At 44.5% G+C, this 126,015-nt stretch overlaps 3 protein-coding genes across 14 annotated transcripts in view; 2 read left to right on the top strand and 1 right to left on the bottom strand.

The window, feature by feature from the left end:
• The first annotated feature begins 4,923 nt into the window (after window positions 1-4,923).
• Window positions 4,924-20,685, top strand: LOC135253502 (zinc transporter ZIP12-like). Its single transcript, XM_064332855.1, has 13 exons — window positions 4,924-5,197; window positions 6,293-6,593; window positions 9,097-9,381; window positions 10,218-10,425; window positions 10,582-10,739; window positions 12,331-12,502; window positions 13,616-13,788; window positions 14,735-14,887; window positions 15,462-15,569; window positions 17,527-17,602; window positions 17,777-17,935; window positions 18,756-18,943; window positions 19,564-20,685. Exons 2-13 carry the CDS (start codon window positions 6,366-6,368, stop codon window positions 19,690-19,692), a joined length of 2,037 nt encoding a protein of 678 aa, XP_064188925.1. The 5' UTR covers window positions 4,924-5,197; window positions 6,293-6,365; the 3' UTR covers window positions 19,693-20,685.
• Window positions 20,686-26,503: 5,818 nt separating this feature from the next.
• cacnb2a (calcium channel, voltage-dependent, beta 2a) lies at window positions 26,504-115,014 on the top strand. Of its 11 annotated transcripts, none has more exons than XM_064332840.1 (14): window positions 26,504-26,993; window positions 29,230-29,322; window positions 85,830-85,949; window positions 97,030-97,152; window positions 98,015-98,151; window positions 98,608-98,684; window positions 100,788-100,921; window positions 103,024-103,104; window positions 103,434-103,492; window positions 104,138-104,247; window positions 107,029-107,180; window positions 109,007-109,102; window positions 109,802-109,984; window positions 112,229-115,014. In XM_064332840.1, the coding sequence occupies exons 1-14, from the start codon at window positions 26,913-26,915 to the stop codon at window positions 112,976-112,978; spliced, it is 2,196 nt and encodes a 731-aa protein (XP_064188910.1). In that variant the 5' UTR covers window positions 26,504-26,912; the 3' UTR covers window positions 112,979-115,014. The 11 variants fall into 11 exon arrangements, with proteins under 11 accessions (XP_064188910.1, XP_064188914.1, XP_064188915.1 ...); XM_064332847.1 differs by lacking the exons at window positions 26,504-26,993; window positions 29,230-29,322 and adding exons at window positions 72,982-73,543; window positions 73,647-73,757; XM_064332844.1 differs by lacking the exons at window positions 26,504-26,993; window positions 29,230-29,322 and adding an exon at window positions 44,277-44,661.
• Window positions 115,015-117,049: 2,035 nt separating this feature from the next.
• nsun6 (NOP2/Sun RNA methyltransferase 6) overlaps window positions 117,050-126,015 on the bottom strand; it is an 11,506-nt gene continuing 2,540 nt past the window's right edge. For both annotated transcript variants that reach the window (XM_064332850.1, XM_064332851.1), the window contains exons 4-12: window positions 125,623-125,708; window positions 124,776-124,882; window positions 124,121-124,274; window positions 123,873-123,954; window positions 123,626-123,745; window positions 121,137-121,281; window positions 120,895-121,052; window positions 119,881-120,006; window positions 117,050-117,716 (exon numbers count right to left, since the gene is read on the bottom strand). In XM_064332850.1, the coding sequence (XP_064188920.1) occupies window positions 117,495-117,716; window positions 119,881-120,006; window positions 120,895-121,052; window positions 121,137-121,281; window positions 123,626-123,745; window positions 123,873-123,954; window positions 124,121-124,274; window positions 124,776-124,882; window positions 125,623-125,708 (1,200 nt within the window). In that variant the 3' untranslated portion in view covers window positions 117,050-117,494. The remainder of the gene's footprint in view (window positions 117,717-119,880; window positions 120,007-120,894; window positions 121,053-121,136; window positions 121,282-123,625; window positions 123,746-123,872; window positions 123,955-124,120; window positions 124,275-124,775; window positions 124,883-125,622; window positions 125,709-126,015) is intronic.

The following is a 126,015-nucleotide window of genomic DNA, read 5'->3' as shown; positions in this document are numbered from 1 at the left end:
AAGGCTGTCAACCAAATAACCCTGGTTCAGTGATGAATGATAGGTGCCAAAATGGTGAAGCTCATCTTTTTCAAATGAAATATGAATGCAGTCGCCACAATTATTTTATTCATCTCGCCTCTTTTTTGAATCCATTGCTTGAAATCACCGTTAAGTCTATTAACAAAAACATATTTAAATATTTTTAAATATATTTAAAAATGCAATATAAAGGAAACAAAGTATTAAAATCAGAATGGTGTTTTAAAAACTGAAATTCCTAGCCATCCTTCAGCAGGTACAGCAGGTGATCTACACACTAATTCTTATACTACCGAGAGACAATGGTTTGGAGAATCCAGCAGTCTCAATGCCATTTTAGCTGCAGTCACGAATGCAATGTAACTGAGGTTCTACACCCCGCTGAGTTCTCGTCGTTATCATTGGCAGAGATGCTGAAGACTGCTTGAGTGCGAGCGAGTTGTTATTTCAGCTCTTTGGCAGGTGTTCAAAGTGAGCCTGCAGGTGAAGCCAGCAGCAAGAAGCATGTTTCTCTGCAATCATCAGGAAGCAGAGGAGAGACATGAGTAGCCCACATGTAATGATGGAATCAGTCGTCATTGAAGTAGTGGTGGACAGATGTGCATTATGAGAGCAGCCTTTAGAAATACCTGATAGAAGCTGCTTCCAAGAGTGTAAAAGTCTGGATTTATTTTCATTCTGTCAAAGATATGCCATAGTTTATTGGCTTAGATTCGGTATACAAAATTGGTCTGCTCCAAATGGTTACCAAAATTCTTACCTGGTCAAAAATGTGCATTTTCAAAACATTGACGTGCAGTTTGTTGGACCAGTCCTCCATCTCCGGTTATGTTGACTTTACTTAGCGTTTCAAACCAACAGCTTAGTCCATGTTTTATGGATTCAATACCTTGTCATGTCCTTTGCAGCCATTTCCTTTTAAATTATTTTAAGGGAAATCCTACCTACATGTGCATGTGGAAGCCAGTTAGCTTAGTGAGAGGTGCAAAAATGTTTCCATGGTAATAAAGAAAATGAGGGATAGAGGCAGCTTATGTTACAGCTTGCATAGAATGGTTTTTTGGTTTTTTTGAAAAGTTAATAGCAGACATACACAATAGTTCTGCCCATTCATTCTACATTTATATTTTGGCCACTGCATTGCTTTTTTAATGTTTATTAATTAATTAATTAATTTATTTATTCATTTTTACTGTGCTTCAGGAAATAAAACAGGAACGATAAATATGTCAAGAAATTCAAGATACTGTAGGTGTTATTGTGTTCCTTCTTTAATTATAAATCTGTACAGGTGAGTTTCTGTCTCTGTTGGAGGATGTTAGCAAGATGCTTGGTGACATGACAAGTTTTAAAGCAGAGTTTTCTGCATTGCTAGATAAACAGTTTTAAAGGCATTTTACAGAACAGTAAATTAATATATAACATAAGAATATATGAATATACATAAAAAACAGATGGTTGTGACCCTAAAGGACCACATAGAGTGTTTATGCCAGTAGGTGGTTCTGCTCTAGATTTCCGTGACCCTATGGTCTTGATTAAGTGTATCAGTGCAGTTTTCTCCGATATCAGACTCCTAGGAATATCCCTCATACTGTTCCACTAAACCACCAAAATTCATTTAAACTATCTAACAAAGAAACAAAACTGTCGGTCTGGAATGCAGCCCCAATCCACAATAATGTGTGGGTGGATTTATCTAAGGTTCCTTTGCTAGATACTTCCTTATTTAAATACAAGTATAATTGCATGCTGATCTTATGCATATTTTAGATAGTGAACTGATATGAGCCATGTATATAAATGTGGTGCATGGTTTATGGTCAGGTCATGGTATTATAGTCATGGACCTTCCTCTTGTCTACTGTACATCAATGTTAACATAAATGTACAGCATTTTTATTTATTTATTATTTGTTTTGCTTTCCCTCAACTTTTATGCCCATTTTGGAATGCCCAATCATATTAATTGCTGCCACCTCTGATATCGATTAGAGAGAGAGCAGAGAACCATGTAGTCTCTTCCAAAGCATGTGAAATCAGCTATCACTTTGTCTCACACTGTAGTCTGCAGGTCAGGCTTGCAAAGATCTAAGTCAGAGGAAGACACATTGTGTGCAGGTTAACAGGTGGACAGCTGGTAGAATCAGGTGAGCCAAATTAGGCTTGAAATGAAAACCCACAGGCAGTAGATTTCTAAGATCTGGATTGGGCAGCTCTCTTATAGTGTATGGATGGGCCTCGTGGTCAGCAATCTAATCTGACTCATGTGAAAAGGAGCTCAACTAGATCTCTAGTTGTTGAACGAGGTGTGCTCTTTGGGGGATGGAGTGAAAACCTACAAGACAGTAGATCGCCAGGGACAGGATTGGGCAGCCCTACTCTAGAACATGCGCTACTTTATTAACAACGATGGGTCCCCGAGCAGCTCTCATTTCTCTCTTGTTAAAATGGCAGTCTTGTTAAAATGGCAGCTCAATACATGCCTCATATAACTGTCCAGCACTTTCTATCCCTTTCTATGCTATTTTCATAACTTTAGATCACATTTTACATTCTGACATGCTGCCATATAAAAAGATTTCAGTTCCAAAATAGAATCAGAATGGAGCACAGACATTTAAACAATACATAACTGCTCCTCTTTTATCTGCTATATATGCCACGGTTTATACTCTTCAAATACATTGCATGTCATATATTTTCTTAATATATATTCATATTAATAGCGTTCCCCTGGGGAGCTTAGCAGATACAGCACATTATCACTGAGTCAAAGTAGGACAAAAAACTAATTCTCCTGTTTGAATGATGTCAGTTTAACACTGAAGAGGCTACAGTTTTTTACGACCATAAGCTGCTAAGTTTGATGCCCAGTGGTGTCAAGCTCATCCAGCAACACAGCATCAATTTCAGCACCAACAGCAACATCATTTAATAAAGATTATAAAACATTATGTTGAAAAACTATATTCTTGAAATAAAGCACAGGACTATCAATTTCAACATTTGTATTTCTAATTTATATTGGTTTTGTTATAAAGGTAAGGGAAAATGTGCAATTAATGCGCATAAAATGCGCGTATTACAGGCACATTGAGAAAAGCACTAAAATGTGCAAAACAAGCAAAGCACAAAATGGAGAGAGTACATTACAAGTGCAATATTGAATAATGAATTCCGCTCACTTCTCCTTTCCCTTTGCAACTGCTGTTTTGATTGAGCTTTTACAAGTGTACTGTCTCATTTCTCTTACTCATCAATTCCACAGCTCTGGTTGTTTGTGTGAGCAGGGACCGCACACAAATCGATTGCATTTCACGCACTTGTCTATAGCCTTATTCCAATTGCATTTGCCTACCTGGCACTGCGTTTTCTTTCCAGGAGTGTGTGAGGTGGTGCTACAACCATGGCTGCTTTGGCGGCTTCTGCTTCTGTCATTGACTTCATGTCATTTTCATCGAATGCCAGGTCCATGATGAATTCATTCATCAGTAATTCCAGTGCTTCCTCTGGTCCCATTCGTGTGATTTTGCCATTCTGTAGTTTACCTGAGGTCAGCGTTTTAGTGAAAAACTGAAAGTATGTTGGAGCCAATCTCCCCGGAGTTATGAATTCATCATTTCTATGACTACAATGCCCACAATCATTGATCCCCTTGCTGAAGTCAATCAAAGTAAATCATCTTCATCAAACGATGAATTAACCTTGTGTGATTATATGTGCGAAATCAGTTTCTATAGCACTTGACCCAGCAATTTGTATCAAAGCGTCAAAGCGTCACTTATTGCTGAATAAGTGTGCCGGGGGAGAGAGCAACCCATTCACACCTGGGTACCAGCACCTGTTACTTATTGTCTGGCAAGGGGTTTTGTGATAAAAAAAAATAGTATTTTGTATTTCTTTAATGAGTCAGATTTTAAAATCTAACTGTGCAGTTATTTTAAGCCCAGCTATTTAGACAAAGTCATGGAAGAAGGAGGGTATTGCATTTGCGGTGTTGGAGTAATTATCATTTTACAGGCCAAGCACTCGTATAGACTCTGGCCTTGTGCTAATTTCAAGGGTAGTGGGACAAGTCTCATGGATGAGCTAAGACTCATTTGCCATCGTTACAGGCTAAAAGCTATATATATATAGCAATCACATGTATTTCAATATATTTTCTATATTGTTAAGGGCTGAGATTGTCAGTCATTGCCTGGGTGCTGTATAACCTCATAATAAAAATTGATCCACCATTAAAGATGTTAAAACCTGTAATCTACTATAAGAGATAAAACTTCCACCATGAAATGTCAAATCAGGTTAGGTCCAAAGTAAGCTCTTAAATAGGCTTTTTGGTTCTTTGGTTTGCCTTTAGATTGATGCTTGATGCTTGATGTTTGACCTTTTCCAGACGCAATGTGACTTAACAGATTCTTGAAACTGTTTCTTTGGAAACCCTGTGAACTCATCTTAACACACACATTAAATGTCTTTATGCAAAGTATTATCCATAATGTATCCAAATTCCATTCTGTCCTGTGCAGTCACAATAAACAAAGGCTGTAATTCAGAGCACTGAAACAAACCTTGTCTGGTGAGGAAGCTGAGTAGTTACCCTCAAATACTCATCGACCAAGTCCTCAGTTCACAACAGTCTACCAGAAAAGGGACAGTAGTGTAGTCTTGATGGGAAAACTTGCATGGATTCTTCATTTGCCCCTTCATTAGGACACACATACACAGTTAGAACATGCCCTCTAATGACAAATTTGACAGGCATAATGACTGATTGTGAGCGTCAGCAAATGTTTCGCCTAAGAATTCCTGCACTGCTTTGTGCCCACGCAGTTAAGTGTCCATTTAAAAGCCACATTAACGTCATTTGTCTTTTCACTTTTTCTCTGGTGCAGAAGAGAGTGAACAGCGCTTGCACTGCACAGCCCTCCGAGCCATCAATCATCTGGCAAGCTCCCCCCATGCTCCGAGTGCCCTCATTGTTAAAATGAAAGCAGATTTCTCCATGGCAACTGGAACCCTATAAGGTTGTTGTCGCTAATCCTCCCCAGCTTACACAATTCTTATTTCTGATAAGAGGTTTTACCAATGCAGTGGAATTCTCATCAAACCCTTCACTTCCACCCACAAACGGACTAAAACAGACTCTGCTACATCCACACAACTAAGAGAGGTAAGAGAGACTACATTCAGCATTATTCTTTTTATTTCTTTTCCCAATGTCAAACTTTAGGACAGCCTACAGTTTGGTTTGGATGAATGCAGGCTATCAGTAGTTTATAATGTGAATGATAGGTGAAAAATAATACCGGGGAGTGCTTCTGCCTTGACGTGTTGTAAATAGAGGATAACCGGCTGTCTGTAGGCTGCTGAACTATTTTGTGCTTGCGATTAGAGAGAACATACACTGTACTTTTTCATATCTAGATGAAATCCCTTGCACGTATTGTGTCACTGTTGTAAATGTGTGCATCTTTAATTCTTTACTGAGGATTTCTGTGAAAATCAGAATCACCTTCTGAAAATGGGTAGATGCTGCAGCTGACAAGCATATCTTTACATTTGACTTTGTTGTATATGGAGCTAAATTTCAGTAATGTATTGCTTGTGATCCATTTCATCTGAGAGAAATATCTAATGCTTGGTTGCATTTAAATGGAATAAAGCATTTGGTTAGAAATGGTTTGCTTCTCAACCAAACAATGTGGGTTCTTGCTTTATAAAACGAAGACTCTTTCATTATATTTGTAGTTATTGTGGATTACTGCGACTGACACTACCAGAAATGTCATTAACGGTGAAAGTTAAAGGTCTTGCTGCGGACAAATCATATGTGCATGCTCAAGTTATTGAGTCAAAAGCATACTGCAGATTCGGTCCAGCAAGCTACGCAGAATGGGAAAGGTTACCCTTCATTATTGTTGTTTGCATATGCTTAAAAAATATGATGTGGCAATTATTTTCTTTAAAGTCAAACCTTCCCTCCACTACTCACACCCCCGCCCCCCCCCCCCCCCCTCCCCAGCCCTTCCGTCCACCTAATCCTTTTCTTGTGGATTTGGGGGCCATAGTCCTAGCCAGACCATCTCCTTAGTATGGGGGCTAATTCAGGTGATAAGTACCCACTAGGACCGCCTGTGGTTCCCTCACAGCTTGTCAATGTAACTCAGCGTAGGCAGCCGAATTAATCACGCCCTGCTGAACTGCACGTATTCCACCTCCGCTGGTAAAACTTCCTTTTTTCCCCCCACTCCATCCTTGCCTCAAGTTCCCTCTGTGAAGCTCCAGTCTGACACGAGGAGGCCAGGACAAGTGAACCAGGGCCCCCCGAACCGCCAGCCATGCGTCCCTGGGCCTGTTCTTTCCCCCTGGTGCTCATGTGCATGATGGAGAGCGCTCTGGGAGCACGAGGGCACGAGGAGAGCTACCTGCGCGATGTCCTGCAGGCCCTGCCCCTGGGGGACCCTGCGCGAATGGACAGGAACCAGACCAGGATCCTGATCTCCAGCATCTTCCGAGCCGTGCAGTGTCCCGACAGGATCGCCGGCTCATGGGAACAGTGTGACCAGGTCAGGGCTTTCGGCATCCTCCCCTACTCTACCGCCCTGGGGTCTCTTACGAGCTTCAATAGGGTTAAAGAGCAGATGTTATCACCAAAGGAATGCCTGCTGAATTTATTTATTCATAGTTTTGTGGCTTTCGATCTCCAGTGTAATTAGTGATATAATTAAGCAGCAAATGAAAAGAGCTACAGTTATACAATCCTGACTGCATGTAATTGGTGGATATGACTGTGGTAGCATTGAGTGTGGATCTCGTTTTTGTTGCTTTGTTCACACTGGTCTTCTGTGCTGGTCTGAAACTACTATTTTTGGATGCCGAGAGAAAATAAATCAAATCAGAAATTGACTTGAGAAGTGGACAGGAGTTTGTTGATAAGACTGCAAATTGAAGTTCACCTTTCTAGGAGAATTAGCTTTAGAGAGGCGAGTCATAAACAATTTCTTTTCAAGATTCCGTTCTACGCGTTCTTCGTATGAGCAACCAAATACTCTTTTAGGTTTAGATTTGTCTGGATATTTCATAGAGTATTTCAGAGGTTAACTAATAAAAATAAAAAAGGTTCATGTTATTTTTAAAGAATGGGTGTCCTTGAGTGTTCATAGTTTCACAGTATAAGCTGACATTTGATGGTGACTTACATCACTGACGATGCTTGTGTTTCAGTCCAAGCCTCCATAGAGCCCTGCTCCTATCACTAGCATTGACGAAGGCTGTCCACATAGCCTAGCGGGGTTTAGTCTTGATAATGTACATTGTTAGATAACAATGAGGTTTCATACTTTTCCTTTACCCCTCCATCCTTTTCCCACAGTGAATTGTTTAAACAAAAATATTTGCAGGCTCAAGTGTTTCACCCACTTCAGTGAGACTGTGCGAATCTGCTGCTTTTGGCAAAGGCCAGGGCACAACCGCACATATTCAGCTCACTACAAAGCTGGCTCTTCAGAATCCAAGGTGCCGTGCAAGGCTAGGCTGACTGCCAAGATAAAAGCGGCCTATTGTTGGGCGCATAATTAACTAGAAAAAATTACGCACATGAAAACTTCATTATATTTACACAAAACCAATTATATTGACACAGTATGAGTAATATATTTTTTCTTTACACATAATAAATTACAAAAGTATAAAATTAAAAGTGTTTTGCAATACTTTAACATATGTTTTCTGGTCAAAGCCCCTGGTGGTTTAATCTAATCCTTAAATTTGTTTTAGTTTAGTACACACCTGATTGCATGTACATTTTATTGTATGAAAGAAAAAGAAAATGACTGTGCTGTGGTTTCAGAAATTTTCATTGGAGCTGAGATGTGCTCTATACACATTTGTCTGTGGCAATCCTATCATTGTACATAACAAGGCATGGTCACTGAGCGGAGTATAAAAGGGTAATACAGGAAGTATCACAGGAAGTTCCTTGCGCAGGACTGGTAGTTCTCACATCCATGTGGGACCATGGAGAAGCCTTTGAACCACACTGAGCAGGACGCAAGTAACCGCTGAGCAAGTAAAGCAATGTGCTGCAGATGTCTCTGCAGATACTGGTTAAGCAATGATATCACGGTACTCACTTCAGCAGTGAAATGTCAAAAAGTGTTAACATTAGATTATGTGTCCTTTCAATTCATAAACGTGCAAAAATGTGTTGCCAGTCAGTGCTATGGATGAATCAAACTCAGCCTCAGCTATGTTTATACTTGCAAGTATGCACTTATAATTATCTTTGTATTGCACTTATCATTTAATAAAGCTACATTTTTCTATTTTTTCCATACAGTTTTCAAAAAGACTCCCATAAACTGTTAAGAAAGGCTTTGCTTTGGGCTTAAAAAGAAATCGTAGGTCTGACATGAATATATTGGTTTTATTTATCAACTACCATGTTACTATCAAAATGTCAATATGAAGAAGTGGATATTACATCTGAATATTTCAGAATAGGTACAAAATTTTAAGATTATTTTCAAATTAAATTAATCTGCAATTATTAATACAATATGTATAGCAATTAGCAGTTGCTAAATAGTGTACAACTGTGCAATAGGTATTAATACCATTAATGATTTTTGGTGATTAGTTATTTAACAATATGAATCACCCTATAAAATCAGGCGCCCTGGGTTCAAAGGAGGTTTTATATTCACGTCATGTTTTCTTGTTTTTGTAATGAAATTTTCAGTTTTTAATCTCCAACATTCCTTATGTATGTTTTCGAGGCAGATACTTATCTCACCCGTTTAATCTTAGAAAAGTTTTTGTCTTGAACCTTTAGTCAGCGGTTGTTTATGCCAGCTCGTGGCTTTACACGGCTGTTTCTAGTTAAGCAGTTTAAACTCTCAGGTGCCCTTCCAGTAAGTCGTTTTAGCACTGGCTAAATGACAGTACATCCTTCTGATTAATTCTGCATGAAAGCTGGTAAACAAGGTTTTCATTTGCCTGGGTGGCGCTTCCCTTCACACACACGAGGACAGGCCGATGTCCCTTAATGCCGTGCTGTTGCCGTTGCAGTGCCTGCCGATGGACACGCTGCTCTCAGTCCTGGAGGATGATGGCAGGGAGTATCTCTCTGAGGAGGACTTCCAGCGCCTCTCCACTGTCCTGCTCTACTATATCCTCAACATGAAGGACCTCTGTGCCTCCAACTACTCTTCCAGCTCCCAGGACTACCAGTACTACATCTCTGCAGTGATGAACCTGCACCCACAGGAGGATGACGAGTTCCTCTCCCCCAATGAGACGGAGAGCGCCCTACAGCTCATCAACCAGTATTACCTGCCCTCCACCTCTAATCAGGTGAGCATTGCACCCTGAATGTAGCACTGGACGAACACACCCAAAACTGTGTGATCTCGACTGACACACCCAAAGCAGTGAACACTGGACTAACACACCCAAAGCAGTGTGCTCTGGACTAACACACCCAAAACTGTGAGCACTGGACTAACACACTCAAAGCAGTGAGGACTGGACTAACACACCCAAAGCAGTGAGCACTGGACTAACACACCCAAAGCAGTGAGGCTGACTAACCACCAAGCAGTGAACACTGGACAACACACCCAAACAGTGTGACTTGATAACCACCCAAGCGTGACACGACTAACACACCCAAAGCAGTGTGCTCTGGACTAACACACCCAAAACTGTGAGCACTGGACTAACACACTCAAAGCAGTGAGGACTGGACTAACACACCCAAAGCAGTGAGCACTGGACTAACACACCCAAAGCAGTGAGGACTGGACTAACACACCCAAAGCAGTGAGCACTGGACTAACACACCCAAAGCAGTGAGCACTGGACTAACACACTCAAAGCAGTGAGGACTGGACTAACACACCCAAAGCAGTGAGCACTGGACTAACACACTCAAAGCAGTGAGGACTGGACTAACACACCCAAAGCAGTGAGCACTGGACTAGCACACCCAAATCAGTGAGGACTGGACTAACACACCAAAAGCAGTGAAAACAGGTCTAACACATCCAAAGCAGTGACCATTGGCCTATCACTCACACAAAGCAGTGAGAACTGGATCATCATGTTTTTTTGCTTTGGTTGAAATATACATGTCCAGCACACCTCTGAGTTTTTTCACACTAGGACTGACTCGCTCTTCATTTCCTTAGTGTGTCGATGCCTCGTCCCTGATGGAAGATGTGGATATTGTGGATAGCCAGGGAGCTGATTTCTCCTCGATCTCAAGGCTGGCGGGGGCGATCGTTGCCCACGTTCTCCAGGGACACTGTTTCAGCAAGAGGAACCTGCCCTCCCCAGGATTCTTCACTGACTTCATATTTCAGTCCCTCAACCGAACCAGTGGCCTGGATGTTATAGGTAAAAAACAAAAACAAAAAAAAAACAAACATATTTCACAGCAAGAATATTCTGTTACAATATCCTGATAAAAGTTGGAACATCCATCTGATTCAGAGCATTTCTTGTAAAGAGAAAATACTGAGAGAAGCTGTCATGTATTTGTTGACCCTTTAGATTTAGAAGGTCTGCTGCACCAGCTAGGAGTAGGAGGGGGAGGGGCTGTTCATGTGCACAGCAGACAGAGGAGGAGTATCATAGGCTCTTCCCAAAAGCAGAGGGAGATACGACGATTGGACAGCTGCACTCAGGAGCCCAGCACTGACTGGACACAGGTGAGGTCACTAAATATAGTATGTCCAGTCAAATAGCAGTTTTGTGACTATTCTGACATTATGAATGAATGAACGAAACATTGCCTTTATATAGCACTTTTCCAGACACATTATAGTGATGAGGGGGAGCTCACCTCAGCCACAACCAATGCGTAGCACCCATTTGGATGATGCGTGGCAGCCATTTTGTGCCAGAGTGCTTACCACACATTGGCTGAGGTGGAGAAGGAGAGAACAATTTTTTTAGCCAATTAAATCAGGGGATGATTAGGAGGCAGGTTCACAGAGACAAGATGGAAGTTTAAACAGAACACTGGGGAACCCCCAATTCTTTATGATGACTGTCATGGGATCTTTAATGACCACAATGAGTCAGGATCTTGTTTGAACATCTCATCCGAAAGGTGGCATCTCCTGCAGCACAGTGTCCCCGTCACTGCACTGGGGCATTGGGGTTTATTTGACCAGAGGGAAGATTGCCCCCTGCTGGCCCACCAATACCACTTCCAGTAGCAATTTAGCTTTCTCAGGTGGTCTCCCTTCTAAGTACTAACATAGCCCACTCTTAATTAGAGGGTGTATGGTGGTATGGCTGCAGGCGAATTATAGATACATCAGGGAGTCCTGTATTCTCAAGCTTAATTAAGTTAAGTTAAAATATTTGCTTAAAAATACCTGAAGTTATTTCTTGAAGTGCCCACCTGTCTCTTACATTTTAATTCCTAATCTTTCTTACTTGCATACTAGACTAAAGAATGTATCATTAGTCTAGTATGCAAGTTGAGGGTTCACAAGTTAATCATCTTAAATTTAGAGTTGAAAGGGAGTCTTGCTAGTAATTTGCAAGAAAGGAAGCATGTGTGTGTGTGTGAGAGAGAGAGAGGGGGAGGGGAGTTATGAAAGAGACAATTATAACAGAACGGATATGCATTTAGCTGGAGGAATAATATGTTTGTTCCCTTGCTAACAAATAATTTGTTGTGGCTCTTTAAGCAGCCCATTTTGAACTAAGATATAGCCCTAGATGTGTATTCCAACACAATTCAGTGTCAGGATTTTCCCAATAAGTTCAGAGTTAGCTAGACAAATTCCCTTGCATACATCCTGAAATGTTATGTGTTATTTCTTCCCCAAAAAGCCAAATTCACAACTGACATGGTATCCATCAGGTGAAGAATTGCAACAATTGTTTATTTTGAAAATAAAGTTTGAAAAGATCTAGTTTCAGTATAAAATGCTATTTTCAGTTCACATATAGGATGGATGTCTGTTTTTGTCATTTGTATCCAGCAAAAGGCAAAACATGGACAAATCGTAATCGTAAGATATAACACTGGAACTTATCAGCTCCAGTAAATCTAATGCAGACTCTCAAACTAAAAGATTATTTTTGAAAATTTGATGTTTTAGTGACAAATCTAGGAGACAGTTGGTCATGTCTGACAGTACACTGTGCGCTATTCTCATTTATGGAAAGGTTCAGAACCAGAAAAGCAGCACAGCTTGCTGTAAATTTGAAACAAAACTGCGTAACGGCATTGTGGTCCTCCTTGACTTTGTCTCTCTCGATGGTCTTGTTCTGTGAGAACAGGTCTGCTTTTCAGCCAGTCAGCTGGTGGAAATTTTTGTGCTGGACCCCCACTCGCCTATCTCCAAAGAACACTTCAGGCACATTTGCCCAGCCATCATCCAGCAGTTGCTAGGCGACGTGTGTGCTTCCGCTGAGATGAAGGTGCTGAGTTCTCCTCCGAGCGCCATTGAGAGTAAGACCTCCCGCTCCATCCGCACACCCCTAACTGACAAGATCATCATTCTCTCTGCAAGATGTGCACAGCTCCGGGTCCTCATGACATTTAATAAATCACATGAGTTGGTTTTAGAAATGTAATGTGTGCAGCCAAACTATGATCAGCAGTATCTTAAAATCAAATGGCAGCAATTTCAATATAAAACAGTATGTGTGTAATAATGTCTAACTTATTTTGTTAGGAATAAAACTTTCAGTTGCATTTTTAGTTGAGAGACCACTAATAAATTGTTTTTTAACTCCAATATGTTGGATTATTTAAATTTCACTTAATGGTCGATAATTGAGTAACACATGCTTAAATTAGCATTGTGATACTGTTAGGACATAGAATATATGCATGAAGAAGCATCAGAAAAAATGAAGAATACATGTAGCATAGTTCTAGAAAGCCTTAGAGATATAAGCAAGACTCATTTATATGTCACTAAATTTGGAGGGGAAATGAGTCATCTTTTAAAAGCAGGATTTCCTAACAAAGCAGGATCTAATTCCCTCTCCTCTTTACAGGTGGGAATGAGATACAAAAAAAATTACATCAAAGAAGCTTATAATTTGAACTTGGGTAGTGATTTGTAAAATAGCACTGTCACTATGACTCACAAACAGGCTAGCAGCTGAAAGAGAACATGGCGTCTTAAGCATTCTGATTAGAAAGGAGAGCAGGTCTGCCGTGAACGTTCATCACTTGGCCACGTAGGCCCAGCTGCGCGTTTCTCGTCCAAGGTGACCACATGGCCTTGCCGTTAACTGTCACTTTGTCATTTCGATGTCATTGGGTCAAGGCTGCCCAGACTATGATTAAGAGGGCCTTGATAAATATGGGCGGGGATTAATCAGCCTAATGCATGAATTACTCACACGTTCTATCTGAGCGACTGTATCACATTGGAATCGCTGAGAAAATTAAATAACACCAACAGTCGGTCATTGGAACATTTTGCTGGAAGGAAGACTGCCTCTGTTTTAGCGGAACTTATTGGTGCAGAGGGCGTGCTGCCAGACCCCTGTGCTCACCACCCCCCCCCCCCCATTCTCTCTCTCTCTCTCTCTCTCTCCCTCCCTGCAGAGTATGGTTACAGCACTGTGGCTGTCTCGCTCATCACCTTGGGCTCCATGCTGGGCATCGCCCTCATCTTCTTCAACTCCTGCCAGGAGACCTACGCCCTCCTGCTGCAGCTCTTCGTGGGCCTGGCTGTGGGAACGCTGTCCGGAGACGCCCTGCTGCACCTCATTCCACAGGTGACCGCTTTCAAGACACACTCACCTTGCACAAACATCCATGATCTGTGCATCATTTAAGGTGCTGAAGTTCTGCGTTGTGAAAAATTAGCAATTGTGTAATATATTACAATGACAGTAATAATGATGATAACAAGTCATTAAGTCATTATTAAGTTGTTACCGTTATTATATATGAATTTTAAAGTTGTTATAAGACTATTGGTACTGTAATTAAATAGTATTGCTGTGAGGTCTGTGTTTCCACTGCCTGTAGTACAAAGTAGTAAGGAAATAGGCACGCTGTGTGTATCACATTCAAGGTTGTCACAGAGATGAGAAGCACACAATGGCTTAGACCTAAAGAAATTCAGACCAGGCATCTGCTCATGAATATTCATTAGAAACAAGGCCATTGCTTGTTCGGTTATCATTCTAATTTCTATGAATATGCATTGATTTGTAGCATCCAATAATTCAAAGGCGAAATATATATCAGGCCTGACTGCTCATGAATATGTATTTATAACAGCCAGCACCACAGCCCTTTAGCCAAAAACTTGTATGAAATCTGGTGGTGATTAACTGTGTCTGATTGATGGAATTAGCTGCAACTGCAAATTTGTTAGTAGTAGAAGTACTAGTGGTAGACCCAATGACCCAACACTGACCCACCCAACAGCAAATACCATGCAAGCACACAATGCTAGTGACTGAAACAGTTTTTGCAATTTCCTCATTTTCCTTATTTACTAAATTTTTAATTCTGAATTATTTGCTTTTTTGAGATTACACATTGGTTACACGTGAATTCAGGTTTTTTTTTTGTTAATCTTAATCTGGTTGTTAAAGCAGCATCACAATATTTCCTGCTTCATTCATACATTTTTTTCCATTCTAATTATATTTATTTTATTATTTTATTTTTAGAAGGTTCAGTAACTCTTCTGGTTCCCCTCTACTCCAGATTCTGGGTCTTCATGACCACAATCACTATGACGATCATCATGTGGTGGATAACAAAGACTACCTCTGGAAGATTCTGGGAATCATAGCTGGAATTTATGGATTTTTCCTCATTGAAAGAATATTCTCTCTTGTCATGCCATCACATGGCCAGGTGAATTCTTAAAAATCATAATAATCTTAATAAAAAAACTTGTTAAATATTGCTGGTTGCATTTTAACATGTGTGCATTTGATGCTACTGGAAAGCTTACCCAAATTGCTTTTATGATTATTACTGTATCACCTTTGATTCTCAATTCATTCTCAATTTTTGCACATTTCGTAAGCATTGCTGAAGCTCTAGGTTGAATGACCAGTCAGACCTGGGCCAAAATATGGTTTGAAACTCTTTAGACCCTAACAAAATCTAATCATAGAAATTTCTGGCAATTTTCCTTAATGTTAAATTTTCCACTAATATCTTCTTTCACATGATTGTACATTGTGTACAGTTACAGCATGTATTGTTGTGAAGATGGAAGTGCGTAATTGTCATACAACTATAGCTTTTTAGAGTGTATTTCCTGATCAGCGTAAGCTCCTATGCGCGCTTACTGTAGTAATGGAGTAATACATTTGAGTAGTTTTTTTGTGTAAAGGCTACGTGCTACCAGAGTGGCTCCTCTAGCTGGCGGAGCAGGAGTACAGGTGGGCCGCAGATTAATGGAGTCCTCTTCCTCCGGCAGGGCCACGCCTTCGTTCACCAGCACATGGGCCATTCCCGCGACCTCTCTCTGGAGCTCAGCTGCAACGGCCAGCCGCGGAGGGGAAAGTCCATCTCCACCATGCAGCTGGTGAGTGACGGCGGGTGGAGGGGCGGACCTCGTGAGCGCAGGGGTGCGGGAGTGGATTGTGCGCCCCTCACGGAGGCAGGGCGCTTTGACCACAGAGGTCATGGGCAGCTCACTCGGCAGCACCGTCGTGGATCCGACGCATGCCCAGCCACGATCGGCAGCCTTCGGACGAAGCGGAGAGCCCACAGTCCAACCCTGGAGGTCACATCCAGTGCGGGGCGAGGGGTCTTCCGCGTATCCTGAAATGGTTTTGGCATGTGTGACCACCGGGAGAAAATGCCACTGCCGGGCTCTGCGGGATAACAGCTGCCGGTGGGTGTTGGATCAGAAGGAACATCCTCATTACTGATGATCTTTCTGATCGTTTGGAAGGGAGCCGTCTAACACCTGGAATGTGCCGAGCCCGAGTCCCTAATTTTCACGACCAGATGCCGTGATGTCATCATCCCCCGGACCCCTCTCACCCATCGCACAGTTGAAATAAGAACTACGGGCAGCAGCAATCCCTGTTCCTCTGCCGCGTCCCACCATTGCCCCGCCCCCCCCCCCCCCTCACCACACACTGCCCTCCAACCTTCTTGTTTCTTCCTCCCTCGTAAAGTGTCCGTCAGCACTAGCACATCCCTGGCGCGTTTAACAGGCCTGTCACATTCGGCAGATGACATGACTGCGGAGGAGGGCGGGGGCTGACGCGCCAAGTCGCTGTCGTCAGTAAAAAAGGCTCTTCAACCAAAAATGAAAAAATGAAACTAACAAAAAAAAGAGAAACCTCAAGGAATTTTTGGCTTGATTAAACGGCGTCACTTGGCGCGGATGAAGCGAGCCGAGCCGTAATGCTAATTTATGCAAAGTGCAGCGTTTCAGGAAGGCATCGGAATGGAGCGTAATTGTCAAGTGGGTGGCGGCGTAACTGGAGCAGGCGATCGGTGAAAAGGGCCCTCGGGGAGCAGGTTGAGTCATCGCAGCGTGGGGGAGGGAAGATAAACCCCGCGCTCCGGCGTGTATAAATAGGGTGCGCTCCAGCGCGGTGGCCGTTTAGGAGCGGGGGTGGTTCCGCCCGATTCCGCACCTCCAGAAGCTGACCAGAGTCCTTTGACGTGGTTGGTCCTCAGCAGATGAAATGAAAAACGCTCTCGAAATTTAAAAAGGCGGAATTTTCTCTGCAAGTCTGGAAAAATGGCTGCCTCTTGTAGCAATGTGGGTGTGTGAATTCATGTCCACAACGTTTATTAGAATACTCCTGAGTGACAGCAAAACAGCCAAACATCAGACAGGAAATAGAGTCCTTTTGTAAGCATTTACTCTTATTAGTGATGAATATTTTTACTGTTTTTACATGATGAGAGCTTTGAAATGAATTTAAACATGTCTGAAAATGAATTGGTAAGCAATGAGCTTATGAATCAGATTCTTTTTGCTCTTTTTCAAATTCTCTTGCTTTTTGGCAAAGTATCTTTAAAAAAAAAAATATTTATGGGGCAATTCAGCATCTTTCTCTCTGAGTCAGGGAGTATTCTGCTGTTTGTGTGTGTGTGTGTGTGTGTGTATCTGCCATTTGGTGTGGGGGTCATTGTCAGGGTGAAAGCACCTTTCTGATGGGATGATGATGCAAGTATCACTGACTGAGAATCTTTAAGGTTCCAGAGTTCCATTCTCCTATGGGAACGAAGAACCTCATGATTCTAGAGAGCCCATTTACATTACCAAGACCAAAATACTGCTCCCAGATGCACAGACATTTTTAAAAAAGTATATTTCAATTTACAAAACTTTCATAAAGACCACTTCTGTATAAGCCGCTGGATGACCGCAATTCTTTTGGCGGTCTCAATATGGAACTTTCCAGAATGTGTATAAACAAAGACCCAAACAATCAAATGAGTCCTCAGTACGTCTAATGTGCTAAAATAGAAAAAAATAAAAATAAAAACATTTCTGTTGTGTCATCACGTCATAGGGGAGCCTGGAGGATTCAGAGTGTACAGAAATACCCTCCGAAGAGCCGGACATAAGGATCCCTACACGACCCCTGAGTAAGAATGCCTGTTGCTTCACTTTATCCCAAACAAGCTCTTTTGCCTGTTTCTATAGATTGACAGAGGTCGTTATGCAGTTGAATGTACTCTGCCAGGCTGAAATGAAGGTATGTGGTAATGAGGGAGGTCGGTTGTGTGTGCCCCTAATAGAGTCCCGCTTTGTGTGCCCAGGGCAAGGGGTGTCGTTGCTGGCCGTGATGGTGATTGTGGGTGACAGCCTCCACAACTTTGCGGACGGCCTGGTTGTGGGGGCGGCCTTCTCCTCCTCGTCCGAGACCGGCATGGCGACCACAGTGGCCATACTGTGCCACGAAATCCCACATGAAATGGGTAGGACCCATGGGCAAACCCATCTGGAGGGCGACAGTTAAAACCCGGAAGAACTGGGGCATTGCTCTGCATCTAGATCCTTCTAAGAAGCGTTACCTGGCTGCCAGCTCGTGTAAACTCAGACAGCATAGCTACATGGCCACAGAGGGTGTCAGACAGCCTCTGTGCTAGGTGACCTGATTGCTGGACACTTGCAGTTAATCGAAAGGTGACAGTTTAGCCAATGAAAAGTTTTTGGCCAGGTGCATTGAACTTTTATAAATCTGGGGGAGCTGCATTTAGCATGCTTGCTATGATTCACACTACGTAGGATTCTTTTTTTTCAGTATTTAATTTTCCAGAACCTGGAAGATTAATTTCAAGCTCCATTAAGATGCATACTGAATGTTAAATGAGCCAGGTGCACTACTGATTTCGATATGCCAACCTTTTAAAAAAGCCCAAGGTGCTCTCTAAAGGCTGGAACCAGGGCTGCTACTTCAGTGTGCTGCAGGAATAATCTCCATGCGGAAAGCGTAATTCTATGATGAATAGCCTTTCTTTTTTCCTAATCTCTCTTCTCTCCTGCTCATCACACTACTCATTCTCGTTATCTCTCCTCTCCTCTCCACATCTCTCTTTTCCTCACATCCTCGCCCCTCCACTCTCCTCCTCCTCTTCTCGTCTTTTCTCGCCTTCTCTCCGCTCTTCTGCTCATCACTCCTCTGCCCATCTTCTCCTCCTCTACTCGTACGCCTTCCCCTCACCCGTTTTCGCCCTTCTCCTTTCCCTCCTCTCCCCCTGCGCTCCTCTCCTCTTCTCCCCTCCGCTCGCTCCCCAGGTGACTTTGCCGTTCTCCTGAGCTCAGGGCTGTCGGTGAAGACGGCCGTGCTCATGAACTTCTTCAGCGCCCTCACGGCGTTCCTCGGCCTGTACATCGGCCTCTTCGTGTCCAGCGACGTCGCGGTGCAGCAGTGGATCTTCACCGTCACTGCCGGGATTTTCCTCTATCTGTCGCTGGTAGAGATGGTGAGTCAGACCGGAACTGCTATCCCACTCGCCATCAACTCTCAGATTAGATCTGGGGTCTTCAGCAGTGAGTCATGGCTCCATGCTAAAGCCAAGATCGTTATCTCAGTGGAGGTAGGAGAAAGTGTTCCAAACCGGACTCTTTGGATTTGGCAGCCTCTCACTTCGTTCTTTTAGTTGTTTTTATGATGTGGCGGCTGGATTATTTAACCTCATACATGATTAAAATCAGTCTCTGACTCCCACACACAAAACCCCCCCTTATTTAAAATGTATTTGCATTTTTGGTGTCTGCCAAAAAATATAATTTTCTGGGGTGAAGTGCATACTGTAGCTTATGATTTTACACATTATATTTAAGTGGCTGCACAGGGAAATGTTCAGCAGTAATTCAACTCTAGCAGAGTTTATATGAATCCAACAGAGTAGCATGCACTCACAGAGTTCCTTTTGGGTTACGCCTTCAGTTTAAGCTCTTAAGCACTTTCAACCCAACGTCTCCCCTTCATGGGGGGGGGGGGGGATCTGGTGTTGATGGCACACATGCATCCACACGCAAGACAGGTGTGTTGGAGACAGATAAATGACAGGCCCTCCGCCCTCTCTCCCGTCTCCGGCAGCTCCCGGAGATGAGCCACGTGAAGACGCAGCGGCCATGGCTGATGTTCCTCCTGCAGAACCTGGGCCTTCTCCTGGGATGGGGGTGTCTCCTGGTCCTGGCTCGGTTCGAGCACAAGCTCAAGTTCTGAGGGAAACACCGTGCACATGTCATAGGCAGCACATAAATGATGGGGCAGTGTTTATCTTTGCTTTTTTTTAAAAGGAACATTGTTTCTAGTATGTTGCAGAAATGCACTGAATTACATGTACTGTACATCCAATAGGCGATAAAATACTGTTGTGAAAAAGAGTCTTTCTGCAAAAAAAAGTTTAGAAGTCTCATATGTTTTATGAGAGTGTGAGTATTATGGTGGATGACTATACTATTGTTTGTAGGAGAATTTAATTCAGACTGACTTGCTATAGATATCTGATAAAACATGACATGAGAACATCAAGATAAATGTTGTCTATGCTTTTGCAGGGGGTAAAAATCACCATTGTAATGACCAGTACTTGGATATCGCAGATATATGCCTCATTGTGTGTAGTCAGTTGTTGTTGTATTTTGTGACAGGTACAATTTAGGATAAATAGCCTACTTTTATACTGCTCAATGCCTGGTGATGACCAGTTAGGTGTTTACAAGGACAGTTAAAACAGTCAAAGGTGTAAGCCTCCATATGTCGCACCACTTCACTAAATGTGGGATCCAGACAAATGCTTGTACAGTTGTCCTACTAACAGTTCCAGAAAATTCCTGCTGTCCCCATACTGTCTTTTTATTAGAGAGCTCATCTGGACTTCATTGTGTGAGTGAACAGTCCTTAAGGTTATGATGCCGGAAACTGTTGAGGGCTTTGCGGCAGAGTTCTTCACAATCTCTGAACTGCTGCAATAGAGTGGAGAGGATGAGAAACAATCAAAATGAAGACTGTCTTTGTTTCCTCCTCTGTGCAGTGCTTGTAGCTTGACCGTTAGACACACGTCTGTTTATACTGCTCTGGTATGGTCTTTTCCACCTTATTTCTCTTTTTTATATATAAAAATTTGCAAATGTACAGGAAAGACGCTTCAGGGGCTCACCTAAAACATCTTTAGCACGCACAAAAGACAATCAATAAAGAAGTTTTTGTAATGCCCTTTACTTGTTATGTTTTGTGAATCGCAGTACAGGGCTTGCGTGCCGCGAGGTTTGTGGAAGGCGTCTCATCGGGGCTGAAGAACACCGTTGCCCTGGTGGACCCGCTGTTCTGCTCTTTTCGTCTTCGGCTCGCGCAGGGAGCGGAGAACTCGTCTTCTCGCTTTCCAGCGCAGAGCTCCCATTGTCCTCTGCGGCCCGGCGCGTGGGTGGCCGCGCCCACCTGGACTGTGTTCCGTCGCCCACGAGCGAGATCTCTTTCACGCTGACTAATCCAGGCGCAGGGCATTGTGGGAATGCTGGAGTGATCCTTGCTTGCTGTAAACACTCGCTCTACAGACAAACTGAGCATGTGGGCGATAAAGCTACAGGGGGGGCAGCAAAGAGAACTGAATGATTTCTGAGCAGAAACGATGTAGTGCAGCTGTAAAGTAAAAAAAAAAAAAAGAGCTCATAAGCAAATATGACCTGCGTTACACTGTAAAGCTGTGCAGTAAAAGTGGAGCGTAGTATGGACTTTGTGTACCATTAGCCAGGATAGCAAAGAGTTAGATCACAGAAGTTATTCAACACATTTCATGTCACATAATGATTAACTGACAATTTTACAGAGGTTGCGCTCCACAATAAGACTTTCCACTTTTTTGTACATACACTAAATTTCTACTCGGTTCCTAGTTACAGAGAGTTGATTCCATTTTGGAGTACTTTGGACTGTTCTTCTGTTATTTTGCCTCATCACAAAAGCAATTTTTTTAATGCAATGGCAACTTGTTTCAGGATTTATTGTCTCGAGTCAAGTGTGAGTAAGAAGAAATGCTAGTGCACAGCATTTATTGGATCTTTCCATGTCACTATCTAACAATAGAAGGAAGTTCATGGCATTTTTTTTCTCACTTGCAATTTTCGCACTCAAATTTGGATTGCCAGTCACTCTGGAATTTCCAGGAAGACCCAAGGTTTTTCGGTGAGGGGGGGGGGGGGGGGACGGGGTCTGATGGGGGATGGGGACAGAGGCAGGGGGGGGGGGGCGGAGGGGGGGGGGGTTGTTTTGAAAGCCCCTACGCTAACGGGGCGAGGAAGGAAGCCTTTTTATCTCTGCTGTGGATGTGCGTGTGCACACGCTGCATCCGCCAGGGCCCGCGCTCACTCAGCAAAGAGCTCCCGCGCGGGCGCAGGGGTCAGCGCCGCAGAGGAAGGCAAAGACGCTCACATCTGAGGGGGCAGACCGCCGCGCCACACAATGAGAACTGCCAGCCGAGCATTCTGCGCCCGCTCCTGAGAGCCCGGCCGAAGGCTGCGGAGCGGGCGCGTGACATGCTTTATCATGCGGCTCCCGCGTTCCGCTTTAAAGTGAAGCCTTCCACGCCTGCACAAACAAGTCCAGACTTTTCTGTGTCTCCAGAGGTCAGTGGTGAGTCCCAGGCCAGTGCAACTCTTAGTGAGTTACTGCTATTTTTCAGTGCCGGAGACTCAGCAGATAGAGAGTTGCATACGCTCACAATTTCATTATCTTCCCCTCCATAATAGGGCCTAGTAACTGTAATGTACTCCTTACCCAAAATAGGGTTCTAACTGTGAATCCTGAGGAGGTTGTTTTCCCCCAGTAATGAATGAAACATAGTGAAATCACCACTAGGTGGCAGGGTAATTATACTCAGCATTTGCATAATGACCACAAATACCACAAATATTTTCTTTGTTACAATATTCCAGTCGTATATCACACTATTAGTGGTTATAGTAACAGTATGTTCAATAGGTTTGGACAAAAACAGAGGGTCAAGCACATTACAGATTTTAAGATGAAGGAGGGGTACAAACATGTTTTCCTGTCATGAGTTCTGTTGTATCACTGAATAAGGCGATAATGTGAGGCTTTCACCTATATGACCATGCAACTGAGCCCCTTTTGATTACCATGGACATGACTTCAATCATCCTTCTTGTAATCGAAATGGTATTTCTGAAAGGGCAATTTTAAAAAATATGTCCAAACAGGCCCACACTATTTTGGGGCGTAAGGATCATTTATCATGTCCACTGCAGGAATCATTCTCTGGCACCCTGCTGAGGAGACCAACAGGTGGCGGTGCTGAGACCTTTATAGCAAGCTACTGTAGCCCACGTGCTAGTACACTAATGTTTCTAAACATGAATTACTGTAATAGCAGATCACATGAGTAATTCACATGAATGTGTTCAAGCTTAGGATGACCACATGAGCATATCCATCTTTCATGTTTCCACAGCAGAAGCAAATGCAGGATATTCTGACGAGACATTCAGAATGCGATGGTTGTAGTACTCTAAATGAGCCGCTAGAGGGAAGACTCTGACTACATTTATTGATAAAGTGGCCGAGTCTCAACGATGAGGGAATAAGAGCAAAGAACAAAGGGGATATTTCCATTCTTTAAGTTTAATTATGCTTGACTATATTTATGTTGTTGTGCATGCAATTTAGGTAACAATTTAAATCTACTTGCAATAAATATATTTGAATTATGTATGCTAAATTATTGCTTTTAACTCACATCCTGGAAACCTTTCAAGGTAGTGCACACTAACATGAAATTTGAAATCTGTGAATCATGCTTACATGGTTTCAGAAACTCAGATCCCATAGAGTTTCACAGAGAACCACCAAATCAAACCCAAGACCAATGAAGGACCACCAAACCTCAAAACTCACATATGCTCCTAAGGTGACAGTATCACAACCAACAAATGCCTGGTTGATTCTGTTGCAAGATTAAAGTTGCCTTCTGAGGTACATACGAGATTTTTCCATGCTTAAGGAAAACTTACATCTGTGAATATTAAAATGATAAACCTTTATCTCGCAAACCAAGGCATATGAGAGGTGGGTGGCTGTGAGCTGTGTTTCTCTTTAACACAGACCTGCACTGTGCAGCTCTTAAGTTTTCAACCCACGGCATATACTGCACTGTAGCCATTCAGCATCATTCAAACAAACGCTGGCATCGGCCAGGCTGTGAGAAAATTGGATTTCTTTTCTTGTGTGGGGACTGTTCTGTTCCAGTACTCACCTGATGACCTGCTCTGTTTGAACAGTGCATAACTGTTTATGCAATTTCCTGCATGTGGGATTTAATTAATGCTAAATGTACTTTCAGGTCACAAAATGGGAGTCAACATCACAAAACCTTACAGTAGGGTTAGTCTGCTGGGGTCTCGGCAACCAAACACAGTCTTTCACAAACTCACTCTCTGCTCTTTGATCGCTGAGACGAATAAAAAGGGATTTCTCCAATGCATCAGAAATTACAGAGTATGGCCAGGTCAGCATCTGGAGAGTGTCAGAATACTTCTTACCAATGACAGAACAATAATAACTATGCATATTTTAGGACATCTACTTTGTTTAAACATATGCATATCTTATTTGTTTAATAAATAGGATGCGGGAAAACATCTGGCCCATATGCATTATTTTAAAAAAGAATGGCCCTCGGCAAGGAACACTGGAAGAGACTGCACTTACAGGCCAAAGCCTGAGGGCTCTGATTGGCAGCGTCATGAACAACAGTGTCAATTCAGACACTATCTCTGTGCCGTTGATGATATAGCCACAACCAAGCATGACCATTAAAGCATGTAATGAAATCAGGGATGCAGTTCCTGATGAATTACAGCATTACATTGCATCACATTACAGGCATTTAGCAGATGCTCTTATCCAGAGCAACTTACACAACTTTTTTTTTTACATAGCATTTACATTGCATTCATTTATACAGCTGCATATGTACTGAAGCAATGCAGGTCAAGTACCTTGCTCAAGGGTACAACGGCAGTGCCCTACCCATGAATCGAACCTATGACCTTCCGGTTACAAACCCAGTTCCTTACCAATGCTACACTGCCGCCCCCATGCTTTGGTAACATTTTGTCAAGGAAAAGAAGGTTGGGTCTGAGACACAACCCGTTATAGACAATTTCGTCATTTCTGCAGTTCGTTTTCAGTGGATTTGCTTTGAAGCCTAATCGTATTGGAGACAGCTGGCAAAACTGCAAGTTTTACTTCCCAGAATCAACTCTGCCTTCTCAACTGACTGCGTGGTCTTAAGAGCTGGGAGCACATTGCAGGCTATTAAGGCCTAGTGCAATATTTTCTTGGAAAAATCAGTCCGTATCATGGGTATGTGCAATGACGTCTGATAAAGTCTACCTAATAATGAACTTACTAATAGCCCATTTCCAAATACGGTAAGTGATATCGTTAATTTGTGCTTTTGGGTTTTGTGAAGTTTTTGAACGACAAAGCATGAAAGCTTGCCGATTTTGTCTGAGTGCTTGATCAAAATATTAGATTAGGTGGTACCCTTTAAAGAATGTTTGAAAGAGATTTTGGCTCTTCAGCAAGGATGAGAACATATAAATAATTGTGGATGCCAAGCTTTTGTGTAGTGGCCAAATAGATTATTTAATTATTTTTAAATAATTTATAGCTCCCAAGGGAATGATACAGTAAAGAAAGCGAGATTTATTGTGGACCAAAGTTTTTGCTGTTGCCATGGGAGACCAATTTTAGCTCATCTAGTTTCCTTTGCTTAGTGCTGTTGTTACATGATCCTGACTGTGAGATGTTCAGCAAACACATCTGACAGGATGGAAGAGACTTCACTTACAGGTGAAAGCCTGAGGGCTCTAATTGGTAGACATTGGCAGACCTTTTCCCAGACAGGCTAGAGAAGAACTGAGGACCAGGATGAGCTTAAAGCAGTGGTCTGAAACTCCAGCCCTGCAGGGCCACAATTTGCTGGGTTTTTGTGATTTCCTTTCAATCAGCAGCCATTTTGGCCTTGGAAATAAGGAGTGCAGAGTCTTTAGCCAATCAATGCTTACAATGCTGTGGAAAATAATTTGCCCCCTTCCTGATTTCCGTTATTTTAAAATATTTGTCACACTGAGTGATTTCGATATTTAGAGAAAATTTAATATTAGACAAAGGGAAACTGAGTAAACACATTTAGGTATTATTTCATTTATTTAATGACAATGTTATCAAACACCCATGTCACCCTTGTGGAAAAAGTAATAAGAGTAATGGCATTAGTGCGTAATAGATAATACTATCAAGAAATGTTACAGTGCATATGAGTTTTACTTTCTGTTCATTGTGTTTGTCGTATCATTGTATGGGCATGAGGTTTTACCCTGACAGCTTTGAAGAATGTTGACTTCCGTTCGGTGCACTGGAACTGCTTGCGTTAAAACTCAAGCCGTTAAGACCAGAGCTGAACACTAACGATTCAGACTGAAGAATGCCTAAAGAGAGTAGACACTATGATATTCAAACAATCTATGAACAACACTGACTTAAAGTGAAGTTTTTCCTATTTTACTTTGTGGTTATTATGTGGCCATACACTGACTGGTTACACACATTAATATGCATCAGATTATTGAGCTATAAGAATATTTTTTCTCTGGCATTTTATAATACCTTACAGCCACAAGGCCTTTGCTGGATCTGTTTACAGCGAACTACTTCGTATAGTTCACACAACCATTTTACTTTATATTTTGATGATTTAGATTATTTTTACCAGCCAACAGCTTCCAATGCACTGCATCTTAAACAGCTATTTGTATATTTCCAAGATATTTTATTGTGTGTATATATACACATAACAAACAGGCTATGCTTTACAAAGCATTTTTAGTCCCTGGAAATAGCTATAAGCCCGTTTGTCTCCGCATCAAGCTCATTGTTTTGCGTGTTTCGCAATATTTTACGGGGGCACAATCCTGCCTCCGGCGGCGTTTCAGCATTGGTTAAGCACACGTGGACAAGGTATCTTTGACTAGGTAGGTGGTGGGAGGCGGCACAAACACGCATCCGTTTGTCAGTTCAGCTGTCAACTCAGTAAAATACGATTTCCAATAAAGAAGGAATGGAAGCAAGTGCTTCTCAGAATTCCACTTGTCCTTTACGAAAACTGCTCCTCCTTCCGCACTCTTCCCGACTATGCTCAGACTGACTCAAACTTAAATCAATGCAGCGGGGACTGGGTGAACTAGGAAGCGACCGCACCGTCCAAGTGATTCAGCGTCACATGTGGAAGACTTGCTGTGTGTTTATTAAAGATAAACTCGAGATTAGCCTATTGTTTTGAGAGTACAGATTTACCTGTCATGGGCAATATTTATTAAAGCAACATTTGATCAACGACAATTTGAAGCTGTGATACTCTTCAAATGGTTCAGAACAGTATGTTAAAGACCCCCTCAACTTCTCAAGAAATCCACATGGACCCACTTGAAAACCCGAGTATACAGGTAGGCTTCTTGGTGTTTGTGTATTGTATGTGTTGTCTGTTCAGCCTATTAATTTGTGAACTCGAGACAACATTTTTCCCTTGAGTACCACCGTTTTGACTGTTTTTTTAATGCTTTCCTGATAACCAATCGCAACACAAAAACTAGCCTAATAGTTCGGGGATTGATATGAGTAGCCTAAATAAAACGACATTTCAGAGGTTAATTCCAGCTGAGAAAAATTACATTAATTTCTCCTCTTGTCAGTTTGGCAAGTTCTTGCTTTCCACATCTGACACGCCGCTGTCGCGTTGCCCATTATAAGAAAACTGTCTACCAGTAGGCTACACAAAGATTAACTGCTTGTTTTTCTATTTCGACTACACGATGCCAAATTAATGCGATGTATGCAGAACATGAACGACAGCGTGAATTCAGACGTCTCTGTACCATTGATGACATAGCCACAACCAAGAATGAATAAACCATTAAAGCATTTAATGCAATCAGGGATACAGGTCATGATTAATTAGCCTACAGCATGGTTTGGTAACATTTCGTCAAGGAAAAGAAGGTTGGGTCTGAGACACTACCAGTTATCAGTTCCGTCATTTCTGCAGTTCGTTTTCAGTGGACTTGATTTGAAGCCTAATCGTGGAATCAGCTGGAAAAACTGCAAGTTTTACTTCCTAGCTTCTACGGTGCCTTCTCAACTGACTGCGTGGTCTTAAGACCTAGTGCACATTTTCCTTGGAAAAATCATTCCGTATCACAGGTATGTGCAATAGTGTCTGATAAAGTCTACCTAATAATGAACTTACTAATAGCCTATTTTCAGATACTGTAAGTGATATCGTTAATTTGTGCTTTTGTGTTTTGTAAAGCTTTTGGACGACAAAGCGGTAAAGCGGTAAATACATTTTGTCTGAGTGCTTGATCGAAATATCAGATTAGGTGATACCCTTTAAAGAATGTTTGAAAGAGACTTTGGCTCTTCAACTAGAATGAGAACATATAAATAATTGTGGATGCCAAGCTTTTGTGTAGTGGCCAAATTGATTCAATTTTTAAAAAATATTTTTTGCTCTCAAGGGAATGATACAGTAAAGAAAGCGAGATTTATTGTGGACCAAAGTTTTTGCTGTTGCCATGGGAGACCAATTTTAGCACATCCAGTATCCCTTGCTTAGTGCTGCTGTTACATGATCCTGCCTGCGAGATGTTCAGCACACACATCTGACAGGAAATACTAAGGGGAATGTATGTGTACTTATGCAGGAATTTCTGAATCTTAGCAATTATTTTAACATTTGTGTCACAAATATACACAAAATACAGCAGTGCCCATGGAACATCTCTGAAAAGGATTCTTCAGTCATGTATGCTTTAGCCTATAAGTAAAATATGATTCGGTTTGTATGTAATTCTTATGAAATTAATGCCATGTTTAAGCCAAACTGATTCTGGTTGCGAGTTTGAATGTTCTCCATGTGTCCGCATGGGTTTCCTCCAGGTACTTCTGTTTCCTCCCTCTGTAAATATATATATTTTTAAAAACGGAATCAACCATACCAGAAACCAAACAAAAAATCTTTGTAAAATAGACATTTTGCACTTTGTTCTTCAAATCATGTCCATTTTCATAACCTTGTTGTTTTTTTACTTGGTCACAGGGAGTCTGATCCTAAAGGCCTGGACAGGACATGAGTCCATCACAAAACACATGCACAGCTTACAGTCTCACAGCATGTTGTGAGCTATGGGAGAAAACCAGTGTGTCTCACCAGGAAACCCATGTTGACATCCAGGCAACTGGCGGACAACTGACATAGTCAGATTTCAGCACCAAACACCCAGACTGTGAGGCAGCAGCGTCGCTCACAGCACGTCCGCGTAGATTGCACCTTGGAATCAACAGAGCTGATCCTGTTTCACCTTGGATTGAGTTCAAGCTCTGACTAGCCTGCCTTTTGCTTATTACTAATCACCAAGCTGTCATTATTATCAGCCGATATTTTATCGGGCAAAATATTGTGTTGCGTTGGGCAACGAGCAGGGAGACGTTGTCCCCAAACAACAGCTGTACATGCAAATAAATGAGTACCTTTTCATAATGAAAGATATTAGAGGAGAAGCTAATTTGTACAGTTGAGCTCATTTTTTAACCCCGTGGAGTGTGCAGCAGTTATACTGTGACTATGTCTGGCTCTGAGCTTTGACCGTCACGTGATTGTTTATGTTTGTGCCTTCCCTGCAGTCTCGCGGAAAAGGAGCGCGGAGGAAAGGAGGCTTCAAAGGCTCCGATGGCAGCACCTCGTCAGACACCACGTCAAACAGCTTCGTCCGGCAGGTACGAGCGCGCGGGCCCGGGCCTCTGCAGCAGCACAGCGTGCTGCAGCTCAGTTTGTTTCAGAGACGGAGAACGATAAACGAACCATTACCTTCTTTAAGGGCAATGGCGTGAACCTTATGTGCGTTTGGAGAAAATGGTGTCTTCGCTGTTGCCATCGGGCTGCAGTAAATCGATGTGCGTGACTACCTCATTGCGTGCTGTATTTCGGGGGTGAGGGTTCAGACGTGACTGCTTCCTTTTCATGGGACCATAACGCTGGTGAATTAGGGTGGGTGGGTGTGTGTGTCTGTCACGCAACTGCAGAAAATAGAGGAGGTGTCATGCCTCTGAGCTGGTAATGACAGCACTTCAGATTTGTGCAGCTCTGTGGAATGGCAGTCCTTAGAGATTGTTACGTTATTTATGCATTCACCCTCTCCCTGTAAGGATGGTTAAAGGGCAGTGTTTCTGAAAGACATCCTGTAATGTAAAGCAAGCCTTTTTTAGGCAGTTCCCAAACTCATTCCTTTGTCCCTGAAGTGTTTTCCTCTCAAGAAATGCACTGTTTGGACAAAATGCCCCGGTCACTTCTCAGTCTCCAGAGGTGCCAACTGAGTGGCCATTTTTTCCCTTTCACTAAACCACTTCAGGTTTAGTTATGTAATTACAGGTGGTACTCTAGACATCTTTAATGCTCTCAGAGTTAAAACTGCGGTGCTGTTAAATGAAGTCCTTTTCCAAACAAGAGCCTGGAATGAAGGAGGAAAGAGGACAGTGTGTAGAGAACACAGATGAAACAGCGCAGATGACATAACAAGCCGGCAGCGCTGTAAGAAAGGTATTTTCAAACTGTGTGCCAAAGGACCCCTGTGCATGCTGGTTTCTGTCCCGACCACAGCTGCAATACACAGCCCCTGTTTTGTAACAAGCTCATAATCAGACGCTTTTAATGTCCCCTGAGGGATGATTTACTGTCTGAAGGCCACACTACGTCAGAAATGTACATGTAGGCCATGCTGAATAAATGTCCTGTTTCCACATCCCAGGACTTTTAATCAATCAGATCAACTAATGCTTTCTTTTTTTCAAGGTGCTGCAGGGTAAAAAAAATCCTTTAGAAAAAGATTACAGTTTTTAATTTGTTTAAATTATATACTGATGAGTACAATTAGTGTTGTCTTTATTGTTAAAAATTGTCACTGAAACTAAATCAATAAGCCAAACCAGCATTGCATTAAGATAAGTTAAGTTTAAGTTTTGTCAATATCAGTTAGCCTCTGTTGTTATGGGGACTGGCTGTAACTAAAACCAACAATACACAGAGTACCTACAGGACCAGGTGTGGGGGGGACCCCGTACTGTCGGAGGCTAACTGACAGAGGGGAAAGGTGTGATCCAAAAGCATGGATCCTGTCTGTGCTCTCCGTACTGTTTGCAGGCGGACGCTAGCCTTTTTGAGGCGGTTGCGCTGACCGCTGTGCGCGGAGTGCTGTTGAATGCAGAAGCTCGGCAGACTAATGTTTGGACCTGTTACAAAGTGAGCTTCAGAAAGAATAGCCTGTCTTCATTGAAGATATCTGGCTTTTGTTGAGCTGAAGCTATTGAGACAAACTGGAGGGCGGCCGCAGTGCATCCTGGGTGCCTTTCAGAATATTTCTGCCTTTTTTGGAGGAGACAAGGAGGACCCTTCTGGGGCTGAGGACAAGAGCCAGGGGGCAGCCGAAGGAGGCAGAGGGTGCTGCTTAAATAGGAAGTGGAGACAGAGAGGATATGAGGGGTGACAAGAACAATATGGCATGTGTGATCGCTATCTGCATATTTAATAATGTGGCCCTTGGTCCGGGTGGGTGGGCTGATGCAAACATACTTTTGCACTGCTACATTCATTTTCCTTGTGTGTAAGACTGTTAGCCTTTTTCCGGCTATCGCTCTGCTGCTCTCTCTTTCTTTCAAGAGTAGAGAACTGCCTTCAAGTTTTGTTGTAGTTTTCTGTGCACCAACATGTACTGTACAGTAGGTAATTTTAGTACTGGGACTTTCCCCAACCGCCAAGTTTTTAACCCCTTCAAAAAGTTTGTACATAATATGACATTTCCACGTTAGATTATTTTTAATCTGCAACTAGACATGAGTTATAAATGGATTGCACACAGCCCCAGAGGACCTGCTATATTTATCTCAAGGATAGACTTGATGTATCTCTTAATTGGAATTCCCAGATGTAATCACGAGACAGTTTTTTGTTTGTTTGGTGTTTTTTTTTTTTTTTTTTTCCTTGTTCAGAATAAAATGTGAGCTATTTTGGGTCCATGCGGAGCTGCATTGGGCATGTGCAGAGTTGTATTGGGCATGTGCAGAGCTGCATTGGGCTTGTGCGGAGCTGTATTGGGCTTGTGTGGAGCTGTATTGGGCTTGTGCGGAGTTGTATTGGGCTTGTGCAGAGCTGCATTGGGCTTGTGCGGAGCTGTATTGGGCTTGTGCGGAGCTGCATTGGGCTTGTGCGGAGCTGCATTGGGCATGTGTGGAGCTGCATTGGGCATGTGCGGAGTTGTTTGGGTTATAGGAAGGAGAAGAGTGGGAAGTGTTGGCCCGCGGTAGATAAATGGCACTCGGATTGGCCGATTAGCGTGGAGGCGCAGTGGACTACCGGGGCAGGTCTCCTGGGGAGGAGACGTGCCAGACGATTCAGGGCCTTTCCCTGTGAAGCCGTCACATCCCCGTTCCCACACTCCCTCCGCGCATGCCAGCCGCCTTATTAGAGCGGGCACAACGGGCGTCATGCTTCCAAACCCGAGTCACAGTGCTGACATTGAATGAGGCTAAGCTTAACTCATGTGCTAGGAGTGGTGGTGACTGAGGATGTCAGGAACCAAGCCGGCTTAAGAGCAGATGAGTCTTCATTTTAGAGAGGGTTGTGAAAGAGGACTTGATATGTTAAGCTCCTCATCCACTGTAGACATGAGCTATTAAACAAAATGACTGTTCATTGTCTTTTCAACCATTCTCAGTAAAAGTGGCAAACCAGACGTCTTCTTTTTCTGGTTTATAGGTATGGGGTATGATATATGTGGTGTGGGGATGGCTGGTTTAAGCAGCCACACCTGCCCTGGGTCAAGCTAATTGGACCTGGCCAATTGGATAATTGGTTGAGAATTAGATAATTGGCCAGGTCTAATTGGACCCGGGAACAGGAGTGGCTGCACCTGTGCGTAGTGAGGTAATCACTGCGCACAGGTTAAATCTGCCATCCCCACCCACACCAGGGAGCTTCCGTCATGACAGGGTTAACATCTGCTCATTTGGCTTTACCATCTTGCCAAACCCTCATGGAATAAATGTGGACTGTTTTGAACATCTTCTCCCTGTGTCTCTGTGCTGGAGGGCCCCAAAGAAAGCCACTTCGGTGGCCTGTGGCAGGCGTGTTTGCCACAGTGGCGCCCAACGTGGGGCTTCTCCGGCACAAGAAAGAGGCACAGGAGGGCCAGCCAGGAAGCACACTGGAGGAGGAACAGCTGCGGTGTTCCTGACAGGGCTTTGGGCGGATCCTCCAGGCCAAAAACGGCGAGCGAGAGATGACCACGGAGGGGAAGGAAGCGATCCTCAGCTGGGACGCTGGGGAGCTGGACCTGGCCGTGAAGGCAGGTCAGCTACGGGCGGTGCACGAGAGGTGGTCGCGCCGTGAGCTGGACTTGGCCGGGAAGGCGGGTCAGCTACGGGCGGCGCACAAGCAGTGGCCGCGCCGTATTGCTTCCTTTCTTGTCTGTTGGTTGTTTTAGTTCGTCGTTTTGGCCTGGTTGGGTTGCCCGGAGCCCATGAAGGGGAAAGCCTGCACCAGCCTTCCAGCAGAGCCGACTGGCGGCCACCACACCTGCAAGGGTTCCTGGTCCCCAGCGCCACAAGGAAGCCAGCCCACCAGCCCAGCCAGCCCACCAGCCCAGCCACCCCACCACAGCCCCTGGAACAGCCCAAGCCGGTGACATCCCCACCAACCAGCTGAGCAGCCCAGGAATCCCCGCGCTCCGAGAGGGAGGAGGGGGGAGGGCTGCCTCATCATCCGGGGGAGGGTCACGGCTGTGCACTGGACTGTTCTGGGGCCCTTAAAGTGTTAAGGGCGCTTGGTTTTTTTTGTTTCGTTTTTTTTTTCTCGCTTGGTTGGAGTGCTGGGGGGGGGGGGAGTAGGCTTCGGCCAGGGATTCTCCCTGGCCTCAGTTTGGCGTTGGGGGTATGTGGTGTGGGGATGGCTGGTTTAAGCAGCCACACCTGCCTGGGTCAAGCTAATTAGACCTGGCCAATTGGATAATTGGTTAATTAGATAATTGGCCAGGCTAATTGGACCCAGGAACAGGAGTGGCTGCACCTGTGCGTAGTGAGGTAATCACTGCGCACAGGTTAAATCTGCCATCCCCACCCACACAGGGGAGCCTCTCTGTCATGACAGTGTGTTAACATCTGCTCCTCGGCTATAACATCTTGCCGACCCTTGCAAATAAACGTGGACTGTTTTAACATCTTCTCCCTGTGTCTCTGTGCTGGAGGGCCCCAAAGAAAGCCACTTCGGTGGCCTGTGGCAGGCGTGTTTGCCACAATATACATTTTGCATTCCTGTACTGTATATATGACACAAACTATTGTTACTAAGACACATGAATGGGGAGGGTAGTGACAGAAAACTTGAATGATATTTAATCATGTTGTTGTTTTATTACTAGCACCTGTGAAACGGTTAGCCTGGGTCAAATATACCTGGGACATTTTTGGGATTTTTGAGCAATAGAGAAATAGAATTTATGCAAAATACTTGATATATATTATCTTTATCTCATTTTCTCATCTGTATTATATTCAAAGAAACCATATAGGCAAAAAGACATAAAGCGAATACAGTTGATGAATAGCAAATAAAAGCACAAAACAACCAAATTTACATGGGTTTAGTCACTGTATCAAATGTGTTTCTCCGAAGTGTCATTCCTCTTTTACTAAAAGTTTAAAATGGGTCAATTTGATCAAAACCGAGCACAGTACATCACTTAATGTGTTGAGCAATGATGATAATTTGTTCTGTAGCCTACTTGTTTTATTGCAAACAAGAAATTGCCATTGTTTTGTTCCCGAATATGGTATTCAGGTCCTTCCTGTGTGTGCAGCTTTTAGAATTTTTTCTTGCTTGTCTCTCTCTCTCTCCAAACACTTGAGAAACTGACTCATCTGTGTGGCTTCATCCACTGGCAAACCCAACCATTGAGCTCTGCAGTTTAGGAGCCAAGCACATTGCTCAGGTCACTAGCATTCCTTCAGGTCCAGCCTGTCAGGATGGGAGTTTGATCAATAGCAGCTGCTGGCAGAGAAAGAACATGGCCGCTGTGAGGAAGAGGAGTGGGCGACTGCGGCCTCGAGGCCCAGAAGCTCAGCGGGCTCTGGGGGACCAGAGTGGGGGAGGAGGTTAGGCGGGGGCTGGGTGCTGCTCTGTACCCCTCCCAGCATTGGCTGGGTCAGTGTGCGTGTGCGTTTCCACAATTATTGGCTTTGTAAAAAGCACAAGAAATCTCTTTTTCTGCAGAAAGTCTGTGGTGAAAATTTTTAAAGTTGAGTCAACATACTTTTGTATTTTGATTGGATCTGTTGTCTTGTTCTAACAGAATACTTACGCCTCAATTGTTGCGACATTAGATAGGAATGTATGATTATAATAACATGTTATGATTGCCCCATAATGACTGTGTATTAGTGCTAATGGACTTAACCACCATGTTTATATTTTACAGTGATTGGGAGACGCATGCTGTTATAAATATAATTGAATTAGCCAGTGATATTGTTTCAGAGTAGAACCTCAGACATAGAATTCTTAGGACTTAGAGATTGGTCAACTGACCAGGGCATGAACCTGAAAAGATCAAAGATATGGCAGTGACTTTTGTTTTTGTATTTTGCTGATGTGGGGTTATGCATATAAATATTTGCTTTTATGTTTATTCTGTATGTTTGGCTTTCACATGGAGACTGTACAGATTTGCCATGTAGGCCTATGTAGGTATTTATTCCATCCATTTTTCCCATGTGTCTGTATGGGTTACCCTGTACCTGGAGATCTACCGTCCGGTAGATTTTCACCCCAACCATAACAAAGCACACCTCTTTCAACAGCCAGAGGTTTTGTCGAGCTGCTAATTAGTATAATCAAGTGCGCCAAATTAGGGTTGTAATGAAAACCTACAGGGTTGTAGATCTCCAGAAATAGAGTTGGTTACCATTGGGTTACAGGTAACATTGGCAGTTAACCTTTATTTTCAAATTTATCAATTAATTTTCTTCTTGCTGTGAGACTCGTGCTAGATGCAGCCATTGTGCAGTATTGAATGCACATTCTGTTTCTTTTTTGTGATAAGCAAGGTTTTTTTAAAACTGAAATTCACCCTTGCTTCTGGGGTGCTGTCATACTGCCGGTTTTTCTCCAAATCTGTCCCGTGTCGTTCAGTAGACCATCCCTAACTAGTGATGGTGCTATCAGCCCCACCATAGGTGTACTGTATGGCATAGTGAATGTCATGACATAATGAAATTCTTGTGTTAGCCAACGCAACATTTAATGCATTTCTGAACACATTGGGAGATGCAGTTATATTAATGTACAGTGCCAGAAGCAGTTTACACTGGGCTCAGTGGATAGAAACTGCCTGCTTGTCAGCAGTCCGCAGCTTTATTTCACTTTATTTCCTCGCTGATGCTGTGTATTTTACCACACCCTACGAAGCATCCCTGCAATGCTTTGAACTCGCTGTTTGCCTTGTGCATCTTTGTAGTATTTTTCTTGATTTAACTTTCTCTGTACTTCAAATGATTTGGCTACATTCTACATCCGTGACTTTAAATTGCAGTTTGTAGTTATTTTTTGTTTTTGTTTTTGAGAATACAAGGCAGATAGCGTTTTTTAAAAGTTGTTATCAGCTATTGAGAGATTATTCTCATGTCATTTCCTGTTATGCTGCATCTTTTAGAAAGTTGACATTGAACAAAAAAAGAAATGATGCTCTTTGAGATCCACCTTAAAACTCATTCGATTATTGTTTAGCTTAAAAGATTTCTAGCTACAAAATGAGAGCCTGTTTAGAAGTAAGGCTAGTGTAATGCAGGTAACATAATCACAATAAATGGATCAAATAAGAGTGTATGTATCGAATGGTGTATTATAATTTTGGAAGTTGTGAACGTCTGAGAGTGGCCCCCATTCTCTATGCTTTTTTTTTTCCTTTTTTCTGAGGGTATACTTTTGGTTTTAGTACATATCTTCCTGAGATTCTTCAACATTCAGCGCCCTCATAATCATCTGTCCATATGCTTTCCTCCCTATCTCTCTTCCCCTCCTCTCTCCCTCCTCTCTTTTTCTTGTCAGTATTGTAGCTTGTTATCAGATATTTTTGTGTGCAAGCCAGGAAAACTATACTTTTTTCCCCCATGGAAAACGTATGCAGGTAATAGTTACCTTGCATTTTGCTATACCGTTACTGTACATGCAGTAGGCCCGAATGCAGAGAGGCTCATTCTGTTTTGTGTGTACGAGTCACACGTTCTAATCTTGTTTTTGTTATAATGCCTTTAAGCTGTTTCCCTTATCATATGTTAAATATTTAAATCACATGGAGAAAGGATCCAGGAACCTTTCACACACTTCATGTAACCGCCTGTCTGTTGATGCTTTCTTCTCAGTTATGATCAGTGAGATGTCGCCATGGGAACAAGACGTTTTACTTCCTTCACCGTTACCATAGCAGTGAGAAATCGAGTGCACGATCTGATGACACAATGTGCTGTTCATGCCTGGCATGACAGACCGCATTACAATAAACATTTTGGTACACCAGGTGTACCTGATGTCCTTTCCTCAGAGCTACCAATTAGCATTTGTTTGGCTTGGGGGGAGCTGGATTGGGGGCAGTGATACTAACCTGGAAACACTTCCAACAGTTTTTCTTTTTGTATGAAAATACTGGGAAGATTGAAATGCCTTATGTGCTTGTCTTCTTACTTCAGGAAGTGTAGTATCTAGACTTGTCCTTTGGCCTTACTGGAGGCAGTGGAAATGCAAAAACAAAAAAATATATATAAAAATGAGAATAAGAGTATTCCACAAGCAGTTATTTTCCATTGACCTTTTTTTGAAGCATAAAAAAACAATTATTCTGTGCTTTGCCAAGAGGATGTTGTTACGTAGATTATCTGTTGCCCCTCTTGTTCTCTGCATAAGAGCCAGAAGTGAGAATCAGAGTTTGTTCTCTGATTTTTATGTATCCAAAGGCTATAATCTCGATTTCAATTCATGATGCCTAATAAAAAAAGTGTCAAATAAAAAATAAAAGTAACTTGTATCCTCTCACGCCTACACACAACTATATGCATAGACCTCACATATCACATAATTAATTAACCATGACACGGAGCTAGGTTATAGATCTCTGCTCTCTCCAGTGTCTGAGGCACTTTTTTTTTTTTTGCTCACTTGTTCTCTGCAAAGAAACAGGGCTTCGATCTGTGGACTGTTCTACCCATAAAGTGCCTGTCCCTGCCTTAAACTCCACCCTCTGGCTAGGCAATGCTGGAAGGGTCCTGCCCAGATCTGGTTTTCTGTGCTCTGTGGCTAATCGGCCTGGTAAACTCTCGCTTGTGTGAAAGGCAGACCACCCGGCTCACGCGGATGTGGAGCAGCCCTACTGCCAGTGGGCAGGGCCGTCCCATCATCTGTCCATCAGCCACGTGCACAGATAGACACCAGCATGTGCTGAAGCGTATGCCCCACTGCCCTGAGACAGCACAAGTGCCCTCGTGGCTGCTATGATTTTATTGCATTTTTTCTAAGCAAATGTATAAGGTGCCCTTTTTTATTTTGAGAATACCCTCCCCCCCCAGTCAGTGCACAACCCTGGTCTCCATTCATGTGTCACATCCAGACCGCCTCTCAAAAACTGTGCCGGCTTGCTGCTATACCCCCCGCCCTCCCTGTCACTCCACCCACATCCCCCAAAAGCAAATCAGAAGCCTATCCCTTCTGCTTTTCTCCCAGAATCCTCTGGTGGCCCTCATGTCAGCTGGCATACGGCCTCAGCCCGGCAATCTCCAAATTGTTCTTTTGTAACATCCCAAAAATGTGTTCCTCTGGGCCTTATAATAAAATATTGGTGCTGGGTTTATTGTAGGCACTACTAATTTGTATGCTGAAAGCTGTTTTTTTCATATACAGTTAAAAAAGTTGTATTATACACAGTACCTAATTATTCATGATGATTGCTGTGAACTTGAAATAGAACTGCTAATGTACACATACCAGTGAACATACAACATGCTAAAACCTGGCTGATTTTCACCTTGTACACACATTTCACTTGTTACATTAAGTGACATGAAAGACGATTTAGTCCCAGTTTAAACGTTTAAAGACATGGTCTAACATATATTTTCTGCTGCAACCCAGGGGAGTATTTTATTTTTTGTTGCCGAATCACTGTGTCTTTACCACAATTTGGGGCTTGGGGAAACACAGATACACTGCATTATATTTTTCCCTTTTATGTTCAACATGTACTCCTCTGACAGAATCTTGTTTATGTATTTTGAGTTGAGAGAGAGATCTGTAGGTGATTAAAAACCGCAAGTCTTTTAATTTAAGATCACTGAGATCTTTGTCCACTTGCTAATCAGTGATGTTGACGATGGGGGTGGCCAATCAGTGGAGAGGAGGAAGTTATGTTCAGGGCAGCCAGTGGGAGCTGGCTGGGTGACTGCAGTCTCTGTCACACAGGGAGGCCAGGGGGAGAGGTCTGTCACTGCTCCCCCGGGTATTTCCTTCGTCAGCTCCCTTTCTTTTTTGGGAGTGGAGACTGAGTATGGGGGCGGGGGGGGGGGGAGTTATGGGAAACCCTTTTTTGATGATTAAGATTAAAGTTTTCCTTCTCATGCAGAGCGGAATTCCATAAGGAGGTGCTGTTCTGGATGTGGCGTTGCCAGTTATCTGAGCTGACTCACTGGGGTCTTGCATAATGGAGGGGCAGAGAGATGTGGAGTCAGAATCACATCTTTTTGGCCAGAGACCTCCCAAAGTTATTCATACAAGAACCACAAAATGAATAGGTTTTGCTTAGGATCTGTTATTTTTCTTAGCAGAAAAAAATGATTATTGTTGTGGTTTTTTTACTTTGGTGGATTGTCTTGGAAATTTAATGTAAAAATATTTTTAAAAGAATGCAGAACAAAAATGCTGAAAGCGAGACCGTTTTTCTTTGTCTGGTCAAAGAAGAGTGCCTCTGGCTTCAGACCAAATATTTACACGTAACCTGGACGTGTGAATAGGCAGTTTTACCTCACCGTGTACAGTCTGTGAATAAGTGAGGTGCAGTTAGAGCTGCTTCACATTTTAAATCCGTGTCACACTGGTAGGTAATTGTGTGGCTGTCTTGCTTGTGGAACTGAAGGGGCATGACTTTTGTGAGGCTGCAGCAGGTGGGATAAGCAACACAATGAGAAATCCCTTCTACCCTTCTGAAGAGTGAACTAGACTGCCATCTGGTGGTGCGACGGTGCTCTAGGCTGTTTAATTTAATCGTTTGACTGTGCAAAAAAACAACAAAAAAAAAAAAACAACTGAGTCAGAATGTGATACCAGCTTAATGTTTGGCGACACAGATTCTACTGCAGTGTTCCCAAACCCCATATGTTGCATGCGTGGGTGCCTTCATTTTTTTTGTGGATATACTTTTACATAAACCCAGGAAAGGTGAGTGCTGTAATGAGCAACACCTTAACGAAGCTGGCTGATTTTCATTCAGAACGGCAGTAACTGGAGGGCAGGTCTGCTCTCCCTCGCGCTAGTCAGCGCTCAAGTGGGAGGTCAGAGAACGTGGGCTGCTCTTAGATATTATTCATTCTGCACTGTTTTCCTGGCTGATTTCCCAGAGTCCTCCACTGCCGCCCAGCTCGAACCCTGGTCCGAATGGCTCATCTCCTCCCTTCTCCAGCCCAACGCGTGGTCGTGGTACAGTATTGAATGTATGGCGTGCCTCACCTGGGTGGGCATTAGGTATTTATGGGTGAGGTACATAGTCTCTTCATTGTAGTGTTGGTGAAAACCTGCACTGCATTTTAATGCAAGTCATTGTCTTTAAACAGTGAGACGCACTGCCTAGCATCTCACTTTCATGTGTATGTGATCAAAAATACTCAAGAACCATATATATATATATATATATATATATATATATATATACACACACTCACCGGCCACTTCATTAGGTGACAGGAGTGGCACCCGGTGTGGTCTTCTGCTGCTGTAGCCCATCTGCTTCAAGGTTCGACGTGTTGTGCATTCAGAGATGCTCTTACTGAGTTACTGTTGCCTTTCTATCAGCTCGAACCAGTCTGGCCATTCTCCTCTGACCATCAACAAGGCATTTTCGCCCAGAGAACTGCCGCTCACTGGATATTTTATCTTTTTCGGACCATTCTCTGTAAACCCTAGAGATGGTTGTGCGTGAAAATCCCAGTAGATCAGCAGTTTCTGAAATACTCAAACCAGCCCGTCTGGCATCAACAACCACGCCACGTTCAAAGTTACTTAAATGACCTTTCTTCCCCATTCTGATGCTTGGTTTGAACTTCAGCAGATTGTCTTGACCATGTCTACATGCCTAAATGCATTGAGTTGCTGCCACGTGATTGGCTGATTAGATATTTGCATTAACGGGTGCAGTTTGCAGTTGAACAGGTAGACCTAATGAAGTGGCCGGTGAGTGTATATATATATATATATATATATATATATATATGTATATATATATATTATGTTTATGTGATCAAAAATACTCAAGAACCATATAAATGATTTCTTTTTTATACTCTTCCATTTAAAAGTAAAGTGACACTGATATAAAATGCATTTTGATGCTGAGATTGCTGCTCCAACATGTTGCTGATATGAAGCCAGCAGCGTTGGTGTTTATTGTGCACGACACCCTTGGTGTGTGATTCATCTGCGTGTCACCTTATACAGTAGCTTCTTAACCACAATGTCAAATGCAGGACGGATTGGCTTGCATAATTTCCATCCCCCCCATGGAGATAGCAGCTCTTAGAAAAATGACTGCTGTTCTTCGCCTGCGGGTTCAGGTTGTCCGAGTGATCGATTGCGCTGTTTAATGGGACAGGCAGTGGCTGAGCTTTGCCAAGCCTTTACAGTTAGCATAAGAACAGAATCAAACCGAAATAAAACCAGCAAAAAACAATGATCCGATTTTCACTTCATTCCTGAGGGAACAGTGTTCTCCCTCCACATTCCTAGGTCCCTGTATGGACTTCTGTCTGGGATAAAGTGGTAGTTTAAACAGACAGGTCTTTGGAATTCTGTCAGGGATAAAATGGTAGTTGAAGCAGACAGGAGTGTGGGGTAATGACCAAGACCGAACACACTCCTGCAGCAGCTTTGCGAAAGATAGCTCTCCCCTGTTGGAGGACAGGAATCTCCATTTCAAGGCTCCTTGTGAAATTGAGAGCCACTAGTTTATGTGTGTGTCAAATACACACAAACCTACACACACACGCACACACTCATATAAACATACATACGCACACACACACACACACAAACCTACACACACACACACTCATACAAACACACAAACATACATACGCGCACACACACACACACACACATATGCACACACAACCCTACACACACGCATACGCTCATACAACCACACAAACGCACACACACACACACACATACACACACCTGCACACACCCATACAAACACAGAAACATACATACACGCACACACACACACAAACCTACACACACATGCACACACCCATACAAACACACAAACATACATATATATACACACACACACACAGCACCAGGAGACCAGCAGAGAGGGAGGTTGGGATTGAAAAGCGTCTGGGCATGGGATGACAGTGAGTGATGCGTCTCTGTCTGGAGAAGGCGGCTTCTGACAGAATATCCTCTGGACGCGGTGAGTTCGGGATGCGGGCACCATTTGTTCTTTTCGAAAGATGTGCCGAGGTCTGCTTGCGTCATCAAAGCGGGATTTTAAAGTGGTATCGTTTTTAGCGGTGCTCTTAAATCACAAGACTGACGTATCGGAATTGCGCAGGGCTGACTTTAAGGCGCTCAACTGCAGTCCTCCAATCAAGCAAAGAGTTTAAGGATGATGTCACCAGAAGGAACGTGTTGTAGGTTTTTCATTTTACCTGTCTTCTTCAATCGCAGACCAAACTGTGATGTTTTTGAGAAATTAAATTGGTAGCAACAATTCAGGTGTGGCTGAGTGAGTACGAACTGGCTGATTTGTGCATCAGCGGGTGTTCACAGAGGTTGCTAAGCATTTTGTCAAGTACAGAGAGCTTGCTGAAGGCCCTGCATTTTAATGAATCTCGGCTCCTGTGAAGAAGCTTTGTGCCTGTCATCGCACTTCCCCTCCTGCCAGTCCTTCAAAGGGACAGCGGTTCTCATCCGTGGAGCTTTGAGGTCTCTGTGCGCGAGAGAGGCCCCAGATGATCCCGGCGTGTGTCGTCTGTGCTCTGCGGAGGAGAGGAGCACAAACACAGCACACACACACACACCGCTCACGGGGCTCACACTCCTAGCACAAGCTCTGGGTCAGCTGCGCATGTTGTTATGATTATGGCTATTACGGGTATGATTGCGCTTGTTAGTGACATTTTAAAAGGACGGAATCCAAAGGCAAACTCTTGGGGTGAACGACATGTGTCCGGTCGCTTTTTCCAGCAGACCCTACCCATGAGAATTTGGCAGCTGTAACCTTGAGGTACAAAGTCAGTTTTAGCTAGCCTCTTGGCATGCTCCAAGCGTATAGGCATGAGAATGCAGATCAGCACTTTTGGAGGAATGCGCTTGTTCAAGCCTGAGTGCACCTTCTCTTTACTCATCCAAATTATGGACGCTCATTTGAACGGCTGGTCAGAATATCCATGCCTTCCATACTCACGTTAAAGCATTTTCACTGATTTTGTGCTTACTGTACCTCAGCCTCAGCCATTGCAAACCTTCATTGTTATTTGTTTTTTTTGTTTTTTTTTTTTGTTATTGTTTTCAGGCTCACCCAGGTTTTCCTGTGATGTATTCTGATTGGCTGATGCCCGATGCGCAGCGCACACGAGCACAGAACGTGCCTCCTCTCATGCGCAGAGCGCGGGAGCGAGAGTGCTAGCGTTAGCGCCGAGCCGATGGAGCCTGAGGCGCATTTAAATTCAGCCAGTGTATTTCCTGTTCCGCTTGCGGCTACCTGTTCCACTGTGCAGCACCGCGGCAACAGTGAAGCAGCACAAATGCACAGTAACCAGCCTCCCTCCCTCCCTCTCTCCCTCCCTCTCTCGCCATGAGATAAAGTGATTCAGGTAATGAGAAGCTTGGACGGGGGGTGACTGAGACACGTATCCTCAAGACAGAGCGGGGGGAGGGGGAGGGAGGGAGGGGAGGGGAGAGGAGAGGAGGAGAGAGGAGGGGTGCGGTGTTGCGGGAGGGGCACTTGAGGGAGAGAGGAGACGCCGCAGTCTGAGGGATCCGGAGTGAATTAAAGTCGGGACTCAATCATCTCCGGGGGCCGGACAGGGAAGGGAGGAGATGACGGAGAGGGTCAGCGCGTGCCGCTCGCCGCTCTGAGGTCTCCGAGGCTAGCGCCGCTCGCCGCTCGCCGCTCTGCGGGAAGAGTCCCGTCCTCGGCCCTCTCGGCACAGCCTGCGGCAGGGGCAGGGCGAGGGGAGGGGGGCACGCGGGGCGGAGCGGGGTGCACTTTCCAGTGGGACCCGACAGCGATCCGAAAATGACATTTACGCCTCGTAACGATTCCACAGCTGGCCCACGTGCGCAGGAGAGGAGGGCTAGCATATAAATTAGGAGGTGGGGTGGTGGGGGGAGGGGTGAGGGGAGGCGCTGACCGAACGCAGCAGCAGGAGGAGCACAGCCGGAGCGTGAACTTTGTTCTGGCGGTCTTGGTCGCCCGGGCAGTTTTCGGCGGGGGAGAGCGGCGCGCGGGACAGCGGAGCGCGCTCACACGGACATGCTTAGCCGCGCCGGAGCCGCCGCCCCGCCGCGGGACGCCGGGACGCACCTGCTTCTCCATGGAAACGGGCAGCCCGGGGGGCCAGCCCAAAAAGCCGTGTGAGAGCAGCGGGAGTTCGGCGCGCGCCTGGCGACGGCGACGGGAGGAGAGCTGGACGGGCATGGACAGGGGCTGAGCGGGGGCTGCCCAGCGGCACATCCCAAACCCACCGCCCGCCCTCTTGATGCATTGCTGTGGGCTGGGACATCGGCGGAGAGTACAGGTTTCCTATGTGAGTCGCTGCCGGCTGCCGCCTCTCATCCCTCATTCACTAAGATGTGCATGTGCAGCGAGAGAGTGAGAGAGAGAGGGAGAGAGAGTGTGTGTCTGTGTGTGCTCATGCAATGTGTATCGGTGCATCTCTGCTACCCAAAACCTTTGCTATTTTCTCTTTTTCACCCAACAACAAATGGAGAAAGCGAGAGAGAGAGAGAGAGAGAGAGATAAATAATGTGTGAGAATGAGAGATGCAGAGGTCCACAGAAGGAGAGAGAGAGGTGGCATTGCACTGCCCAGCAGGTCAAAGACACACTGCGTGTCTCACTTTATCAGCTGATCCCTGGGGCTCAGGGGCAGTCTGTGCTGAGCCCGGGAGAAGGTTTCCTTTAGCTGGTTTAAAAGAGCGTGCCCCAGACGCACAGGGTCCGCGCTTATCTGAATGCAGCCTTTGCCTCCCTGGGTACCTGTAGATCTTTCCAGAATACCTGTAGGCAGATCTGAGGGTTTTTTTGCATGTATTTTTGTGGCGGGTGTTAGCTTGCTGGCTAGGCTGATTTTCTGCAGCCGTGGTTGACATGCAGTACCGGCAGCAGAGGCTTATTTGCAGGGCGATGCTGAGCACAGGACACAAACACAGCGCTCCCTCAGTGCTGGACACCTGCGCTTCAGATTCCGTGTTTGGGCGCCCGGAAAAATGCATTTCACATGTTTAGACAGTTTCGGCACGCTGGGGTGACAGTCGGGTTTGTTTGTTGAATTTCTCCTGCGTGCGGTTTATGTGACCGCCTGGCCATTCTGTTTTGTTTTTAACGGTCCCTTGTTTAGACAGATACCACTGCTGTTAGCGCACGTGCTTGTCATCGCACTTCTCTTAATGGAGTGCTGGATGAAGCATATTAAAGATTGTTTAAGCCTGCTCAGTGTAAAACGGCAGGGTGCTGCTTCACCCGTGTGACATCATTGCCTCCTGTCAAAAAATATGGTGTTGGGCAAGTCTGGGACATTTTGCTGGGGATTTTATTGCAGGTTAAACAGCCGGCTGTGTTTGAAGCGAAGGGAACACAGATCGGTCGTTTGTATCGACCTTGGGCAGTTGAAGGTCTCCTCGCGGCAGACGGAGAAGAGCGGCGGCGTGTTTATTCTTCGGGAAGAGCATAATAAATCACCGGCACATTCTGTGTGGTTCAGAGGAGGATGAGAAAGTGAAAGGTTACATCTGCCGTACGGGCCCTGGGCGTAACGTGTCTGGCCATTCGCAGTGCTAGGCCAGGCTTGCCCGCGAACGCAGCAGAAAGTGAACTGATACCCCTTTATTTGTGAACCCCCCCCCCCCCCCCCCCACCATGCCCCCAAACCCGCCCCCCGTCTGGCAAAGAGGTCGTTGCCAGTAAGTTAATTGCACCAGAGCCCTTCTCCGCTCCCACAGTGAGTCAGAGAGGCAGGGAAAGTATACACGGTGTGCTTTATATAAATAAATGAACGGCCACCCAGAGTGGGCCGGCTCGTTCCAGTGTGTCTGGCTTCTCCTCAGGTGGGGATGTGCTGGGCCAGCGCCTCTCGGCTGAGGCTTTGATCCCAGCAACTTCAGTCTCTTCACGCTCTCCCTCCTTTCCGCACCACGTTAACAGCGTCTCTCTGTTTCCTCCTGAGGTAAAATGTCACAGAATGTGCTCTCAAACAAAGCTTTAAAAGGGCAGATAATCTCTGTGAGTCAAACTCATCAGTGAGGGCGAAACAGCTGCTAAAAATAGCATCGCAACTGGCTTTGATACTTTGTCAACCTCTTCAATCTATGATATTAATTAAACAGATTTTAAATGAGTTTAAATTGAATATTGTGCTGCTTTCATTGGAGGTTGTGATGCCATGATTCTGATGTGATTTCTACTGACTCGAGTGTGTAGGTTTATGAAACCATCTTTTTGCTTTGGTTTTAAATTTTGGCGGTTTGGTTTCACGGTGCTCATTGTTCTTAACTGGACTGTTGTCTGTCTTCACTTGCTATAATCTGGTGATTTCCTGTCTTCTGCGTCCTCATTTCTGTGGAAAACCGTATTAAGTTTTCTCTGGAACACTGGACTCCATGACCCCATTGACAGTATTTATACTGGATTGCAGAACAACACATTCATCCCAACACACTTTCCCAGCAGTTCTACCATAGGCATAGCGGCTAGGACCCTCATAGATCTGTCTTTACATTACATTACATTATAGGCATTTAGCAGACGCTCTTATCCAGAGCGACGTACCTCTTTTCTTTAGTGACCTGTTCAGGGCAGCAGTAGACCAGCAAAGGAGCTGAGGCACACTGTCTCACACGGACGCTGTAGATGAGGGCATTTCCCTGCCCACCGCTGTTACCACTAGATGTCTCCGTCATGCTATCAGATCAGCTGGGTGTCACAGACTAAGAACCCACTGCTGTAACAGGTACAGGAAAAAACGGCACGGGTACATATTGGGACAGATGGTTTCCACACTGGGAGGAACTCAGGGCCCACTGTCAGTATACCTGGGGCAGTTCTTTACAGAAACAGCCCGGAAGTATCCATACAGTTCTTTTTATAAACAAGGAGATTTATTAAATCATCTAATAAAATGATTTATAAATTATGATAGAAAATAGTAGGCCTAATACATATGGATACATTTCTAGTCCCTCTTCTGCTGTGCAAAATTATTTTTTTGTGCTTACACAAATGAGTATTGTGTTTTAATGCTATACTGCTTTAAAATATACTTAAAGAAAGTGCATGTGATGAAATTATTTGTAAAAAATAAATAATTTTGAGTATGTGACATTCTCTCATTCAGCTGCTGTTTTGAATGATGATCCCAAGTCTCATATATGATGTGATTTCAATGCAGTGTGCTTACTGAGTGTGTTTGTGCGTGTATGTGCATCTGTTTGTGTGTGTGTCTCTCTGTGTGTATGCAGGGTCTGTGAAATCCGTCCTTATAAAAGTGTGTATGTAGGACTTGTGTCTAGACAAGCCAGTCTGCTAGCACCTGTACTCACTGAGCTGTTCTCATATTTCTAACAGTGCGGTGACACTATGCTTTTCATGTGCCTGCACTGCTGCAGCTGGGATTAGCAGTTTCAAAAGTTGTTTCAGTCTGGCCGATGAACGGATTAACACGTTTGGCCCTATGGAGCTGTGTGCTGCGGTGTTGTGGAGCTGTTGGGTGCACTTGTGTGTGTGTGTGTGCGTGTGTGTGTGTGTATGCGTGCATGTTGGTGTGTGTGTCTGTGTGTATGCCTGAACTGTGTGTTTGAAATTCAAACTATGAAAAAAGTACTGATACTGCAGTTGCAGCTGGTGGCAGTAACAGCTTCAGCCATTGAGCTGCATACAGTATGCCCTGTACTACCAATACAACCAGCAGTAGAAAGGCATCGAAACTGGCAAAGACTATGAACCGAGAAATCCAGTTGTCTTCTTCTGCCACAGAATAGAGTTGATAGTATTTTGTCCTGTTCAGTCAAGTGGCTGACTGTCTCCAAACTGCAGAACTGGGCTGGGAGTCCACTGTACAGGACATCATCGGTGTGCTATATGCAGGGTACCTCCAGGTGAATGGGGATATGTTTAGACCAGGTTTTCAGCAGCTGGCATTGACAAAGCATTGGAATAGATAACTGACATGGTCTGTTATATAAATGAAAGTCTTGTGGCCTTTAAAATGCCTTTTAAAGTGCAGCTTGGTAAATGTGCACAAGGATGTGCCTTGGAAACAAAATGTAAATAAATAAATTATAAATAAGTGCTTTTTCTCAGAATTTTCAGTTCAAACATTCTTGAGCTGAATGTCCTGTAACTGGTTTAGACTCTGAATGGCTTTTGTTGTTCCTTTTCCCCTGTGATTTTACAGACGTTATATCAGTATGTTTATCCTACTGCGTTACATTTGGAATGTGTGTGTAGAATAGAATATTGTGTGCAAAAGTTTAAATTGTATCAAAATAACCTATTTTTGTCTCAGTCATTGTAATGACACCATGCATCTCCAGTTTAAATTAGCTATGTGACTACTCATATTCTTCGTAAGAGTGACATGTGCAGTGTAACTTCAGGGCAGAAGGTAGGCTATTACTTATCAGGCCAGAATGTATTACTCTACAATTAACTGCAGCAAAATGTAAGATCTAGTTTTCAGTGTTACATCTGATGTGCATTTGCACTTGGGTAAGAATTTGGTTTTTGTTCACAGATGTTTGGAAATAATCGGGGGATGTCTGATTACTTCAGTTCAAGGCTGATCTGTTCGCATTTTTGTCATTAAGTCTGTTTATTTGCTTCCCATGTGAAAAACTGCCTTCACATTAAAAATCAGGGTTAACAGAACCATGTTAATAATTCATTCATTCTGCCTCTGACTGTCATGTAAGAAACTGGTTTTATTATTATTATTATTATTATTATTATTATTATTATTATTATTATTATTATCCTTTTTAATGAAGTTTGCCTCTGTGACTCGGGCTGTTGTACAGTCTGGCTTTAACAGCCACAAACAATTCGTCCTTTAGGAGAACTCCACTAATTGAAGACAGGCCCCAATTTGCCTTTGTTTTGCCTGGTTTCCCGTTTCCCATGATGCCACGGTGGAGCGGGGAGAGCGCTGCCTTGGCACGTGCTGCTGGAATCTGTATAATCTGCCTCTGTGTGGACATGTGCCCAGCGGCCCCCAGCTGCCGCTAGATGAAGATAACTTAATGTACAGGGGATGTGTGTGTGTGTGTGTGTGCATGCGTGCATGCGTGCGTGTGTGTGTGTGTATGTGTGTGTGTACATGTGTTTGTACATGTCTCTGTGTGTGTGCATGTGTGTGCGTGTGTGTGTGTCTGTGGGGCACGAGTGCATGTGCGTGTGTGTGTGTATGTGGGGTATGTGTGCATGTGTATGTAGGGTATGTGTGTGTGCTTGTGTATGTGTGTCTTTGGGGTGTGTGTGTGTGTGTGTGTGTGTGTGTGTGCATGCATGTGTGTGTGCGTCTGTGCGTCTGTGTGTGTGTGTGTGTATGCGTGTGTGTGTGTGTGCGTGTGTGTGTGTGTGTATGTGTGCGCGTGAGCGTGTGTGTCGTGGTGGGTGCGTGCGCGCGCGCGTGTGTGTGTGTGTGTGCGCACGTGAGTGTGTGTGTGTCTGTGCGTCTGTGTGTGTGTGTGTGTGCGTGTGTGTGTGTGTGTGTGTGTGCGTGTGCGTGTGTGTGTGTGTGTGTGTGTGCGCACGTGAGTGTGTGTGTGTCTGTGCGTCTGTGTGTGTGTCTGTGCGCGTGTGTGTGTGTGGGTGCGTGCGCGCGTGTGTGTGTGTGTGTGTGTGCGTATGTGTTTGTGGTGGGAGGGGGGCTGAAGCGTGAATGCTGCAGGGCACACCAGCTGCTGTTTTTGCTCAAGAGGCGTTAGTTACCAGCTCACAAATTTAGATACAATTCAGCAGAAAATACCTCATTCACAGAGCTCCCCTCAGCCAGAGGACTGACCTCGTATTTTTTATGACTACAGCAGAGTGTTTATGTCACTTCCTCTGAGCCTGCTGCATACGCGTGAGCTTCTACATCCTCCTGCTCATTGGGGGAAAAACAGTGCCATTTGCCCTGAGAAGAATGGGAGAGAATTGTTTATCAGCCTCGAATGGTCTCACCTGAAACATTTCTTATTGGCAGTGGATATGCTTCCACCATTACAATGATTTGTTTGTGGTAATCTAGTGATGTTCAATGCCAGGCCAGACGTGTCCATTCTGTGACATGCTCACCGTGCTTCATGCATTGCCAGTTGTGAAGCCAAGCATCTTGAATCAGTTTCTCTTGAGTGACCTCACAAAGAAAAATCGTTCTGATGAGACAAGCTGCGAAGGCCAGCTTGATGAATATGAAATGCCAGGTTTAATCTTGCTGTGTATTTACCCTCAGGGATCACACTACCTGAAGTACCGTGCTATGAGATTTTTGCTGTTGGTGCCAAAGAAACAGCAGGAGCCATTGTAACCATGGTTCTGCATGTCAGCTATAGATTATTGTATGAATATATCTCTAGAACTAATGATGATAGTATGCGATAGGCCTACTTATGAAGAACCCTTTTTTAATTTTATTCTATGGGGAAAGCCCATACAGTGAACTCCAGCATTGAAGGAGAATTAGCCCATTAGTTCAGAATGTATTGTTTTTTTTCTCCATTAAATGGTACAGCCAATGAGTTTGGCAATGAGCTCAATCCTCCGGAGATGTCCTGGAAATCCCAATTTTCAGTGCCGTGTATGTGTCTCGGCATCAGGTCAGTCTGTCTGGAGGTGGTTTTCCTTGGCGGGCGAGACCACATTCCTCTTCTTCCCAGCGAAATTGGAAACCGAAGGAAACTGCGGCTAATTGGCCGCAGGAGCGTTCTGGCATGTCTCGATCGAGGCAGATTTTCGGCAGTCTTTTCTTTGTTTTGTTATTTTTTACGTAATCTAACCCTGGAATGGGAACCCTGCGCTTCCGAGGAGACTCCAGTGGAAGAGCGCCATTCGGTGTGTTCCGGAAACGCGGCTAATGACGGTTTGGCCTTGCAGTCTGGGGAAGTTCCTCCGGCCCCTCTGGCATTGAGTTGTGATGTTTCCCCAGCGTTTGTGTAACACCCCAGGAGCCGGCATTAGGGTGCTTTGGGGAAGAGAGTGTGGCAGTTGAGCGTGAGGTACTGGCGGTAGTGCTTCAGGTGTTTCCCTGAGGGGTGTGCAAGCTGGCACTCCCTCACACCATAGCTGATTTCCCCACTGTTTTCCAAAAATAAAGGAACATTGCAGTGAGGCGCCCGTGTCCCTTGCAGTTGGCTGTGGTCCCCCTGGTGGAGCCCCTGTTGTTTGGCAGGAAGTCTAGTGCATTTCATGGGGCTGCTCCATTGTGTAGACTATGAGACTCAGGAGTGAAATGGAAATGACTTCCCTTTTGGCAATATTGGTGACCTTGGGATGTCATTAACCTGGCGAGCCGTTCCATCACTTTATGCCGTTGCCGGGTGTGACGGCATTCATTTTCCAGGAATTTTTTCCCCTCTTAAAAAAAGGTTGAAAGATTTAGGACAGACAAAACACATGGACTGTATGCAATGGAACGTGTTCCCTTCATAAAGATTTTCACGTTACTGCCTCCCTCCCTGGTGTATGGATAGCAGTTGCAGTTGTATTCTGATACTATAAATAGTGTTATTTATAACAAAGAACGTTTTTTTTAGATTGATTTGGCAGGTGTAGTATTTGAGTATGCTTAACCAGTCAGTCCAAGGGTGTGGGCTGCGTTTTGATTGGAGCAGGTACAGCACTTTGAGATTGCGTATCCGCTTGACTGTCTTGATTCATCGTCTGCTTTGAGAGTGCACCGAGAGAGGCTTCTGTTCTATTTTTAAAACTGTCACGTTTTTCTCCTGAAAGGAGGCGCTTCGTATCCGAATGTGAGACAGATGTAATTTCCCCCGATGGCACGCCAGAAACACGGGAAGCAGTCTCAGCCGTGACACGCGTGAGCTAGGTAGCACGCTGTCACACGCGTGATCTGTTCAGTTTTCCGTAACTTGTGTGATCTTGGCATCATGGCGTTACACATATGATCCAGTCAGTATTCTGTCACGTATGCAGTGTAGTCAGGGTGCTGTAACGCATGATGTAGTGACCGTGCTGTAAGGTGTGACCTAGTGCACTGTAACACGGTCTAGTCTGCATGCTATAATGCGCATGAAGTAGTTTGTGTGCTGTGACATGTTTGATTGAATCAGTACTCTGTAAAGTGTGATGCAGTATGTATGGCATGTAGTCGCACATTTACTCAAGTGATTATGCTGTAGCATCTGTTGTAGAGGAAAACAAGATCTTACACATGGTCTCTCTCATGTACGATTGCATTCTACAACATGTATGATCTTGTCAGTGTGCTGTAAAATATATGATCTCATCTGCATGTTCTGCTGATCCAGTCTGTTTAGTGCAAGGCAGCATGCACTTTGGCAGCTTGTTGAAATATCTGATGCAGTCAAATGTGCCGTAACATAGTCAGCATTCTGCAACACGCGATGTGGTTGCATTCGTCTACCATGCACGGTCCATTCAGTGTGCAGTCGCTCGTATGGTCTGGCCAGTGGGCTGTAAGGAGCTTCATCCAGTCAGTATAGTGTGACGCGTTTCATTCACGTCTTCGCCATGTGTCTCCCTGCCTCGTGTTCGGGGATGAGCACGCTACCTGTACGACTGGACGACAGAGGAAAAGGGGAAATGTGAAAAAGAAAAAGAGGGCAGATATGTATGTCCCTTTTTTTACTGTTTCTGTCTCACCTGTATCAAACATCGAACCTCTAGTCAATCAGGGGAGGGTGTGTCCTGCCCTGCACGTCCTTCAGAACACGTGGTGTCAGCACCCACGGGGTTTATCTCCCACAGTCAGTGTGCTGGACCGCAGGTGACCGCAGGTGAGCACAGGTGAGCACAGGTGACTGCGTGTTACCCCAGATGAGCACTGGTGACCGCTGGTGACCGCATATGACCGCAGGTGAGCACTGGTGATCGCATGTGACCGCAGGTGAGCACATGTGACCGCATATGACCGCAGGTGAGCACTGGTGACCGCATGTGACCGCAGGTGAGCACATGTGACCGCATGTGACCGCAGGTGAGCACTGGTGACCGCAAGTGCTATGTTGACCAGGGGAACTGCTATTGAGCGTGAGATAGGAACACCCTGCTGGCCGTTGCCCTTGCTCCCTGGGTATTGCTATGGCCAGTTATGCATTGTCACACAGTGCTTCTGGCCAAATATAACACCGGCACAGTGCATGTTTAGTCCACGCCACTGGACACCTCTCTGTACTAAGTGTGAGTCCCTCAATGAGATGCACCCCTCTGACACCATTTATTTATTTATTTAAAGCCAAATTCATGGCTTACAGTGTTGCAAAATACAGTCATGCCCCATCAAAAACGTGAAGGATTTTTACATGAATGTAGTTATTTTTGGAGGGTTTTTAATGATAGCTGCACCAGCAAAGGCATTCCAAATCTCAAATTTCTCCGTGCGGTTTTCATGCCAGTTATGGTTCTGAATGTGCTAACTATGGATATCATGCTGGTTAAATATATCAAATGGCACTGAATCCTAATAATTCCACATTTCTAGCAAGACTACTCCCCAATGAATCAAGACATGTGTGGACTGTCTGTACCCATATTACATTTTTAAACAAAAACAGAGAGTTCAACAGAACTCCCCCAGGATTCTATTCTGTAGGATTCTGCAAAGCTGACCAAAAAATTCTGCAAAAGTCCAAAATTCTGTTCCTGATTCAGATTCAACACAGATTCATAGGGATATGGCAGCAATGGAATGAAAAACACACCTCTCTATCATGTGTAATTTAACAAAAAAGTAAGTTTGTTAGTGATTCCAGAAATGTTTTATTATGTACATTGATATGAGTTGAAACTATGTTCATTAGCCTGACGTAGTTATATTTATTAAATTAGAAGGATTATAAAAGATATTTAAATTATGCAGGGAAAATATGTAACATTGCTATCCAGATGGTGTCTGAACTACAGTGCATAGGTGAGCAGTCAAAATGTTGTGATGATTAGGCTTGTAGTTTCCTTGTATCGCATCGCATCATTGCAGGGCAAAGGGTTGTTAAAACAGAAACAATTATTGTGAGAAGTTTAATTAATAAATAGAATTAATTAGTAGCATAATTATTATAAATTTTTATAAAATATATCAAATAAAGTAAATTAAATAAATGAAAATAGATATTGCAGATTATATTCTTAAATGAACGTTACGTGTTGTGTGCATTTTGAAGAAGGCAGGATCCTTGTGCGCATTGAAACATGTTGTTTAAGAGGATGGGAGTGTGTGGGCCATGTGTATGGAGGTGGATGGCAGATGGTACTGAGGACCCCTGTTTACAAACACGCTGCTGCCTCTACAGGACCAGTGTGGAGACAGCGGTCCGCCCACATAATCCCATTTCAATCAAGTCACACTAATCACTGCTGATAGTAGCAAAATTTAGCCTGGATCTGGATAGATAATCTAGATTGACATGAACCATAAATACAATTTTTAAAAAAAACAATGAACAGAAGGGAGGAGAGAGAGAGAGAGAGAGAGAGAGCGAGAGAGAGAGAGAGAGAGAAAGAAAGAGAGAGAGAGAGAGAGAGAGAGAGAGAGAGAGCATGTCTTGCCAATAATACACCTTGAAATTGAGAGAGAGATTTCCAGTTGCCTGCCTTTTTCCATTCCGTAGTGGCTTCTTTCTTATTGGCTATCAGGTTACCTGTCCCTCAGCGTGGATGCTGTGACAACAGGTGCCAGCTCTGAGCATGAGCATCAGGCAAGAACCCCCAAAGGAGCCAAGGGAGGAACAGAGAGAGCAAATGAGAGGAAAAGAGAGAGAGAGAGAGAGAGCGAGCGAGAGAGAGAGGTGTGCTGCTGTTGAAACCACACTCCTTTCAACAGCAGCAAGAGTCTTGTTGTTTGTACAATAGGAAAGAACAAAAAAGTGTGAAAGTGAGAGGGAATAAGAGAAGGGAGTGAGAGAGGGAGAGGGAGGGAGAGAGGAAGGCAGATGTACCTGCTTGGACTGCGCTCTGTTGACGCAGACCTGGGACGAGCTTCACAGCTGCGTTTGTGTGCTCTGCAGTCCTCGTGGACTACCCCCCCAGCCCAGCCCAGCGCGGCACGGACCCGCCCCCCCCCCCCCACTCCCCCACCCCCCTCCCGCTCCATCCAGGGCCCCCTAGCGCCGCTCCCTCCGGTATTTATGTCTTAATGCTCTCATAAGCCCGGCCTGAAAAGCTTTCATCAAAGCCGCGCTGAGTGATTGGGCGTTTGCCGTGACATGTCGGGGAGGGGTTCAGACCTGAAGTGACACCGCACACACGGAGCCGGAACGCGCAATCAGCGCCGCCATCGCGCCGGAGAGAGAGAGAGAGGGGAAGAGGAAGAGGAAGAGGAAGGAGGAGAAGAACAGGAAGCAGCAGGAGGAGATCCAAGAGGGAGATGCTTTCGGCTGCGGGTGACGTCCGGGAGCACGGGCGGCTGCGCGGCGTCGGCGCGTCTCCCGCGCCCCGCTGAGGCGGCCCCTTTTTTTAATTGGGCGTCAGCCGCGCCCCGGACAGATGTCGGTGCGGTCTCAGGCGCTTCGGAACGCGAGGAACGCTGACGAGTCATGGGTCCCCGTCCCCACTCCGCCCGGCCCGATCGCCCCTGCCTGGCTCCCGCTCGCCTGCTGAACTAACGCCGTGTCGCTTTCCGTTTTTACGCTCTTATTTTTTAAAATTTTATCGTATTTGTTTTTATTATAATTGGATTTTTTTTTTGCCGCGGGGGGGCCGGAGGACAGCTGAGGCCGGCTGTTGGAAATCCATGCTGCCAGGGGCTGCTGCTGGTCACACTTTCGCTGCATGTTGCCATGCTCAAACCACCAAAGAGCAAAAATGTCTCCTGGGTGAGTACGGCTTTCTGGAAGGGTGGGAGTGGGGCGGGGTGCGGGTGGCGTGGAACGTGGGTGTGAATGAGCGGAGTGTGGTGGGGGGGGGCGGGGGTGGGTGGGTGGGAGGTGTTGGTGACAGATTTTGCATTGTCTTTGACTTCTGCTGTGCCTCGAAACACCTGCACTTGTAATTGTCACCTGACAAAGTGTAATCTAAGCACTTCTTGTGCACGGTGTTCAGTTTTAAACCAAGTTAAAAATGTCCCGGATTCACCGGTCTTGGTTTTCATTCACAGCATCGATGTGCTCAGAGCTAATGTCTTAAATTTTATATGGTTCAAATAAATTGCAATTTTGTGTGTTTCCTTTCAGATGTGATTCATTTGCCTGTGCTGTAATTATGAAATTATATACAAAACGCATGTTTTATTATTTTTTTGAAGGATGTCCATCTTTTCCAAAGTTTTGATAGTATATGGATCTGCTTGGATGAGTCTTCTACTGCATCCTGAGCTTGATCTTCATAACTTTACTTGATTCTTGAAGCTCCATGGACAGAGGCTACACACCCCTCAGATGAATGTAGTCCAGGGCACAGCTATTGTGTAATGCCAAACGCAGGCCAGTTGTTATCACTAGAAAAAGGGCTTAGAGTAACCATCAGATTTAGAAATTATATAACTATAACATGCCCACTTTTGGAAATCTGTCTCAATCCTGCTCTCTGTAATATCACCCTGTCTGCTCTGTGTGTTTAGGGGAAAGTACTCTTCAAACATGAACATATAAAAAGAGTTTTAGGCATTATTGTAGACGCATAATGTGTGAACGTTTTGCTTCTGTTTTTAGTTCTGTAAATGAAGAGGTTGTGCACAGACGAAAGTCGAGGAGAGATAAAGTGGTTCCATAAAGTTAGGGTTTGTATGTTACATTGAACCGACAAAGCCTAGTTATTATAAAAAACTTCAGTTTTAATGTATGGAGATGCTGACACTTACAGCCCATTGTGAAAGCAGTGGACTGAGCTTTAGTCCAGAGTGTAATTTTCAACATATGGATGGCTAGAGAGCAGCCAATCAGATGTGTCACTGTGTGTAATGACATCGATCAAGCATCCCCTCTGCTTCCCTGACCTCTGTCTAGCTGGCTGTGTTGTGTACTAGAGCACGGTGCTGCAACTGCCTTTCACTAAGAAGCTTAAGGGTCTGTGTGTGTAGGGGATGGACATGGAGCAGGAGACAGAAAAGCTTTGTGCATGTGTGTGTGTTCATGCATGCGTGTGTGTGTATGCATGCGTGCATGACGGTATGTGTTTGCACTTGCATGTGCCCTTGTTTGTGTGTGTTTGGGAGATTTTGTACGTGTGGGTGTGTATGTGTGTGCACGTGTATATGTTGACTGGATTAGCGTGTGTGGATGTTTGTGGCCAGGGATGGTGGGGTAGGGGCAGCCTGTGTCAGTTGGATCCATAGATGTGGCGGGTGTAGTAATGCCAGGCATTCTGGGCCAGATTCATCAGCGAATCTTAGCTAAACGCAGATGGAGCTGGAGAGATTAGAAAGCACTCAGATGTAATCAGCAGGGGGGGGTGGGGGGCAGTATAGGCAGCCCTCCTCATCGCCCGCAGACGTTTCGGCATTAGGGAAATGAAGCGGCGATAGCTTTGATCCAGTGACCTGCGCGCTCTCTCCTCTGACACACACCGCGTTGCGGGAGCCATGCGTTTCATTGTCGCGCTGGTGATTGTGTGCAGCGCTGATGATGTCACGCTAGAGGGTCCAGCGCCGCGTGAAGCAGGGACTCTCCTGCCAGTTCCTTTGGGAAGCGGAAGCGCTTTGTTTTGCAGTTTATTTCTCCCTGCGCTCTTTGGCCCTCTGCTCCCCTCTACTGCTGCAGAATGCAGCACGCTGCATAGTCAGCCAAAAGCTGTCCTCATTCGGTATGGCCTAATATGACCAATGTTATGACATTTTTTCTGTCGACTGTTGCTCGCTAACAGGTTCTGCTAACGTGTTCATGGTATTGTGCTTACAGAAGGGTCTTGCACAGGCTTCAGTTCATGTGACAATATCATAATTGCTTCTCTTGATGCAGTGCATCTAATCCCTGTTCTGTTACCCACATCTACGGATGAATATGGTGTTGAGTCACAATCGCTCATTCTCCTAACCTTTTCAAAGGTGTTGGGTGACAGGACAGATATTGAGCACACTGACAGGACAGATACTTAGCACACTCACAGTATACTGAACACAATTGTCTCAGCACTGTTATTCTGTATCCATGAAGGTTTCCATTGCCTAGCCTATTTGAAGGCCTAAAAAACAGACTCTTTTCTTTTGGAGGTAGTGTATGAATTTTGTATTCTAGCAAGTATTACTAGTAAGTATTCTAGCATTTTAATAACTGGAATTTCTGTGAGCAGTCCCTCTTAATGGTAGGATTTTCCATCTGTAACCCCAGTCTGTGTCCTTGTAATGCGGAGCAGTGAATTCTCTCCTCGCTGATGAAATGTGAACCTTGTGTTGAATTGTTTTACCGGGTTTCTGTAGTGGAAAAAGTGAATGTATTCACTGGGATTTTACCGCTGTGAATACATCTTTTTTCTTTTGCTCTTCAATTTCTTGTGACTGAGGGTATATTATGGAGTGATGTAATCCTCTTGGCAATCAAACCAACAGATTTAAAAGCCCTTTAGTGCTTTTAAAATGTTTGGAATTCAGTTGTTTTTTTATTGTTTTTTTTTAAAAGGATTTAGTCATTTGAGAGATGTTGGAGAGTGTTTGTAATATTGTGATATAATTATCATTTTTAATCACCGACTATACGCTTCCACTGTAGACAGTCTTAAGGAGGCTGCCAGTCCCGCTGTTCTCCTGAGGGGAAGCAGTGCTCCATTTTCCAGAGAGGTCCCATATGGTGCGCGTGCATGATCTCATCTTCATCTCCCCTCCAACACCTTGCCTTCGCATCTGAGAGTCTCCAAGCGAGAGACCCGAGCTGAAACCCTCCATTTTCCCTTTTCTGGTTTTGCTTGTATTGTTTTTTTTTTTTTTTTGTAACCTTCTGGTTGATGCACTCTCCCTTGCTGACTGACGCCGAGCTGATGTGTGGAGATATGCCTATTTTTGGGAACAGCGGTTGTACGGCTGAAATTGACAGGATGATATGCCTCTGGGTTTGTTTAGTGCAGGTGTCCTCTCGGATTAAGTGCGTGAAATGAAGATGAGAGATGGGCAAGATGCATTTAACCCTTGTCTAGCACTATATGTGAGCGTAAGCCCCTTGTGCCAGCACAAATATACATTATTTGTGTGCGAAATTATCGATTAAACACATTATCGATAAAAAAACCATTGTTTTAAAGACAGTTGGACATAAGCCAAGATGCACTAGTGTAACTGTGTGGTGGTTGACCTCACGTTTCTTTGAACGAAGATGCAGTGACGTAATTATAGCAACAGAGCTACAGTGGCCACATCAATAATGATAATGGTGTGTGGGGATTATGGGTCCAGATGGCCGAGTCTGGCACTGGTCACGTGCTGCCATCTAAATGGCTCGCAGATCCGCACTCTCACTACTACACTTTCATGCCTGTTTATATAATTCACACGGTGTTGTTTCTTTCATTATGTGCAGGTAGAGGTGTTCATATCCTGCCACTGCATAGCTAAGATTTCACTCCTGATCTTGGAGAGGGCAGTTGGCTGATTTAGATCTGAAATCAATTAGTGTGTGTGTGTGTGTGTGTGTGCATGCGTGTGTAACCGTGGTGGTAAATGAGTGAGTGAGTGAGTGAGTGAGTGAGTGAGTGAGTGAGTGAGTGAGTGAGTGAGTGAGTGAGTGAGTGAGTGAGTGAGTGAGTGAGTGAGTGAGTGAGTGAGTGAGTGAGTGAGTGAGTGAGTGAGTGAGTGAGTGAGTGAGTGAGTGAGTGAGTGAGTGAGTGAGTGAGTGAGTGAGTGAGTGATTTCTGGGAAGCTGCAGAATGCAGGCTAGTGTTTATTTTTATTGATTTAAGAAAACAACAGTACAGATGGTTACCTTCTTCTGGTACCTGCTCCCCACCTGGCAACACCGAGCCCTGTGAGATGGATTGTTACGGGAACTGTGCGCCAGAGAAGCACTGCTAATTACAGGTGCCCATCATCAGGCCTGGAGCAGCGGTCTCCTCAGTCCAAGGTTTAATCATTCACCTGAATGGCCCTGCCACCTAATTACTTTGATATCTGCGGTAACTAGGTATGTGCTTGATAGCTGTTGTCATGTAGTGAGCACGTGTGTGTTCATTAATAGCAGGCTGTATTTCTTTGATCATATCCGCAAGAGACAGCGACAGCAGCAGCAGGGATTTCCCAGCATTCCCTCTGTTTGTTCATGAATCAGAATGGCCATCTCATTACTAAATTGTTCAAGATAGGGCATTGAAATGTATAATGGCTGGCACAAATAGCTGCACATATAGTGTACTTCAGTTCAGATAACAGGTGCAGCTCTAAACTTGACTGATGTGACTGGAAGGCGTTTTAATCAGGTGAATGCACTTCTCTTTCTCTTTTATTGTAACTGGCTCTGGATAAATGCATCTGCTAAATGACTGTAATGTAATGAAACTGTGTTATGTCCAGTAAGACTTTTTTTGTGTCTTGCGCTCCTCCTGTACCACTTCCATGACTGCTAGTGGGTCTTAGCCCACAGGTTAGCCAGTGCGGGTGTAGAGGATGTATGATCAAAGGAGTGATACATTTGTAATTTGTTCACTATTTTAGATTAGTTTTACTCGTTTAACTACCTGTCTGGTTTACATTGGGCTTGCTTTGGAATGTTCTTCTTTGTATGCTGGGCTGTCCCCTCTAAGTATTTTCCATGTTATAAATAACATTATCAGGTATAATCTTGCAACATGCATGATACCATTCTAGAGCTTTTAGCCATTCATAAAGGTAGCCTCTGAATGATTACTACAATAGTGTTGGCTTAGTGTTGCTTTATTCTTTATGGTACATTAAAATGTGGCATAGGAACAGGAGCCCTTTGTAGTAGGGTTTACAAATGGTTTCTATGACGGTTTTGGAGGGGTAGGATTGTGATGTCCCAAAATTATGAAGTACACTACTGTACAGTCTGTTAGCCGAACTATATTTCTGTCAATCTACACAAAAGTTTACGTTTTCACATTGGTCCATGAAAACAGGTACTTGTTGGGATTCATTGATAATTAAAGATCTATCCCTGTACTGTACATAGACATAGGCTTATAAGAAATAATTTTTAATTTAAGTTTTCATGGAGCATTTTTGTATTTTATGTGTGTATATTTTAGTATTAGTATTAGCAGTCCAAAATAAGTAAATGCTGAGAATGTGAAATAGATGAAGTCAGTGGCTCATAGATTTAATTATTTAGCTTTAAGACAGCTAAGTCTTAGTGCCTTCAAGAAAATGTGGGAAAATTACCGGAAGCTGACATGCTGCATTTTTGCACTGGGCTGTTGGCCCTCTCCTCTCCAAGTCCTTGCGTTAAATCACTGACTTCCTGTGGACTGGAAATCCGGCATCCTGTTGCATTTTACAACCAGACACCGCCGCAAAGAGGCAGTGTGAAGGCGGAAACCAGCGCCGGCACATGCTAATCTCACTCAAATGGCCCTTTCTTGTGTAGCACATGGAACCCACAGAGAGTCTCTTTGCAGCCAGCGTGTCGGCTCAGCCCGAGCGCTTGCTTTCGCCCCACGCGTGCGAGTGCTCTGTCCTGTAAGCAGGCTGCGGGTGAAGGATTACGTTTCCTGCTTGAAGTTCACCGCTGTCTGTTAACACGGGTCGTGAGGTGGACGCGCTGAGACATGGCCGCTGTGGTACTTGCTGATTTTGGAGCGTGGCTAGCTGGAACCACACTTCAGGTTTAAAATAAGGGCAAGTGCGTCTGTGATATGTGGGTTTGGTTTTGCATTCTGTGCAACCTGGTTTGTAAATTACAATATTTCACACTGTGTAGTGCAGGATGTGTTGTTTTTAGTGGCTTGAGAGTAATATTTGCCAAGCTCCCATTTTTATTTCAGTATTTATATTTAACTTGAATGATGTAAGAAATCATTCCCAAGTACATAATAGGGTTTTCTAAAAGATTATTTCATAATTGGTACCATCGTCTATCAGTTTAGTGTAGCAGGCCATTTTTTTATTGCGATAGCTGTCTTGTGGTTTCCCATAATGCTTTTTGGAGAGGGTACACATGCACCAGGCTGTACGTCTGGAGGGACGCCACAGACATCTGCACCCACACCATGACAACGCGAGTCCCGCCGTCCCTCCTCTAGCCGGCCAGCTCAGGGCCAATGACAGGCGGCAGGCGTGTCAAATTTAGACTGAGTGGTGGGGGAGCTCGGAGCTCGGGGCAGCCGCTCCCTGGCGTCCGTCACCCCCGCGCTCGGCCGAGCCGGGCCGGCGCGCCGCTCTGTTTCTGCAGCCGCTCCGGCCCCGCGGACAGCGCCGTGGGAAGGGGCAGCCGGTCTGACGGTGCCTCCCGCGGCGCTCCCGCTCTAACGAGGCGCGCGGGAGGCGGAGTTGGCGGCGCCGCGCAGGCTACCGGGCTTGTTGGTCTCGGAAGGCTGCGCAGACACCTGCTGTATTTACTTTCACCTGGCTCAGAACGGACACCGCCTGCCTGCATTATTCATTACCCCCGCGGAGGAGCAAAAAGGCCCGGCCGGGCCCGTCCTTACAGTCAGCCGCACAGCATGCCTAAGAAAGCCAAGGTAAAGCCACTTGTGCGTCTGTACCGCCTGTGTCTCTGTGCCTGTGTTTCTGTGCTTGTGTTACTGCCTGTGTCTCTGCCAGTGTCCATGTACCTGTGTTAGTGTCTTTTGTCTCTGGCCCTGTGTTACTGTACCTGTCTGTGTCCCTGGCCCTGTGTTACTGCCTGTGTATTTGCCTGTGTTTCTGTGCCTGTGTTATTGGCTGTGTCTCTGCCTGTGTTTCTGTACCTGCCTGTGTCTCTTGCCCTGTGTTTTTGTACCTGTCTGTTGCTCTGGCCCTGTGTTACTGTACCTGCCTGTGTCTCTTGCTCTGTGTGTTTGTACCTGTCTGTGTCTCTGACCCTGTGCTTTTGTGCCTGCCTGTGTCTCTGGCCCTGTGTTACTGTACCTGTCTGTGTCTCTGGCCCTGTGTTACTGTACCTGCCTGTGTCTCTTGCCCTGTGTTTTTGTACCTGTCTGTGTCTCTGACCCTGTGCTTTTGTACCTGCCTGTGTCTCTGGCCCTGTGCTTTTGTACCTGCCTGTGTCTCTGGCCCTGTGCTACTGTACCTGCCTGTCTCTCTTGCCCTGTGTTTCTACTGGCTGTGTGAATGTGTGCAGAGCAGGGGTGGAGAGAAGAGAGAGGGCCGATGGTCTCTCTAGTGTTGTTGTGACGGGTGTGCTGATGTTCACTTTCAGTAACTGTGTTAAAGGGACCACAGCATGCTCTTTACAATCTGATAAGGCTTATTGAGGGGGCGGAACAGTCATTTTGGCCCCATTCATTGCTGGTGAACTGCACAGGGGGTAAGTAGGCTTAGAAATGCTGGAAGGCACACTTAAACAAACTTACTGTGTAGGTCTCAGTCTTGTGTTGGAGCTGTGTGGAGAAATTTTTTTATTATTAAAAAAAAAAAACTCTTAATTCATTTTTATCATCATTGTGGAATTGGATATAATTATTTGTAAAATATGTCCAGGCATATTTTAGAAAATGAGTCGGAAGGATTGAAGATTTAAGAAATAAGATTCAAGTCTTATTGGTTGATTACCTCATGAAAAGTGTGAATACAAGGTCTAATCTTATTTTGTTCAGGACAACTGCAGTATCTGTCTGTTTGCTGTTCTGAGGTGCAGCCTGCTGACCTCCTGCTCATCATGGCAGCATGTTTAAAACTCCTGTTCCAGTGAGACACAGGTCAACGCATCTTTAATTATCTTCTGAAAACTCAATTATACAGATTTGCTTTTTCCTTATGATATTTTAATCTTTATTCCGCTTGGTTCAATTAGCTTTTTGTTGTCGTATTGTCTGTTGCTGCCATTCTTTTGTTTTTAATCTGTTTTTGTACTATCTTAAGGAGTAAATCACTTTGTAACTTTGTTTTGAAAGGTGCTGTAGAAATAAAGTTTATTATGACATTATCATAATGCATGAGGAGGTACTGAGCGATCTGGGCGTATTGAAATGAGATCTGGGGTCTGAAGGACAAGTGTCACATTTCCCTGCGGCGCGGGCCCACGTAGGCTTTCAGTGTATCCGAGCCCCTTCAGCAAATCTGAAGGCTGCACTTGAGACCGGCTGATGAATCGTATGGGAGGAATATTTTTTGACTGAGCCGTCTGTGCCTTTTTTACACAGCGCTGTCTGCGCGCATCCCGCGCTACATACGCACAGGGACAGAGCGAGCGAACGTCTCCTCTCTGTCAAAGTATCGCTCTCCCCCGCCGCTCGGTGAACATGCCTGGTGTCGCTTTACGAATGCTGTGGGAGGTGTGATGTTTCAGGTGGCTTGATAATGAGCTGCCTTTGTTCTGATGCCCTTATGCAGTGTCAAAATGCATTCTAGAACAGGCACATGTTCTCATGGGATTGCCGCTTTGTACATTCTGTTTTTTTTTTTTCTTTTCTAAGTGCGTATATTATTATGGACTTTAGTCGTGGGTTTAGGAATCCTGGTCCTCCGGGCTTGCTGGATTTATCTGCAATTTGATGCCATTGAAAGTTGGATCACAAGCTGTGGCTCCCGGCTCTCGTCATCATGTATATATTTTCAGTGGCATGAAGTTAGCTAAAATGGGGGACCTATGTATAAAAAAGGCTGTAATTCCTACCTGGATCCCCCAATTTAGATGTAAATAGCCTTAAGTTAAAGGTGATGGCCTGCACTTTAACCTCATATGCATTGTTTGCCTATATCAAATTAATATCTGGGTCCCAAGCGCAATAAAATAAAAAAACTCCACCTCTCCATCAAATCTTATACGCTTTCCTCTCCTGCTTCTATCATGTATTAACAGTACTGTGACAAGCGCATTAGGCACCCTGTCAACAAAAAAATGCCGTAAGCATAGCTGAGAGCTGCCTCCAGAAAGATAATGACAATGAGCAGGTTATAAAGAATCAAACAAATAATATAAAGAGTAGTAAATAGTTAAAAACCTAAATGAAATCAATGTTTGTGTGACCACCCTTGCCTTTAAAACTCATCAATTCTCTTAGGTAACTGTCTGCAGTTTATAAGAAAACTGCTGGTATGTTGTTAAATTTTGATACTTGCCACAGTTCTTCTGTAGATTTTGGCTGTTTTCCTTGCTTCTGGCTCTCCAGGTAATCCCAGAGACCCTTGATCAAGTTTTTTTTTAAAAGTAGTCTATTACTTAAAATATTACTTTATCTGTAAAATTTCATTTTTTGGAAAATTCATGTTTGGAAATCTCAAATTTGCTCTTTTCTACTGACACACGAAGACAGAAAACAAAAAATAAACATCTAAGACCAAATATATACTATATATTATATTTAAAATCTAGGGTGCCTAAGATTTTTGCACGGTACTATATATATATATATATATCCATCCATCCATCCATTAATCTATACCCGCTTATCCTGAGCCGGGTCACGGGGGGTGCTGGATCCTATCCCAGTGTGCATTGGGTGAGAGGCAGGAACACACCCTGGACAGAGCGCCAATTTATCGCAGGGGACACACACCATTCACTCATCATTCACTGACAAAATCATACGTATGAGCAATTTAGAGTCTCCGGGGAGAGCATGCAAACTCCACACAGAAAGGCCCCAAGCCTAAATGCACATATATATGGCCAGTCTTACTGATGAATGTTCAATACAACATAACTACAGAGTACATAACTATATATATATATATATATATATATATATATATATATATATATATATATATATATATATGCGCAGAGTGTACACATACCATTAAAAATGTGTTTAAAGGATTATGTGATGATGTAAAGAATTCCCTTACGGTAAAGTTATGCTGAATTTAGTCAAGGCTTTGTATGAGGTTTCACTTGTATTTTCATTCATTCAAATTAAACTAATCTTTTTTTAATACATGCGAATAGCCTATATTTTACAACCTTGGTTAACTGTTGGCAGAGTTAAGGAAAAGCTTATGCTTCTTGTTGTAAATTATTGTGAATTAAATTGTTATTGTTGTTAAAATGTAGAAGTAGCGCTAGCATCGGCCAAAGCTGTGGGGAGCCAACTTATGGCTATTGGATGATTATGTTAGTGTCTAAGATAGACCCTGTATTGGAGATATTGTACTGGAAACATATTGTTCACTTTTTGTGCAAGGTGCATGAGTAAATGTATGGATCTGTGGTGGCAGTGTTCATATACAAGAAGCCCAGGCAATTGTCTCCTATCTAAATTCTGGATTGATGCAAGCCCTTTAAATCTCCTTTCTAAGAAGCAATCATTAGAACCCAAGGGAGTGATGACACACACACACACACACGTGTTCACACACACATACACACAGGCACACACACACGCGCACACATACTGTATGTAGATACATACATACACACATGCACATTCATCCTTGCACACACTTACATACAAGCACTTATAGAAACAAACACTGCATCCCGTCAAAATCTGAATCTTAGTTATAAGCTTAATACACTGGATTTAAGTTTTTATGAAATTATATTTGTGTTATTGCTGTTGTATTCATGTTGGCATTTCTAATTTCAGACATAGACAAATTAATGTTTGTCTGAGGTGAGGGAACGGCACACGTGTGATAAACGTGACAGAAATATGGCAGTTTGTTCTTAAGTTGGTGGAAGTGAGGCGCCTGTAAGATGTGATTCACAGTGATCTTTTTTGGGGTGTGTCATATTGTAATTGCCTATTGCAGTTTTGATATAGAGGTGTCCTTTACATAGCTGCCTGTCGAAATGTTTTGCTCATCACATCACAATCAAGTTGCGTATAGCGTGAGCTTTCAAAGGGAAAGGAAGCAGATGACACTGGGAGAACTGGGAGCGGGGGGCGGGCGGGCAGGGGGTTTCCCTCCAGGTGTTTTAGTGGGCAGTAAATTCATAAGGTGTTTATGAATATATAATTGGAGTCCTGAGCCACTCAGGGCTGTAGATGTTGAGTTCACCCGCTAGCTAGGACCAGCGAATCGCACTAATGACATGGAAAATGCCAGGGCAGAGACTGCACTGGGAGCAATTACGTCACCATGGCTGGAAAAACATAAGACATTCTCCCACCCAGGCAACTAATTAATGTTGACAGCCATAGCACTAACTATAAGGGGTAGGGGGAGTGGGAGGAGACTGTTAACAACTCTGTTGGATAACCCAGACCGGGTCCTGTCCATACCCCCACCACCCACCCCATACCTCACCCCCCCTCCCCAGTCTGACTGTTTTGGGATTCTCTGTTAGTGGCACCCCCACGCAGCTCTGGGACTGTCCTGTGAACAGTGTCCTGGAGCTGCATGAGGAGTGGTCTTGTGCATGCGCATGCACACATACACACACACACACACACACACACATATATATATACACCAAACTGCCATAAGCTTCCTGGATTTACCACAGTATGCTAGACAGACATCTGATGTCACCAAGAACAAAGCAGGTTGTGGCCCGGGTAAGCATGTTTTTTTTATTATTCGGTTGTTCTTTTGTCCTCCTCTATCATACTGCAGGAAGGTACTGCTGAACTGTGCTGATCTCTTCTGTGATCCAGTTTTGCAGGCATGTGCTTTGTCACTAGCTTCTGGGCTCTGCTGTTGATTAGGATCTGCTGTCAGAAAAGGAACTGTATTACGACACGTTTCTGGATAGCTTTGGGTGGTGGTATCTTTTTTGAATCAACAGAGCTGGGTTAGCCTGTGACAATCCTTTGTAATTCCAAGGTGCCAGTGTTTTGTTTGGTGAATGTCAAGATTTAATTTTACGTGCTTTAGGCTACCATAATGTTTCACCATGAAGAACTTGAGGTTCTGAAAAAAATATGAACCTGGCTGATATCACATTTGTGATAGACTGAGCCAATATCATAGGGTGTTCAAGCTGTGGACAGTGAGCTATTCTCAGAGTCCTCTTTATCAGGGACTTTGAAAACAGGGTTTTATTCCCATAAGAGATTAGTCTGGGCGTGATGTACAGTACAGTAAATGATTTATGCAAAATTATATGCCGTTCAGCTCAAATTCATGTCATTTTATTTAGTGTAGAAGTACGGCTTCACTTACGTTCAGCACAACTCACCTGAGCGTCGTACTCAGTTGATCAATTGGATTAGTAGACCAAACTCAACGCAGGAACTAAAGCTGTGGCTAGCGTTTCAGTTTCTGAGCACTGAGTGACAGAATCTGTGAGCAGATTCTTTCCCTCTCTGCACATGAAATCATTCTGCAATTAAATATATGTGGGCAACACATCTTGGTTTGCCAAGATAGCCTCTTGGTGGTTTCCTTTCACCCAAAGCATTGCATTAAAATGGTTGGAATACTGCAGTAGAATCATATTTTTAAATGAATTTACCTTTGAAGTTTTGATAGTCTTGATTCCAGGCAAGCAAACTTTTTTAAGGCCGTACCTCATTTATATTGCTGATTTACTACAGCTGAAGCAGCCATTGTGCTTGAAAGGTTTCTTTTGATAAATAATTGCTACAACCAGACTCTTTTCATCCGTCAAGTATGCTTCCTAAAGGTGAATATTGATATTGTAAATCCAAATCTCACAAAGAGGGAATTCTGATTCAAATCTGGCATCAAGTCTGGATGTTAATGCGGTTGCACATTCGAGCAGTGTTATGTTTTTAAATGAAGAAATCATGTTAAAACCCCCATGGATCTCATCAGCGTTATTGGTGTGTGCCCAAAGTGTTTTAGACAAGACTGTAAGCCAAATTCCAAATGTGATTCTGTATTTCAGTGCTAAAATTTGGTTTAATTACATCTGGAAAATGAATTAATCTTTCATATTGAATATATGTCAACATTATTAAACACAATGGAATCGTGACCTATTTTGTTTATCTGTCCTAAATGATTTAGATCCATTGTGTACTCCATAATCTTATTGGATTTCTGTCTCTGATTGGATTCCTGGCAAGAAAGCAAAAAAATCCCTGAGGAAATGCTATGAATTTGAGAGAGCTTTCCAGTAATCCAATAGTAGCATTTTCTATCTTATAGGATATTACACCAGTGTTTTCCTGCCAGCATCCAATTGTCTGAATTAATTTTCAGAGATTTGCTGCATTATGAAAAGGCAGCAGAACAAGGGCATACTTTTGCGGTTGGTCTTGGTGTTTTTTTTTATCATTCAAGGCCAATTTCATCAAATCTCATGCATTTTTGTCTTTAATTGTAAAATAAAAAACAATGTATGTCTACATAATGAGGTTAGTGTCGAGAAATGTTGTTTCCATAATTGAAATAACATTAAAAAGTATACATCGGTATAGGTATTTATTTAAGTCATATAGGTATTATTGGGTCATTTGTAGACAAAGTTAATTGATACAGTTCAGCTTATGATATCAGAGAATTTTACATTATCACCGTAACACAAATGTATTATTCTTCCGTGATTGCATGAATGTTGGTGCCAGTTGTACTAATATAGTATTATGTTGTGCTGTAGCAATGAAGCGGGGCCTGTGTTGGGGGAGAGGAATGCATGCGATGCGCTGGAGAGATGTGCGGTCTGATCGGTGAGATGAAGCAGCCTGTCGCGCCCCCCGTCCTGCAGCGTTTGTTTTTAGAACAGTGCGGCAGCCTCGCTGAGGAATGCCGCGAACCGGGCCACCTGTTCGCATTCCTGTTTTAGCCGGCCGAGCCGTCTGGAACTCGAGTCTCCCCAGCTCCCCTGAGCTCTTTCCCTGCCCCTTCTCTGTCGTTTCCCCGGGTCTTTTAAGTTTAAAAACGCACGCGTGGTTAACCAGGCATCGAGTCAGCTTTTTGTACGGACGAAGCATCTGGTGTGGAGGGCCTGAGACACACCATCGGATTTTAAGGGAAGTGCATTTCCCAAAACAGTCACTAACAGGAAAGCAAAAGTCCCTCCTGGGACAGAATGTGTTATAATTGGTATTCCGGGCTTCCTTAAAAGAGTATGTCACAAACGTGTGTGTCAAATCTTTACTTGTGCACATGAAATGGCCTTATTGAGCATGGATGAGGATATCAGCTTCCTGCTGAAATTAGCCACAGGTATTCATGCCTCCTTTCCTTGGTAGAAAAATATCAATTGAATCTTTTTAACTGTCCTATTTTCAGGAAAAACATTCTTCAAGTATATTCTTAGCGTCTTATTGTGTTTTACACCATTTATTTTATTATTTAGAAATTGTGTGTTTGATCTATGAAAGGATAATCTCCACTGCAAGGCTAATGGCACTACATTGTTATATATTGAGCATCCCTGTTAATCAGTCATTGGATTGTGATAGTCAATTTTCAATAAACATGTAGTTGCTATTATTTCACGGTGTGCTGTGTTGGTTATGCCAACTTCAAATTGATGGCAGTTCGTTTTTGGAATGATGGAGATTAGTAGGCGCAATCTTTGTAATCCAGTTACCTTTATTATTATTTTTAGTTCAATAAAATAGCATCTAAATATTTAATTTTATTTTTTTTCATCCCTGGTTATTGTATGATCAATGCGGCAGCAATAATGTTTTAATGGTCCAATGTGACATATAATATATCTTTCTGATGGGTTTCTGCTTTGTGTCAATTAGTGCTTAAAATAACTGTTTGTGGTGACCTATGATCACTACCTGTGTGTCTGTATACTGTAGGAGGTGACTTGTATGGTGGAATCTGCTACACATGCTGAAGGAATCTCTGTCAGCCCTGATTGGAAGGGATGACCCTCGGAAAAGAGGTTACAGCAGATAAAACATATCTGGGATCGCCTATACCACACATCGGATGCCTGAGCAGAGGTTAAAACAGAGCAAATTCTCTTCTGACGCTTCACTAAATGAAATAAACCAAGTGGCAGTTTTGTTTTGCCATTTATAAGCAGGCATGTCTGGTGAGATGCCTGTCTGATGGTAACCGCAGTGTGCTATGGCATCGGCGGAAGATGAAATGACTAATGTGTCAGCCTGCCGACACCAGTATTTTGCACTGGAGTGTTCTGCTTTGTTTTCAGTTTGCGTTTTAGTGCTTTAAAAGGGTTTTGTTACTTTCACTCCAGAATAGAGTGAAGATATTTTGATGGGCATTCACTCGTGTTGTAATGACATAATCATTAAACTTATTTGGCTATTTACAGCAGCAGGTATTGCACCTCAATATTGATTTGTTCAGGTCTTAAAATCTCTTCCAGAGAGTTGAATCTTTGGCAACACACAAATGTGTTTCCTTCTGCAGTCGATTGGTCTAGTGGCGTGCTAGTGGATTAGGGATTCGATATTGCTTTGGCTTCAAGCAGATTATTGTAATATCTATAATATATAGGCTAACAGTAGAAAAAAAAATGTGATGTTACAGGCCCCTTTTCGAGTTATTCTTAAAATGAGTGCGCCAGCCATACAATGCTGGTAGATCAGGAGTCTGCAGTCCTGACCTGGGTCCTGGGGAGACACATGCTCTGCTGGCTTTTGTTGTTAGTTTGTACTTAAGTATGCTAGTTTGTACTTAAGTATGCTATTTGACAGGTGGTTACACTGTTAACTCACTTCACCTGGTTACTTTTGTCTGAACTGGGTGCTAATTTAAAAGTGAGGCAGATAAATGCCATGGAGTTACACAGATCTGCAGAGCACTTAGCCGGATTGGCTCAGGCTGAATTCTAACCAAAACTCAGAAATTAGTCAGGCTGAATTCTAACCAAAACTCAGAAATTAGTCATCAGTCAGAGTGAGCGTGTGCCAGAGTCACGGGGCGGACATTGACACAGTGTCACGATTGAGTTTAGCAGCCATGACATAATAACCGACTGACTACGCTGCTCTGAAACACCTCAGTCAGACCTATGGAGAGTCACAGGAACAGCAATCGATAAGCTTGGAACAGATGTGGCTGAGCAAATGATTGGCATTGTCATTCATAAGGTTACACATTCTGTTGCAATATGTAAATATGTAGATGGCTGTGACTGTGAATCTGTGTGCTGCAGATTTTAGTTAGTATCACTGTGATGATGGGATGAGGTGGGTGAATCTTAGGCCAAACTGTTTGAGATTGCCATGGAGACCTGGTCCATGGAACATCGTTTGTGATTATCTGTTTATGCCAACCGAGACATTTTGGCGCTACAAATATTTGAACCAAATACTTTCCATTAGAACAATGAATGGAATAAAATTGGCACCAAATTATTATTAGCATAGCATCAAAGGAGCTTAATCAGTCTCTTTGGATGGTATCAAAATATCTTTTGTACAATGAGCTTTCATTGCTTAATTACAGAAATATGCCATTCTAAAAGTAGCTCACTTGGCAGTCAGTAGCTACCACTAACAATATTGATACCGGTGGCTACCTATACTTAAGGAATGGCACACTGTATAACAAAAGACAACTGACTGCTGTTTGTCAGTTACTGACTCGCATTGGAAAAGGGCCCTTATTTGATTGTGAGTAAACTGGGTGTGTATCGGCACAGTGTTTGGAATATGCTGGTGATATGTCTCAAATCAGTGCAAACCCACCATTGAACCTGTAAACCGGATGACAAAAAATCATCCCTGTTTTAGAGACAAATGATGAGACATTTTCCACTATTCTCTGTTTTTTTGTTGTCGTTGTAATGAAATCAAATTTGCTGTTGAATTTATGTCATTTTAAAACTTTAAATGTAAATTTAAATTTATGTGAAGCTATTAAAGAAGAGGCCCACAATGGAGTGCCAGCTAGCAAGGCAAGTGAAAAGCTGTATATGCATTTCAGTATAAAAAAAGTTTGTCTGTCTCACAGTATACAGAGTATTTTAGGAACGGCTTCCTTAGCCTATCAAGCTTTTCTGAATGGGAAGTTCCTTTTACTGTGTGCCGTAGTTCCTTCATTTCCTGTAATTTGCTCTTTGAATACTGCCAGAGGAACATGTGGTGTGACCGTCTTTAACAACCGAGAATGCGGTCGTCACCCCTCCTCTCTTCTGGAGCGCTACCTCTTCAAGTCATCAACTTGAGAATCAGGCGCGCGCACACACAGACACACAGACACACACACACTCACATTATAAACTGCAGCTGCTTTTGCTGCATTCTGGAATTTTCAGGCCTGCCCTGTTGGCCAGAGCTCGTACTTCCTAACTGGCTGTCTGTGGGGGTAGCAGGGGGGCTTGTTTTCAGGGCTCACGAGCGGTCGCGCTGTTTTCTAAGCGTGGGAAAGAGGCTCCACTCGAGCTCTCCATGCTGGGGCAGAGCTGTGCGATAGTAAGTCTCTTCTTAACTTTTCTCCTCTTTTCGCTTTGAAAAGCACTGGCTTTTTTGCTCTTTTTTGGGGCTTATCTCTTTTTTTTTTTTGTTTGTTTACAAGAAAGAAAGGAAGGAAAGTTTGCTCGCCTGCTCTGTGGCCATGGGCAGTATCTGAAGAGAACTTCTTAAGTGTGCAGACATGTACCCCTCGGGGAGCGAGGAGTCTGATGTGGTAAGTCTCTCGGCAGGAATGCGCTGTGGAGCTCGCAGGATCGGCAGCCAACGTGTAGGACACAAGCGCTCCGCTCAGACAAAAGAATATTCCAGAAAGGGTGGGATCGCATGCTTCCTACTTTTCCTGATAACTTTCCGAAAGCATGCCGAATCTCTCCCCTGATTAGCTCTGCTTGCCGGACGGGCGGCTGCGATGCACGGGAGGAATTGTAAGGACGTCTTGCTGTAATCCTCGTAGCATGGCAGGACGCACCAAGCCATGCTGTGTTAGCCACTCACTGCCATCATTACCTGCGTGTCTTAGGAAAGGAAATAAACAACCACTTTGAAAGCACTGTAATCACAGGGCCGGCTGCGAGCATGAAGTCAGCCCGGAGTTGACTTTATCTGTGTGTTAAAGTCCTTTATCTGCTTGTTTCTTTTACAGTTCCTTGTGTCTCTGCCAAATGTGGCCTTTCGTGTTGGGTTATTTTGTCTCAAAGAATGAAAATCTACAATAGTATATTGTCATGACTTCTCAGCTGTTGGTGACAGGAATTATTTAAGAGATCTTTTTAAGAGATCTAACATTGATATATTTGGTTTAAAGAAACGTAATATTGAATTTCTGAAACGTCTTGACTCCTTATCCAGATTCTGGATTCACTGATGAAATGTTGATCATGTTTTTGCTTAGGGCTTAAATGTTTCAGTATATTTATTAACACTTTTTAACGTAAGGACATTTCAAGCATGTGCATATGTATGTTTTCACTGTATACTGTGCATATGGATAGGATTCTCTGGCCAATTTGTCCCCAAAAAATATAAAGGAGTCTATTTAGGGACAAGGGCTTTGCAGATATAGTAGCCTATACACATCGTAGAGTCTGGCATTTTGATGCAGACACAATTCACAGAAAAGACTTTGAAGACATTCTGTTCAAAGAGTATGTCACTGAAGGACTGGCCGATGATGACGGACAGTAAGAGACGGCTGCTGTGAGGCCGCTTGATTGGTCCAGCTTCCTGCATCCTGGTTGGTTTAATCCCTGCATGTATGGGAACACGTAATGATGAAGTGCACGCTCATGGTCCGCCCCAGACCTGGAGTGCCAGAGTTGTGCAGGTGCTAGTGTTTTTAGTACCTGAAACATCAAACAAAATGACTTCTTGTTTTGACAATGATTTCAGGTAAGCACAGGAACGTGGGTAGAGGTGAAAATGTGTTGATGCTTGAGGTATTTTAAATTGCCCATGCCTGCCCTAACCCAATTAGAGTCGACCGGTTTTTGTGCCACAGAAAGGATTTAAAACCACAGCTTGATGGGGGAGGTTGCATGATGTATAAGTACTGTTTAACATTTTGGATCCCTTTTCCAAAATCAGCTGGCATCTTTGAATAAACAGCTATCTTTGGTGTGTGACAGATGGTGCTGTCTGCCTTCACGCCCTAGCTACTCCTATGTGTGTGTGTGTGTGTGTGTGTGTTTGTGTCTGTATGGCGTGGTGTGTGTGTGTGTGTGTGTTTGTGTGTTTGTGCCTGTGCATGCATGTTTGTGTCTGTATGTGCATGTGTGTTTGTGTTTGTGCCTGTGCATGCATGTGTGTGTATGTGTGTGTGTGCGTGTGTGTGCGTGTCTGTGTGTGCGTATGTGAGTTTGGTTGCCTGCTGCCCATGCGTGCGTGCGAGTGTATGTATGTGTGTGTATGTGCGTGTGGCTGTGTGCTGCGTATGTGTGCGTGAGTGTGAGCGTGTGTCTGTACGGGTTTCTGCGCGTGCTTGCGTCGCGTCATTCAGGCTGTACGGTGTGGCGTGCTGGGTGTCATTCTGTACTGAAGCTGACCAGCTGTCATTTCCCTCAGTGAGGCTGGGTTCTTATCCACATTGTAGCACAGCCCCATTACTGTATCCCTCAAAGCATAGAGAGAGGGAGAAGCAAAGAAAAGAAATCGCAAACAGAAACATTTATTTTACTGTTGTTCTGAGTGGTGTGTGGCATTTAATAGGGGATTCCCTGACGGCTCTGAATTTGACCCAGAGGAAGGAGAAAGCGTGCTACTGCAGTTTATGGTCGCATCCTTTTTGGACCGAGACACAAGATTCATTGCTGAATGGAGCCAGAGCGTGAAGCACTATCTCTGTTTTATTAGTATGCATATTGCTGGTGCCACCGCAAGTTTCGCCTGGCTGTATATCTTGGGAGTGCATTTGTTGTTTTGGCTGTTTTGGCTGGCTCGGGTGTGCTTTTTTTTTGCTACAGTAGGTCACATTGTGGTTGGCTAGCCAATGCTACCTGTTGACCCCGTGGTGTTAAAATAGTGGGAAGCAAGTTTTCTGTGTAAATATTCCAGGGTGTGGATGTCCCCCCAGGCTCAGTGACAGCGCTGGCCTGTGAAACAGGCCAAGAAGAAGAAAGGCCCTGACACAGCGACTGGGCATTGAGCTCTCGCCTCAAGTGACTCAGGCCAAACACCACCAGCGTCCCGTTCATCACCTACTCGTCTGGTCAAGTCGAGGAACAGTCGCTTAAAGAGATGACATTAAGAAGCTTAGATTTTACTCTCCTTTCTCAGGGGTCAAAGGTCGACGTCAGGCCAGCGGAGTTGATTCTGCTGACACACCTGAGGTCCTCGAGATGTAATTGGATAAATTAGGAGGCTAGCACACGCGGGCTTGTCCCGGAAGTGCTCAGTAATGATACCAGTGATATCTGCAGGACTGCACTCGCCTGTACCAGATTCGCCTCGGCCATTTCCCGCCCCAAGAGGCTGTTGTAATTGGATGTTTATATGATTTCATGCTTCGTTAATAACAGCTAAAGCATAGACAAATCCTGCATCTTTTGACCCGTCTCTCATTAGTCAACATCAAGCAGACCAGACCAGAGCAGAGCAGAGTGGTGACAAATATTAATGCAGAAATACAAATCTCTATCTCTTCCTTTCAGCAGGTTTGAGTCAAATGAGCAGTGTTCTTGTTCCTTGTAGATAATCAAAGTCAGACCATATTCTGCCAGTAACTATGTGGAAAAATGTATTCATTCAAAAATTTAGTTTCCTTCTTTTAAAATCTTCGGACTTTGAATGCTGGATAACACATCCCAGCTAGCTACCAAAATGCATATTTACTAGATGCTGTGCTACAAATGTTTAGACAATTAGTTGACATCAATTAATGAAATACATCTACTATGGCTGTCAGGTATCAATATTCTGGTAAATGTATCAAACATAAGGGACTGTTAAAATACATAGTATTGTCTTACATAACATTCTGTATTAATGTAGCCATGTGAAGAATTAGCCATAAAACCAAGTGTGAACAGATGAAGATTAGCTTCACAGTGTCTCTGTGTGGCCAATTAATCAGCTGCTGTTAATGTCACATTACTTCAAATCTAATTTTAATAATCAGCAGCTATTTGATGCCTAGCATAAATGTGTGCTGTACCAATGGCGTTTCCTTTGGACATTGAAGGAAACAATTCTTACAATATATCTGCTTTTCAGTACTGCTCAGTAAGGTCATTATAATTCAAATAAATGTGTCAGGTTTGACTTAATTTGTTGCTGAAATGGACATATAGTCCATACTTGGGTAATAATCACACTACAAAAAAATATATAAAAAATACCAATGCATGAGACACATTTAATAATGATACGCATGTGAAAATGAATATTTGTGAGAATCAAATCAAGAGGAAAAAATTGTTAATTTTTTTTTCTTCAATGAGAAACGTAGAGCTGACTCCTGCGTTGGAAAAGAAAGAATTCCTTTCCTGTGACCTTAAGGAAAATGTCCTTTCGCGTTAAGTCCTGTCGATCTGGCTCACAGTGACAGAATCGCTCTAATATCGTTGGGACTGACAGCAACCGAGTACATCTGCTCAATGGGATGCACTTATCTAATATGCTGAGGGGTGTGTGTTGGCTTGGAGAACGCTAGGCAAACAGTTTCCTGTGGCGGAGTGTCACCTTCACATGTATACAGCCAATTGCAGTAGGTGATCTTCAGTATGGTGACGGTGAGATTGTCACTTTCCCTGGAAGTGAATTCATCGCAGCAGGCATCGCTAAAATATCAAATCCATAATTCAATGCTTCACTCAGTGCTAAAGAGGCTACTGGGAAGAATGGTTTAGATGGTTTAGTACGAGGGACGTGGTGTTTTCAGTCAAGCTCAATCATTTGCGTTTACTTCTCTATCTTGCAGCTAGTAAAATTCAGCCTGCTGTCATAACACACTGACATCCGTATCGCATCTGCATGTCAAAGGTCTTTTGTTCCACTTGCACGTCTTCTCTTGTCCCTTCTTTCCTTTGTGAGCGTTGCCGTTTCGCCGGCTGGGCGCAGACAGCAACTCAACGCGGCATTTGATAGGACTGACATTGTACGATAATTGAATTTCTCCCCCGTACAATGAGCAGTATGACATTGAATCAATGGCAGTCGACTCCATGACGGGAGTTAACAAAGCTCTGAGGCACATGCATTGCTTTGCCCCATTTTTGTCTCTGTCCTCGCGTTTTCCCATAGTTAATTTTAAAAATGGAAGAAGTGGCATGTGCGCTGGTTGGAATGTTTAGCCTACTGGCCAAAATATTGCTTGGCACGCTGGCTGAACATTTGCATATAGGCTGCGCTGACTTTGACTAACCTCGCTGTTACTCCTTGGGGGAGCATGCCCCTTACATATACAATACCGTGTCTTTTTCAGTGTATACACATTTATGTGCTCCACTGTACACATTTTATTCATTGCAGGTAAAATGTATCAAAAATTCATGTAGCACACATTGTTGTTACACATTTTCCTACAATTAATGGCACACTGTTTCTTGTACATTAGAATGAGTTTTCAGAATCCTGGACCACATATTTGTCCTAGTAGTAGTAGCCTAAATGGAGAGGTAGTTTAGAACTGTCTTTATGAGCACCGATGGCTCATGAAAATCATTTTTTAAAAGTGCAACAAGGCATTCAATGTAAAATATATTCTACATGGTTGTATGTCCTGTGCTGGATGGGAGATCAACGCTGCCCTTGATCGCCAACGCAGAGGACAGGGAATTGTTCGATGTCTATAATTAGACCCGGTGATTTGTGGCATTCTAATGCGTTCGCTATCATGTGATCACACCGCGTCGACTGCTTGCATTTTCAGATTGAGAACACGGTGCATTGGAGGGGGATCAATAAGCCCATTCCAGCCCCCCTGACTCACCCACAGCCTCTAACGGCACGAGCGACTGATCTTCAGAACCGTCCCGTGACTCTGAGTCAGTGCCTCATAGATACACTCCCCGCCGTGAGAAAGGTGGAGCGGGCCTCCTGCGGAGAAAGGGAGGCGGGTGAATCATCTCTCCGCTGGGCTGGGCGGAATCAGATACAGGTGGTAACCAGAACCGCTCCGTCATTGTGCCCCGTTCTGGAGTGATGTCACAGCCCCGTTCAGGGTGAGGTTAGACTCGATCGCCTTATGGGTTGGTCGATTGGGCTTTTCTCACCTGCCGAAGGATCCCATGTTGTAGATTCACCAGAGGCAAGAGGGCTACATCCCTTATGGAAGTCGTTTCCAGCTATGCCAAGCAGGCTGACCTCCTCTGGGATTTAAATGGCTCTGTCTTTCCCCATTTCAGCTGTTTGGCATAGTCAGAGGGGATGATATTTTATTTTATTTAAAGGATCTTCCTCCTGTAATCTTTATTTTTTCATTTTATAATAAAGCGGTTTATTATGGTGTAGCTATATGTATTACCAGTCATGAAGTCAATTTCCCCAAACACTTATTTATTTTATTTTTTATTTATCCTTTATTTTACCAGGTGAGTCCCATTGCCATCTCTTTTTCAAGGGAGCCCTGGCCAAGAGAAGCAACACAAAAAACACCATAAACAAAGGAACATCAATAACACTACAGATTATGTATTATACAATTCTAGTAAAACAATTACAGACATCAGTTTTGCAATAAAATTTTAAAATCATCCAGAGGCATAAAGTAGTCCAGTTTAATGTCCATCTGGAGCTGGTTCCAGGACCGTGGGGCATAATAACTAAAAGCCATCTTCCCAAGTTCTGTGCAGGGGTGAAGTACAGTAAAATAAAAAAAAGCTAACTTTATGAATGCAGGTTATAAGAATTTGTGTTCCAGTTAAAAACACAAGTTAAACATTTGTGGAACTGTAAATAAAAGTGTACCAATATACGGTACATTAGGGATGGCAGGCCTGCCCTTTCATACAGAAGACAATGATGGGTTAGAGATTTGGCATTAATAATGAAATGTAAGGCACCACAATGTGTGTCAATTGCCTGCAGGGTAGAAGCACATGTATGTATGTAAAGAGTGTCTCATAATCAATCACTGGGGGAAAGGTGGCTTGGACCAGTTTCTTTCTCACTGCAAAATTGTCTGTATCCATGTTGTCCATATTACATAATCCATGTTATGTGAAAGCAGTTGTCACTGTATGTCTGGCTGTCTAATTTTTTTCAAAAGTAGGCCCACTTGTCTGGTTGTTTAATGACCTAGTTTCATATTGATTATACATTAACAATATTAATTCAGCAAATTGAAAGTATTATTAAAGAGACTTAATGCATAAGCATACTGTTTGACAAAAATATGAGCCATATTGTTTAGTAAGCCATCGTCCTCACCGTAAAACAGAATACTTACACTTGCAGTGTAATTGCTTACAGTTGAGAAGGATGTATATTCTTACAATCTTGCATATGCATGTATGTAAAGTGTAAGAGGGACAGGGTATGCTACGATTAGTCATTAACTTCCTGTTATTATAATTGTACAGCTCAATGTAGTGTTTAATGTGTTAAAATAGTATGTCACTGTGGTCAATCCTATGTCCAGCTAGAATACTGCACCCAGCCACCACTTTGTACATCACACATATTAATTTTAGCAACATTCTGTGTGTGTGTGTGTGTGTGTGTGTGCGTGTGTGTGTGTATGTGCGTGTGTGTGCGTGCTTGCGTGCACGCGCACTTGCGTGTCAGAAACGACTCAGGATTTTCCCGGGAGCTGGGCTCAGTCTCCAGTCTGGTGTCGGACTGTCATGTCTGTTTATCTGTGCGTGTGAAGTGAGCCTCAGGACGCAGCATCCCAGCCAGGAGCTCGGTCCGCTCGTCTCCCTCACAGTGCCGGGCCTGACACTGTCGCTAGCCTTGCCGTGCTGCCTCGCTCCCCACCAGCTGAGACGGGTTAGAAGCACCCAGTGCCAGCTTTCTCGCCCTGTGCTCTAAAACCCCCATCTGTGACTGCCACATTGGTCTTTGCTTGTCAAACTTGTAGCTAAAGCTAGCCTGGCGAGAGCAGTTCAGTGTTTTCACAGTGGCAGACCCCCCTGTAAAAATATATATACATAGTTCTATTTGGGAGTCACATTTAAAGGTTTGATAGGTTTTAATTGTTATCCAGTCGTGACTACTTTTAAGTATGAAGGTGTATGTCATTTGAGGCTTACAACTACTTTGATGCTGCACGGTGTAATTGACATGGAAATGAGAAATCTCATTGCTGAAACATTCATATTCTGTTTATGTGGAATTTGAATGAAGTTAAGCAACTGTGCACAAGCTGTGGGAGAACATCCCCCTCCCCCCCCAATCATTCGCTGTGGCCAGCAATTTTTCAATAATATCTTGGCACTCCATCCATCAGTGGCCAAGCGGTCTGGCCCCACCATAGGCTGCTTCACGCGGCAGCCAGTGATTGTGTTTAGCTGGGGAAGTAGCGCTGATCAGGGAGATCAGCCGGGCAGAGGAGGACTGGGAGTTGTCCCCATGGTGACACAGTGACATTGCACGGGCCTGTCCTATGCAGGGGAAGCGCATAAGAACCCCCAGGCAGTTTATTAGGCACTGATAAATAGGATCTGCTCAGTCCCCAGGCCCCTGTCCCCAGTGTAATGGGACAAGGGGGCAAACGGGGCAGCAGCAGTTCCCCCCGGGGCTGTTTGTAAAAACGCTTTTCCCACCCTTGTTCCAGTCCCTGTGGGGTGACAGTCAGCAGAACGGAGCAGGCCTGCTTTGCGGAGAGCGCGGTCATACATGGTGTGAAAAAATTAAACGCTGTCGCTATTGATATTGAACAGAGGCTCGCTGTCAGGAATGTCGGGCGGGGCGGGGCGTGAGTCGGGCCTCCTCTGCGGTACGTAGCAGGGATGTCCTCTGACACGCGCTGCGTTGTTTTAGCGATGCAGCTGCTGTGTTCTTTACTGTTCTTATTGGCGCATGCAGAGTCCCGGGCTGGCGTGCTGTTTAGTTTCCCTTCGCTTCGTGTCGGAGGTGCGGGAAGGCGGGTCTCTGAAGCCCTGTCTCAGGATGGGTGAGGGCGTGGCTGCTGTTACCTGAGCCTCACAGATAGAAAGTAAGTGGAATAGTCCAAGGCCATTCATTATTACAGTGCCTTCCAACCCTGTTCCTGGAGATCTATTGTACTGTAAGTTCTCATTTCAACCATAATTTAGCTCACCTGATTCTAGAACTAGAACTAATTAGCAGCTCAATTAGATCTCTAGCTATTGGGTGTGCTTTGTTAGGGCTGGAGTGAAAACCTACAAGATATTAGATCTGCAGGAACAGGTTTGCCACTGCATTATCTGGAGCTAGCTCTCATTGCAGGTACAGCATCTGTCCCCAGACTGGGCTCATCTCTGTTGTACTGAGGCCCTGGCATTAATTTCTAATAATATACAGCGCTAATTGGTGTCCTCCTTTAATGCTTGCTTAGTGGATCCCAGTGTGACAGTTAAAATCGGTCACAGTACTGACCCGAGAGGAGAAAGTGGAGCAGGCCTGGTCCTTATGCAGGAAAGCCCCTCCCCCCCCATCCCTCACCCCACCCCTGCCCCAGAAGTGATGGTCACAACGCAGGGAAGAGTGGAGCTAGGAGGGGCCTTAGGAGGTGGGAGAGAGGAACCACCAGACCCCCCAAAAGACAGTCCACTAGCACAAGCATGGGCGTGTGTTCGGCTCGCATACAGTCTGCACTGGTTCAAAAAGTGAAGTTGTTTCTGTTCACTATTTCCTTGTTCCGGGTGCTTCCATTGAGAGGTGGAGGCAGGGATGGGAGTGTTTTCTTCCAAGCCCAGGCTTAAGAGATATGTCAGTTATGGTAGTACTGACAGGGTAAAGGGAGATGGGCCAGGGGATGATTTGACAGAATGTGGAGACATAGCACACAAACCTTTTTCAGGGCAGAGCTTACCCTAAAGCGGCCCACTGTATTGCCCAGCTTCTCTCTGGTCTCACTTTTGTGGTGTCTTCATTGCAGGAGATGACTGATTCAGCATTATACCTCAGGCTTTTATAGAGGAAAAGTGAGTTCAATGACACATCAGCAGGCCTGAATTTCTTTTAAATGAATCCACAAGCTTTATTGATTTATGTAAGGCGAAAGTTCTCAACAGATTTTACCAGAGGGATAGGTTCTGATACCAGAACCTTAGAATTTAAAATAATGCAAATGCTAATGCATATTTGAATATGCAGTGGTTGAAGTATTTAACTGGACTGTAATTAGCTTACAGACAAGCAGAATTGTTTTGTGCGGAGACGTGCAGACGGAGACCAGATCCATCGCGTCGGAACAAAGCAGCAAAGAGACAATTAGGTGTAAGAAACAGGCGCTATTTTCGGCTTCTCTCCTTGTTTTTCTTCTCTTCCCCCTGGTGACTGGGAAGAAGGGGAGTTTTCACAGAGATGCGGTCGGCCCTCTGATGTGAGCATGTGCGTAAAAGCCGAGATGCACTGAGCATGCCCAGCGTATCCCTGGAGAGCGGAGAAATGCTCTGAACTTTGGACAGGCCATCATGGCAGAACTCATTCACAAGGAAATAAGCTGTGTGTGTGTGTGCGCACGCGCCCGTCTGTATCGGTGTGTGTCCCTGTGATGTAACTGGTGTCTCACATCCTGGAAGGTCTGCAAAGCGTGCACTGCAGCAAACAGAGAACATCAGAAGGCAGGTGGAAGAGACCCTTACAAGCACAGGAGAGCGAACCGGGAAGCAAATAAGAGCAAGAGCAGAAAGTGTACGAGTGAGAGAGTATGTGTGTGTGACGGAGAGAGGGAGAGAAAGAGAGTCTGAGAGCGAGAGAGTCTGAGAGAGAGCAAGAGAGAGAGGGAGGGAGAGAGAGGGTTGGTAGAGAGAGAGGGAGGGTTGGTAGAGAGGAGGAGGTGGGATGGGTGGTTGGGGGGGTGGGGGCGGCAGTCACAGCACCTGAGTAGCAGAAGCGGTGCAGGGATCTGGGAGAGAGGAGAGCGTCTTGTTTATCCCCCTCTTCCCTTCCTGAGAGAGAGCCAGGCAGCCCGGCAGCGCAGCCCGCGCCGGCAGCGGAGAGAGGGATGAGGAGGGAGGGAGAGGAGCGGGGGGACGGAGCGGGGAAGAGAGGCGGCCCAGCGCGGGCTGGACAGGCGGCGGAACCGGGAGCCCAGCGTATGCGCCGTGCGGCGCGCACATGTCGAGAGCAGCAGCGCAGCATCGCAGCAGCAGCAGCAGAGCAGGAAGCGAGCGGCAGCAGCGGCTCCGGACGCTGAGCGAGCGACCCGGCTAATGAAGGCCACCTGGATAAGGCTGCTGAAGAGAGCTAAGGGGGGTCGCGTGAAGAGCTCGGACGTCTCTGTAAGCAGCTGGACGCTCGTGTTTGTGTGTGCGTGTGTGTGTGTGTGTGTAGGTGTGTGTGTGTGTGTGCGTGTGTGTGTGTGTGTGTGTGTGTATGTGTGTTTCACTGGGGTATGTCTCTGCAGAGACGAGATCCGCCTTGCATTTTTACGCTTGATAAATGAGAATGAAAGGCAGTCGTTTTTCCCTTGTTATTGTCACTTCCTCTGAGCCCCGGGCCGGGGTTCTCCAGGCTTAATTGCCATGATTAGTGTGTAATGATGTAATTTGAAGAGGCCAGAAATCAGGACACTGAGGGTTTTAGTGTAGCTTCACACTGGTGAGGTGAAGCAGGGACAGTGTTTGTCAGCTGTGTTGCAGGTACATCGAAAGGTTGGAGGTGAAAAGCCACTGTAGGAAGGAAATGGCCCAGTAGCTTTTCATTGAGCTGCCAGAGCAAGGTTATTCTTCAATACAAGGACACACTGATGAGGATATAATACTAGGTAACTGATAATAAAGCTCTGTATCACAGATTACGGTCTTAATAAGGGTGTGAGATCGCATTCCTTTGCTAAACTCTGCCTTAAAAATCAGCACACTGTAAGCGCACTGTATCTTGGATTTGCTTTTGACAGAGCTATGCCATAGTCGGTCGTGTGTGTGATGAATACGATGCTGTTTTGATAATGTCACAGTGGTGGTACAGAAGGCAGGGCTTGTAGCGCTTTCGCTGCTCTGTACTCTGTGCTTGTTGCCAGGCGCAGCGTTTTTCCTCGCACGCCCGTGTGTACCGTCAGTGAGTGAGTGAGTGAGCGGGTGTCAGAGGAAAGGGCCGTCTGTCACTGGACTGAAGGGCCGGCAATGCCGCGTGTCAGGGGAGCCGATTCCTCGCCAGTCGCGTACCGTTCGTACATTCCAGATGGCAGAACGGAATTGTATACCGTGCGCTTTTCTGCCAATCCCCAGACCATGTTGTTGCATTAAAAAAAAGGATTGCTGTTATTTTGTCGAGGTAGACAGCTGTTTTCAATTTAAACTTTTTGTATGCGGATGGACTTTAAGGGCTTTATGTTATTTTTCAATGTAATGTAATATTCTACTAATAATTATTTTTTTTTTAACAAAATGAAAATAAAGGTCTATAAAACTTTTTTTGTTTGTTTTAAACAATTTAAGGATGGCAATACAAAATGGTGTTTATCACTAATTAAAAGAATGTTTTTCTTGCAGTAAGTCTAAAATCTTTCTGACGGAGTTGACGTATTTGTGTGTGATGGTACTGATGTGCCAGTGACAGAGTTGACATCTCGGAGATGGGGTTGACACCAAAGGAGAATTGAGGGGCATCTTGTATGGGCTTTATTTATTCATCATTCTGTCTGTCTGTCTGTCTGTCTGTGTGTGTGTGTGTGTGTGTGTGTGTGTGTGTGTCTGTCTGTCTGTCTGTGTGTGCGCAGGGTTCGGCGGACTCCTACACCAGCCGTCCATCAGACTCGGATGTTTCTCTGGAGGAAGACAAGGAGGCGGTTCGCAGAGAGGCAGAGAGGCAGGCCCAGGCACAGCTCCAGAAAGCCAAGGTACCCCTCCCCAATCTCCCCCCCCCCCCCTTCTCCCACCACCCTTCACATGAGTGTGAACACCTCTCACTGATATCTCCTCATGCATTTCCTACATCTGACTGCTTCTTATTCAGCAGGTTTAAATATGTACACGCTTTTGTGGGGTAGGAGGATCAATCTGGAGTTTTAAATCTGGATGTTTTAGAGTTATGGTAGGATATAAATCATTGGTGCGTCTTTGGCTGTCAGTGCAAACACATCCATGCATGTTGCTGCCTTTAGAGTGCTTATCACTGTGTGTTATTCCTCATGAACAAACAGCTGCAACACCTGCTGGATGTTGAACTGTAGCCGTATACAGGGTGAAGTCTAACAGGCTCCAGCAACAACAATGTAACCGCAAAAATTCAGATATTGAAACATTTTTTAGAACAGGCTTGGAATGGTGTTTCAGAGTTGACTCTGTGAGGAAGAAATCGCCATTATTATTTTAAACAGATGAATAGAAAGGAGAAGATGAATAATTATTTCGCAAAGTTAGGAGCTGTGATTTTTTTTGTTCTCCCTCAGTCTTGCTCCTTAAAAATAGGTCTGCTCTCCCCAAGGCTCAGCATCATTAAGCTCAACTGACTTGTTCTCTTTTTTAATGACTAATCATTGCTGTGGTCCAGAATTGCGTTTATTCCTGTATGTCTGCATACAAAACTCCATTTTACATACAATAGGTAAGCCTAATATACTTGCCCCTCTGTAAATTTCAAACCCTTTTTTGCTTTATTTTCAGTTTTGACTTTGATTTTAAGCCTAGTAGTGAGATCTGTTGGTGTTGGTGAACTGCTGAGCTTTAAAATAAAACACTGTTGAAATGTAGGAGAATTTCGTAAAAGGCCTAACGATCTGAAATTTGACAGTTGGCCCACTTCCCAGTAAGAATCTTTGCTTGTCAGATCACGGGAGTTCAGCACAGTTTGAGGAGTGTCTGTAGTGGTTTATTCTTGCATATACTGCTTCCAGGCCACCGGTACCCAAATACAATGATAACCTTAATAGCTGTGAGTGCTACTGATCCAGGATCAGTCCTTGTGCTTGAGGGTACGATCTGCCAGCATTTAGCTTACCGAAGAGAACGATGATAGCGGTACTCTGGGACCTCAGTGTTGTGGATCCCAATTTCCCTGCCACCCTAAAACCTCCGGTTGGCACGTCTCAGTTGGTTTCCATGGGAGCGAGAGTGTTGGGGGGGGGGGGGGCAGATATTATGTAATATTCATGAATTTGCGCTCACCTGCCATAACAGTTTACGCACAAAGAGCTCAGGATAGCTTCGCTTTGCTGATTCGGTTCCGCGCAAACAGACGACGGTCCCCAGCGGCACTGCCAGAGCAGCAGTGAGGCAGGCACTCAGAGGGGCTCGCAGGAGGTGGAGAAATCCAGCGGAGCCGGGCTCCGCCACGCTCCCCACGCTCCCCCATAATGAAACCAGACACAGCGCTATCACTGTCAGATTTCCCACACTGCGTTCACTGGGCAGGTTCGACACGCTCTGAAGAAACAGAAGAACACTGTGTTTTAGAAACATTATTGACAGCAACTGGATTGCATAGATCTGACTGCTCTAGCAGCATGCCTGAGTAATACTAAAATCATACTCTTCATATTTGACCAGATTTTTATATCGTGTTCACTACATTTATGCTAGTTACTTGCTGTTGTGTTGTGTGGTTGTGTGTGGTAGTTTATTGTGGTTAGACAGACAAGACAGACAGATGTAAATTAGACAGATTTGGAGTGCGGTCACCTGCACGTTCCAACCCAAGCCTGACCTTTAACCTCAGTTGATGCGTGGGAGATCATTCAGAGCTGGAGAGATTCCAACCCCCCAACCCCCCCACATTTCTTACTGATCAGATAGGGGCCTGTAGTCAGAGACTTGGGCGGTGCTGTCAGTCACAGCGTGGCAGGCAGGGGGGAGGGTCGTGAGAGGCTGCTGATGTGTGAATTCAGAGGCGTGGCTTAAGAGCGTAGGGGCTCTCGCTTGCTTTGACACTGGAGGGCTTTATGTGAGCTGTCAGAATTTGAACACAAACTCACTAATCGGGCTTTTCTAATGAAAGTCATTTCTATGGAATGCGTTTTTAATGTATTCGCTAGATTGTAGGAGAGTAGATGAATACAGGCAACCAATTAACCATTCATGACTGACCACTAAAACGTAAAAGCTTGATAAGTAATGCACATTTTAATATGATAAAAAATGCCTGTTTATTAAGGCTCTTGCCAGCTAAATTCTGAGTCAATCCTGAAAGTGCTTTCACAAGGTTTCTATTTATACCACTGTGATTCTTTTTTTGGACACAAAAATAACAGGAAGAGGAAGAGTAATGTGTAAGAGGTTTCAAAAGATACAGAACTCTAATTAACACCAAGGATACGCTGCTGCCATTGGTTAACTTGTGGTGTTGCAATGGATCTGAGCCCAGTTTTACATGGGATCATGCATCTTTGTCAGTTTGTGGACCCACCGCTCTCTCTCCTATGAAACCATATGTAGCTTGTGTCAGATCACCTTTTTCTGGTCAGATCTGTGAAAATTTTCATTTGGGGGTATTGAAAGACCCGTCTATGGGAATCAGCCTGTTCTTTTACGCTGGGGCGACTGCGCTTGGCGGACAGTGATGGGAAAAGACAAGCTAGAGAAAGCAGAAGTTAACACTGAGCTAAGAGCTCTTTTAACTAGCCTCTACAATCTAAAGGTGCAATAGTGAGGATCGGTGGCAAAGGTTGCTCGCCCTCTCTAATTAAACGGAACAGGTGTATCGAGGATAACCTGGCTTAGATTACCTCTGCCTTCATACATAATAAATGAGCTATAAAAATAGCTTCTAAGTAATCTCTCAGGGGCAGATTGATTTGGTGGGGCTAAATACTATGGTGACTATAATGGCTTGCCAGCAATAATTTGAAATAACCTTTTTACGATGTCTGTGACTTGTCGTTTATTACAACATTATATAATGTAAATAGACTGCAGAACTGTGTGCTTCTCTCTTGGGCCACGTGGTTGTAATTTTTTATGTGCTAATTGTTGACACAGGCCAGGCAGTAATTGTGCTTCGGGGCTTGTTTGTGTGATAAGCTATGATGATGTCACCCCTTCGGGTTTACATGGAAGATTTCAGAGACCGCGCTTAAGAGTTTGGCCAGGTGTGGCACCGCATTTGACACAGGTCTCGGGTGCTGGAGGATAATCGCTGTAGTGTGCTCTCAGTGGGTTGCCTAGGAGGGATTTTCAGTTTCTGAATTTGTGTTTTTAAGCCACTGCAGACTGAGATGACCGTGGGTTCATTCCAATCGCTTATTTTATCCGTCCTTGTATCCTCGGTCCTCGCATGATCTGGAAATCATTCAAGGTCTGGAGGTCTTTGAGGACATTTAAGGACATAAGCACATCTGTCAAATGCACCTTGGAGGAGCGAGCAGGCTCCTGGAGGAGACTTCAGTGAGGATTCACAGGTGCAGGCTTTGTGTGTTTTTTTGTTTTTTTTGGAACGCGTGACGTATAAATGATCCACCTGTGGATCCAGCTCTCCACGTCTGCCACACCTGTAGTTGACATCGCTTCAGACTGACGCTTGACTGAGCAAGGATGTTCCATGTGCCTAATACGTGTTCCTTTGATTCCTCTGTCCTTGTATTTCATCTATGCATCTCTTCCTTGAGTCATCTGATGATTGGAGCAAAGGAGCAAGGAAAGGACACGAGGAAGAGAAGCAAGGAGTGAAAATAAGCGATTGAAATTAACCCCTAGTGTATCCTGGTTCCAGGACAAACTTAGATGGGAGCCACATTCTCTCTGTTCGACTCAGGGAGTCAGGATTGGCTTTTAATTTCTGAGCCAGTCACGGACCAGAAGGTTTCTGATTGATCGTATGAGGTGCCACATGAGGTAAACACAATCCAAGAATGTTCCGGCCCTGCTTACAGCACACATGCTACTGGTGCTGATCTCTTCTGTGGAAAGGCCATAGCCCCATTTCAAAGTTTGTTTTCATAGAGAAAACAGGAAATATCTCAGTTGTGTGAGGGATTATTTATACAAATTTGAGAGTGTGCCCATAATTTAGGTGCTCTGTAAAAAGAGCATATTTAATTATTTCTTGAATCACAGTGTGAATTGGTTTTGAGTTTCTTATGCTTGTCTTAGTTGAAATAAAAAGCTTTTTTTATTTATTAGTCTTATTAGCCACAAAGCCAGACGTCAGTGTTGAGGAGAAATATTTGTCTTTTCTGTGATTCTGCATGAGACTGTTGGCTTGTTGCAGCGTTTCAGCTAAGAATGTTGGACCGTAGTCGTCTGTCCTTGGTGTACTGTGAAGTATGGACAAAGTTTAAACTGAACATTTCCACTCGATTGCTGAGCTTAGGTAAAACAAAGTGCATTCTGGAGTCTTTATCTTGTTCTTCCATTGCAGATACCATTGAGTCCCAAAGAAACACTGTTTGGGCCAATGAAACTGAGTTGATGTGTGAAAGCATTTACACGGACACACAAAAAGCCTTCTGGTCTCTATCATATATATCTGTGACATCAGTCATTTGCTAAATGTTGTTTTAATTGTCTAGCTGTGCAAATAAAGAGTAATATTGTGAATTATTGTGATTCAGTAGTAGTCTTTTGCAGTTTGAAGGGCAAAGCTCTTTGCTACTAGAGGCCACTGACGGTAGAGAGGTGGTCAGGGAGCAGTACGCACTGAGTCGCAGTCATACTGTGACTACAGACGCATGTAAATGGTATGCTGGAGGCATAGGTGCTGGTTTAGACTCATTTCTGTGATGGTTGGTTTTATAGTGGACTAAACGTCAGTGGCAAAAGCTCTGTCTGTGTTACTGGGACCAACCGGAAGTGTAACTGTCCAATCATGACATGAGAAGAGGTTTTCTTTCACCAAGATATTCCTAATCTCACAGTGACAACAAACTTGCCAAAACATCACCTCACATTCCTCGCATTACATGACACCAGTCTTTTACTTGTATATTTATTATTTAGCAGGCTATCTTATCTAGAACTCTTTGATAAAATGGAGAACATGATGTAACTGCATTCACAAATAGGTTTACAATCCAACAGAAAATTCTCCTTATGCAGTGAAACCAGCATACTGCCTCCTGCAAAATCAGATTCAGTGTTACAGAGGGCCCATTCAGTCCAGTGTTGTATTTTTATGTGTAAGATATTTTATGTAAGGATCCCTTTTCTTTAAACAAAACAAAAAAAAAAATGAAAACACATTTCTCAGTGTATTTGTGGCTTACTCACAGACACAGTGTTAGAGCACCAGCCTGGACCTCTAACCCCATGACCATTAATCAGGAGCTCAACAGCTGCGGTTGCACCGGCTACGCATCGACGCTTTGTAGCCTAGTTACGGCATAAAGCCTGATACACACTGTGTGATTTAGGCTCTAACTGGGTCACAAAGGACTTACACCTAGCCGGTGCTCCCTGACTCTGGGATCTTATTATCCTGTCACCACTGGCAATCTCAACATACAGTCACAAAGAGGACAGACGTGAGGCAGCGGCGCTCTGCTAGTTAGCAGTCCTGCTAGCGGTTAGCGAATGATGAAAGACCAGGTTGATCCGTTCAGATAGTGTACAGGTTTACTGCAGTGATCACTCATCGGTGCCATGCAAAGGCATATGCAGCCCGTAACTATGGTTTATAATTCCCCAAAGCTGTCTTTGTATCATGCCTGAATTCTTTTCCAGCCATCAATCAAGTCTTTTTGAAATATCCAAGAATATTCAAGGCAATGTTTCAAGTCCAGATGTTGAGCTATGAGTGGAGGTCATCTGATGAGATGTTTTACAATCTATGGGATTTGTAGTAAACCTTGAAATATAATTTCCATGGTTTGGGCCAATGAACTTTGAAGAAGACACAATCAGCAGGGGACTAATCGGCTTTCCGTGCAGCCCACGTGTGATGAGGCCTCTCTCATCAGTATTATGTCTGTGTAAGCTCTTTATTTAGTGGAGCCCGGTTCTGGAGGGCCACAACCCTTGATCCGGTCGGCTTTCTCCACTGTCTTTGGACTGAAAGGGGAGATTAAACAGGCTCAATTAATTGATGGTAATTAGTTGAATCAGAAGCACTTAGGTGTCTTGGTATAAAATGAACCTCGTGGACTGTGGCCCTTTTAGAACAGGACTGGTTGGTGTATCGGGCCATATTGTCATTTCCAATCACAATCTCCAGTTCTACTGTCTATTTACATTTTATTTTGCTGCGACAAATTACACGGATCACAGACATTATGAAGGGTTGTTTCACCACATCAAGTTAACGACTGAACAGTGGAGCAGTAAGCAGAACCTTATATGACACGGTAGTATCCACATTCCTGAGTTAACAGTTGCATATTTACTCAGCACAGGCTACAGCCTCTTGCAGTATTTTTAACCCGCCCAGAAACCAGACAATAAACCGACCTGCCATTAAACTATGTACGTTTACAGGGATGATTTCACAATATTTATAACAAAAGACAAAACAAACTGGCAGAAATGTATTTCATGTGACTTGCCAAGCAGTCTTGTGTGAGAGCCAGGTGACCACTTGGCAAGTCACAGGGCGCATGGTTGTACCCCTTTATTGTGAGTGTAGGATTTGTTGTAAACCTGAAAATGTAGTGTTCGCAGTTGATAAGCTGTCAAGCTGGCCTCCCATTGAAGAATGCAAGGCAAGAGGGATAAATTCAGAATACTTAAAATTTCAAAAGACAAAAAAAAGAATTTGCAAAACTGTACTGAATGTGATTTGCCAACCAAACACCCACCAGCTCCAAGCACAAGACCTCTTCTAAGATGGCGACACAGACAGAACACCCTCTTCTGTCAGTGTGACCTCCATCGCAGTCTGTCTCGTTTCTCAAAGGAAAGCCAAAAACTGAGACAACCCCACCTGCTGTACGTGTGACGCGACGCCCCCGTACCGCCACCTCCGTCACAGATGGACAAACACCGAGGGGCTGGGCGCAAGGCACACATCCGCGCAGCGAGGCACACAGGAAGTGAAGCGGCTGTGATTAGCGTGGATCCTGCCATTTGGCCGCTCCCGCGGTCAGGGACGTTTGCTTAACCTTTCGTAACGGCGTACCGTACGCGTGCGGCGCCATAAACGCCGTCCTTCTCTAATCCTGAGGCTCGCATAGACAGCCTTACGCTGCGTTGGACTCTGTGCTCTCCCAGAAGCCGCTACTCGCTTTGAGACGTTTCCACCGTGATGCGCGCCGACGCGCGGACCTCCTCTTCTCGAACGCCAATGGTTAAGAGGCTGTTTATTGATTTAGCTTTTCTGAGCCATCAGCAACCAGCAGCAGCTGTGGCAGTGAAATTATTCAAAGCGATGCGCAGCGTCTGAGCCTCGGGATCTTGGGAGCACGTGCGTCAGCAGGTCTCCAGAGGATGGGATTGCGCAGACAGGAGAGCCTGGGGTGGAGGAGCATAAGAGGGGTCTGATATTAAGTGTGGCTTGTGAGACTGGCCCCGGCTTCCATCAGGTCACTTAAATAATATCGCGCCCGCCTGGGTGATGCAGTGCATGTGTAATTACCAGAAATGGCAAAGCCTCCTAATTGATTTCTCTCCATCAAGAGTGGCGAAGAAGCAGGGATTGTGTTATTAGTTCTGAGGAAGGTAGTCCCATCGCAGCTAATGAAAGGCGTGGCATTGGTCTGGGTTGGGCGGGGGGTGGGGGGGTGAGTACTGCGCAGTGGGTAATGTGCTGTTACAACTCTGTTGTTATGAGGTGAGACATGGACCTACTTTGGATCACATTGCTTCAGTGTGAATTAAGAACAGTGCCGTTTTCATGCTGAAGCCTGCTACTGTTCAACTCAGCCTTCTACATGGATACATCCTGGCATTTAAGGGTCCCGGAAACTGAAATCTGTGAATTCTTTGCTGTGTTATTTTAATACTTTTTGATTGCGCTCTGGATAAGAGCGTCTGCTAAGAACCTATAATGTAATGTAATGTAATGTAATGGATACATCCTGGCATTTAAGGGTCCCGGAAACTGAAATCTGTGAATTCTTTGCTGTGTTATTTTAATACTTTTTTGCATTCAAAAAAAGGCAGATGGATATTTTTAAATGGTTCTTGCAACAAAAAAAAACTTGGCTGAAATTGGCTTGCTTTCCACTTTGGCCAAGTGCCAGGTTTTCAGTGGGCAGGGTTAACTGGGTGTTAGTTGCGTAACAAAAAACCTGTAGCCCAGTGAAATTGTTTCTACATGTAATATGTAAATGAGGCCATTGCCACTTTTGTGCGGGTAAAGCACACTAGTTAGTGTACATTAACTTAGTGTTACAACGTCATTACACATTGGATGGTCTTCAGGTTTAACTAAAGGACGGTAAAGCCTAGTTTATGTTGCTTTCCTTCATTTTGTCTGGTAGTGTAAGGTTACTGCCCTAACTGGCTCTAACCTAGCTAGCGATGAGGAATTGTTTACATAATGATGTGTCTTATGGATGTGAATGGGCTCAGGATACACGTGCACCCTGTCCTTGTCTGCGGAACAGATGACAATAATTTAATAGTGTTTATTACAATTTAATGGTTATAATTTGGTTAAAAACCTGAAAGAAATATTAATAAGACAATCAATTGTCACTTCTGTGGAATGTAGCTACAGTTGCCTGGACCTTCAAACACCTGAGGGGAGTAATTACTTTCTCGATTGAACCAAATAATCTTCTGTCACAGTCATTAGTTTAAGTAGATCTGACAACGATGCTTGAGTGTCACACTCGAAGCCTGGAGGCGAGCTGTCCTGGCCTCGTGAAAAGTAAACTGAAAGACCACGTTATGAATGGATCGCTGCCATAGGCATCTGGCAGAAAGGCGCCCATGCAAATTTTAGGTGACTGTTGTTGGACAATCTTGTGTGCTGTAGGCAGATATGGGAGAGCACCGACAACACCCCCCCCCCCCCACCCGCTACCAATTCAGCACTCCTCAGTGGGTCCAAGGGTAATCATTAAATGCAAACTGTCCTCCGCATTGCACACGTGCGCCTGTGACTGAAGATGGCAGAAAATCGTTACTGCCCGCTTGTTAAGTGCTCCAGGAACACACTCCCTCATTCCCCGGCTGTCCCCCAGGACATTCAGCACCCCCCCCCCCCCCCCGGCCCCCTGCCCCCCGCAAGGCTGCTTCCCCGATTTCTCCTCCCTCTGTAGTTTTTCTTCCCAATCCAACGCCATTCATCGAAAGGTATGCGCAAGGCGCGGACAGGTGCGGATGTGCGCGAGGAGATCAGTTTCAGGTGCGCCGCTTCTCCTTCGCCGGTTTTAAATTGGTGATGCCGGTCACGTCACGCTGGCGTCCCTAGAGTAAACTCCGTCTGGAAGAGGGCACACCAGCGTCACTGACCAGTGCAACCAGCGTCAGACACAGTGGAGCTTATTGTAATGTCCAATAGTATTCCATGCTTTAAGAGCATGTTTTAAATGGATATTTTGGTGGCTGTAGTCAGGTTTTTTTTGCCCCTGCAACAATGACCTATTTTTAAATCTTTGTTAAATCCCTTTTTCCCAGAAAGTGTAATGCGTTACTACAATGGAGGGGATTTGCGTGGACTGAGATCCACATTATGGAAGAGATCAGCTGGCATGACAAATGGAATGACAAATGTCAGCGCAGTTCCTATTCTTCTCCCCCGTCATTTCCATTGATTTCTGTCGCAGAATACATTGGCTGGGTATCAGTCTAAAGGGCCATTTAATTGGGAAGGTTACTCCTGTGGAGGAGGAGGGTGCCTGTGTCGGAAGAAATGTTGCTGGGCAGAATTTAAAGTGACTCCAGAAATTTGGTAAGAGATTTAATATGATTTGTGTGCTGTCAGGCTTTTTAGGGGATTTTTTGAACAGCACTACGGGTTGTTTATGATTATAATAATAAACCTCCAGTGGAAGCACACACTCCCTTGGGTCCTCTTTCAAATACATAAAGTCACATTTTTTTTTATCAAGTGACTCATGTTAAGCTTTTAAAACATGTCATGCACATAAAATTAATTCTACTACTTATTACCAATTTTAAAGTGCACATACTTTTTCCCTGAGAAAACTGAATGAAAATAAATTCCACATTAGATTTACGCGATAATATATGATTGTTAAGGCAAGCTTCACTGAAACATCTGTACAGCACTTTGTGACAGCAAACGTGTTAGCGTCCACTGTAGCAAATGCGTTTTGATAGGCTATCGGATTGATTGGTGGTGTTTTTGATCAGCCCACCGCTGGTTTCCAGGCCCAGCTGCCCTTAATGAAAGGGGTCAGGTGTGCCAGAGCATTGTGGGAGTGGCACAGAACCCCAGCAGTAAGGGGGGCAGGGGCTGGCAGTCTTGGGCCGGAGGGGAGAGGGGAGGGGGCCTGCACATTATTAGACTCATTACTGAGGAGATCACGGAGCGTGGGTGAGTCACAGGTCCCCTAGCAGCCCCGACTGAGAGTATTTTTACACCTCTCACCATGAGATGAAAATATCCCACAAATGCGCGATTGTTCCGCTGGCTGGAGACGTGCTGTAAATAAGCATTGTGGAACATTAAAGCCCAGTGTCTGCTGCTTCTCAAGTCTGGCCCTGCATACTTCTCTCTCTCTCGCTCTCTCTCTCTCTCACATTCTCTCTTTCTCACATTGACCCTCACTCCTTTGCGCACACACTTGCTTTCTCACTCTCTCTGTCTCGCTCACTCTCTCTTTCTCTCTCAAATTCTTTCTCTTGCTCTCATTCTCTCCCTCTGTCTCTGTCTCTCTTTCATGCAAATGGGACAGAGAAGCACAGTCTCTTGCAGTACCAATGTGATGAAATATTCAGGATCATAAATGGAACGCTTCCTCAGCTCAGGTAGTGCTCAAATGCTGAGCGGGGTGCATTCATCCAAAGGGTTGTGTGCATGCATTTTTTTGTCTGGTGTGAGCTGCCTGCAAAAAGGTTGAATGTACGAGGAGGTAAACCAAAGGTGACTCCTATTTCTTTTGTTCCCCCACCCTCCCCTGTCCCTTTTTTTGCGGACAGACTAAACCGGTAGCGTTTGCTGTTCGCACAAATGTCCACTACAGCGCCAACCATGACGATGACGTACCCGTGCCAGGCATGGCTATTTCTTTTGAAGCTAAAGACTTCCTTCACGTCAAGGAGGTGAGTACGGGTGGGCCCATTCACTGAGACCTGTCAGTGGAGAACCCTGTCAGAAAGCACAGGAGAATCTGTCTGCTTGGAACGGCTTTAATTATAACTAGCTATCAGACGGAGTGTCATGTCACTAAAACCAGAGTTTGTATTCATGAAGGGCCTCGTAGTACGAGTGCTGATTTAGGATCAGTTTTGCCTTGTAGCTTGTGATGGATAAGGCTGTGCTATGGATTTCAGAAACGGGCACTCTAAAGGGACTAAAAGCACCAAGATTTGGTCCAGAGCCGACTAAAGCTTGCTTTGCATCTTGCTGGATAATCGGGCAAGTCGCCACGGGAGGGGATAGTCGGCTGGAGTGTTTCACCGTTCTGCAGTGGCACTAACTGGCAGTGCAACATTTTGCGTGAGCTGTGCCTGTATCAGGCAAAATTGCGTTCTCCTTCAGGCACGTTATGCTGCCTAGTAACTAGTCACAACAAACTACACTCTTAGAAAAAGGGTTTTGTTTTGTTTTGTTTTTTTGGCTCGTCTTCATACCATTTATATTTCTTTATGGAACCCTGTGGATGTGAAAGCTCCCAGACTGAACCATTTTGCCCGATGAAGAACCCTTCATCTAGACATGGTTCCTCTATGGAGACACAGAGGAGCCTTTTGGAACCCTTTTTTCTGAGAGTGGGTTTCGCTAGCTTTGGAGGAGGCCAGTGCTAGTCTTTGTCCTCTGGGATTTTGGTAGATGTTGTGAAAACAAGCCCTGTTAGGATTGGGAATTAGCGATGAAAAGGTTTCAGAAACACTCAGTGATTCCTGGCTTCCTTTTCCCCTCTCTGCGATGCTAACACGTGCTCCCCCTTCTCCACTCTTGTAGAAGTTTAATAATGACTGGTGGATAGGGCGGCTGGTGAAGGAAGGCTGCGAAATCGGGTTCATCCCCAGTCCCGTGAAGCTCGAGAACAGGCGGTTCCATCAGGAGCAGCGAGCCAAACAGGGAAAGTTCCTCTCCAGGTAGGAACGGGTGGCCACGCCCACCTGAGGGCATGGCTCCCCCAGGGTCGTCAGTCTGTTACTCTGCAGGTCAACAGGGAAGACAATAATTGTAAGTGCTTTATTTAGGTGTGTCTTTGGTGCTGTTAGTCAGAAGAATAATACTTACCGTTCCCTATAACCACACTGATACAGAGCTGACCTGCCTGGGTTTTCTGATGGAAGCTGTTTCCAGCTGTGTAAATATTACACAGTGGCCATTTCTTATTGTTCTGCTTTCGGATGATAACGAATAACACTTTTATTCATGACTGTTGAATTGAAAAGAAACAGTTCATAGCACAATAGATATTTTACTGTTTTTTTGTAGTTGTAATCCACAAAATACTTTGCTTTTTTATTGATTGTTTGATCCATTGATTTATTCATTAATTAATTCATTCATTTGAGAATTATCTTTTCCTTTTTATTTTTCAGTAAATCTGGAGCAAACTCCTCCACCAGTTTAGGTGACGTCGTTCCAAATTCAAGGAAGTCAACCCCTCCTTCCTCTGGTGAGTGACAGTTTGGGGTTTGTGCTTTTGAATGTAGAGGATTTTCTTGAGTACACGACCTCTGCCTCTGGAGTCCAGACAGCTCCCGTAAGGGCTCTGGATTTTGCACTTTTGAGGCGTATCATTGAGAACCTGAATTACAGTCCGGCTGCGCAGTCTGCACATTCCGAACCTGCCGAGTTCACAGTGGTCACACAGTCGGTAAAAAAAAAAAAAAAAGCCATGTTTTCTTCCAGGAGACCTTGAATGACACAAGAGGAGTCGTCATAAAAATCATATGAAATCGATTTCCCATAAGGAGGGCCCATCCAGGCTCATATATTAACCTCCCCATCCCTTCTCTGTGCTATTTGGTGCCTTGTATTAGAATAAACCCTGGTCCAGTAGCCCTCAGGACCACGTGCAGGTGGAGCATGATTAAGTGCATTGTCCCTGAAGCACTCATGCCTCGAGATTGTACAGTGTAACCACTGCACTTGCTGGAGCAGCTGACGCTGTTCCTCTTAACCTGACCACGTGATACCTGACGCACTGTCAAATTTATGAACTTGATAAAGGTAATGACAAGTTCAACACTTTTTATGTGGTAATAAAGCAATATGATTATAGTAAGCATATCACTTATCAGTCAAGCATGTTGTTCTTTATGCGATGGTTACAGAAACAGGTCTCAGTGAGAGTAGTTTATGTTCGCACCACTGGTTTTTTACTGCCTTGCATAATCATGCTGCCGGGTAGATTTACTTATTTTTAATATGAATTAAGTGCTGCTAAATCTGTATTTTGGATGTAATTTTAAAAAGTTAATTTACCCTGTTAACCTTTGGTTCCTCTGATGTGAACTGAACTCAGCCACTCCAAGGTGATATTTAATGACTGCGTTTGTCCTTGTTTGTTTTTCTTTAAAATGAAACACACCTCATATAGCAACCCATCACATAGTACATCAGCCGGTAACCTGTGCTGGTCCTGGCACCAGAGCAGCACTACATCACAACACTCCTGCACAGACGTCACACAGTGTCTCGCATGTGTCCGGCTGACCCCTGGCACAGGAAGCAGTTCAGTTCCGCATGTGTTAATATCCTCCAGCAGAGCAGCCCTGTGCCTCTCAGTTCTACATGAATGGGTCGTGCTGGAGTTGCATTCAGCTCTGAAACTTGGTTCCTCTCAGACAGGGAGGTGCAGATAACCACAGTGGGTCAAATTTATAAAAGAACACAGACTAGAGTCTGTAACAACTGAGGCACATTCACAGATAAACTAAACCAAAGCACGAATAACAGTCTCACCTTTATGTGGGGCTATTGGTGCTTTATTGGTGATGCTTGGACGGTGATTGGATGCTGAAACCAGGAAAGAAAATAATTATTTTAATAGTTTGTGACTGTTGCCTCCTTCAGTTGAGTGTAGTATATCTGTCTGGAGCTAAAATGTTTATTTTTTTGTTTTGCTTATTTGATGTACTCCTGCTCGCATGTGATTGGTTTTGGTGCCCCTTAACATTGTTGTGTTCTATGGACCTGCTATGTAATGCTTTTGCATATTGTGGTACTGGTTTGCTCTTTTGATTAATGAGTGTGTTCACTGTCATGACATATCTGAGCTGGAGTTATAAATAGAGATATGTTTTGCCTGGAGTTTTTATCAATCTTGTACATTAGCTGTTGAAATATGAAATGGTATATAAATATATTTAAGACGTATGTGACCCTTATTTTCAAGAAAACTCAATTTATGTAGCTTTTGCTTGCATTAGATATTACATTGCACAATTTAATATATTTAGATATTTTTTCAATACTGTGTGTGCAATTACACATCATTGAAACATTTAATTTATGTTGTGTGTAATGCCATAAAATATATCATGATTGCTTTAAATAGTAACATGAGTTTTAATAAAGGAATATATTGTCATTTCCAGGCAATTCAGCATAATTATTTCAGCTCGCTTTGTAGTTTACATTTTGTATGTGTAATAACAAGTGTTACTGTCATCGGTTTTGCTTTATTGTTGTTGCCTTTGTGTCCAGCAGGTGACTGTGTTGGCCCGTGTGTAACAGTCCCCTTGTCTGTGTGTGTGTGTATATGTGTGTGTAGCCATTGACATAGACGCCACTGGTTTAGACCCCGAAGATAATGAGCTTCCAGTCAACCACCGCTCCCCTAAAGCCAGCCCAAACACTGTCATGTCTCCCCTAGCAAAAGAGAAACGAATGCCCTTCTTTAAGAAGGTAACGGTCGTGACGGCGTCTCCTCTGTGTCCGTGCGCACGGCTTTCCCGCCTGTGGCTGTCCGCCATCGCTCCCGCCGCTCTGTGTCTCCTCAGTGTCCTGTGACAGGCCATTAACATGCATGCCTTTACTCAATCTCTCTCTCTCTCCTCTTCCATCTCGCCGTAGCTAAGCAGAGGCAGAAGTCGGTAAGTGGGTTTCGGAGGCCCTTCCGGCCCTGCCCGGGCCTGGGGAGGGACTCTGTGGCTTTGACAGTTTGACGGTTTTCTCCCTCCCTTTCATGTCTTTGTCATCACGTCCTTGTTTTGCCTGTGTGTGGGTATGTGTGTGCTGGGCGTGTCTGTGGTGACTCTCACAGAATGGGACTTCACTGTCACCTTGCACATGCAGGAACAGTCAAATACGTGCATCTGCTCAATTAGCTTTTTTACGCAATGGTGGATTTTAACATGAGTCCTTTAACCCTCAAATTACAGAACACTTAGTTAGGTTGCAGCACTTCAAGTTTCATGAAATATATCACAGAACCGTACTAAGCATTCAAGCAACTCACATTATTCAGGACATAAAGCACCTTCTGTACAACACTGTGCCAGGTTTGTTCCAAGCTTCTCAGTAACAGTGAAATCCCATGAGTGCTTTTTTGGCTTGACTGCAAGGACATGTGAGATTGTCTTTGTTGACAGCGTACAGTGTGTAATGGGCTCTAAGGAATCACGTCTGGACTCAGGACATCCTGAGCTGGAGCAGACACCCAGAGCCCCAAACATTCAGAGAATCAATCACTTTATGAATGTTAGCCTCATAATAAAATAATAATAATAATAATAATAATAATAATAATAATAAAATTATTATAATAATAATAATAATAATAATAATACAATTATTATAATAATAATAATTATAATAATAATTAATAATAATAATAATAATAATAATAATAATAATAAAATTATTATTAATAATAATAATAATAATAATAATAATAATACAATTATTATTAATAATAATAATAATAATAATTATTATTATTAATAATAATAATAATAATAATAATAATAATAATAATAATAATAAATACTGACAGCAGTTCTATGGTGCCAGCAGCAGAAATGTTCCCCGGTGCTTTTAGCATATTGATATAACATGACATCCCTCGAGAGAAGTCAGTGCCAGCACCAGATGGGATCACTTGAATGTAAAAAGAGAGAGAGAGAGAGAGAGAGAGAGAGCAGAAAATGTGGGGGAGAGACTATAAGTGAGAGAGGAATGAAGGAAAAAAAAATTAAAGGGAGATTAGAGAATGAAATGGGAGAGAAAGAGAGAGAGGGCAAACTAGTGACCGGGAGAAAAAGAGAGAGGGAGGGACCATCTACACTGTCATTCCATTTCCATTACTGATGGTATAATAGCACCGGAATCAGCATCTGCCTCTTGCACAGAAAGAGTCTTTCCATTCTTATAAACAGGGTGGCTGTATTCCTTTAGCGCGGTGCTGCCCTGTACTTCAGTTATCACACAGCTCAGATTTTTACTCACTGAAAAGACAGACAAATGAAAATAAGCCTGCTGGTGGGTGCTGTGAGCTCCCTTTCTGTGTTTCAGTGTGTGTGTGGTTTTTATGCTGTTTCGTTTCTAATAACGTTCTTTAACTGTAACGTTTGTTATTGTGTGTATCAGATTAACCAATGACCAATGTTCATTTTGATTGTCTAACATATGCACAATGAAAGAGACACTCCCCGGGATTTCCCAGAATCCTCTGTACTCAAATCACGTTTCCATCTACAGTTGCTGTAATTCAATCCTTTAATTCTGAACAAATTTGACCGAGAGCATCACTACCAATAATAAGTAAAATGACTATGAATATGAGGTTTAGGTTAGGTTTGATTTGGCTTAAGGCCAAAGTTTACTATTATGCTGATATAAGAATAAATTTTAGACACAAAGCGACTGTGCTGAGTACAGGGACATGGGGACGGCATGCCTGATTCATTGTTAACAATGAGCTGAAGTTAATGGGCTAATGTTGTTGGCCTAGTTTATGCATCACCATTCTTTAAAGATCACATAAACATTGGTTTCCTGACCTGCAGACGGAGCATATTCCTCCATATGATGTTGTGCCTTCCATGCGTCCTGTGGTTTTGGTGGGGCCCTCGTTGAAAGGGTATGAGGTAAGTGTCTTTTATCCGTAATTTGCTTTAAATCTGTAGACTTTCACTTGAGTAAACACAGCAAAAGATCTCATTCATATTTCATACAAGTCCACCTCTCTGGAATTTCTGACCCCAGTTGGACCACCCTCAACCCAGCAGTTTTTTTTTTTTTGCAGTTGAGACATTTCAGAGAAATTAAAGCAATTACTTACTCTTTGTTGCATAAATTACCTTATTAAGCACTTACCCACATGTCCCTTCTCTATCCATGTAAATTTAGCATACTTACTCAGATCCTGACATCATCAGAAGATGCTTACTAGGATTTGATCTTTCTCTTATTTCAGGTGACAGACATGATGCAGAAAGCACTCTTTGACTTCCTGAAACACAGATTTGAAGGGAGGTAAGTTTTGGTGTTTTTCATACTGGCAGCAAACTATATTCCCCAAAACATGAAAGCCTTTCTATTTTCACCCTCTTGTGTAACAGTACTTCACATAAATATCAACTGATGTTTTTGTAACTCACTAGCAACGTCAGAAATTAATTTTGATCCATTTTTATAAACTTAACAATGTATTACAGATCAAAATGATGTAAATTATTCTCGTGGGAATCTTCCAAATTGAGTCTGCAGTATTTCCAGTTTCTGGGAAGTGTTTGGTGCTGTTTAACACCAGTGTGTCACGTTTCCCTAACTGGCCACAGATTACTTGGGATGCTCAGGTGTCTGCCAAATGGGTTCTGCATTTCTTGGAAATGACATGGAATCCCTGTTACTCAAATACAGACTCTATTATTCTCATACTCATACTGGAAATTATGACTTAGTCGATGGAAAGATGAATCATGAGTATAACACTTACATTTTTTATTTAGAATTGTATTTCAGAAATTCCTTTTGTACTGAATTGGATATATTGCACACTGAATGCTATAATGCTATAGTTCATACTGAATGCGCACTTTGCATTTTGATGACCCACGCATAATGAAGGTCTATCATCTGTCTCACACAAAGATTGAATGCTCCTTCCTCTCATTGCAGGATATCCATCACGCGGGTCACAGCCGACATCTCGCTTGCCAAACGCTCAGTATTGAACAACCCCAGTAAACACGCCATAATCGAGCGGTCCAACACACGCTCAAATCTGGGTAAGGACCGAGGCGCCTTTTCCTACCGGGTCTCAGAGAGAAGCTCTCCTCCGGGCAGCCCCGGTGCGGAACAGAAACAGACCTCGGCCCAGGGCTTGGCCAGCACCTCTCTCTCATTGCCGTTGGTGCTGATGCCAGACAGGCTCATGGTTTAGCTCATGGTCTCTGGCTGGTTGTAGTACTATGGGTGTGAGGAGGGGCTCTCGGTCTGATGCGTGCGGTTAGCGTTCGGAGCCTTCCCACAATCCCTTGCGTGCCCCGAAGCTATCGCCCGGCAAGTCCGTCTCTCTCCCTCTCTTCCTCTCTCCCTCTCTCCCCCGGCCCCTGCGGTTGGCTCCCAGGGCGCCCCCCGTTCTGTGGGAAATTCCGGGACATGTTTTGCGATGGGGGTGGAAGTCGCTCACAGGCTGACCCCGAAAGCAGGAAGGAATGCGCGGCCTGGCGGGCAGGTCATGTCAGCCGCGACCGGACGCACGTCAGCGGAGGCCAGGCCCCGTCCCGAGCCACGGGGGGAAGGGGGGGTGCTGCCTGCCTCTGCCATGGCGCTCGTAAAAAAAAAAAAAAAACCCTCGAGCCCTCATTTCGTCCTGTACGGGGTGCCGGATGAGCAGGCCGCGATGTAGAAGTACACCAGCCGGATGTGCACCGATCCCCACTCTGACACACAAAGGCTCTGTGATGATTCGTGCCTGTGAAGCGCTCACTTTTAAACAGTTTCATTTCGAAAATGCATCTGTTACATTACAATGCATTTGAATGTGCAGTTTTATGCATGACACGAAGTATTCTTTGGTGGGAACTATAAAACGGGACGGGAATGGGCACCATTGTACTGCTGCGCCACACACTTCTTAGCACACCGTTTGGTCATTTTCTGCTTTTAAACAAATGTATCTCTTATGCTTTTCCCCATTCTTTTGCCTTCATATACCTTTCCCTTTTCTACACCCTTTGTGCTGTATAATGCATCTGCGAGCCTGTTTTGTGCTGTGCCCGTTGTGTGCTAAGAGACCATAGCTATTTACAGATTATAGACGGAGATTAAAAGGATTTCTAATGACTTCTTGGACAAGCCGTACGGGTATCGGAAAACGGAGACTGGCTTTTGCTTCTGGTTTGCGTTTGTCGGAGGAAAATCATCATATCATATCAGTATATCAGCATATCAGATTTGGCCCCTCCCCCCCACCTCCCCTTTGATTTTAGCGAGTTGATTTATGAGTGTTGATTGGACCAAAACGGATTCCTAAATAGTAACCTCACGGTTCACTGCGGCCAAGAGAAACAGGGAGGCAGTAATCTGCGGTCGGATCGTCTCGCGCGGCCCGGCGCTTCTGACGCGCCGCTCGATGCAGCTGTCCCGAGTTAAACCTGGCGCTGGAACCGGAGAACGGGCGGGCGGGTGCCCACCGGCCCCGCCCATCGTCAGGCATAAATTAGGCGAGTCGTTCCCAGAGTCGGAAGCTTATCTCTGCGCGCCGACGTTGAGGTGAGAGGTCATACTTTTTTAGCCGCTTTACATGTTCTCTGAGGCATGCGTGCTTCGTTCAGCTCGCAGATTAGCCGCAGTAAATTTGAGTGATTGCAACAATCCGTATGTGACGGTATTTTTCAGCAATGCAGCCCCTAGAAAAAACATATGCTGTGGAAATAAATCACTATAAGAACATACAAATGATGAGAACAGGCCATTCACCCATCAGGGCTCACATTTACTTAAGCTAGTTATATTTATGTTTGCATATATTTGTGTAGTTGTCAGTGATTTGTCATACAGTGCTTTTTGTAGCACATGCAAAGTGTTGGAAAAAAATCTTATAAACTAATATTGTTCTAATCCAACAGAATTCCACACAATGTTACCATTTGGTTGACCACTTTTTTCAAGGGAGCTATACATTTTCTGCACTTGGGAGTGTCTGCATCTCTGTTGTTTTCTCTGACCTGTGCGGATATTCACTGTATCCTGAAACAAGCCAATATTTTGCTTAGCTTTCCTCAGTGTCCATGAGATGTGAAGGGTTTGCCCCTTCGCAGTGAACAGCCGTAGATGTCTGCTGATAAATATACAGGCTACATGAGCCTTAGCAAGGACCGAGTCTCTGTGGCCCATTTCTTCTCATGCATATGGTCCCTCCACCCCCTCTTCTCTGTACCGTTCTCACTGTTAGGAAGGACCTGTTGAGCATGTCTGAGCACCTCCCTCTAAACTCCTGTGCCATCTTTTTTTCAGTTCCAAGGGCCATGCTATCTGTCATTCCCTCTATCCAGCATCCCTTTATCTGTGTCATACATGTGCACACCTGTTTTTGCAGGTGTTTTTCCTTTGTTTGATTGTGTTTTAGGAAGCGATGGAAAAAATGAACACCAGTTCCATACTCAGACTGCTTCCATACTTTGAACAGTAAAAGGCTTTCAGCAGTTCTCAAGATGTTTCTAATTTTGTAAGCACAATCAAAGCCATATTAACAGCGTACTCAGTGGTATTTCAGTACTCTGTGAGAGCCCCTTATATGTAATATGTGGCTAGAATATTGTTGTATGTGCCATATAGCATCATATTTAGTTTGTAGTTTGAGAGTGTGTTTCTTTTCTTCCACACCGACAGCAGGATATAAGCTGGGGAAGCACTGCTGACACCCTGGAGCACAAATAAACGATCTTTCACAGATTTATATGCTGACTGTGAGAGTTTGCACAGGCAGTGCTGGATGTGCTGGCAGTGATACGACCATGTACGGTAACGGGCTAAGGATGGCATTCTGTGTTTGTGTCCCGTAGCCGAGGTCCAGAGTGAAATTGAGCGGATATTCGAGCTGGCACGGACCCTGCAGCTGGTGGTGCTGGACGCCGACACCATCAACCATCCGTCGCAGCTGGGGAAGACCTCCTTGGCCCCCATCATCGTCTACGTCAAGATTTCATCTCCCAAGGTGAGGTCCAGCACCATCAAGCCAACATGCATGCCCATCAGGACACTCAGAGTCCCCACTGAACTACCGCATTGCTCATCTTGTTTGTATACATTTACATTACATTCGGGAATTTATTTTAACTTATCCAGAATGATGTACATACTGTATGTGCATACATGCAGGTTTTAAGCAGTGCTGATGCTAAGTCATTAGGGTCCCAAACTACAGTAGTTTCAGTATGTAGTCTTACAACGTGAAGTGAGATGCCACAGTAGGTGTAAGAGGGAAGTAGAGAATGTAGAATTATTTGGAAGAAAATGAGTTGGGGGATGTAGTTTTAAATTTATCGTAGGACCGTTTAGTAAACCCATTCAAATTATGTTTATATCAGTGAATGCATTTCGATGGTGTGGTGTCCATCATTGTAGATGGAGAGATTGACAGTTTAATGAAGTAATGTGGAGCTTAGCTGGAACATGTGCCAGCACTTCTCATATACATGGAATGGATGTCTGGCTGTCAGCGATCATATTGCTTGTATATTAAATGAGGCTTAGCGCAGGCACTGTGAATGATGCCCTGGAAAGTCATAACGTACTTGACGGCCCCCAAGGCATGACTCGATTTAGCACCATGACCTTCTTCCTGGAGAAAATGATGGCGTTGTGATTAAAAGATCGATGAGAAGGTGGAACAAACAACATTAAATAGAGACCATAGAGATCCAACTGTGAAACCACCCAAGATCACTCATTCAGGCAGTCAGTGGCACATTGTCCTTAAGTGTCAGTTACTAACTTGTCACACATTTATGATTCTTTCTCTGTATTTTTCCATTATATATTGGCTGCTGCTGGTGTGCAACTATTTCAAATAAGTAGAACGCTGGCTCTTGAATTTAAAGATGTTAAACCACAGTACTCGGATTGAATCCCCCCAGCAGTGTGACTCCACTCTGCAAGTCATGTACTAATGGATGTTCTTCTGGACCCAAAAATAGAAACACTACAAATGAGCAGTGTTGCTTTCTAATTCACTACAAACGTAATTGTTAGTTGTCTAACTGTTGCTCTGTTGCTTTTTGTGAATGTAAAGTAGAGGAAAATCACATTTGTGTATCATCCAAAGTCATGCTTTCCTTTTACCAAGTTTGCTAGCATTACACTTGTATAATTAACATTGAATTTTATTAGTGTTATTCAAAGGGTATTTTTCAGACCATTAAAGGAGCCCTGTCCAAAGACCCCATTTAAACTTAAAACTGAACTGAAATAAGATGCAGCTGCTTCTGTGCGTACTGCTGGGTCCACACCACTCATTTCACCCTCCATTTCCAGCGCAACATATTTCAGATTTCAGTTCTGAGGAATTTGAGCTGTTTGATATAATCAGGCTCATAGCAGCTCCTGCTGCTTCAAAGGGAACAAGGTCTCACGCATTCGTCCCTGTGGTAGCTCCACTGGCAGTTCTGACTGAGCCTTCCTCTCCGCTTTACGGTAAGAGAGGGCCTTTTATGTAATCCAGTGTCATGGTGGTGACGGGACGAATCAGCAGTGACTCAACGCTGTGGTCTTTAGAGCTCAGGATTTACGATTGGTCTGCCAGAGGCTTGATTTTGGTGCGGGACAAATACGTTCCATTTAAACAAACAGTTGTACAGTAGGGGGCTAGAACGTGCAAGTCACTTTGTTTGAAACCTGCAAGGAGACTGTATAATTATAATAATGTAAGCTAAAACTTTGAGTTTGGTTAAATGGCCTCCTCTGACTATGCTACCACTCTCTTTCTCTGTACCTCCCTCCCTCTCTCTCTCTCTCTCTTTGTTTCTCACTCTGTTGTCCCAGGTCTTGCAGAGGTTGATAAAGTCGAGAGGGAAGTCCCAGGCCAAGCACTTAAATGTCCAGATGGTCGCAGCTGACAAACTGGCGCAGTGCCCTCCCGTGAGTACAGCCTAGATCGCCGCTGCAGTTAGCAATCAAGAGCAATTACACATGAGCCCGACTGCCACAGATTACCCCCCCCCCCACCCCATTTCAGCATCCAGAAGCACCGTTACAGAACACGCACAACTGCCTTCACTGACGCCAAGAAAGAACATTTGCCACGCACTTTACACATTACGAATGACATTCTGCGATCAGGTTGTAGATTTTGCATGTGTTTTACGAGGTACGTGAGCAAATGAGTAATTTCCCTATTAAGGTTTTGGTCACTGTGCTTGATGTGAAATATGATCTCATGCGAGCGAGCAATTGAGTGGTGTTCAGGCTAGAGGAACATATTCGCCTGCTGTCTAAAAGCACACCAAACCACAGGGGACCTATCCACTTGAAATATTTTTAATTAATTTGGTGTGTCATTAAACGGGTCACCCTGTTTCTCTAATTGACATATCTTCATGTTTTTTCAATGAGAAAAGTGGGACGCAATCTGATATCATGATTTTTCTTTCCCTTCAAAAGATAGATGCCCTCCTTTAGTCTATTGCTTTAGTCTAAAGGGGAGGGATAAGAAAAGTTTGTGACCCAAAACCCCATTTGGACAGACTGCTGAATCCCCTGCGCACGCCTGGTTTGAGGCAGACATTAACGAGAGGCGGGAAGCTGTCTGTTCTTCTCACTCTTACCTTCCTCCCTCAGGAGATGTTTGACATCATCCTGGATGAGAACCAGCTGGAGGATGCGTGCGAGCACATGGCCGACTACCTAGAAGCCTACTGGAAGTCCACCCACCCGCCCAGCTGCAACCCCCCCAACCCCCTGCTGGCCAAACTGGCCACGGCAGCGCTGCCCTCCAGCCCCGTGCCCATCTCCAACCTGCAGGTACAGGTCCTGACCAAGCTGCGGGCCAACGTGGGCCTGCTGCTGGGCCGAGACAAGGAGGCCAGGGACACCGGCGACGCCCTGGAGCTGAGCAGCCTCCACAGCACAGCCGTGTCAGGATAGAGAGAACAGAGAGATAGTGAAATAGAGAGAGAGAACACAGAAAACTAGATCTTCAAGAGAAAATATAGGAATATGGGATTTTTCAGGAAGCGCTACTCTATTCTAACATTTACGGCTTTAGTCAGCTAGGAGCATGGTTGTGCTAGTTTGAAGCCTGGTGAGATGTTTCATGATTTTCATAACTGGTTGTATTTTTGTTATGTACTAATATTAGTAGCGATATCTGATCAATAATAGGGGTTTCAAGTTGCCAGTTGCATGATTTTTTATTTTTGACTGAGAAAGTATTTTCAGTGCAGGATATGTTCGGCCGGCTAATTAGTGGCGCAGTGGTAGGATGATTTTGTGCACTTCATTAGACGGCAGAGTGAGGGTTTGCTGGCACGCTGATGATATAAGATTAGGAATTTAAGCAGTGCGAGAGGTGCTGGATTCTCTCTTGCCAGCATATCGACAGCTTCCACTCTGAAACAGAGATTGTGCTGCAGTTGAGTTTTATTACAGGTGCAAGGCTCATACTGCCAGTGTACAGCTGCTCTTGGGTCAGTCTCTGTCTCTGCATGATATTATGGTATCCTTTAAATGGTCCAGCCAATGTGATTCAGTGCATTTTGTGATTTTGTATTAACACAATTTACTGCCACTGACAGGTTTGAAACTAACATCCTATTTCAGACGTGGAGTGTAAAAATATTGGATATTTATGATCCCTTTCGGTCTGCATGACAAAATATTAATCCCTGAAATAATTGTTGTGACCATTAGAATATGTTTAAAGATAATCCACTTTGTGAATTTATTTGTAGGCTACAAAATGACCTTGCTATTATTAGTCTGGAAACCAGTGAATAACCGCAAGCTAAATTCGGCCCGAAGTAGCAGTGAAGGTAAACAGTGGCAGTCCTACCAGTGCCAAGCACACTCAGTTTGCCGCACTATGTTTGCACGTATCGCATAAACAAGCTTACAGGAAATATGCACTGTCCTTCACCATAGTGCCAAGCCATCCCCCTAAATTCATCAGAGCTGCAGAAAAGTCAGTTTGAAGTTATTTTATGAGCTTTTTATGAGCATAGTGTCCGCAAAATAACAGCGGATCCATCATCAACATAATATCCCTGGCCTCTCTTCTTAAGTTTTATTAAATAAATTGAGATGTCCAACAAGTGCCATAGTGCTTTAGATTACATACAGCAGTCTTAGAGAAACTTAAACATACAGCCAGTCTATAACATGCATAATTTCTTAACACACAGCCAATTTATACAGCTGTACATTTATTGAAACAAATGCGTATCTTAAGTAGGCCCCTCCTGGGAATCTGTCGTGTAGCCTTTGAGTTACAAGCCCAGTTTCCTAACCACTACACCACACCTGTCAGTATTGTACTTTGTTATCAGCTCTTATCAGGGGTATAAATTCTACATCACAAAGCATATTTGATGCAAAACTACAGCACATCGTTGTGTATGTTATGTCTGGAGGCCCAACAAACGAAAATGTGGGCTTGAGATGATCATAGTGTACAGTAATAAGAGTAATACCTGTGCCTGCAGTCTTTTTCCATGTATTTCATTTTTTGAAATTTTTTTTTTTTTTTTTCATTTTTTCCTCCTCCCATTACCTCCCCTATCCCTTGGGAAAATTAACAAGACGGAAAATTCAGTTGAATCAGATAGCAATACGGCCGGTGAGTGCGCGATGTGCAATGGCGAGCAGTGTGCCCTTCGCTTCTTAGGACGAGACAGTCGCTTGTAGCAGTGGCGTTACACGTTGATATTCAGTGAGGTATCAGCGCTGGTTCTGGAGGCTCTGTCGGTCGCTATCAAAAGGCAAATCAGCTTCATCTTAAGAACAGTTTATGTTGAAGATCCATAAGAAAAATACAAAAATACATATATGCAGCTTAGGATGTGATTGGAGCAAGTGGTGTAGAACAGACATGGAGCCTCCAGGAGCACGGTGGGTTTTTAGTGGTTGGTACTGCACTGTCAACACTCTTGAGTGTGCATGCGTGAATGTGTGTGTTGTGCTGTGCGGCGTGCGGTGTGTGGCTTGTGGTTTGTGTGTGTGTGCGCGCGTGCCTAACCCTTACTAACACGCAGTGTGTTGCTAACCCAGGGTGAGCAGAAAGTCGAGAAGACAGTGGGGGAGCGGAAGGGCTCTCGAGAGGAACATCAGCACCATCATCATCATCATCATCATCAGCACCAAGAGCAGCGGGATCAGGAGGGGGGTCAGGAGGGGGACAGGGAGGGGGAGGGGGATGGGGAGGGGGAGGAGGAGGAGAAGCCCCTCCGGACTGAGTCCAAGAGACACCAGCACACCCACCACCGCTCCTCCTCCAGCCGGACTGACCACCACAACCACCACCACCACCACAGCAGCAAGCCGGGCAAGGCGCTGTCCCGGCAGGAGACCCTAAACTCAGAGACCCTGGAGAGCAGAGACTCGGCCTACATCGAGCCCCACGAGGACCTGCCGGAGCAGGACGAGCGGGGGGGCGAGACGGCGGCGGTGGCGGCGGCGGCCATGGGGGCGGGGCGGCAGCGTCACGAGGAGGCCCCGCCCCCACACCCGCACCGGGAGCACAACCACCACCACCACCACCACCATCACCGCGCCGACGAGTCGCAGGGGGGCCAGCGCTCCAAGGAGCGCGAGCAGGACCACAACGAGCGCAACCGGCAGCGCGGTCACCACCACCACCGGCCCTCCCGGGACCATCACCACCACCACTACTACGACAAGGACAGGGACAGGGACAGGGACCGGGACCGGGACCGGGAGAGGGACAGGGACGGGGAGGTGACTGCCAAAAAGAGGGGGGATGCGGGCGAGTGGAACAGGGATGCCTACATTCACCAATGATGGGTCAACACACACACACATTTATACACACAATACACAGGCACACACTCTTTCACACACACACATTCACACACACACACACACACACACCTTCACACACAATACACAGGCACACACTCTCACACACAAATGCACATGCACACACAAACACACACACACACACACACACACACACACACACCTCTGCTCTGCCATAATGCTGCTCTGCTCCGTGACTTAGCCTGGTCCTACACCCCTCGAGAACCCTGGGAACAGTCACCTGGTTACATTTCCGAGGAACATCTGTTGTTGCCCCGGCAACGTCGTTGTTTTTAGAGGACACAAACATACGTGCTGCATTCATACATGTTGTTACCATGTATGTTTGTGTGCACACAAGAACTTCCACAACTATATACATATTTTAAATCTGTGTTTAACAAGCATGGCACAACGACAGGAACCTCTGCTGTACCGGGCTGTGCTTTCAGTGATAGTTTCTTTTTTCATTGGCTTGAAGAACTTGTTGCAATCAGACTACTGTTTTAAAGATGAACCTGGATGGTGGAGAACTGACACCATGCATTTGGAGTCAGCTAATGTTAAAGCTATATTTCAGTAATTTATGTTGTATTTTATCAGGTTTCTTGCTTGCTGACTTTTAAAAACATTATTTTTTTGGCCCTTTGATACCCGTGCCTCCACAGGGGACAAGCTTTGGTCTTGCCTTACAAGACAAGAGACAGAAGAAAGGATTTACTTTTACATTGCAGTGCAGTTCCATTTGTAGGCTTCAGAGACATTTTATAAGAGTAATACTTTTAATTCAACATTTTTACGAGCCATTATTGATTTTTAAATGTGTCAAATAAGCAAGGTTTATCACAATCTTGTCTGATTGCACCAACCTTTGTTAAGCAAGGAATGCATTCAGTAAGATGAGATTATGCAGGACTGAACTGAATGCGTTTGAGGCATCTGCTGAGATTTCCCCCCATTTTCTGTAATGAGATCTTGCGCTGTTTCACCTTGAAGTGTGTGCTCTAAACAGGAATGAATCAGTATGATATGCATAACGCAGTTCCTCCTAAAAATTTAATGTGTGGTCGTTAAGCGGTTTTAAAATGGCCAGTGGTCAGAGCAGCCAGCAGGATTGGTTTGGTGAATATTTTCTCCAACCTTGAATTGTCCTCATTTTTTTATTACAACGATCTCCCGCATCTGTCCTAAATTAACTGGATGAAAAGCTGAACTATTTTTATATATATACAGCAGGCGGAAGGAGGAAAAGTCACATAATTCGCTCCTCTTCCTCTCTTTTACATTGAGAATCCCAGTACCACATATCAGCTTTCAATTGTAACTTGTGTGAAGGCGTGTCTCTTAATTTACTTAGGAGGGAAACTGTCATTTGTGCTGGGTGCTGTATGCATCCATATGTGAAGAAATGTGTTGATTTTCTTTTTTTTTTTTTTGTCTAGACCATTTCTAAGCATTTGTATATACTTCATGATTGCCTTGGTAGAGGATCAGTAGGAACTGTTGCACTGTAAAATTGATTTTATTTATTTATTTAACTGTCCAATTAGTGGCTGTGACATACAGGTTTATTTTAAACATGCGGGCCTCAGACTGGTTCAACAGGAGCCAAGTTCCAACCCTATATTTTTATTTTATTTATTTTTTTGCCTGCAGCACAGTGTTTGATTTTTTATTTTTATTTTGGTGAAGAAGAGTTTCACTTCCTGGCTTCACCTTTAAGAGCACAGCATTGGTAATTCTGTTGACAGAACTTCCTTAGTTCCCACCTTTTCTCCTCGTTAAGGGGAGGGTCATTCATATACCCTCGTTTGGTGTGACTTGCTATCCCAAAATCTCTGCCCCTCCTCGAATCTCTTTGTTTTTTAGTTTCTTCAATTTTTAAGCTCAATGTCAAATTCATAAATTTGCTACACTGGTAGCACATGGCATTTGTAATAATGTACATTTGAATGTACATAAATGTATGAAAAAAAGGAAAATCAGAAAATAAATTTGGCAGCACAGGTTAATCTAGATTATTAGTGTGGTAAGAGTATGTCTTGAACATAATTTAAATCAAGGCACACTACCATTTCTGTGTAGTGTCTATGCATTTCACATATACAGGGTCTCCTAAGAAACTTTATACATGTCTAATTCGCATTCATTGTGTTTGTGCATTTATAATCCAAATTAAATTACAGGTTTGGTTTATAGCTGTGCTATTTTCCCAATCCTCCATTAAGCAACCCCCTCAAAGTGAAGCTAAGAAATTGAGATGGTCGCTTTGTCTAAAAATAGATTCTGAAAAAAGGTTTTTTCTAAAAAAAAGTACACCCTCTGAAAATCCCAGGTGGAAGTGGCAGCTCCTTTTAGTCACCATGACGACAGGAGTGACAGCAGCAGTGACTGGAAGTGTCGTAAGTCTGGCAGAAGACTACTGCTTAGTCACACGGCCGCGGGAGAGAAAGCACAGAGGCTCGCAGGCAGGCTCTCTCCATTGTAGTAACAGTAGGGCTGACCCGGCCTGCCCTGCTCACTGCATTTCATCCTATTTTGGACATTTTGGGGCACTAAAATCAGCCAAGCAATGATGAATGTCGAAAGACCACTCCCACTCGGCACAGTGACATTTATAGATGACCCGTACGCAGTCTGCCTGTGCAGTTATGATACTGTTGGACGTCCCTCACTGCCCGTTTCACTGTGTGACATAATGTCTGTCCGTCTGTCTGTCCTATTTTGTGATGTGGCCAGCTGCCTTTCAGAGGGAAGAACAGGGAGGAAGCAGTTGCAGTCTTACCCTGACTGATGTTGCTGACTTTAAAGAGACAGCACCAAGCGTAATGTTCACGTATGCTGATAATGTGGGTATTTGAAGCTGGGAATACTGTAGGTGAGTATAGACAGCTGACTGAAGAGCTGATAACATAAGGAAAATAGAATTTCTGTTCAGATTGACAATATAGAAGGATTCAGATAGATCCCAAATGATCCCTTACCCACAAAGACCAGCCAGTCCATGGTCACTGCTGGCTGAACTAGAGCCAGACTTTCCTGAGTTGGATCAAATCACACTAGTTAGTGGTACCGTCTTTAAAAAATATTTAAAACAGCTTTTACATATTGGTTCCCGTTTGACCTGTAATTGCAATTTTAACTTTTTAAATGTATGAACGTTTACCTTTCTGTACCGCCTGCTTGGAGCTCATTTTAAGCCTTTGAGGCTCCTACTGATTTTCTGGGAGTCAGGAAGACGTCGCGTAGAACAAACGGTTAAAAGAAACGAGCTGAAGTTGACCTGAGAGAAAGAGGGCAGTCAAGCATGCTGGAAAGAACTCCGTCTTCCCGCGATCCGGACGTGCTGTAATTGCCACTCGGGAGACCGGTGACGTTCACACGCACTCTTCCGTCCCCGGCAGTAAGAACACAAACAAGCAGGCCTCACTTTTTAAACTGTTTAAAGGTTCAGGCAACACATTGGCATGCGAGCGCTAGTGCCCCGCTGCACGGCTTCTAACGTTAGCTGTGCCTCCATGTTCGGTGCATTTTGCTCAGTAGTGTAAAGCGTAGTATAATGCTGTAGAACGTCTATGATACACTCAAAAGTGTTCAATAAGAGATTTGTATTAGTGTATTTTCAGCAGCAGTAGTATTGTTTTTAATGCCTGGAGCCTTGCTTGCTTCCTCCAGGGTTATGATTTTGGGATCGATATTGCTCCTTAACGGAAGGAATTTGTATCTGCTGTTTTTATTTTATAATAATAAGAATCTGATATTTAAAGCCTATATTAAATCAATGTGTTGTATAACATTCAGTTCCTATTGGAAAGATTTTAAAGTACCCTAGTTTAACAGGAGGGTGATAGTTTTGTTTTTTCCCCCTCATAGTACTTTCCTTCTAAGATGGTCAGTGATGAGACAAATCTGGAACGGGAAGATGCGATTCAGTGCTTGATGACAACAGTAATACTCACTCACCGCCTATGCACTTGAAACAGGTACAGAGAGCCAGTTTCAAATCAAAAGTCTGCTTAGAGGGGAAAGAGATGAATGTGTATGATGCAAGCGTTTCGTGTTGAAAGTGTAAAAGTTTTATTTAGAATAAAAACACCGGACGACATAAACAATGTATGTCCAGAGAGTATCGGCAAAACACATACATGTGTAGACAAGCATGTAAGTCATCAATAATTCCAAGGCAGTGAAAAGCTGCTTTTTCCTTGGTAAACAGGCACGGTGCTGTTTTTTCCAAGCGCGGGAGAGCGGGCCAATTCGAGCAGTAAATTGTTAATACCTCTCGTGACCTCTTTCAGCACGCTACTTCCCCATGTGCGTCCAAAGATCCAGCAAGTCTGCCGTCGCCATGGCAGCTGTGTCGTCACTGTTGTTATGGCAACGGCAGAAGAACTGCGTTCGCCCCTCTCTCTCTCTCTCTCGCTCTCTCTCGCTCGTCCCTAAATAAGGCGCGTTGCGCAGGAAGGCCCGTGACTGCGGAGGTGAGCGCCGTAAACAGTCAGGTCTTGGCGAACTTGGCGATGAAGAATCCGATGGTGTCGGTGTTGGCCCGCTGGAGGAGGCGGGCCGGCTCCAGGGGGAGGGCGGCGGGTTCGGGGCCCGGGTCCGGGTCCCCGGGCGCCCCGCTCATCTCCCGCACGGGACTGAACCTCTGGAGGAGCCTCAGCTGGTCATGTGACAGCCCCGCTCCCAGCATTCCCTGTCCTCCGATGTGAGGCTCCTGCACGGAACAGAACAGCTTTACTGAGCTTTACTCCCTTTCATTCATACTTTAGCACAGCCACCCTCTTTTCTCAGCCATCATGATGTCATCTCCCTTTGGAAAGGCCGAGACCCACTTACTTTCATACTTTAGTACAGTGTGTGCTTTTTTGTGTTATTCATCACACAAACTTAACTCACGAAAGTACATCCCTTTAAAAAATGTCACAAAATATACCAATTTTATCTTCCTTGTAAAAAGATACTAAATAGTCCATTATCGTGACAGTTCAGAAAAGCACAAAGTAACTGCCAGTCCCCGTTATGCTCTGTTTTCAGCCCTGGTGTGCAAACGTTGGGCTTAAAACTCACGCGGACAGAGTGGCAGGACCTAATGTTTAATCCCTGCCGTGTTCTGGGACGAGACCCAGAGCGGCCCGGCGCGGGAGGAGGACGCGGCGGGGCGAGGAGAGGAGAGGCGAGGCTGTGTGCGGGGGTCTGTTTTGGGTCCGGGCAGGAGGAACATAAACACTTCTATAAATACAGCAGGAATGCAGGCCCAGGCCGAAGCCTATCTGCGAGTGAATCATCTCCACTGCGGGCACACGTGAACTTCCAGAGCATAAACACCGAATTCTTCTGATGTTCGCCCCTCCCCGCCAGGGCCCCCGCTTTAACCCACGGCGAGCGCCCAGTCTCTCCCCCCCCCAGCGTCTCGTACATCAGGCACCTCACAAAGAGCTTCTCTTCCTGAGGGACCTGCGGCTTTCACTGCCACGCTGAGACGTTAGCTTAGGCAAGGAAACAGCAGTAAGGAAAGACGCGTGGCACTAATAAACTGATCTGACACGTTTAATGTGCTTTTGTGACTGGCTTAATGAAATGTGCCTGGACATGAGTACATGAATATCTGATGCCACTTCCTGCTTTTTTGGGAGTACTGGAAATCAGTGTTTTAGAATCCCAGTCAAAATGTTTATGTTTTTCAGTACACAACCCTGTCTTACTCTCCTCTGACAAAAAAAACCTGCTGGCTGGACAGTGCTAAAACTCAATATCCCAGCATTCACAGGGGAAAGTACAAAGCAAGCATTTTTGAGAAAAAAAAAAGATCTTATATATATTTTTTATTTTTTGAAATATGCATTTTCTGCATTTTTCACAAATGCCTCATCGCTGACACTTGTCAAACGGGTGTCGGGTTTACGAACGCACAATTGCGATTGGCTGTATCGATTCCATTCTTTCAGTGACAAAGCTCAGGAGCTGGAAAACAGGGCCAGCGTGCTGAGCTGTGCGGAAAGGCCACATCCATCACGCGCGCGGCAAACATCCGTCACCCCCCCAGTTACCGCGAAATTACCAAAGACACATCACTGCTGCTCGGTCAGCACGCACCGAGAGCGCAACAGAATTCAGGGGAAAAAAACCCTTTTAACCGTCAGGAGAAGCTCTGGTGATTCTCTGTAGATACCGCATACCCCCAGGCCCTGCTGAGTTCTCATTATTAAAATGTAATACTTTATATTGCCGCTTCGTAAAAATGTTAATAAGGACAGGTCGTATAAAATGATACGAAGGTGATAGAAATGGTCTCATCGGGCCATGTGACGCCTCTCACCGCACTGTAACCCGTGCCACAGTAGACCGACAGGCGCTCTCCTCTGGCAGCGCCGCGGAGGTTCGCAGCCTCGTTTGTATCAATACCACACGCTGTGCCACCGAAGCTTTGTTTAAGGGAAAGTTTCAAATGTGCCTGCACAGTGTCATCTCTACAAAACGCCCTTCAGTCCTGACAAGGCCAGGTATTTTTTGCATTAGAGTACTCAGAACCCAAACTCGGTGTGTGTGCGTGTGTGTGAGTGTGTATATGTATGTATACATGTGTGTGCGTGTGAGTGTGTGTATGTGTGTGTACTCTGTGTGTGCGTGAGTGTGTGTGTGTATGTATGTATACATGTGTGTGCGTGTGAGTGTGTGTATGTGTGTGTACTCTGTGTGTGCATGAGTGTGTGTGTGTGAGTGTGTGTGTGCGTGCATGTGTGTGTGTACTCTGTGTGTGTGAGTGTGTGTATGTATGTATACATGTGTGTGCTTGTGAGTGTATGTGTGTGTGTGTGTGTGTGTGTATGTATGTATACATATGTGTGCGTGTGAGTGTGTGTGTGCGTAAGTCTCCTTACCTGTGGCTGCAGTGTGAGGCAGGGGAATGTGTCCAATGCCCAGGCCACCTGTTCCTCATTCTCTGCCAGAGTCACGGTGCAGGTGCTGTACACCAGCACACCCCCTCTCTTCAGCAACCGCACTGCCTGAGGAACAAACACACTGTTTTACACACACGGGCATAAACACACACACACATACACATACGCACACCTGCATGCACACGCAGACACACCTTCACACACAGACACATGCGCGCAGGTCGTGCGCACACGCAATCAGACACACAGTATACACACGCAGGCATTCGCGCGCAGCTATACATATATACACAAACGCACACACAGTCTAATCTGCACTGCCATAGCTACACACATTTTCCAGCCCGCTCCCAACACGGTCACACACACAACTTTCACAGATGTCGGTACCTATACAGTGACCAGGTGCATCATGGCCCATGGACTCATACAGTATTCTGTGCTCTCTGAAAATCGTGGGAGACATCAAGGCTACAGGACAGGCAAATGCATTAAAGCCAGAGAGAAAAAATAGAATAGAATAAATAGAATCCATCTGAACAAACAGTTCCTCTATTATATAGCTCCTAGTTTTTAAACACCCTTCCAGAAGCTGTGAGGCAGTTCCTTCAGGAGCTCTTTGTGATGTCTGTATGAAATTATGTTCTCAGTGTTGGAGCCAGATCGCTCCACAGTAATCCATCTGCTGGATACATTTAAGCATTTCATCAAGCGAGCCAAGTAGCAAAGACAAGCTTAAAGTACAGTGCTCGTGCTGCCCTCTGCTGGCCAGTGTTTTCAAAGCGCCAATGAAACTAAATGAGGAAAAAAATGGGGATGGAGCAGGGGAAAAATAATCCTCATTGAGGGAAATCATTCAGTTCATGACTCCAGATAGCAGGGGAGATCTCCAGGTGGTGTGTTGTGACCTCTAAGCCACGAGCTCACATTTCCACAGAGCAGCAGGAACATCGTGGTGGGGGAGGGTTCTGGGGGGGGGAGCGCGTGACGCACCGTGTGGAAGAGCTTGCGCTGTAGTGGTTGGTAGGACCGTATCTCCCGCAGGCTCCAGGAGCAGCCCATGTTGGGACGCTGTCCCAAACCGCTGCACGGGGCGTCCAGCAGCACCCTGTCGAAGCTCTCCTCAGGAAAGGGGGGACCATCTGCGACTGCTGCACACGCACGCCCAAACACGTCATTTATTCGTACTGTCTTTCCAAACGCAACTCGCGGGGGACATAGAGAGAGAGACTCACCGTCTGACAACTGGGCATGCTCAGTACGCACAGCCTGGGTGCTGTTGAAACAGTAGGCCTTGATGCAGTCCAGCTGTAAGATCTGAGCGTTCTGGCGGATACGCTCTACCTTGGCACTGATCTTGTCCAGAGCGACTACTTCTCCCTACAGCCAGGGGAGCACAGAGAGAAAGGGCAAGGGTTATACTGAAACAAACATGTCATTTTAGATTACATTTGCCATGAAGATCTCTTTAATTTCTGTATTTACATGCAGAATCCTTTGACAGCTCGTTCATCCAAATTAAAGGAAATCTACAGAACTCCTATAAGCTGTTGTGCTGTACACTGCCATATATGGAATCAAAGAAATGCATACAAGCACCAGCAATGCTAAACAGCTCACAAATTAGCTATAGCTGCTCAGTTGTTGGGCTGGTAATGAAAATAGACCTCAGATCCTGCCACTCCAGCCCCTTGTTATGGAGAAAGAAATTCAGTGTGTGGGTCTAAAAACCATGGCACAACACTGCCACCTACTGTCTACTGAGTAAACACAAATCTTTAGTAACCTGAAGTCTGTTTTTCATTAGACTTATTGGACACAATAACCTGAGATGATCATATAGACTATGCATTCAGCAACTGACTGGGTTTGCTTTCAAACTGAATTTGTACTAGTGCAACTCTTAACAGCGGTGAGCAGTTTGTGATCTCAAAACCATGGCACATTACTGCCACCTAGTGTTCACTACAAAAACTTGATCTAACAACTGCTGAGGCTTCGATTCTTCATCACAGTTAATTAGGAACAATGACCTGAGGTGATCATAGAGGCTATATACTCATGACTGATGTGTTCTGCTTTCAAACTGAATGTCCATTACTACCGGTGCTGCTAGACTTTAAATCCTGTACAGCACTAATCCACTTTTAATAATGACTGCAATTTGATTCCCTTGCAAATTTGGCATCCCTCCAAAGTTTTCCAGTCTTAAGATTAAAGGTGGTTTAAATAGGCCTGGGCAACCTCCATGGTTTCAAGCTTCCAGGAGTTGCCCTAAACAAAACAAATCATGACAGCTGAACGAAATGTAAACGCTTAAAAACTCAACAGCTGGTTACTGTGACTTTCTCACAGACAACAGTGTTCACTAAACATGTTTTTCTAACTTTTTTTCTCTGAATTTGGAATTGTTAGTTGTGCCTATCGAGTAACCGTCAGGTCACCTGCTTCTGCTCAAGAGACAGTGCAGTGGAAGAGCATGACCCGCCCACGGGTGATAGACAGAGTAACGGCACAGTTTGAGCCAATCAGGCTCGTCTCTTAGACAACCAACGACAGCCTTTGGGCACCAGTGCTTCTGGGAAGAGCTGCTGCAATAGTTACTTCTGATTGGACAAAACCATTTTTACTCTGTTTTATTCATTTTAACATTTACTTATTGTTGCTGCTGTCTTGGCCAATGGGATATAATCTCTTGTAAAATGGGATATAATTCTCAAGAGACTTCCTGATTAAATAAAGGTCAAATAAATTTTTTTTTTTAAACTAGGTTGTGAAAACAATGCATATATGAGTTAAGCAAGTAGATCTGATGAGTGAACACATTCTTTCTGGCAGAGTACAGTAACACCTGCATTTATCAGGCACCACACCTGCTGCTGTCTCCTCTCTGTATCAGGTGGTCAACATGGCCCCAACCTGAGAGGCTTCTGTTTGAATGGGTCAGAGACTGGAGTTCCCCCTCACCTGTCTGGGGTCAGAGAGTGGAGTTCCCCCTGACCTGTCTGGGGTCAGAGATCGGAGTTCCCCCTCACCTAGCTGTGCCCCACCTCATACAAGCAGTCAGGCCTGCACATGAGGGGGTAAAATGGGAAAGCCCCCCCCAGTCCAGGATCGCAATGTGCCAGCACCCCACCAATGCCCCAGAATCTATGTGCACACCACACAGTCAGAAGCCTCTCAATAGGTCTGTCTGAAGGAAGGCCTCAGGTCCTTCCTGAAGTGCCACACATTATCCAGCTGTGAAACTGGATGAAGGGACCTTGTGAAGTGATTACTCTCCTCAGTGCTGTTGGTCACACGTCCAGCACCAAAGTAGAGCTAATCAACCCAGCTGATTAAGCTGCACTGTCTGCCGCTATTTTCCTCCAGCAGGACACTCTACAACCTGATTCAGGCCTGGATTCAATCAACTTCCGTCCAGCATTTTGCCTTTTATAAAAAGCAAGTGTTGTTTTTTTTCCTTCATAGATAACTTGGCAAGTTGTTTCCAGTGATTTCTGAACTTAAACTCTGTTTGGGAAGAGAATAACAAACACCTGCATTTAATTGAGGGTCAAAGTCAAGAGCCTAAGTTGACTGAATCCAGGCCTTAATGTCTTGGCTGAAGTAACACAGCCACATCCTGCAGTACTGATAACTTGGGCTGTCTCCAGATTGCTGACGGACCTGCAGAGTGACCCCCCAAAGAGACCCAGATTCCCCGCGCCCTGCCTGCTCTCACCTCGCCCTTCATCAGAGCGCCGATGTGCGTGGTCTTCCCCCCGGGCGCCGCGCACATGTCCAGGACCCTTTCCCCCGGGCGCGGCCCCAGGACGTGGCTCACCACCACCGACGGCAGGTTCTGGGGGCCGAAGACAGCAGAGAGGCGGAGCCAAGCGTGTCAATCACAGCCAAACCAGGCGCGCACCTACCAACTTTAAAAAAAAAACTAGCGAACTCAGCCCAAGGCTGCACGGCAGGCTACCTACCTGCAGGAACACAAGGCTGGGGAGAAGATCGTCAAAGGAGGGGCTGAGATAGACCGGATCCACCATCCGGATGCCAACGCCCCTGTACAGTAAGACAGGGACAATGCTAACTTACACACAGCTACACACAGCAGACAGTGCTGCCTTTCCATTAAATCCCCCATCCGCTCTCTTTCTGCTGCAGCTCAGGCCTTTTTGTGTCATGGCGGTTTGTTTTGGCAAATGACGGAGGCCTCTGTGCCACTCACCTGACGGGTTCATCGGAGCAGAAGATGTCGGCGCGACCCATTTCGGCGACCCCGTTTCCCACAAACACCTTCTTCCCCTGGAAGTCCTTGGCTCCTCGCGTGCACCTCCCCTCAACGTCGGAGAAGACGGACACCCTGTCACCAGCCTTCATGTCTGCAAATCAGGAAGTCACGACCCGGTCACATCCCAGAGCCGGCTGTGCTGAACACCCAGACTGTGACTCACTGCTGGCAGTACATTGGCTGTTTTTAAACTGTTAAAGCTTTTAAAAAGCTTTCAAGCTTTTTTTTTTTTAGAGCCCAGTTGCTTTGGGCATCTGATAAATAATCAAATAACAGTGAGCAACATCAAAGCTTTTGCAATGCATTAACTACACTTTGAAGAACACCTTTGTTGATGCCAGTGTCCCATAGGGAAAAATCACAGGACCCCTCATCTGGTTTTAGAAGGAAATTACATAAATATCATCTTTGTAGACTACCAGAGGAACAAAATTTGAAAATATGACCACAGTCACCCCCCCCCCCCCCCATCCCCCATCCCCCATCCCCCACGAGTGGGACTGCTGGGAGTGGCAATCACATAGGAAATAACAGAGCCCCCCAGACATGAGAGCGGAGGTGGGCTGGCTGAGGAGGAGAGAGTCCCGCGTACGCTTGGGGGCCGACAGGATCCCGGGAGCGAAGACGTGGGCCCCGCGCAGGACTGCGTTCCCACACTGAGCGCCCACGATGACCTCAGGGCTCTCCGGCAGGGCGGGCCTGACAACACAGGACACAATACACTGTAGGGGAATCACTCCCTAAATCAGCGCTGCCACTGAAGCACTGTGATCAAGCAGCGGCAATACCGAGAAGTATTTTCTACAGCGTTTCCCCCCTTTATCTCCCCAATTTGGAATGTCCGATCATATCCATCAGCAGTGCTCATGGCTGCTACCTCCAGTGCCAATTTGGGAGAGCGTAGACAAGCAAGCACTCTCCTCCGAAGCACGTGATGTCAGCCGCCACTTCTTATCACAAAGTAGTCTATAGGTCAGGCTCACACAGACATGAGTTGGAGGAAGTCATTTTATGTGTAGCACATTAGTCAGACTGCAGCCACTGACCAGACCGCAGGGCATGTCCACAACCTAGAACAGTTTTCACGGTTGCTCTTACTTTGGGGAGGATGGTGTGGGCTACATCCAATTAAATTCCACTCCTTGTTTAAGAATTATTTTCTGCATTGTCATCCTTTACAAGTTGCTGGTACGCAAGTCAGAAGAGCACAGCTCTGCTGTGAAGTCAGTCTGAACTATCCTTAGCAAGCAGGCTACACTATGCACCCCATGAACTGTTCAAAAAGAGAAAAGACGACTGACCACTTAGTTTCTGCTGTAGTGCTGCAAAGCTATTCCAGAACAGGGCCGTGGTTAACCCTGGGCATTCTGAGCAAACTTTGGGGCGAGTGGTTATGTTTCTCTGTCCACAGACCTCTTCAGCTAACATTCTACGCATACCTGGGCCCAATGACAGGAAGGAGCAAAACATCTGGAACTTGTGAGTGAGAAAGTATGGGAATGTCCCCACCATTGTAGCAGCTCATCTGTGGGAACAAACACCCAGTGTTAGTGCAACTCTCTCTTGGCCTTCCACAAAACCCTTCTAATAGCTTAACCCAACAACAACATCTGGAACATGTGGGTGACAAAGTATGTGAATGTCCCTATGGTAACAGCCCATCTGCAGTCTCTTTGTCTCTGTCTCTCTCACACTCACTCTCACACACACACACGCGCACACATGCATGAGCACACACACACACACACAGATAAAAATTGCTCTCTGATGTAACAGTGTATATCCGCGCCTATGGCAGCCGACTCCAGACTAAATGGATCTAAATCACAGGT

Source organism: Anguilla rostrata, chromosome 4, assembly GCF_018555375.3.
Source record: "Anguilla rostrata isolate EN2019 chromosome 4, ASM1855537v3, whole genome shotgun sequence".
Lineage (NCBI taxonomy): Eukaryota > Metazoa > Chordata > Actinopteri > Anguilliformes > Anguillidae > Anguilla > Anguilla rostrata.
Note: the sequence above shows the minus strand (reverse complement) of the source record. Positions and strands in the feature narration are given on the sequence as shown.

Excerpts from the sequence above, each read along its gene's own strand:
- LOC135253502 (XM_064332855.1), top strand. The coding sequence starts at position 6,366 with ATGCGTCCCTGGGCCTGTTCTTTCCCCCTGGTGCTCATGTGCATGATG. Across the intron at positions 6,594-9,096 it reads CATGGGAACAGTGTGACCAG|TGCCTGCCGATGGACACGCT; the intron begins GTCAGGGCTTTC and ends TTGCCGTTGCAG. Across the intron at positions 12,503-13,615 it reads TCCTCCGAGCGCCATTGAGA|AGTATGGTTACAGCACTGTG; the intron begins GTAAGACCTCCC and ends CCCTCCCTGCAG.
- cacnb2a (XM_064332838.1), top strand. The coding sequence starts at position 62,441 with ATGACAGGCGGCAGGCGTGTCAAATTTAGACTGAGTGGTGGGGGAGCT. Across the intron at positions 62,861-85,829 it reads GCATGCCTAAGAAAGCCAAG|GGTTCGGCGGACTCCTACAC; the intron begins GTAAAGCCACTT and ends GTGTGTGCGCAG. Across the intron at positions 85,950-97,029 it reads CACAGCTCCAGAAAGCCAAG|ACTAAACCGGTAGCGTTTGC; the intron begins GTACCCCTCCCC and ends TTTTGCGGACAG.